This window comes from Erinaceus europaeus, chromosome 1 (genome assembly GCF_950295315.1).
Source record: "Erinaceus europaeus chromosome 1, mEriEur2.1, whole genome shotgun sequence".
Taxonomy (NCBI): domain Eukaryota; kingdom Metazoa; phylum Chordata; class Mammalia; order Eulipotyphla; family Erinaceidae; genus Erinaceus; species Erinaceus europaeus.
Window position 1 is genome coordinate 72,819,385 of NC_080162.1, and position 144,179 is coordinate 72,963,563.

The following is a 144,179-nucleotide window of genomic DNA, read 5'->3' on the forward strand; positions in this document are numbered from 1 at the left end:
AGTGCAGTAGTGGCCATGTTCAAACATGGGTTGTGCACAGATCAAAGCTGCACACTGTCCAAGTGAGCTATTTTGCAGGTGTGGCAGGAATTTCTTTAACTGTTGTTTGTCTGAAGAAAATCTAGGTCCCTCCTGCAAATCTGAGTGATTACCTAGTTGGGTAGACTATTCCTGGAAAGAAGTCATTATTTCCATTACAATTTGGAACATATCCTATCTGTCCTTACTGGCCTTTGACGTTTCTGTTGAAATCTCAGTTGACAGTGTTAGGGGGATTATGTGAATCTTTGTTTTTTTCTCTTTTCTCTTGCTGACTTTAAGATATTTATCTCTATGGGAGTTGGGTGGTAGTGAAGCAGATTAAGCACACATGGTGCAATGCACAAGGGCATAAGTATCCAGGTTGGAGCCCCTAGCTCCCCACCACAGGGGAGTCCCTTCACAGGTGGTGAAGCAGGTCTGCAGGCTTCTTATCTTTCTCTTCCCCCTCTGTCTTCCCCTCCTCTCTCCATTACTCTCTGTCCTATCTAACAACAATGACATCAATAACAACAATAATAACTACAATAACAATAAAAAACCAAGGGGAAGATAAGGGAAAATAAATATTTACAAATGTTTTTTAAAAGAAAGTGTTTTTTTACATCAAATTAAAATCTTCTGTACAGCAAAAGAAACCACTAACCAAGCCAAGAGACCACTCACAGAATGGGAGAAGATCTGTGCATGCCATATAACAGACAAGAGTTTAATAACGAAAATAAAGAGCTTGCCAAACTCAATAACAAGACAACAAATAATCCCATCCAAAAATGGGGAGAGGACATGGACAGAATACTGACCACAGAAGAGATACAAAAGACCAGGAAACACATGAAAAAATGGTCCAAGTCTTTGATTTTCAGAGAAATGCAAATAAAGGCAAAATTGAGATACCACTTAACTCCTGTGACAGTGTCATACATCAGAAAAGGTAACAGCAACAAATGCTGGACAGGCTGTGGGGTCAGAGGAACCCTCCTGCACTGCTGGTGGGAATGTCAATTGGTCCAACCTCTGTGGAGAACAGTCTGGAGAACTCTCAGAAGACTAGAAATGGACCTACCCTCTGATCCTGCAACTCCTCTCCTGGGGATATATCCTAAGGAAACCAACACACCCATCCAAAAAGATCTGTGCACTCATATCTTCTTGGCAGCACAATTTGTAATAGTCGAAACCTGGAAGCAACCCAGGTGTCCAACAACAGATGAGTGCCTGAGCAAGTTGTGGTCTATATACACAATGGAATACTACTCAGCTGTTGAAAATGGTGACTTCGTCATTTTCAGCCGATCTTGGATGGACCTTGAAAAAATCATGTTGAGAGAAATAAGTCAGAAACAGAAGGATGAATGTGGGATGATCTCACTCTCAGGCAGAAGTTGAAAAACAAGATCAGAAAAGAAAACGCAAGCAGAACCTGAACTGGAATTGGTATATTGCACCAAAGTAAAAGACTCTGGGGGTTGTGAGGGGGGGGCGGGAAATACAGGTCCAAAAAGGATGATAAGTGACCTAGTAGGAGTTGTATTGTTATATGGAAAACTGGGAAATGTTATGCATGTAGAAATTATTGTATTTACTGTCAAGTGTAAAACTTTAATTCCCCAATAATGAATTTTTTTAAAAGAAAGTCTTTAAAAAGAAAAAAAGATATCTGTGGTCCATGAAGTGGGGGCAGTGGATAAAGCATTGGATTCTCCAGCATGAGGTCCTGAGTTCATTTCCGGCAGCACATGTACCAGAGTAATGTCTGGTTCTTTCTCTCTCTCCTTCTATCTTCATGAACGAATCAATAAAGTATTAAAAAAAGATATCTATCTCTATATGTCTGACTAGGTCCTCATACATTTACAGTCTCACTGCTCCTAGGCTGGTTTTTTCATTGAGAAAAAGAGGAAGGAGACACCCAACAGCAGAGTGCCCACCAGTGTCAATGCGCTTTTGTGTGGTGTCCAGGATCAAACCAGGGCTGCCAGCATGGCAAGGCATGTACTCTATCTTGTAAACTATCTTGCTGTCCCCACTTTATTTTTGATTTCTGACATTTTTATTATAATTCATCTTGATGTGCATTGATTAGAGATTATTTTCTTTGAGAGGCAGGAGTTCCTGGAACTCTATATGTCCTTCCTAAATGTGGGAGATTATCAGTTATTATTTTGCAACTAAGAATTCTATCCCATTCTCTTTTCTTCCTCTTGCACCCCATAATGTAAGCATTATTATTTTTGTTTATTTCCAAGAACTTTCTTATGTTGTCCTCATTTTTTTTAGCTAATTTTTTTCTTTTCCTATGGTTTCCTCTACCCTACCATCTAGCTCATCACTTCCACATTGGCTTCAGTTTTTAATAATTAGTTTATTGGTAGTAAAATATCAATAGCTTATAAAAGTATAAGATGTTGTAGATATAGTCTTACACACACACATAACTCACTGAATCCACCACTAGTGTACCTATGACCCCTCCATCTTGATAAATACCAGTGCTCACAAAGTCTAGCAGACACTTCAGTTACTATTTTTTCTAAGTTATTTATATTAGTTGTCTTTCACTTATTTTTCTTAGCATAATCACCTCCAGTTCCATTCATTTTGTTCCAAATGATGCAGCATTATCTCTGTGTGTGTGTGTGTGTGTGTGTGTGTGTGTGTGTGTGTGTGCGCACGCACAGAGAAGAATTTTATTGAGGACATATTCAGCAACATCTTTATTCAGTCATCTTTCTATGGGTATTTACATTGATCTCACATTTTGCTCTGTTTTGTGAACAGTGCAGGTATGAAGATAAGAGTGCATATATGCTTCTGAGATAGTGTTTTGATGTGTTTTTCTAGAGTCTATACTTAGATATGCAGAGCAACTTTCATTATTTTCACAGTTATGGTAGGTAACATTGGTGGAGTGATTTCTAAATAACTCTCACTCTCTTTTGCAGATGCCAATACTTATTTCTAGTACTTGGCCTTGTTCTTGACAAGTTTTGACTGGCATCCTAAGGAGAACATGACCCATAGGAGATGGGAATTTTCACTTTTGAATGAGTTATCTTTTTGGTCAAGTGATACTGGAAGTCAGTGTAAACAGGATTCACCTTCATCTTCATTTGTTTATTCATTACTGGGAGAGATAGGAGGAAGAGAGAGATAACAAGAGCATCACTCTAGTACATGTACTACAAGGGGCCAAACTCAAGACCTCATGATTGAAAGTTCAGTGCTTTCTCCACTGCACCACACCTTTTTGTTTCTTTAGGTCATAAAATCCATTTAGTACAAATCAGTTATTTTGCTGTCATTTTTTCCACTGTTGTCTTAACTGAGAGAGAATATCAGAGACACTCAGCTAAGAAAACTACTCCATAACACTCCAAGAAAAAAAAAAAGGTCAACTTTCCTTACCCTACATTAGGGTAAGAAACGTGTGTGTGTGTGTGTGTGTGTGTGTGTGTGTGTGTGTGTGTGTGCGCGCGCGCGCGCTCGCGCGTGTGCATGTGCGTGTGTGTACGATCATTTTTATTTTGGTTCTAAATGTAAAGCTTCACTGTCAAAATGCTAAGAATACAAAAGTATGTTTCTATCACCAACGAAAGATGCCAATTGACACCATTTGAGGTCAAGGTGAGCGGGATAATGTCTGAAGTCTCCTCCAACATCTGACACACTTCCTCGATTCTTCAATGTTCTCCAGCCAGCAGACCTTAAGATGAGATCTCATTGTGAGTGACTCTTATCCTGGGTCATGAAGCTGTTTAGACCCACACTGTTAACTCTGCCATTTTGAAACCTGGTTTGCCCCACACTCCCACCCCCTCCACCCACATATGTGGACATTCATTCCTCAGATCCTGAGAGGGTAGGCTTGTCTAGGTCTCCTGCAAGGTCTCAGCACATGCTACAGGACTTTCTTGGCTTTAAATCACACTATTGTTAGGCTAATTTTTAATTGTTCTCAAAGTGATGTGTATAGAACACTTACATCAAAATTGTAGGGAACAATTAGTAAACTTTCTGTCTTTTGTATTTCACTTAGAAGTTCTGAATCAGAAGTTTTAGAGTCAGACCCAGAAAGCATGCTCCAAGGCCCACAAGTGTAAGAACCCAGAATTTATTGGCTGGAGTTTGTAAAGTATAAGATAATATTTGTTCTTCAACAGTAACAAGATCTCTTAATCAACCTTTTATTAAAAGCACATGTATATACTTATGTGAAATAAAAGCAACACTCCAGCAACAAAAAAGAAGTCACTATTCTATTGTCATGAAATTTCTTAAACTTGTAGCCTCCATTTCATAATACAATAGGAAATAGCTATACAGGATGACTCAGGACTAAAGTATATGACACAGATATGTGCCCGTTACAGAGAAAATTAGGCTTTGTATATTAACTCTCTTTTCAGCCACCAGGTTCCAGATGCTAGCATGATGCTGACCAGACGTCCCTGGTCAGAAGACCCACCAATGTGTCCTGGAGCTCTGCTTCCCCAGAGCCTTGCCCAACTAGCGAAAGAGAGACAGGCTTGGAGTATGGATCAATCACTCCATGCCCATGTTCAGCAGGGAAGCAATTACAGAAGCCAGACCTTCCACTTTCTGCATCCCACAATGACCTTGGGTCCATACTCTCAGAGGGATAAAGAATAGGAAACCCACCTGTGGAGGGGATGGAATACGGAGATCTGGTGGTGGGAAGTGTGCGGAGTTGTATCCCTCTGATCCTATGGTTTTCTTAATGTCTGTTTTTTAAAATAAATACTAAAATTAAAAAAAAATACTCTCTTTATCCCTTTTTCTCAAGGAGAACAAGCCTGGTGTCTGGAAAAAGGGTACATAAGAATGAGAAAACTTCTTACTCTCATTTCTACCATGATATCGAACTGAGCATAGTGCAGCACTGATGGCCCAGCAACCTCAGATGGAGTAAGGAGTCTCTGGGAATGAACACCTGTATGACCCTTTCATGTTCCTCTGTCTTTTCTTTTCTAGGTCCCAGCACATCTACTCCAAATATCATGACTGCCCTCCTAGGCCTCATCGTAGGCCCCAAAGTGCTATTGCTGCTTGGTGTCTCTGTCATCTGTGTTTACAGGAAGCAGAGGGCCTGAAGTAAGTTGTGGAGGAGGTGGGGGTGGGCAAAGTCTCTTCAGGGAACAGTAAGGTCAACACACAGGGCCAGGGATCAAGTGGAGATAAGAGGGGATAAGCTTCCCTCAACTCCCTCAGGAGCCTTGTGAATCCCTGAAAGCATTCCCAAAGAAGAGGTTGAGAGCCATAAGAGATGGGTGGGTGAAGTGTGCTCAAGGGGTAATGACAGAGGCCCAGGGTTCTGTAGGCAGTCAGCAGAGGAAACCTAATGAGGAGCAACTGAGGAAATGGCTCTCTAGCAGCCCATGTGTATCATTTCAACATAGGGTCTGGGGTTACAAGGAATCCTCCTTTCTGAGATCTGTTAAGAAGTCCTAGACAGGCTGCTCTGAGGGACCTTCCTGTCTGACCCTCTGTGTGATGGGGTGGAAGGATGGAGAAGGGGGTTCAGGACCTAGGGGAAGGCTTGGTAGCAGAGTTCCATGTCAGGGGCTCCCCATCACTACTCAAAGGAGGAAATAAGTACCAGGGACATAGAGCACACACAAAGAATAATAATTCTTATATGATGAGCACATCATTAACTGTTAACTTACTTTACACAGTTACATCTTTTCTCTCCTACCACTTGAGATTCAAGTCTCTTGCCTGCTTCCTTCTCTGAAGGGAACAGCTTGGAAGAAGGAATGGTGAAAAGCTTCTACACATTCTCCTCTAGATGCCTCCCTTCCCTGAGATCTGCCTTCCACACACTCCTGTTGCTCTTTGTCACTGTCCTGCTGCTCTAGAGCTGGGTCTTCATCCATAGTCCTTACAGAAACACAAGCTGCAGTATCTATAAGAATCAGTTGCTCATTTTCCATAGTAGACACATAAGGAATCTGATTTTAAAAATGGGCGGAGGAACAGAAGAGACATTCTCCAGGGACACAAACAAATGACCTCCAGTTCAAAAGAAGGTTCTCACATAGTTTTACATCCAGAGAATGTAAGTCTGAACCATGATAAGCTATCCCTTCACAGCTGAGGAAATGATGTCACCAAGAAGATAAGTAACAAGAGTTTTAGCCAAGATGTGAACAGTGGGAACTCTTAGCACTGTTACTGAATATATACTGAGCAGTCACTATGTCAAACACTAAGGAGGCTCTAAGAAATTATAGGGAAATGAGTACCATATGATCTAACAATCACATTTCTGGATCTGTTTTCAAAGAAAATAAAATTATTAACATAAAGGAATATCTATACCTGCTGTTCACTAAAGCAATGATCTACAATACCCAACCTATGAAAATAATCCAACCTCTATTGCTATGCTTGCAATGTTATTCAACCATAAAAGAAGAAAAAAATGCATTCCTTGTAATATTATGGATGGGCTTTAGTACACTGTGGTAATAAATAAGTCAGATAAATACAAATACTACATTGCAAAATCTGGAAAAGTCACATTTAAAGATACAGAGAATAGAGGGGTGGCTACCCTAGGTTGGGGCAGGAGATGTTAGAGGAAGGTAAAGATGGTAAAGAGGTAAAATCTTCCACTTACAATCAACCTGTATCTGTAATGTACAGCATTTGATGTTTCTAAATGTAACAACTGTGGATATATATTGCAAGTAACTTCTTGAGTTGATCTCAAAATGTTCTCATCACCAAGACCAGCCTCCACAGGACTGATGGAAACACTGGTATTGTGCTCTCTTTGACTCTGTCATTTTTTCTGAGAAAGTCCATCTGAAACAGAGAAATCCTAGTGATGACCAAAAAAAAAAAAATAGTAACAAGCAAAAGTCTTGACTCTGTAAGCCTATAGATGTCAAATCATCTCATGTTAGTACTTCTTTTGCAAGTATTATATATATATATATATATTATATACGTATATATCACACTACTATGCTGTATATTTCAAATACAATGTCAACTGTCAATTACAGTTCAATAAAACTGGGCCAGACAGGCTAAATCAACTTTAAATAATTGTTCTTTGTTGTCTATCTTTAGCATTAGCATTCTATAATCCTTTATCAAATGATAATAAATGACCACTGCTTCCTTTTGATCTGGACTTAATAAAATTCAAGTGAATAGATACAAACTGAGTTGATGAGATAGCTCACTGATAGAATGTCTGCTTTGTCAGATGCATGGTTTTGGTGCTGTGATGTTTCTTTTTCTGTCTCTCTCTCTCTCTCTTTCTCTCTCACCCTGTTTCTTTCTCCATCTGAAAAAGTCAGCCCAGACTGTCACCAGGTGACAGGAGGTGATCATGAGGTGGTGATGGAGATGATCATGAGGGTGTAAACAATAGTGGAGGAGGGGATGTTTGTGATTGTTGTTATGTTCTGAAGATGATGGTGGTTATAGGGGTAAGAGAGTCCGTGGTTGTTTGATGAGATGTTGGTGATTATCATGATGTTGATTATGATGATGATCATGAGATGGTGATGATGATGATGATGATGATGGTGAGCCAGAGCAACAACAACAAAAACCCACTGGATAAATAAAATAAATAAATAAATAAAATAAATAAATAAAACTGAGAATCTTCAACTATTATTTCAAAACTATTGGGCATGCATAATTATTAGGATCTCTCAGGTAAGTTTTGGTAATTTATACTAGATAACACAGAAAATATAGGTGCCCAGCATTAGCACACTTGGTTGAGTGCTCATGTTACAATGTGCAAGGAGTTTAAGGCCCTGGTCCCCATCTGCAGGGAGTAAGTTTCAGGAGTAGTGAAGCAATGCTGCAGGTCTCTCTCTCTCTCTCTCTCTCTCTCTCTCTTCCTTCCTTCCTTCCTCACATTCCCTTCCCTCCCTCTCTTCCTCTATCTTCTACTCTCCTCTCAATTTCTTTGTTTCTATCCAAAAGGAATACATGTTATTTATTTATGTATTTATTTTTTAAAAGATATGAAACATTCTATTCTTCCTCCTCAAAATAGTACCACCTTAATACATGTATAGTGAAAAGCAGTCACAGTCTAAATTCTGTCAAACACGAATATTAGAATATTATATCATTGAATCAAAGAGTATAGCCACTTCTGTGAGTTCACTAAAGTTGGATCTGTGTCCTTTGAATTTTTCCCTTTTTATGTTTATTTAATTTTATTTTCATTATTTATGATTAATAGTTGGTTATAAGATTGTAAGATTAACACCCACCGTCACATCACACTCCGCACCTCCCATAGATAACCACTTTGTCTCACAAAGTCTTGGAAATGGAGGTAAATACACCTCACAAAATATATGAAAAGATGAAGACAACTACTGGATGGTTTTACTCATATGTGGAATCTGGGGAACACATTAAGTTGTTAAAAAGAAAACAGAATTAAATTTTTTTCCAATATTCTCTTTTTAAAAATCATGAGTCATTTAAAACACACAATTCATGACTGTTAATTATACTCATATTATTGTGAAATAGATCTTCAGACCTCTTCCTCTTACAAAACTGAAACTCAATAACTACTAAACACTTCTCACTTCTTCCTCTACAGCCAATAAATGATAAGCATGTTTTTCTTTCCCTCTGTGAGTTAGACCATGCCCATATTAGAAGACTAGACAGTACTTGGCTTTTTTGTGGTAAGCTTAATACATTTATCATACTGCCTGAAAATGTCATTTGTTGTAGCATATAAGTTAATCACCATGGAGAAAAAAAGAGGAATAAAGATGATGTTCATCCCACAAGAGTTCCATTCATTGTCACCCATCCTATCACACATTCACACATGCATCAACTCCCTACTAATCATACACTTGCCAGGCATGCACCTGCTCACCCCACCTAAATCCTATCAGTTGCAGCTCCTAGAGTGACTCACCCATATGGATTCCCCTGACTCCCACAAGCACTCCCTTTCTCCAAGTTGTGTCAGTTCTCCTGCAAGGACAATGTCCCAGTCTTCACTTGCTGACTGTTATCCTCCCTACAGAGATTCTACAGAATGTGCATCTTACCTTCTTATAAAAGTGTTTTCATTTTTGGGGGATACGTGTTGTTTTATAAGATAACTGTTGTCTATCTGCCTATCTTTTCCTTTAGCCTGAATATTTTAATTTGCCATATCCTTTCTTTTAAATTTTTATTAGTGATTTAATAATGATTAACAAGATTGTAAGATAACAGGGGTATAATTCCATACAGTTCCCACCACTAAAGTTCCATGATCCATCCCCTCCATTGGAAACTTCTGTATTCTTTTTATTTATTTATTTATTTATTCCCTTTTGTTGTCTAGTTGTTTTATTGTTGTAGTTACTATTGTTGTTATTGATGTTGTCATTGTTGGGCAGGATAGAGAGAAATGGAGAGAGGAGGAGAAGATAGAGAGGGGGAAGGAAAGATCTGCAGACCTGCTTCACCATCTGTGAAGTGACCCCCCTGCAGGTGGGGAGCTGGGGGGTTGAACTGGGATCCTGATGCTGGTCCTCTAGCTTTGCACCACCTGCGCTTAACCCACTGAGCTACCGCCCAACTCCTGGAAACTTCCGTATTCTTTATCCCTCTGGGAGTATGGAAGAAAGTGACCTTGACCTCAAAGCAGAGTTTCTACTTTCAGGAATCAGTCTGAGAAAAGAAAGAGTTCTTGAAGCTATCCCCTTTCTCTGCCCCCCTACACCTCCTGCAGACTAGGGCTCTGTTTAAGGGATATTACATGTCATAATACTATGTCACATCTTTTTAATGCTTTTTATTACTTATTAATAGTTTGTCACAATATTATAAGATTATAATGTACAGTTCTACACCACACCTACCACCAAAGTTCTGCATCCCAACCTTCTAACTTCTCAAAGATAACCACCATAGTTCTCACAAGTCTTACAGTCTGCTTGCTTCTGTTTTGTTTGGAATTTTAGTGGGGAAGCATCCCGTGAGTACCCATTCACTGGGGAAAATGATTATCCTTCCTAGGCGACTGAATCCACATGGATCCCAGTCACTTTCAAAACCAGCAACAAGCAGCTCCTGACAGCTTTCAACCTGACGCTGTTGACTGGCTACGGAAGAAGGGCAAACGCTAGAAGAAGAAGGGGAAGGATCTCATAAACCATATCTCTATATTCCACATATGAATGAAACCCATCAGGCAGTTGTCTTTCTTCACTTTACTTATTTGCTAAGGACAATCACCTACAGCTCCATTCATTTTGTCCCAAAAGGACACACACAGACAACACACACAGACACACACACATGCACATGCACACGCACACGCACACACACACACACACGCACACACACACACATTTATCCATGGAATATATATCCCATATATTCTTTAGCCAGTCATCTGTTTAAGAGCATTTAGGACACCTATGGATATCTAAACTTTGATAAGGGGGCCCAAAGGATTAAATGGAAAAAGGAAGCTCTCTTCAATAAATGGTGCTGGGAAAACTGGGTTGCAACATGCAGAAGAATGAAATTGAACCACTTTATCTCACCAGAAACAAAAATCAACTCCAAATGGGTCAAAGACCTAGAAGTCAGACCAGAAACAATCAAATACTTAGAGGAAAACATTGGTAAAACACTTTCCCACCTACACCTCAAGGACATCTTTGATGAATCAAACCCAATTGCAAGGAAGACTAAAGCAGAAACAAACCAATGGGACTACATCAAATTGAAAAACTTCTGCACATCCAAAGAAACTATTAAACAAACAAAGAGACCCCTCACAGAATGGGAGAAGATCTTCACATGCCATACATCAGACAAGAAACTAATCATCAAAATATATAAATATATAAAGAGCTCAGCAAACTTAGCACCAAAAAAGCAAATGAACCCATCCAAAAATGGGCAGAGGATATGAACAAAACATTCACCTCAGAGGAGATCCAAAAGGCTAACAAACATATGAAAAACTGCTCTAGGTCACTGATTGTCAGAGAAATGCAAATTAAGACAACACTAAGATACCACCTCACTCCTGTAAGAATGGCATACATCAAAAAGGACAGCAGCAACAAATGCTGGAGAGGTTGTGGGGACAGAGGAACCCTTTTACATTGCTGGTGGGAATGTAAATTGGTACAGCCTCTGTGGAGAGCAGTCTGGAAAACTCTCACAAGGCTAGACATGGACCTTCCATATGATCCAGTAATTCCTCTCCTGGGGTTATACCCCCAAGGACTCCATAACACCCAACCAAAAAGAGGTGTGTACTCCTATATTCATAGCAGCACAATTCATAATAGCTAAAACCTGGAAGCAACCCAGGTGCCCAACAACAGATGAGTGGCTGAGAACGCTGTGGTATATATACACAATGGAATACTATGCAGCTATCAAGAACAGTGAACCCACCTTCGCTGACCCATCTTGGACAGAGCTAGAAGGAATTATGTTAAGTGAGCTAAGTCAAAAAGATAAAGATGAGTATGGGATGATCCCACTCATCAACAGAAGTTGAGTAAGAAGATCTGAAAGGGAAACTAAAAGCAGGACCTGACCAAATTCTAAGTAGGGCACCAAAGTAAAAACCCTGTAGTGAGGGGTAGACATGCAGCTTCCTGGGGCAGTGGGGGGTGGGAGTGGGTGGGAGGGATGGGTCACAGTCTTTTGGTGGTGGGAATGGTGTTTATGTACACTCCTAGTAAAATGTAGTCATATAAATCACTAGTTAATATGAGAGGGGGAAAATTAATTGTATGTCTCGAAGTTTTTCAAAACACAAACTGAATCTTTTCAATATATAGGCTGTGTAATTGATATGCAGACTCTCTCAAAAGCCTAGACCAAGTAGATCAGAAGCAACCAATAGCACAGCTATATACAAGATACTGGGTACTGTACAGCAAACCCTAACAAAAGGACTTTTCAAAGTTAACCCAATTACCAAACAATGTGATGATAACATTAACTATCGATTGTCTTTTTGAACCCTAAGACAGCAGGAACCTCACATCTCCACTATAGAGCCTCTACTTCCCCCAGTCCTGGAACCCTTGGATAGGGCACACTTTCCCGTATGCCTCTCCCAATCCATATCAAATAATATTGCATCGGCCGATCACAACCTAACCAACACAACGATTGCCACCTCAACATGCTTCACTTCAGACTGTGTCCAGAGACTTCACGTGTGGAATGACAACCCTTCAACTTCATTACTCGGGTGAGACCTTTCCTTTCATAGTATACTCTAATTTAATCTCAGGTGGTTCACTTTCTAACAAAGTCCCAAAACCTAGATATGCACCAGTTTCTGTGAGAGAGAGAGCATATGTTCCCCTCTTATCCGTAAACTACTGCAAAATATATGCCTGAAAGCTGAAGTGCACTAGACTTTGCAGTGAGTACCTCCCTAACATTTCATCTCCACTATTCGAAGCTTTGGGTCCATGATTGCTCAACAATTTGTTTGGCTTCGTATGTTAACTCTCTTTTCAGTCACCAGGTTCCAGATGTCATCAGGATGCCGGCCAGGCTTCCCTAGACTGAAGACCCCACCAATGTGTCCTGGAGCTCCGATTCCCCAGAGACCCATCCTACTAGGGAAAGAGAGAGGCAGACTGGGAGTATGGACTGACCAGTCAACGCCCATGTTCAGCGGGGAAGCAATTACAGAAGCCAGACCTTCTACCTTCTGCAACCCACAATGACCCTGGGTCCATGCTCCCAGAGGGATAGAGAATGGGAAAGCTATCAGTGGAGGGGGTGGGAAATGGAGATTGGGTGGTGGGAATTATATGGAATTGTACCCCTCCTACCCTATGGTTTTGTTAATTAATCCTTTCTTAAACAAAAATTTTTAAAAATAAAATAATAATAATAATAAAATAAAAAGAGCATTTAGGTTGCTTCCATTCTGTGGCTATAGTGAATACTGCAACTATAAACACAGGGGTGCTTATGTTCCTTCAAATTAGTGTCTGAGTGTCCACTGGATAAATGCCTAAGGGTGCTATTTCTGGATCATAAGATACTTCCATTTTTATTTGTTTAAGTACTCTCCATACAATCTTTCCAATGGGGCTGTACCAGTTTGCATTCCCACTAGCAACATAGCAGGGTTCCTTTTCCTCCAAACCTCTCCAGTGCCTGTCCTTTCCTGGACTATGTCAAATCTGTAAAGCTCCTCCACTCTTTCTCAGCATCTCATACAAAGTTAAACCACCTGTGAGGAAAAGCAGATGGGTAAAACTAGGAAAATGCTAGTTCTGCAAAATCAAAATGAGGGTCAGAACCTTTTTCAAAGTGTTTTTATTAGTGATTTAATATTGATTTGCAAAATTGTGAGGCAACGGGTATAATTTCACACCTTTTCCATCACCAGTGTTCTGTGTCCCATTCTCTCCACTGGAAACTGCATTAGTTCCCCCAAGATCACAGATATGGGCTGACTACTATAGTTATATATATTTGTACTTTTTTCCCTGCAGTCCTTGCCTCCTCTTCCTTTCTAAGTCACATCTACTACATCAGACTCTACTCCTTCTCCTTTCCCTCCTCCTCCTCTTCTTACTCCTCTCTCCAAGTCCAGGTCCAGGTCCTGATGCAACTGGAGTTCAGAGCCCTCTGGTCATCTTCCCATAATGTTTACCCCTTTGGGAATATGGACCAAAATTCTATATGGTATGCAAAAGTGGAGAGATGAGCTTCTGTAACTGCTTCATTGCTTGACATAGGCATGGGAACATGAATCCATATCCCCAAACAGTTTCTATCTTTCTTTAGTGGAGTGGGGCTCTAGAGTGGTGAGGTTCTGGGAAACATTGAATAAACCATGTTTCTGGAGGGCCAGAAACATAAAGAGGCAAATCCAGAAGAGCTGAGAAAGAATTTAGGAAGCACAATGTCAGGAAATTTGAAAACTACAGAGCTCTCAATTTTATATGGATAAATACATTAAGAAAATAATAAATACATGATTTCAAAGATTCACTTGATAGGAAAATGGAAAAAAAATGAAAGCAGTGTGACAGGATATGAAGGACACCTTGAATATATTCCAGTCTAAAATACTAAGCCAAGGAAGTTGATTTACCCAAGAGAGAGAAAGAGAATATCAGAACTAGAAGACATACTGGTCATAAAAGACATACTGACTCTTTGACTTCAAAGGAGAAGAAGAAAAATGGTTTAGGAAAAATGAAGCAACTCTTAAGAGATTGAAGACTCCATCAGAAAAGTAAGTATCAGAATTATAGGGATCTCTGAAGGAAAGAAGAGAAAGAATAGAGCAGAAACTATATTTAAAGAAATAATTAACAGAAATTTTTCTAAATCCGTCACGATGTAGATGTTTAGGGGCAAAAAGAACTCCCAAATTCCTAAGCCCAAATAGATCTACAGAAGGACACATCATTGTGAAACTATCAAAAGTCAAGAACATTTTTTTTTAAGAAACTGACAGGGAAAAGAAAAAAGTGACTTATAAATGCAACACGGCCAGACTTGCATCAGATCTTTCTGCAGAAAACATGGAGGCTAGGAGAAAGTGAAGTAGTATATTCAAGGTTTTAAAAGACAACTGCCATCCACATGTACTTTACCCTATAAGACTATCATTCAAATATGAAGAAGCAATTAAAACAGTACCAAAATACAAAAGTGAAAGGAGTTTGCCATTACCAGACTTGAATTGCAAGAGTTACTTAAAAGAGTGCTATTCACAAGACTACCAGACTTGTCTGTCAGTTCTGGTCATGGTCATTGCTCAGTCAGTCACATAATTAGGGCTTCTTTAGGGAGTTCAAGCTCATTTTCTCCAATCTAAAATCTTCTACAGTGTGAACATGCTTCTATCATTTTTACAGTAGCCTATGTCATGCCCTTGTGACTGAAACAATACTTACCATTTATAAGATTTCCACCACTATTATTCCCCATAAAAGAAGCTGCATGGTTCTTGAACAAGATTCAGTAAGAAAGTGATGGAAGTCAGAGGGTCCGTCCCTCAGGCTGCCAGTGTACCCCTGCTAAGAGTTTGCAGACTTGGAGTTGAAGACACCAAGTTACAGATGCTACCATGACTCCATCCCAGCTTCTCTGGGCAGACAACCTCACCTATGTGTCCTGGATCCTTGCATCTCCAGAGCTCTGACCCACTAAGGAAAGATAGAGACAGGCTGGGGGTATGGATAGACCTGCCAATGCCCAGGTTCAGCAGAGAAGCAATTACAGAAGCCAGAACTCCTACCTTCTGCACCTCAAAAACATCTTGATCCATACTCCCAATGGAGGAGAAGTGATAGGAGGAAGATAAGAGGGCTTTGAACTCCAGTTCCAACCGGGGACAGAGAGAGAAGGAAAGGGAGCGAGACATATGGCAGTAGTAATGTTGTCATGAATGGCTTGGAGAGGAAGACAGGATTGGATCAGAAAGAAAAAGGGTGCAATTATTTATAAATGTAGACAAATAGTTGTAGAGATGATGGTTAGCCATGTTACAATCTTTTTTTAAAAAATTATTTATTTAAGAGAGGAGACATTAACAAAATCATAAGATGGGGGGGTACAACTCCACACAATTCCCACCACCCAATCTCCATATTCCGTCCCCTCCCCAATAGCTTTCCCATTCTCTATCCCTCTGGGAGCATGGACCCAGGGTCGTTGTGGGTTGCAGAAGGTCTGCCTTCTGTAATTGCTTCCCCACTGAACATGGGTGTTGACTGGTCGATCCATACTCCCAGTCTGCGTCTCTCTCTCCCTAGTAGGGTGGGTATCTGGGGAAGCAGAGCTCCAGGACACATTGGTGGGGCCTTCAGTCCAGAGAAGCCTGGCTGGCATCCTGATGGCATCTGGAACCTGGTGGCTGAAAAGAGTTAACATAGAAAGCCAAACAAATTGTTGAAGAATCATGGACCCAAAGGTTGGAATAGTGGAGAGGAAGTGTTGGGGGGTACTCACTGCAAAAGTGTACTACTGCTTTCAGGTGTATATTCGCCCTGCTTTATGGATATGCGTGAACATATGCTCTATCTCCTGGAACCTGGTCTATATCTAGGTTTTAGGACTTTGTTAGGAAGTGATCCACCTGGGATGGAATTAGAGAATACTATGAAAGGAAAGGTCTCACCCGAGTGATGAAGCTGAAGGGTTGTTGTTCCACACCTGAAGTCTCTGGACACCCTCTGAAGTGAAGCATACTGGGGTGGCGCCCATTGCGTTGATTAGGTTGTGATCGGTGGATGCAATATTATTTGATAAGAATTGGGAAAGCATACGGGTCCCAGGACTGGGGGAAGTTTAGGCTCTAGAGTGGCAGTGTGAGGTTCCTGCTGTCTTAGGGTTCAAGAAGACAGTGGATAGTTACTGTTATCATCATATTATTTGGTAATTTGCTTAACTTTGAAAAGTCCCTTTGTTAGACATACAATCAATTTTCCCCCTCTCATATTAATTAAATAGTGATTTATATGACTACAATTTAATAGGTGTGTACATAGACACCATTCCCATCACCAAAAGATTGTGTCCCATCCCACCCACCCACCCCCACCACCACCACCCTGCTGGCCCAGGAGGTCCCATGTCCGCCCTCCTGATCACCACAGGGCTTTTACTTTGGTGCCCTACTTTTTTTTTTTTCTTTTTTCACAACAGCACTGCTCAGCTCTGGCTTATGGTGGTGCGGGGGATTGAACTTGGGACTTAGGAGCCTCAGGCATGAGAGTCTGTATGCATAACCATTATGCTATCTCCCCCGCCCACTGCCATACTTTCAGTTTAGTCAGATCCTGCCTTTAGTTTCCCTTTCTGATCTTCTTTCTCATCTTCTGTTGATGAGTGGGGTCATCCCATACTCATCTTTATCTTTCTGACTTAGATCACTTAACATAATTCTCGCCATGATATAATCTTAAGAGAACTGTGGTGACTTGCAGTGGGGAGACTGAAGATTCAGGACTCTGGTGGTGGTGTGGATTAAACCCCTGTTGACATGTAATTTTTTTTTATACAAAAAATTTAAAAATTTTTTAAAAGGCTATTCAGAGAGAAACAAGGAACATGTAACTATCAACAAGTTGACACACAGTGAAAACAGACCTAGAAACACAAGTCGTAAAATTATGAGCAAGTTTAAAGTGTGAAAGGGAATGAAGAAATAGAATAAATTCAAGCATGGAACAGTTTAAGAAGACTCTCTTAGATCTCTTTATTTGTATTCACATATACATTTTTTTAAAAAAGTTGTTGTGATAAGAGTATAATGTCACATTGCCACAAAATCTGTGTCAACATAGGTCCATACTCCCAGAGGGATAAAGAATAGGAAAGCTATCAGGGAAGGGGATGGGATACAGAGTTCTGGTGGTGGGAACTGTGTGGAGTTGTACCCCTCTTATCCTACGGTTTAGTCAATGTTTCCTTTTTATAAATAAAATATTTTTAAAAACAAAACAAACAAACAATAATCTGTGTCAATACAATTCACCCACCACAGAAGTGTGGTCTCCGTCCTCCCCAGAACATGAATCCTACTGCCTGTGGACTTTATGGCATCTTGATAAACATGTATGTTCATCCAAGATGCCACACAAGGTCCAGGACACGCCAGCATCGAGAAACTGTGAGAGCAGAAGACTGAGCCTTTCTCTGTAGATTCATCTCCTACAACATCCCACATCCCTCCTAGTCTGGGGTCCCTAGTAGGGGATTATACCACAAAAACTTCAAGCTGGGATAAGAGGTTCCACCTGCAGGGAGAAGCTACAGGAATAGAGAGGCAATGCGGCAGTGTCTCTCCTTTCCAACTTTCTCTCCCTCTTTCTCTCTCTTTTTTGTTCTCTATCAACAGAGGAAGAGAGAGAGAGAGATGGAAGGAAGAAAGAAAGAAAGTGGCAGGAAGGCAGAAGGCAAGCAGGAAAAATGGGGGTGCTGGAGTAATAGAGCCATTCAGACACTGAGCCCCAGTAATAATTATGTTGTAAAAAAATTAGGGGACCCAGAGACAGAGAAGAAGCACCAACAGAAGAAAGACTTGTTTCTGCCAGGTCTGGGCAAGTCTCAATGGAATCATAAAAGCCACACCTCAAGTAGTTGTCCATTTCATGACTAACTTCAGTTTCACAATGTAAAAACAGGAACTGCTCAGACTCTAGCATAGAATCTCACAGTCTTCTCATTCTCATCCCATCACACTAGTTCCTCTTGTATTATACAAGACAACACTCCTCTGCTCCACACACTCCTCTCCCAGCAGAGTTTGGGTTCCCCTGGCCACACTGGGCACAGCAGGCTCTCAGGACTCCAGGATGCCCAGTCCTGCCCCCTGGTGCCTCTCTCCTCCTCCGTGCCTGCTGACTCTACTGCTGGGACTCACAGGTGAGCACTGCCTTGGGAGAAGGATCTCTTCTTCCTGGCTCCTATGTCCCTCTGCCTGTGGGTCTGAAGGACATCCAGGTAAACAACAGATATGCACACAATGATGGAACACAATTATAAGGACACGGCAGTATCTGCTAAATTTGTTACCTGTGCCTCCATCATCTGTAGCAGTTGGCAGAGATGTCGAGATGGGTATTGGTAACAATAATTCAGTACAAATCAGCTCATCTGATCCTCACAAAATACAGGGACAGTCACAATTATTGTTCCTGATTTGTAATTAAGAAACATAAGGCAGAGAGAGTAGCTTTCCTATGGTACCTACCAAGTCAGCTGAGCTTTTGGAATTCAAAGGTAATACCAGAAGCTCCAGAGATCAGGTTTGTCTTTTTTTTTTTTTTCTTTCTTACTAATTTGTGCAGTTCTACATCTATCTCAGTGAAGGCTATTTCAGAAAAATCAGATTCAGAGATACAAGGAGAAGAGTATTTCTCAGCCAGCTCACCTCTCAGAGACTCCCCAGTCCTCCAGTGCTTCTCTGTGTGCTCACTAGCTTCTGTTGAGGATGTACTGGGTTGGTACTATTTGCCCAACTTCACATTGTGCTTTTAAAAATTATTCTAACTTCATTGACTCCTCAAAGCTTACTTGTAACTAGGATGTGAGGCCTTACCTGTAAGTATATTCACAAACAAATATTTAAGTGTGTATATGTGAGTAGGGTTGAGAAGTGTACACACATAAACACATGCAAGGAGTCTGGAAGCATTTGTCTTCATAATATTTCTAAGTCTACATGAAATGCACATTTACAAATGAGCTTTCTGTGCCTCTGTCATCCACCCAGCTTCTCTACTCTATTAACTTCCTCTGTATACTACCACATTATTTAAGGCATGCTCACTTCCTTATTAATAAAATTAGTAGAGTTTGAGACTCAACTTATCAGAATGAATTAAAGTGCAGATTGAGGACAATTGGAAAAGATCCAGAAACTCTCATCATCTGTAATCACACACATTATCTATATCCATTTTACACTGGTATTGATAGCTGTACCAGCTGATAGCTTAAACCTCAGAAGGTTAATGGCTACTGACTTCCCAATATCCTGAACACTCAGCATGTGCCATAGGAAATGTCAGCTCCTGCAGTTATTCTCCCCAAGGAGATTCCTCTTGCCACCAGTAATGTACTTAAAAACACGAAGCACAGAAAGATCCAAGGTCACTTCTGTAAGTGCAGACAACTATGATTTGACCTCAGGCAGTCTGATTCTAGCACTCTGTGGTAAATCATTGCTCTCTTCAATTACCATAGTCCCACTTCCACACCATGTGGTTCTGACTGCTTCTATCAGTGGATGTGGGACTGGGTCGGAGGGGAGACAGGGTTTGGGGTGTTCTTCTCCTGGGCTCTTCTACTACAAGTGTATATACATGTTGATTTTGTTCTCCATCAGGTCATGTACATGAAAAATATAGTTTTTTTCTCAATGTCCAAAGAAATCACCGGTTGAAAATAAACACAGGTCTCATAGAGGGGTGTCACACTGGCCAACTAACAAATCCACACACCATTCAAATATGTGTTGGATCCCTACTATGTGCCAGGAGCTGGTAGAGTGCTTAGAGTGCTCTGGTAAATAACATTAATATAGTGAATGTCTCCATGAATGTAACTGGAGGGGATCATGCTAAGTGAACTATCCTAGAGGGAAAGATAAATACCAGATGATCTCACTCCTGTGTGGGAATTAAGACATAAATCAAGGGAAGGCATAAGTGAAATATTTTTATTTTATGTAGTGAAACCTCACATTACTATGACAGAGGGATTAGTTGCCATTTTTTACAGTAATCAGATATCAGAGACATGTCTTTCATGAGTGTTTCCTCGAGGATGTCGAACTTGGATGCCTGAGTTGCACAGCAGATGTCATCGGCATCGATGAACTTCCTTGAAGAAGTTTCTGGGAGGTCATTGATGTAAATATTAAATAGCGTAGGAGCCAGAACAGAGGCCTGAGGGAGGCCACTTGAGACAAGTCTCCATCTGCTAGACTTGTCACCCAGTTGCACCCGGAATCTTCTGTTTTGGAGAAGAAACAATATAGTGTTGGCCACCCATGGAGGCAGGCATCTTGAGATCTTGGCTAGGAGACCACGGTGCCATACCGTGTCATAGGCTGCTGTGAGATCAACAAAGACAGCACCAGTCTTTAAATTCTTCTGGAATCCATTTTCAATGTAAGTTGAGAGGGCCAGGACTTGTTCGCAGGTAGATCTTCCTGGGCCGAAACCAGCTTGGGCGGGTATCATCTGTTTTCCATCTACACCATGCCTCCGCCTCGCGTGAGCTTAATGTGCAGCCTGGCGATACGAGAATCCGGCATGAAGCCCAGCCAGTCTATCTTGGCGTTACTCTCGATCGCACCTTGTCATTTCACAATCATCTCATAAAAACTGCAGCAAAGGTGGGCGCGAGGAATAACATCATTGCAAGACTGGCCAGCTCCTTATGGGGCGCGAGTGCTTCCACACTACGATCATCATCTCTGGCATTATGCTATTCCACTGCAGAATACTGTGCCCCAGTATGGTTCCATAGCCCCCATGTCCACTTGGTCGATTCCAAATTATATTCCTCCATGAGGATAATTTCTGGAACCATCCATTCCACCCCGGTTCCATGGCTGCCAGTTCTTAGCAACATCGCCCCGCCAGATATTCGTCGGGATGCGGCATCATCTAAGCTCATTTCCCACATCTAAACTCGACCAGACCTGCCAATATACGCGGATATCTTCGCCCACCCTGCCCAACGCTTGACGTCTCGTCATCCAATCTGGTCTCCTACACCTACACTGAATTTCTCTGTCCCAGACTCTTAGAAACAGAGTTGGCAGTCAGCTGAGGTAAAGAACAAACACCTCATCACAGACCCCTGCAAGCGTCAACCCGGCTTTGACCTAGCACGTTATGATTGGGTCCTCCTCAATCGCTATCGAACAGCCCATGGCCGGTGCGCCGCTATGTTCCACCGCTGGGGAGCCAGAGACGACCCAAACTGCCCCTGCGGCTACAGACAGACTATGACCCACATAGTCAACGACTGCCACCTCTCCAGATTCAAAGGAGGTCTCGAAACTTTACATCAGGCTCAACATGACACTGTTGACTGGCTACGGAAGAAGGGCAAACGCTAGAAGAACTATGACAGAGAATATATATATATATATATATATATATATATATATATATCCATATATATAGTTATTTTGTATGTACATATACAAAGATACCTACATTTTTGTTTATACTTAAAGAATAAAGGGGAGTTGCAGCCCAGCACCCTTTGTTGGAAGGAGACAGCATTTTTGGTAATAAGAGAGTTATACTGACACATGTTCTGGGGTGATGAGAAGTAGTATCCCCAGTATATTTAGTCTTCTAAAACATTTCTTCAATGTTTAGTTTCCTCATTTAAAAAAGCTAATGAGCTCAACTGTTATCTTGATCTTAGCTCAATGGCACCAATGTAGGGTTACTAACCTTAATAACTATAATAAACTGGGGGTCGGGTGGTGGTGCAGCAGGTTTAGCACAGGTGGCACAAAGCACAAGGATAAGCGTAGGATCCCAGTTCGAGCCCCCGGGTCCCAACCTGCAGGGGAGTTGCTTCACAAGCAGTGAAGCAGGTATGCAGATGTCCCTCTTTTTCTCCCCTTCTCTGTCTTCCCCTCCTCTCTTCATTTCTTTCTGTCCTATACAACAACGACAACAACTATAAAACAACAAGGGCAATAAAAGGGAATAAATAAATATTTTAAAATATAATAGCTGACTTAAATATATCAAAATTTTAGTAATTACTACAGCAACATTACAAATATATACCATTATCCCCTCTGGAAGGAAGCCACACGGAAACTTAATACACTGTTTCTCTTTTCAGTCTCCATGTTCCTTCTGAGCCAGAATGTCCCCTTAGACTGTCACTCAGGAGACAGAGCAGACTCCACCATGATCTGTGAATGCAGGATGCTGAACAGAGATGTTCCTATAGCTAAGTGGGTGTGCATTAATATTTTTCTTATTTCTGATCACACTTACTGCTAGAGTCTGAAGATCCCTCCTATTTAAAAGGGCACAAAGTACAAAAATCCATGAGCCCAGAATGTGCACAGCAGGAGCACTTGGTAAAGTTTGGGGTTTCCAGAGATGGCTCAGGTAATCAATGCCCTTTCCTATACCATGTAATCTCTGTGCTTCACTTTTTTCTTTTTATATATTTTTTATTTAATATTTTGATTTTTTATCACTGCTCAGCTCCTGCTTATGGTAGTGCAGGGACTGAACCTGGGACTTCAGAGCCTTAAGCATGAGAGTCCCTTTTGCTTAACCATTATGCTATCAACCCCCATGTGCCTCATTTTACTAACTGGCAAAGAGAGTCGTTCTCATTTTGCATTTTATTGTAAGTTACTGTGCAAACTGGGTCCTGCTCTCAGGGTCCCTCAACTGTGCATTGCATCAGTGAAACCCTTTATTGGCAAAGACTTCAAAAACCTACAGGTTACAAGGGTGAATAATAAATAAATGCTTAGGGAGTCGGGTGGTAGTACAGCGGGTTAAGCGCATGTGGCACAAAGCACATGGACAGGCATAAGGATCCCAGTTCTAGCCCTGGCTTCCCACCTACAAGGGAGTCGCTTCACAGGCGGTGGAGCAGGTCTGCACGTGTCTATCTTTCTATCCATCCCCCTCTCTGTCTTTCCGTCATCTCTACATTTCTCTCTGTCCTATCCAACAATGACGACATCCATAACAACAACAATAACTAAAACAACAATTAAAAACGACAAGGGAAACAAAGGGAAAATAAATAAATATTTAAAAAATAAATAAATAAATGCTTATTTCTCTCCAGGAGTGCTGGGTGAGGAGCTGCACGTGATCCAGTCTGAGACATTTGTGTCAGTAGCAGCTGGAGAGACTGCCACTCTGCCCTGCACTATGACCTCCCTGCTCCCCGTGGGGCCTGTCAAGTGGTTCAGGGTCAAAGAGTCAGGCCGGAATGAAATCTACAGTTTCAAAGATGGCCACTACCCCCGAGTAACACCTGTTTCAGACAACACAAAGAGAGAGTTCATGGACTTTTCCATCCGCATCAGTAACATCACCCCAGCAGATGCCGGCGTCTACTACTGTGTGAAGTTCCAGAAAGGGAGTCCTGATGTGGAGATTAAGTCTGGACCAGGCACCCAGCTCACTGTGCGTGGTGAGTACTGCATCTCTCCTTCATCCTCTGAGAGGTGACAAGTCAAACACAATTCTGTCCTATCTTTGAATAGCAACTCGGGATCATGTGTGGCAGTGAGTGCTTCTGTTCATGGTGTGATCTACCTGTTAAACAGCGGAGGGAGGCTGAGGCTACAGAGCTTGGGATACTTGCTCAAACTTCCCCATTCCCTTCTCTTGGCTGATTAGTAGAGGGAAAAGTCTAGACTCCAGTCTGCCTGGCTGCACAGGTCCTGCCTTTCCCAACCCCAACCAGCTCTTTGGTTCCAGGATAAGGGAGCTGAGGTCTGGGTGTCTTACTCAGTCACAAAGTAGGACTTCATTCCTGTCTGTAGAGAAGGATCTGTCAAAGGAAGTCTTCTGTTTACTCAGCTCTTACTGAGCACCTACTGTGGACTAGGCTCTGCTCTGGGTGCTGTGGAAGAGCAGTGACTCTTTTTCCATAGAGAAAAAGGCTCTTCTCCCACAACATTTACATTGTCTTCCTTCCACTAACAAGAAATCCTTGCATGGGAGAAAATAGATAATGTGTGTTCTCTGTTTTCTTCTTTCACTGTCCAAATCATCACACTGAGAAGAGTTTCCTGAGTGGCACAGACTCACTGCTTACTCTCACAGTGCTGGGTCAGGGAGATGTGCAGAGTTCGGGGTGTTTTCCATGAATCCATCCTTAAGATCATCCTGTCGGTCAAGGGAGGACTCACAGGCACTGAAGGTTCAAAGCAGAGGTGGAATATACATATATACAGAGAGCAGGGGAGGAGAGATACATACACACATTTTTACATATTGAAGAAGGCAGGGGGTGCCCTGAGGGTAGGGGCACAGCAGCACCCTGTGATGAGGTCCTGGATTATTCAGGAGGGAGCCAGAAAGGTAGGAAGTCTGCCCACCAAAGACTTTTGTGTTGGAACTAACCCTGTTAACCAGCACTGTGAGGGTGGGATCGTGGTGGCCCTTTTACAGATGAGGACACTGAAATTCAGAAAGGTCACCTGACCAGATCAGGGGGGGAGAGCCGAGATCTGAACCCCATGTTGCCTGACTCACAATTCTCCTCTGCATAATCCACAGTGCTGATAACACAGAGTAAAGCTCCATCCTCATGTTACAAATATTACATTGTTCTGTTCTTCTTTATGTGCATTTAAAATAACTCTTGTGACCAACTTGCCAACATTTGTACTGTACACTATTAACTTCCCAATAAAAAGAACAATGTCTTGTATGATAAGGAGACCGCCTGCACCTTTCTACATCAAACATCAGCTGCAAAGTTTCATTTGTCCATAAATTGTTACACAATGAAAATTCTTAGACACTCAAAAGTAACAAGAAGCAGTTCTGGGAGAGAGAAAGGAAGGCATGGAGGGAGGGAGAGAGAGGGAGAGAGAGACTGCAATCCACAAACCATCCACATCTGTCCTGGTCCTGCAGACTGATGGGCAGGGTGAAGGTTTTCCTAGAGTTGCCAGTGCCCCATGTCAGCAAAAATTGATATTCAGGACTCAACTGTCAGAAGTCATGTTCAGTTTATTGATAAACAGTCACCAGGACAGCACCCTGAAGACTAGAAGACACTCTTGTCATTTTCATATTTTCAAGGAGCACCAGGGAACACTGTGTAAGACATTCCATACTGTGTCCTTGATAGTTTTCTCCTGCTGTCTTACATTGTAAAGAATAAGCAGGTAGTTTCAGCACAAAAACAGTAAGTGATCAGTCCCGTGAGCCTCAGGAGGTGGCACTTCCCTTCACTCCATGTGTGCCCTTACTGCTGTTTGTGAGCTGTTCTTTAGCTTCAGGCCTAAAATTCCCTGCCTCTCTCCCCCTGACTCCACTGTAACCTGCGTGTCCTCCTCTGTAAATTAGGATGATAACACCCCCTTCCCAACACTAACAGGAAAATTTTAAAAGGATAAAAATAAAGTTGGGACTAGCTGGTGGTGCATCTAGTAAAGCACACGCATTATCATGTGTGAGGACCTGAGTTTATGCCCCCGGTCCCACCGTAGGGGAGGAAGCATCAGTAGTAGTAGAATAGTCCTACAGTGCTGTCTGTCTGTCTATCTATCTAGCTAGCTAGCTATCTATCTGTCTATCTATCTATCATCTATCTTGCACCTACCAAAAACAAAACAAAAAAAAAACTTGTAATTGGGAAAAATGGTAGTATTATTCAGGCACTAAGACCAACAATTATATCTGATGGCAAAAATAAATAAGTAAATAACTAAATGTTACTAATAGCTATCCTTGAGACTAATTCTCACAATCACGTTTATGTGTGTCATTGCTCTTTTGTAGCTAAACCGTCTCCCCCATTGGTTCAGGGCCCCTCGACAAGGGCCACACCTGGGCAGAGAGTGAGCTTCACCTGCAAGTCCCATGGCTTCTTCCCCAGAAACATCAGCCTGAAATGGTTCAAAAATGGGAACGAGCTCCCAGCCTCCCACACAGACATAGAACCAGAGGAGAGTGACATATCCTACAGCGTGTCCAGCATAGCCGAGGTGACCCTAGCTCCGGGGGACGTGCACTCCCAGGTCATCTGCGAGGTGACCCACATCACCCTGAAGGGGGGCTCTCCACTTCGTGGGACTGCCAACCTGTCTCAGACCATCCGAGGTAGAGTATCCATGCACACCCTGCCCAAGCCCACCCTGCCTCCATGTTGTAAGTCTGCTCCTCCCTCGGGTCTCCCCAGACCCTGAACTGCCTGGGATCTAATTCCCAACAGTCTTTCCCATTCCCAGACCCCTGAATGTGCTGGTCACTCACCCCTGTTTTCATGGCAGCTGCCATGTGGACACCTACCACCTGCCAAGCTCTATGCTAGGTGGCTTCACTGACTGACCCAACAGCAACTCTGGCTACTCAGCAACTACTTTGACCAAGCACCCATATGTTTGGGGAATTCATTTATTTTGCTACAGTTATTAGCCAGGGACTTTTCCTGTTAACTTCACTGTTACCCCACAGGAACTACCAGTTCTCCAGCACCTGCTGTGTGCCTGGCACTGTGCCTAGTGATACCACTCACATGTAAAGATCCCCCGTGTTTGCACTCCTGCTGCACACCTGGCCCAGCCCTGGGAGGCTTCCTTGCTGTGGGTGGGCTCTAAAGGATGGAGACTCTCCCCACGATCTGCCTGTCCCATAAGGTCAGAGCTTCTGTCCTGTGCTGTTTCAGTTCCACCCACCTTGGAGGTGTCCCAACATCCCACAGTGGTCAGCCAGGTGAACATCACCTGCCAGGTGATGAAGTTCTACCCCCGACCTCTACAACTGAACTGGCTGGAGAACGGAAACGTGTCTACAACAGAAACGACCTCCATTCTGCTAGAGAACAAGGATGGGACCTTTAACCGGACAAGCTGGATGCTGGTGAACTCGTCTGCCCACAGGGAGAACATGCTGTTCACCTGCCAGGTGCAGCATGATGGGCAGCAGGCCGTCAACAAAACTCACACCCTAGAGGTCTCTGCTCAGCACAAGGTACCGGGCACAGGTGGACCACCTGGTAAGGATCAACTCTAACTGACCTTATCATTTTCCAATTTTGAGCTTAAAAAACTTGGTGTGGGGGCCAGGCAGTGGCACACCAGGTTAAGCACACATAGTTCAAAGCACAAAAACCTGCACAAGGATGCCAGATGGAGCCCCTAGCTCCCCACATGCAGACAAGCCATGAAGCAGGTCTTCAGGTGTCTATCTTTCTTTCTCCCTCTCTGTCTCCCCTCCTCTTTCAATTTATCTCTGTCCTATCCAATGAAAATGAAAAATAGCCAACAGGAGCAGTGGATTTGTAGTGTCAGCACTGAGCCTCAGCATTAACCCTGGTGAGGAGAAAAAGAAAAGAAAAGAAAAAAAAAAAGAGGAAAGAAATAAGAAAAGAGACAAAGAAGAAAAAAAGGAAGAAAGAAAGAAAGAAAGGGAGAAGAGGAAGAGAAAAACCCTGGTATACAAGATTATGTGTATATTTTTGACAACCTACTTCACATCTCTTCAAAACATTTCACAGCACCACATCCATCACCTCAGTACCAATAATTCTTCACCACAGTTTTCGAGTTCCCCTCCACCTTGGCAATTACTTCCCCCATCCCTCTTTGGCAACCTCAGTTCTATGCTCCAAGTTAAATGCTTACTTTCATTTGTCTTAGCTTTTTCCTTTGCTCTTTCTTACACATTCCCTATGAGGGATTTTCATTCATTACTTTCCTTTTATACAAGTCCTATATTATTTCTTGTCAGCTGGTTCAGTGGCAGTGAATTTTCTCTTATTTTATTTTATTTTATTTCATTTTATTTTTTAGAGACAGAGAAAGCAGAGGAACAAAGACTAAAGAGTAAAGCTTCCTTCAGTGCGGTATTGGCCATGTTCAAATATGGGTTATGCAGAGATCAAAGCCACACACTGTCCACGTGAGCTATTTTGCAGGTGTGGCAGAAGTTTCTTTAACTGTTGTTTGTCTGAAGAAAATCTAGGTCCCTCCTGCAAATCTGAGTGATTACCTAGTCGGGTAGACTATTCCTAGAAAGAAGTCATTATTTCCATTACAATTTGGAACATATCCTATCTGTCCTTACTGGCCTTTGACGTTTCTGTTGAAATCTCAGTTGACAGTGTTAGGGGGATTATGTGAATCTTTGTTTTTTTCTCTTTTCTCTTGCTGACTTTAAGATATTTATCTCTATGGGAGTTGGGTGGTAGTGAAGCAGATTAAGCACACATGGTGCAATGCACAAGGGCATAAGTATCCAGGTTGGAGCCCCTTGCTCCCCACCACAGGGGAGTCCCTTCACAGGTGGTGAAGCAGGTCTGCAGGCTTCTTATCTTTCTCTTCCCCCTCTGTCTTCCCCTCCTCTCTCCATTACTCTCTGTCCTATCTAACAACAATTACATCAATAACAACAATAATAACTACAATAACAATAAAAAACAAGGGCAATAAAAGGGAAAATAAATATTTACAAATGTTTTTTAAAAGAAAGTGTTTTTTTACATCAAATTAAAAACTTCTGTACAGCAAAAGAAACCACTAACCAAGCCAAGAGACCACTCACAGAATGGGAGAAGATCTGTACATGCCATATAACAAGACAAGAGTTTAATAACAAAAATAAAGAGCTTGCCAAACTCAATAACAAGACAACAAATAAACCCATCCAAAAATGGGGAGAGGACATGGACAGAATACTGACCACAGAAGAGATACAAAAGACCAGGAAACACATGAAAAAATGGTCCAAGTCTTTGATTTTCAGAGAAATGCAAATAAAAGCAAAATTGAGATACCACTTAACTCCTGTGACAATGTCATACATCAGAAAAGGTAACAGCAACAAATGCTGGACAGGCTGTGGGGTCAACCCATTGTTTCCAACACCATTTGTTAAAGAGACTCTGCTTTCCCCATTGAATAGTCTGGGCCCCTTTGTCAAAGATTAGATGTCCATAGGTGTGGGGCCTCATTTCTGGGCTCTCAATTCTATTCCACTGGTCAGTGTGTCTGTTCATGTTCCAGTACCAAGCAGTTTTGATGACAATGGGCCTATAATTCAGTCATCTTTCTGTGGGTATTTACATTGATCTCACACTTTGCTCTGTTTTGTGAACAGTGCAGGTATGAAGATAAGAGTGCATATATGCTTCTGAGATAGTGTTTTGATGTGTTTTTCTAGAGTCTATACTTAGATATGCAGAGCAACTTTCATTATTTTCACAGTTATGGTAGGTAACATTGGTGGAGTGATTTCTAAATAACTCTCACTCTCTTTTGCAGATGCCAATACTTATTTCTTGTACTTGGCCTTGTTCTTGACAAGTTTTGACTGGCATCCTAAGGAGAACATGACCCATAGGAGATGGGAATTTTCACTTTTGAATGAGTTATCTTTTTGGTCAAGTGATACTGGAAGTCAGTGTAAACAGGATTCACCTTCATCTTCATTTGTTTATTCATTACTGGGAGAGATAGGAGGAAGAGAGAGATAACAAGAGCATCACTCTAGTACGTGTACTACAAGGGGCCAAGCTCAAGACCTCATGATTGAAAGTTCAATGCTTTCTCCACTGCACCACACCTTTTTGTTTCTTTAGATCATAAAATCCATTTTGTATAAATCAGTTATTTTGCTGTCATTTTTTCCACTGTTGTCTTAACTGAGAGAGAATATCAGAGACACTCAGCTAAGAAAACTGCTCCAGGGAGTCGGGCTGTAGCGCAGCGGGTTAAGCGCAGGTGGCGCAAAGCACAAGGACTGGCATAAGGACCCCGGTTCGAACCCCGGCTCCCCACCTGCAGGGGAGTCGCTTCATAGGCGGTGAAGCAGGTCTGCAGGTGTCTATCTTTCTCTCTTCCTCTCTGTCTTCCCCTCCTCTCTCCATTTCTCTCTGTCCTATCCAACAACGACTACAACAATAAAACAACAAGGGCAACAAAAGGGAATAAATAAATAAAATAAATATTTTTTTTATAAAATCATAAAAAAAGAAAGAAAACTAATCCATAACACTCCAGGAAAAATAAGGTCAACTTTCCTTACCCTGCATTATGGTAAGAAAATTGTGTGTGTGTGTGTGTGCATGTGTGTGTGCGCGCGTGTGTGTGTGTACAATCATTTTATTTTGGTTTTAAATTTAAAGCTTCATTTTCAAAATGCTAAGAATACAAAAGTATGTTTCTATCACCAAAGAAAGATGCCAGTTGACACCATTTGAGGTCAAGGTGAGCTGGATAATGTCTGAAGTCTCCTCCAACGTCTGACACACTTCCTCGATTCTTCAATGTTCTCCAGTCAGCAGACCTTAAGATGAGATCTCATTGTGAGTGTCTCACATCCTGGGTCATGAGGCTGTTTAGACCCACACTGTTAACTCTGTCATTTTGAAACCTGGTTTGCCCCACACTCCCACCCCCTCCACCCACATATGTGGACATTCATTCCTCAGATCCTGAGAGGGTAGGCTTGTCTCCTGCAAGGTCTCAGCACATGCTACAGGACTTTCTTGGCTTTAAATCACACTATTGTTAGGCTAATCTTTAATTGTTCTCAAAGTGAAGTGTATAGACCTCTTGCATCCAAATTGCAAGGCACAATTAGTAACCTTTCTGTCTTTTGTATTTCACTTAGAAGTTCTGAATCAGAAGTTTTAGAGTCAGACCCAGAAAGCATGCTCACAGGTCCACAAGTCCAAGAGCCCAGAATTTATTGGCTGGAGTTTGTAAATTATAAGACAATATTTGTTCTTCAACAGTAACAAGATCTCTTTATCAACCTTTTATTAGAAGCACATATATATACTTATGTGAAATAAAAGCAACACTCCGGCTGTAAAAAAAAAAAAAAGACACTATTCTACTGTTGTGAAATTTCTTAAACTTGTAGCCTCCATTTCATAATCCAATAGGAAATAGCTATACAGGACAACTCAGGACTAAAGTATATGACACAGATATGTGCCCATTACAGAGAAAATTTGGCTTCGTATATTAACTCTCTTCTCAGCCACCAGGTTCCAGATGCTAGCATGATGCTGACCAGACTTCCCTGGACAGATGACCCACCAATGTGTCCTGGAGCTCTGCTTCCCCAGAGCCTTGCCCAACTAGCGAAAGAGAGACAGGCTTGGAGTATGGATCAATCACCCCATGCCCATGTTCAGCAGGGAAGCAATTACAGAAGCCAAACCTTCCACTTTCTGCATCCCACAATGACCTTGGGTCCATACTCTCAGAGGGATAAAGAATAGGAAACCCACCAGTGGAGGGGATGGAATATGGAGATCTGATGGTGGGAACTGTGTGAAGTTGTACCCCTCTGATCCTATGGTTTTCTTAATGTCTCCTTTTTGAAATAAATTCTAAAATTTTTTTTAAAAAATACTCTCTTTATCCCTTTTTCTCAAGGAGGACAAGCCTGGTGTCTGGAAAAAGGGTAAATAAGAATGAGAAAACTTCTTACTCTCATTTCTACCATGATATTGAACTGAGAAGAGTGCAGGCACTCTGATGGCCCAGCAACCTCAGATGGAGTAAGGAGTCTCTGGGAATGAACACCTGTATGACCCTTTCATGTTCCTCTGTCTCTTCATTTCTAGGTCCCAGCACATCTACTCCAAATATCATGACTGCCCTCCTAGGCCTCATCGTAGGCCCCAAAGTGCTATTGCTGCTTGGTGTCTCTGTCATCTATGTTTACAGGAAGCAGAGGGCCTGAAGTAAGTTGTGGAGGAAGTGGGGGTGGGCAAAGTCTCTTCAGGGAACAGTAAGGTCAACACACAGGGCCAGGGATCAAGTGGAGATAAGAGGGGATAAGCTTTCCTCAACTCCCTCAGGAGCTTTGTGAATCCCTGAAAGCATTCCCAAAGAAGAGGTTGAGAGCCATAAGAGATGGGTGGGTGTAGTGTGCTCAAGGATAATGATAGAGGCCCAGGGTTCTAGGGAGTCAGCAGAGGAAACTGAATAAGGAGCAACTGAGGAAATGGCTCTCTAGCAGCCCATGTGTATCATTTCAACATAGGGGTCAGGGGTTACAAAGAATCCTCCTTTCTGAGCTCTGTTGAGAAGTCCTAGAGAGGCTGCTCTGAGGGACGTTCCTGTCTGAGGGACCCTCTGTGTGATGGGGTAGAAGGAATGGAGCCTTGGGGGTTCAGGACCTAGGAGAGAAGGCTGAAGTGGCTGAAATGTGTCTCTAGGGCTTTGAACAAGTCCTTAATAAAGGAAAATGTACTATGGAAGTGGGAATAATAATTCTTAAAAGATGAACAGATGGGGGCCTGATGGTAGCACAGCAGGTTAGGTGCACATGGCGTGATATGCAAGGATTGGTAAGGATCTCAGCCTAAGTCCCTGGCTCCCCACTTGCGGGGTGGTGGGGGGGCATCGCTTCACAAGCCATAAAGCAGTTCCGCAGGTGTCTTTCTTTCTCTCCCCCTACTCTCTTGATTTCTCTCTGTCCTATCCAACAACAAGTACAGCAATATCTACAACTGTAATAACAACAATGATAAACAATAAGGGAAACAAAAGGAGGAAAATAGCCTTCAGATGCAGGCAGCAAAAGCCAGCGATAACATTGGAAACAAAACAAAACAAAAGAACACATATGGTAGGGATAGATGTTGGTATGCTTCTAGTTCTGCTTCTGGGGTCCCTTCTGTTACATTGCTTGATGTTGTGGTCTATTTACATGGTCATTCTGTTACACTGGTTTGGTCTCACTCCCCCTGCCTCCGGGAGATTGTGGTTTAGTCTTTGCCTTTTCGTGCTTCTCCCTTCTCCCCGCCCCCTATCCTACATAATTCCTTGGTTCCAGAAGCTGCTGCCGTAGGAGAAGAATGCAGGACAGAATAGGGTTGTGATTAGATTAGATTAGATTAGATTAGATTAGATTAGATTAGATTAGTTTTTTGAATCCTTTGCTCGTGAATAAAGAAATATTGCTTATCCTCTCAGCTGTGTGTCCCTGGTTGTCTGTTTCCCACCACAAAGCTAGCCCAGCATACTGGCACCCTGGACTTTGATTACATATGGCACACCAACGTGGGTTCCTGACGCCAGAGGAGAGAGGTGGAGGAGCACATTGTGTGGTGATTAAGTTGTTGGACTGCTTGCCCGCTCTTGAATAAAGATTAAACTGTGTTCTCAGCTCAGCCACGAGTTTCCGGTTGTCTCTGTCTCCCACCTGTGAAGCCAGCCCTGGAGAAAACAACATAATGGCGCCCTGAATAGGGACAAGAATCTCAGCTCCACACACGTGCAACAGACCAAAGTAGATCATATAAGTAAAGTCACTATGGCCTACCTTTCTACTTATTGAGAGGTTTCTAAAAGCCCCTACTCTTTCTTCATGAGACAGCTTCTCCATCTCTGGAACATTTTGTTATGGGCCACACTTTGGTTTCCGCCCACCGCCGGCCCGCCGGAGCCTACTCACCGCTGCGGGACATGGGGCATTGGCCGTGGGCTCCCTACATGCTGCTCTGCTGCCAGGGGCAGGGCAGCGGCCCATCCTGGCCCCCACCCCAGGCCACCTTGGCCTGCACCTTCTACACAGCTGGCCCACCCGCCCTCCTGCTATGAAGTCTGGTCAGATCCCAGACCCCCGAAGACCGCGGGCTCCCTTCCGGGACTGGGCCCCCTGGCCGAGATCCCCAGATCGGCTCTGAAGGCAGAAGAGCTAGAATATGCAGAGACCCGTGCAATGATCACACCCTGCCACTGCCAGACAACGCACCCCCCCAAACAACTAAGACAGTACAGATCTAAATTCGTGTTCAAAATCACATGTCTTCATAACAAAAGTTTTTCTCCTTGCGTACTGAAGGCCATGTTTATGTGTGTGTTTGGTAAACATTAACTTAAAGTTAAAAATGTAACTTTAAGGCTACATTCTTACTAGGCAAAATTAAATGAAAAAGATTTTCAACATAATTCTCATAAAGGTAAAATTAGATTTAAAGTCTGAGATAAAAATTAGTTAAAAATCAATATATTTTAACTAACTTGGTCTAAAAAACCTGCGCACACGTAGGGTGTGTCTCCATCTTGTATGGGTGTAACAAAGGGTTAAAAAAAGACGTTGTTGATATGTGAAGCTCTCAGATACCTTCTCAATTACAAATGGTGGATTGCACAATTGTTATGCTAATTGAGGTTATGCTAATGATTCTCATACCTGAGGTTCTTTGCCTTACCACATTTTATTGTGCTTAAAATGGTTAAGGAGCCTTAAAATGAAATGAGAAAGACTTTCCAAATTTATAATGATACCTAAACCAATTATAATCATCGAGTTATCAATTGTGGTAAACTTATAACCTGCTACAAGTTTTGTTTCATAAGTGAATTGCAGCTGTCAAGTTCTCTACAGAAAAGCAGAATTCCAGCGGTTGACCTTCCTCATGCAACAATTCACCCCCCGGCAATTCTTCCATGGACATCTGCTTTGGACTGGCACTTCCATCAGACTCACTGGTACACCTCTTGGACACTTTGCACAAAACTACAGTGGCTTCCCTTTATGCTGCTGGGTTTCTCAAAGACTGACTGCAGCCAGCTGCCTTGAGACTGTATAAGCCATACCCTCCCCCCTTTCTAGGTAATGCCTGTCGAGGCAAGAAAAGCCCACAGAGGCAGGAAATGTTCTTTAGCTGATAAGCCTTGCCCACAGAGGCACGAAACACCCCCCTCAGGCCTTCCCTTGGCATCACACTGGTTCTTGTTGCTCGCTTACTTGTTCCTCCATGTTTGTGCCAGTTTCTTTTTGAAAATGCCTGTACGATATAGGTTTCTGTTCACCCCACACTCCTGATACTATGGTCAATTAGTTAAAAAGAAAAGGGGGAATTGTTGGTATGCTTCTAGTTCTGTTTCTGGGATCCCTTCTGTTACATTGCTTGATATTGTGGTCTATTTACATGATCATTCTGTTACATTAGTTTGGTCTCACTCCCCCTGCCTCCAGGAGATTATGGTTTAGTCTTTGCCTTTTCACACTTCTCCCTTCTCCCAGCCCCCTATCCTACATACTTCCTTGGTTCCAGATGCTGTCGCCATAGGAGAAGAATGCAGGACAGAATGGGGTTGTGAACCATTTGCTCATTAATAAAGAAATACTGTTTCTCCTCTCAGCCGTGTGTCCCTGGTCGTCTCTCTCCCACCGCGAAGCTAGCCTGGCATACTGGCGCCCTGGACTTTGACAACAGATAGATAGCATAATGGTTATGCAAAGAGGCTCCAAAGTCCCAGGTTCAATCCAACGTAACACCACAATCCAGAGCTGAGTAGCACTCTGGTACAAAAAAAAACAGGTAAAGGACTCGGGGGAAACAGGGAGGCTTTCAGGTCCTGGTGCATGATGGTGGAGGGGAAGACTGAGGGTCAGAGTGTTTTGCAGAAAATGGAGAAATATTACACATGTACCAAAAAACTGTATTTACTGTGAATCATTAATCCTCCCAATTGAAAAAGAAGGAGTGGAAGCAATTACAGAAGCCAGACCTTCTACCTTCTGCAACCCACAATGACCCTGGGTCCATGCTTCCAGAGGGATAGAGAATGGGAAAGCTATCAGGGGAGGGGGTGGGATATGGAGAATGGGTGGTGGGAATTGTGTGGAATTGTACCCCTCCTACCCTATGGTTTTGTTAATTAATCCTTTCTTAAATAAAAAAAAAGAAAAAGAAGGAGAAGAAGAAGAAGGGCAGATTACTAATGTGAATATATTTTCTCTCCTGTTAGCTGCCACTCCAGTCTCTTTGCCACCTTCCTTCTCTGGGGGTCCATTCTAGGAGGAGGAAGAACATGAAGCTTTCACAGATTCTCTTCTAGATGCCTCTTCCCCCAGAAGACCTGCCTCCTAAACACTTCTGCTACCCCAGATCTGTATCTGATCTTCATCTACAGTCCTTACAGAAATATGAATTGCAGAATCTAAAACAATCAGCTGCTCCATTTTCCACAGCAAACTCACAAGCCATCCAGTTAAAGAAGTGGGCAGAGATATTTTCCAAAGACACAAACAAATGGCCTCCAGCTCCATGGAAGATATTCACATGGCTCTGCATCCAGGAAATGCTCATCTAAACCATAGGAACTATTACTTCACATTTGTCAAAATGCAGCCACCAAGAGCTACAAGACAGGGTTTGGCCAATATGTGAACAACAGGAACTCTGAGCACTGGCACTGAATATATAATGGGCAGCTAGTATGTCAAACAATAAGAAGGCTCTGTAAATTATAGAAAAATAAGTAGTATTTAACCCACTAATCACATTTCTGGATCTATTTTCCAAGCAAACAAAATTACTCTCTTAATGAAATAGCTACATACCCTTGTTCACTAAAACATGAATTTACAACAGCAACCCCATGAAAACAAGCTAATCTCTATGGCTATGCTTGGAATATTATTCAGTCATAAAAGAAAAGATTTGTATCCTTTATAACATTATGGGTGTACTTTAGTACATGGTGAAAGTGGAATAAGCCAGATAAATGCAAATACTACATTATGGAATTAAAAATGTCAAATGCATAGATACAGAACTAGAGTGGTGGTTGCCAGATACTGGGGTCAAGGAGGTTAGAAGAAGGTGAACATGGTAAAGAGGTAAAAACTTTACAGATAATCAACCTGATCTGTAGTATACAGCACTGTTCCTAAAGTTACTCCTTGAGTCCATCTCAAAAAGTTCTCATCTCCAAACCCAGCCCTAACAGAACTGAAGGAAACATTGGTGCTGTATTTTTGTCTATCTTTCTGCAGCTGTCTCTCTGTCAAAAAAAGTTGGTCTGGAGTAGTAGTGAAATCACAGACATGACAAAAAAGCAAGTTCTCACAACAAGCTATATTTTGACTCTGTGAGGCTATGGATGTTGAACCATCTTTTTGTGGTACCCATTTTACAATCAATATACAAATATGTAAGCATGTATGTCACACCATTATGTTGTACTTTAAAAACAATTATTTATAAAATGAAAATATTGACAAGAACATAGGATAAGAAGGGTACTTTTCCACACAATTCCTACTGCCAGAACTCTGTATCCAATTCCCTCCCTTTTTTATATTTCTTTATTGCGGGATTAATGATTTACTTTTTACAATAAATACAATAGTTTGCACTTGCATAACATTTCTCAGTTTTCCACATAACAATACAATTCCCTCCCTTGAGAATTTTCCTACACCTTATCCCGATGTGAGTATGGACCCAGGATCATTTTAAATACAATGTCATATGTTAATCATATTTCAACAAAACTGGGCCAGAAAGGGTAATCAATTTTATTTAAGGAATTATTCTTTATCATCAATCTTTGCATTAACATTCTATAGTTTGTTGTGAAATGTAATAAATGATCATTGCTTCCTTATAGCCTAGACTTAATAAAATTCAAATAGATAGAAACAACTGAATGGGGGAGTCGGGCGGTAGTGCAGCGGGTTGGGCGCACATGGCGCCAAGCGCAAGGACCAGCATCAGGATCCCAGTTTGAGCCCCTGGCTCCCCACCTGCAGGGGAGTCTCTTCGCAAGCAGTGAAGCAGGTCTGCAGATGTCTGTCTTTCTCTCCCCATTTCTGTCTTCCCCTCCTCTCCCCATTTCTCTGTGTCCCATCCAACAACAGCAACAGATATGACAACAATAACAACTATAACAAGCTCAACAACAAGGGCAACAAAATGGGAAAAATAGCCTCCAGGAGCAGTGGATTCATATGCAAGATTGCTCATTGGTAAAGTGCCTGCTTTGCCACATGTGTATGGCCCAAGTTCAATCCTGGCCTTATGGCACTGGGAAAAATTTATCTGCTGTGGGGTTCTAGCTCTCTACTTCCCACCTCCGCCACTGCACCCTGTTCCGTCTCTATATGAAAAAGTCATCCTACAGAAATGAAGCCAGAGGGACAGTAATCACAATAATAACAAAAAAAATCCCTCTGGATAAATTAATAAAATTAAAACTGGAAATCTTTTCCATTATTTCAAATGGACCTACGTATATGTGGTCACACATAATTACTCGGATCTCTTAGATAGATATTGATAATTTCTAATAACTAAGGTAGAAAACACTCTAGACTACCTCCCTAGTGTATTATCAGCAGTAATACATATATAGGGAAAGACAATCACCGTCTAGATTCTGCCACTGCACAAATATCAGAACTGGATAAAAGAACAGTCATGGACCCACTTCTGTGAGTTTACTCTAGTTGAATTTGTATCTTTCTTAATCGTACCCACCCCATTTGAAAAGCCATCTCAGTCATTTTAAGCACACAGTTCAAGACCACTAATTATATTCACATTACTGAGAAATGTATTTCCACAGACGTTATCCTTCTACAAAACTGAAGCTCTATAACCCTAAACACTTGCCACTCCCACCACTCCATGATAAGCACGTTTTGCTCTCTTTCTGAGTTTGACTACTCCTTGAATCCACCTATATTGGTAGGTCAGTCAGTATTTGGCTTTTGGGGATAAGCTTAATGCACTTAACATTAATGTCTGAAAGTGTCATTTGTTGTAGCATGTAATATAAAAGACAAGAGAAGACAAAAGAATAAGAGTGATGGTCATACCACACAAGTCTCATCCACTCTATCACTCATCCATCCATCCTACCATGCATTCATGCATAAATTCACTCTTGTGGTCTTACCATTATTAATCATGCATTATCATGCATGTTCAGCCCTATATAAATCCTATCTATGACAGCTACTAGCATGACTTCCCATACAGATTACACAGGTTCCCACATACACTCCCCTTAGGGCAACTTTCTGCAGTTGGTATCAGTACTGCAGTGACAAGCTTCTACTCTACACTTGTTGACTACAGAATTATAGTACAAAGATCACCCCATCAGCGGCAGCCCTATCTGGGGAGTCCTGAGATTCCCAGACAGACATAATGGGACTAGACCTCAAATAAATCCCTCTCTCCATTGTTATTGGTCATCTCTATCAGGAACAACAAAATAGACCACTTTGTGGGCCCCATAGGACCCTGCCCTCAACTTGGATCAACAACGGTAGAAAATGTTCCATCCTCTGAAGGGAGGATAGCAACATACTGTATGATACACCTGAGGAAGATGGGTCCTGATATTGGGGCAGCTTGGAACGTTCCTACTCATGACCACAAAATGTGAACTCATATCTACACAGATACAGAGGTCACAAAGCTCTTCATCTGAATAGGGGCCCCAGATCACATCAAATTGATGGGGTTTATAGTCAACAATATTTATACAACTTTCTCATACTTGGGAGCTACTCTCCCCTGATCCAGCTTTCTGGTCCTTTTATCAGCCATGACATCGTCTCCCCAGATAATAACTTGGTTCCACCTGCATGTCAGATTTCAGGCTCAGGGGGAAAAAAAAAACTAGTATAGCCATAGGCCCTTTGGAATATAACTAAAATATGACTACTAGCTAGCTACAAAACAAAGACACCCCCCAACTCTTCATCTGCGCTACTCCAGCCTTTAGGTTCATGATTGGTCAACAATTTGTTTGGCTTTATATGTTAACTCTCTTCTCAGCCACAAGGTTCCAGATGCTAGTAGGAGGCCGACCAGACCTCCCTGGACAGACAAGACACACCAATGTATCCTGGAGCTCTGATTCCCCAGAGCCCTGCCCCACTAGGGAAAGAAAGAGGCAGGCTGGGAGTATGGATCGACTTGTCAATGCCCATGGTCATCAGGCAAGCAATTACAGAAGCCAGAGCTTCCATCTTCTGCCTCCACAATGATCTTGGGTCCATACTCCCAGAGGGTTAAAGAACAGGAAAGCTGGTTTTCTCTCCTCTCTTCTCCTCTCCTCTCCCAGTCAACTAGGAATACCAAAGGAGACCACCTGGGACTGCAGCAGGACAGGACTAGAGCAGTTTCAGGAACCCTCCAAGTCACTACTGAGTGTGGACATGTGTAGCTCGTGGACGGAGTGGAGCCTAGGGAGAGATTGCGTGGCTGGTGACAGTCTGGTGGTTTGCCAACTGGGACACCAACTCCAGTATGAATACAGTGAAGTCTATATATACCCTATATATTAGTGAAGACAGTGGAATCTATATATAGCAAACCTACAGCCAACATCATACTCAATGGTGAGGAACTGAAACCATTTCCCTTCAGATCAGTACTAGACAGGGCTGCCCATATTGTACCAAAGTAAAAGAATCTGGGGTGGGTTGGTTGATTGGGGGTAGTATACAGATCCAAAAAGGATGACAGAGGACCTAGTGGGGGTTGTATTATTATATGGAAAACTGGGAAATGTTATGCATGTACAAACCATTGTATTTACTGTCAAATGTAAACTATTAAAAAAAAGAATAGGAAAGCTATTGGGGGAGGGGATAGGGAGTTCTGGGGGTAGGGATTGTGTGGAGTTGTACTCCTCTTATCCTATGGTTTTGTCAATGTTTCCATTTTATATATAAATTAAATTAATTTTAAAAGAATTATAATACAGAGATGCTGCAGAGTCTACATCATAAACCCTCTTGTGGGCCTCTACAGGACCTTGCCCTCAATGTAGAACAACAGTGGTAGAAGTTGGCACACTCTTCAGAGGGAGGTTGGGTCAGTATACTTTGCCACTCAAGAAAGACTGGTCCTGAAATGAATGCAGGCAGCCTAGAATGTTCCTAGCTATGACCATGGAATGTGAGCTCAGACTGACAGGGATGCAGAGGTTACACAGGCTCCTGTGCTAAATATGAATAGACATGGGCCCAAGGTCAGATCGATGGAGTTTTTGCAGTTAATAGTATCTATATATTTTTTTCCCATATTTGGGAGCTATTCTCTGCCCTGATCCAGCTTTCTGGTCCTGTTCTCAACTGTCAGACACCATCTTCCCAGGCAATACTCCTAGACCACCTGCGTGTTAGCTGTTGGGCTCAGGCAAAAATTAGTAAATTCATGGGCCCCTTGGAATTTGCCTAAAATAGACTTTCTGGATTCCTCCCCCATGAAGACCCATCTGCTTTATTCTTACCTTTAGGTTCCTGGTTACTAAACAATTTGTTCTACTTTATACCTTGTTCGGAAATTGTGCAGATGTGATCACATCCACCATGTTGCCCCCTCAGGATATTGTCAATTCCTGCGAGAGTTGAAACTATATTCCCGGAGTGCCTTTTTCCACAATGTTGTCCCCTCAGGATATTGTCAATTCCCACGAGAGTTGAAACTGTATTCCTAGAGTGCCTTTCCCTACCAATCCTGTCCCGACTTCCACTCCATTTTTTTATCCTATAAAGCCCACTGCTGCTGCAGGTCCAGTCTCTCTCTGTGCCCCTTTTCACCTCGGCGACCTGATGCAGAGAAGGATGCTGTGCTTAGCGGGAGGCGACCATTTGGTGACTCCACGTTACCTGAAGTGGTTAGCCTGAAGTGCTGCACTCTCACCCGACTCTGAGGTGCCCGTGTGAATAAAGATTTGTGTTCCCTCTCTGCTTCGATCCCTTCTCTCTCTCCCCCATGACACAACCAGACAATAGCTTACTGCTTTTCAGCCACCAAGTTGCAGATGCTAGCATGATGCTAACCTGACTTCCCTGGGCAGATGGCCTCAACAATGTGTCCTGGAACTTCTCCTCCCCAGAGCCCTGTGCCATCCAGGGAAGAAATAAACATGCTGGGGCTATAGAATGACCTGTCAGTGTCCATGTTCAGCAGAGGAGCAATTATAGAAGTCAGATCTTCCACCTTCGTACCACATAAAGAATTTTAGTCTACACTTCCAGAGGGATAAAGAATAAGGAAATTTCCAATGGAGAGGATGGGATATGGAACTCTGGTTGTGGGAATTGTACCACTATTATCTTACAATCTTGTCACTCATTATTAAATCTATAATAATAATGACAAGGATACTATGTATTATAAGGGAAATAACAGTGACTAATATGTGATTAAAATAAGTTAGAAAAAATTGTTATATGGTCATTGAAATATACAATGTTGCAAAGTGAATTTTAAATCATGTAAGAATATTGCAAATAAAAATATTCATGCCCAAGGAAGAAACAAGCAGATAGACAACCATTTAAAACAAAATTTATCTCATAAAAATGAAAATATTCTTTACAAATGTAGGCTTGGTGCCTGTAAGGTCTGGTTGGTGGTGAAAGGGACCTGATAGGAAAAGTAAGGTCATGAATATTATCATAAGGGCTTTCTTAGGGCATTCCAGGCCGAGGTTAGCAGGTCCCGAGAGAGTGGGGGTCTGTGAAGTTGCACCCAGATTCAGGGGAGGGAGATTCTTATAGGAGAGGAGAAGAAGGAAGTCAGGTGAGAGTTCAGTGGGGATTTTCCATAATGGTAAGTCTGGTGGGTCTGTGGGTATTTTTTTTTCCTTTCTGTTGCCCTTGTTGTTTTGTTGTTGTAGTTATTATTGTTGTTGTTGATGTCATTGTTGTTGGATAGGAGAGAGAGAAATGGAGAGAGGAGGGGAAGACAGAGAGGGGGAGAGAAAGATAGACACCTGCAGACCTGCTTCACCGCCTGTGAAGCGACTCCCCTGCAGGTGGGGAACAAGGGGTTTGAACAAGGATCCTTATGCCTGTCCTTGAGCTTTATGCCACGTGCACTTAACCAGCTGTGCTACCTGCCTGCCCCCGGTCTGTGGTTTTACGAAACTGCTAGCCTCTGGCACGCATTCCAGGGATGGACTGGTTTTGCCAGATTCCACATTCTTATGGCTGAGTGTTTTCACCTTCAGATGTATCAATGGTCAAGCACTCCCAGACCTATCAGTGCCTGCACTACGAATCCACTGCTCCTGGAGGTCTTTCTTTTACCATTTTTGTTGTCCTTATTGCCCTTGTTACTATTATTGTTGTTATAAGTCTTTTTGTTGGATAAAAGAGAGAGAAATTGAAAGAGGAGGGGAAGACAGAGATGACAGAAAGATATACAGCTGTAGACCTGCTTCACCGCTTGTGAAGCAACCCCCCTTGCAGGTGTGGAGCCGGGGGGCTTGACCCAGATCCATATGCTGGTCTTTGTGCTTCGCACCATGTGTGCTTAACCTGCTGTGCTACCGTGCATCCCCCTATTTATTTATATTTTAAGCTATAAATTTAGTATGCAGATATATATTAAGAAAGAAATCCATAGCACAAGGACCGGCATAAGGATCCCGGTTCGAACCCCGGCTCCCCACCTGCAGGGGAGTCGCTTCACAGGCGGTGAAGCAGGTCTGCAGGTGTCTATCTTTCTCTCCTCCTCTCTGTCTTCCCCTCCTCTCTCCATTTCTCTCTGTCCTATCCAACAACAACAACAATAATAACTACAACAATAAAACAACAAGGGCAACAAAAGGGAATAAATAAATAAAATAAATATTAAAAAAAAAGAAATCCATGACTTCAAAGATTCATCTGGTAGGGAAGTGGAAAAATTGAAAACAGTGTAACAGGATATGAAGGACACTTTGAATTTATTTCACTCTCAAATACCAAGTCACGGAAGTTAACTTACCCATGTGGAAGAGCAAATCTAACAAAGAGATGACAAACTGGCCATGCTCTTTGACTTCAAAGTAGAAGAAGAAAAGTGGTTTAAGAAAAATGAGGCAACTGTTAAAAGATTGAAGACTCCATTAAAAAATCAAGTATTGAATTATAGGGGTCTTAGAAGGAGAGGAGAGAAGGAATGGGGCAGAAACCATATTCGAAAAGTTAATACCAGAAAGTTTTCTATATCTGGGGTATGATCAGGATGTCAGAGAGAACTCCCAAACTCCTAAACCCAAATATACCTACACCAAGACACATCATTGTGAAATTACCAAAAGTCAAGAACACCTCACACCTATGGGCATCTAATTTCTGATAAGAGGGCCCAAACTAGTAAATGGAAAAAGGAGGGTCTCTTCAATAAATGGTGCTGGGGAAATTGGATTGAAATGTGCAGAAGAATGAAACTGAAGCACTATATCTCACCAGAAAAAAAAAAGTAAACTCCAAATGTATCACGGATCTGGATGTCAGACCAGAAACTATCAAGTACTCAGAGGAAAATACTCCCAGAGGATTAAAGAATAGGAAAGCTGTCAAGGGAGGGGAGGGGATACGCAGTTCTGGTGGTGAGAACTGAGTGGAGTTGTACCCCTCTTATCCTATGGTTTTGTCAGTGTTTCCTTTTGTCAGTGTTTTCCTACTCTCCAACTCCACCTCTTTTTGTTGTTGTTGTTGTTGGTTTGTTTGTTTTCATTTTTTTGTTCTCTATTAAGAAAGAGAAAGGAAAGAAGGCAGCAGGAAGGCAGGTGGCAGGCAGGAAAATAAGGGGTGCTGGAGTAATACAGCCATATGGAAGCCCCAGTAATAATCCTGGTGCAAAAAAAAATTAGAACACCCAGAGACGGAGAGGAAGCTCCAACAGAAGAAACACTTATTTCTGCCAGATCTGTGCAAGTCTCGATGGAAGATAAGAGTTTCTCCTGAACTAGCCAGCTGTCTTCTTCATAATTAACTTCAATTTCACAACGTAAAAACAGGAACTGCTCAGAATCTAGAACAGAATTCTCTCCCCATCACGTAGTTCCACTTATATTACACAAGACAAGACTCCTCTGCTCCACACACTCCTCTCCCAGCAGAGTTTGGGTTCCCCTGGCCACACTGGGCACAGCAGGCTCTCAGGACTCCAGGATGCCCAGTCCTGCCCCCTGGTGCTTCTCTCCTCCTCCGTGCCTGCTGACTCTACTGCTGGGACTCACAGGTGAGCACTGCCTTGGGAGAAGGATCCCTTCTTCCTGGCTCCCATGTCCCTCTGCCTGTGGGCCTGAAGGGCATCCAAGTAAACACACAGATATGCACCCAATGATGGAACAGAATTATAAGGACACGGCAGTATCTGCTAAGCTTTTTACCTGTGCCTCCATCATCTGTAGCAGTTGGCAGAGATGTCAAGATGGGTATTTGAAACAGAAACAACAACTTGGTACAAATAAGCTCATCTGATCCTCACAAAATACCAGAGACAGTCATGATTATTATTCCTGATTTGTAACTGAGAAACATAAAGCAGAAAGAGTAACTTTCCCAATGGTACCTACCAAGTCGGCTAAACTTTTGGAATTCAAATCTAATACCAGCACTTCCAGGGATCAGGTCTGTCTTTCCTTTCTTTCTTTCTTTCTTTCTTTCTTTCTTTCTTTCTTTCTTTCTTACTTTCTTTTTTTTCCTTACTAATTTGTGCAGTTCTACTTCTCTCTCAGTGAAGGCTAATATCAGAAAAATCAGATTCAGGGGGTCGGGCCGTAGCGCAGTGTGTTGACGCACGTGGTGCAAAGTGCAAGGGCTGGCGTAAGGATCCAGGTTTGAGCCCCCGGCTCCCCACATGCAGGGGATTCCCTTCACAGGTAGTGAAGCAGGTCTGCAGGTGTCTATCTTTCTCTCCCTCTATCTGTCTTCCTCTCCTCTCCCCATTTCTCTCTGTCCTATCCAACAACAAACGGCATCAACAATAACAATAATAACCACAATGAGGCTACAACAACAAGGGCAACAAAAAAGGAAAAAAAATGGCCTCCAGGAGCTGTGGATTCATGGTGCAGGCACTGAGTGAGCCCCAGAAATATACTTGGAGGCAAAAAAAAAGAAAAAAATAGAAAAGAAAAATCAGATTCAGAGCTACAAGGAGAAGAATATTTCTCAGCCAGCTCACCTCTCAGAGACTCCCCAGTCCTCCAGTGCTTCTCTGTGTGTGCTCACTAGCTCCTGCTGAGGTTGTACTGGGTTGGTACTACTTGCCCAAATCACACTGTCCTTTTAATATTTTTCAAATTTCATTGACTCCTCAAAGCTTACTTGTAACTAAGATGTGAGGCCTTACCTATAAGTATATTCACAAACAAATATTTAAGTGTGTGTATGTGAGTAGGGTTGAGAAGTGTACACACATAAACACATGCTGGATTTTGGAAGCACATTCTTACTGTCTTCATAATATTTCTCAGTCTACATGAAATGCACATTTACAAATGAGCTTTCTGAGCCTCTGTCATCCTCCCATCTTCTCTACTCTATTAACTTCCTCCGTATACTACCACATTATTTAAGGCATGCTCACTACCTTATTAATAAAATTAGTAGAGTTTGAGACTCAACTTTTCAGGATGAATTAAAGTTCAGATTGAGGACAATTGGAAAAGATCCAGAGACTCTTATCATCTGTAATCACAAACATTATCTATATCCATTTTACATTGGTATTGATAGCTGTACCAGCTGATAGCTTAAACCTCAGAAGGTTAATGGCCACTGACCTCCCAATATCCTGAACACTCAGCATGTGCCATAGGAAATGTCAGCTCCTGCAATTATGCTCCCCAAGGAGATTCCTCTTGTCACCACTAATGTACTTAAAAACACGAAGCACAGAAAGATCCAAGGTCACTTCTGTAAGTGCAGACAACTATGATTTGACCTCAGGCAGTCTGATTCTAGCACTCTGGGGTAAATCATTGGTCTCTTCAGTTACCATAGTCCCACTTCCACACCATGTGGTTCTGACTGCTTCTATCAGTGGATGTGGGACTGGGTGGGAAGGGAGACATAGGTTGGGTTTTTTCTTCTCCTGGGCTCTTCTACTTCTTCTGTATATACATGTTGATTTTGTTCTCCATCAGGTCATGTACATGAAAAACATAGGTTTTTTTTCTCAATTTGCAAAGAAATTACTGGTTGAAAATAAACACAGGTCTCATAGAGGGGTGTCACACTGGCCAACTGACAAATCCACACACCATTCAAATATGTGTTGGATCCCTACTATGTGCCAGGAGCTGGCAGAGTGCTTAGGGTGTTCTGGTGAATAAAATTAATAAAGTGAATGTCCCCATAAATGTAACTGGAGGGGATCATGCTAAGTGAAATATCCCAGAGGGAAAGATAAATACCAGATGATCTCACTCCTGTGTGGGAATTAAGACATAAATCAAGGGAAGGCATAGGTGAATTTTTTTTTATTTTAGTCAAGCCACATATTACTATGACAGAGAATATATATATCTATATATACACACACATATATGTAGTTATTTTGTATGTACATATACAAAGATGCCTACATTTCTGTCTATACTTGAAGAATAAAGGGGTTTAATGAGAGGTGCACCCAGCACCCTTTGATGGAAGGAGACAGCATTTTTGGTAATAAGAGAGTTATACTGACACATGTTCTGGGGTGATGTGAAATAGTATTTGCAGTATATTTAGTCTTCTGAAACATTTCTTCAATGTTTAATTTCCTCATTTAAAAAAGCTAATGAGCTCAACTGATGTCTTGATCTTAGTTCAATGGCACCAGTGTAGGGTTACTAAACTCAATAACTATAATCAGCTGGGGGTTGGGTGATAGTACGGCAGGTTAAGCACAGGTGGCACAAAGCTCAGGGACTGGCATAAGGATCCCAGTCGAGCCGCTGGCTCACCACCTGCAGGTGAGTTGCTTCTCAAGCGGTGAAGCAGTTCTGCAGGTGTCTCTCTTTTTCTCCCCCTCTCTGTCTTCCCCTCCTCTCCTCATTTCTTTCTGTCCTATCCAACAACAACAATAAAACCACAAGGGCAACAAAAGGGAATAAATAAATAAATAAATATTAAAAATAACTATAATGAGCTGACTTAAATATATCACAATTTTAGTAATTACTACAGCAACATTACAAATATATAGCATTATCCCCTCTGGAAGGAAGCCACACAGAAACTTAATACACTGTTTCTCTTTTCAATCTCCATGTTCGTTCTGAGCCAGAATGTCCCCTTAGACTGTCACTCAGGAGACAGAGCAGACCCCACCATGATCTCTGAATGCAGGATGTTGAACAGAGATGTTCCTATAGCTCAGTGGATGTGCACAAATATTTTCCTCATTTCTGATCACACTTACTGCTAGAGTCTGAAGGTCCCCCCCATTTAAAAGGGCACAAAGTACAAAATCCATGAGTCCAGAATGTGCACAGCAGGAGCACTTGGTAAAGTTTGGGGCTTCCAGAGATGGCTCAGGTAATCAATACCCTTTCCTATACCATATAATCTCTGTGTTCATTTTTTATATATTTATGTATTTAATATTTTAATTTTTTTTCACTGCTCAGCTCCTGCTTATGGTAGTGCAGGGATTGAACCTGGGACTTCAGAGCTTTAGGCATGAGAGTCCCTTTGCTTAACCATTATGCTATCAACCCCCATGTGCCTCCATTTACTAACTGGCAAAGAGAGTCGTTCTCATTTTGCATTTTGTTGTAAGATACTGTGCACTGATGCAAACTGGGTGCTGCTCTCAGGGTCCCTCAAGCTGTGCACTCCATCAGTGAAACCCTTTATTGGCAAAGACTTCAGAAACCTACAGGTTACAAGGGTGAATAATAAATAAATGCTTGTTTCTCTCTAGGAGTGTGGGGTGAGGTGCTGCGCATGATCCAGTCTGAGACATCAGTGTCAGTCGCAGCTGGAGAGACAGCAACTCTGCCCTGCACTGTGACCTCCCTGCTCCCCAAGGGGCCTGTCAAGTGGTTCAAAGGCACAGGGTCAGGCTGGAAGGAAATCTACAGTTTCACAGATGGCCACTACCCCCGAGTAACACGTGTTTCAGACAACACAAAGAACATGGATTTCTCCATCCGCATCAGTGACATCATCCCAGCAGATGCCGGTGTCTACTATTGTGTGAAGTTCCGGAAAGGGAGTCCTGATGTGGAGATTAAGTCTGGACCAGGCACCCAGCTCATTGTGCATGGTGAGTACTGCATCTCTCCTTCATCCTCTGAGAGGTGAACAGTCAAACACAATTCTCCCCTATCTTTGAATAGCATCTCGGGATCATGTGTGGCAGTGAGTGCTTCTGTTCATGATGATCCACCTTTTAAACAGCTGAGGGAGGCTGAGGCTGCAGAGCTTGGGATACTTGCTCAAAATTCCCCTGGCTGATAAACAGAGGGAATAAGGGTGAGATCATAGTGCCCCTTTTACAGACCAGAACACTGAACTTCAGAGAAAACACCTGACCAGACCAAGGAGGAGATCCAATATGTAAATCCCATGCAGCCCAACTCAAACTCTGTTTTGCAGCCCAGGGTACTCATAGCACAGAGAAAAGCTCCATACTCATGTTACAAATCTCAAATTGTTCTGTTCTTCAGAATAAACATTTTAAAATAAGGCCTGTGACCCATGAGATTACCTGCAGAATCCCACAGCAAATATCTACTGCAAAGTTTCATGTGTCCCAAAATTGTTCCACAAAGAAAATTCTTAAATACTTAGAACCAACAGCTTTCGGAAGACAGACAGACAGACAGACAGACACACACACACACACACACACACACACACACACACACACACACACACACTTACTCGTCTTCACAGTGAAGCAGTACTGCAGGTGCCTTTCTCTCTTCCTCTCTATCTTCCCCCATCCCTCTCAATTTCTGTCTCAAATAAATAAACAAATAAATAGAATAAGCAAGTAGTTTCATAATGCAGCACTGAGATAGTGCCTATGAGATGGCACTGGCCTTCATTCCCTGTGTGCCTTTGGTCAGTGCTCAGTATTAATGGGAAAAAAGCTAACTTGGATAATGCCCTGCTTTGTCATATACACAACCCATATTCAATCCAGGTCCTCACCTCATGAAGGAAGCTTCTGCAGTTGTCTCTTTCATACTCTCTCTGTCCTTAGTTAAAAGACAGCAAGGGAAAGGAAGGGAGGGGTTGAGGGAAAAACAAAAGAGAGAAGAAAAAGGGAAAAAATAAAGGAGGAGAGGAGAGGAAAGGAGAGGAGAGAAGAGGAGAGAAAAGGAGAGTGAGGAGAGAGGAAGAGAGTGGAGGAGAGGGGAAGGGAGGGGGGAGAGGGGAAGGGAAGAGATGGGAGGAGTCAAGAGGAGACAAGAGGAGATGAGACGAAAGGAGAGGAAAGGAAAGGGCCTGTTTTCCCATTTCAGTTTAGGAACTGGGACTGCACAACCTCACCTCACAGCTGGCTGCCAGCCTCTAGCACCCATGGGTGCTGTGTGGCCCTGCCTTCCTGCAGTCACTTTCACAGACATTTCATTTGTAGGTGCTCAGGTTTTCAGAAGAGGTCTGCTAGAACAGCAATACACAGTGAGACCAAGCAGAAATTCTGTCTGGGGCCCAGATTGGTGGGAAATGACCTCGCTGAGAAAATAACTGGACTTTAGCTTCAGGCCTGAAATTCCCTGCCACACTACTCCAGACTCTGTGTAACTCTGGGCAACCTGAGTGTGTCCTTCTGTATAAATGAGGGTGATGGCACCCTCTCTCCCAAAACTAATGAAAATTTTGAAAGAATAAAAGTAAAGTTGGGGTCAGCTGGTGGTGCACCCAGCAAAACACACGCATTATCATATGTAAGGAACTGAGTTCACGCTCTGAGTCCCCATCTGCAGTGAGAGAAGTTTCACAAGTAGTAGAACAGTCCTACAGGTGTCTCACCTCTCTATATATTTATATCTCTGGCATCTACCAAAAACAAAAAAGTAAAGACAAGAAAAACTGGTGTCTGGGAAATAGTGGTAGAGTTACACAGGAACTGAGAGTCAAAATGTTTTTGATGGTAAAAATGTAAATTAATTAATTAATTAATGTAAAGTTATTAACAATTATCCTTGATGTTAATTGTCACTATCATACTTACTGTGTGTTATTGCTCCTTTTGTAGTCAAACCCATTTGCCCTGTAGTCCATGGTCCCCCGGCAAGGGCCACACCTGGGCAGAGAGTGAACTTCACCTGTGAGTCCCACGGCTTCTCCCCCAGAAGCATCAACCTGAAATGGTTCAAAAACGGGAACGAGCTCCCAGCATCCCAGACAAACATAGAGTCACAGGGGAGTGACATGACGTATAGAGTGACCAGCATAGCTGAGGTGACCCTGGCTCCGGGGGACATACACTCCCAGGTCATCTGCGAGGTGACCACATCACCCTGACAGAGAGCTCTCCTCTTCGTGCGACTGTCAACCTGTCTCAGACCATCCGAGGTACAGTAAACCTACACACCCTGCCCAAGCCCACCCTGACTCCATGTTGCAAGCCTGCTCCTCCCTCGGGTCTCCCCAGACCCTGAACTGCCTGGGATCTAATTCCCAACAGTCCTTCCCATTCCCAGGCCCCTGAATGTGCTGGTCACTCACCCCTGTTTTCATGGCAGCTGCCATGTGGACACCTACCACCTGCCAACCTCTGTGCTAGGTGGCTTCATTGACTGACCCAATAGCAACTCCAGTTACTCAGCAACTACTGTGATAAGCACTCATATGTTTGGGGAATTCATTTATTTTGCTATAGTTATATTCCCTCCTTCCAGAACTGTGCTTGTTGAGTTTACTTTTATTATCCTTAACAGGAGCTCAGTGTTACTTACAGTGAGTCTAGCATTCAACTTAGTGATCACTCATGTGCAATGATGCCCCAGAATGTGAGCTCCCACAGCATACCTTATCCCTGTCCTGGGTGCCTGCTTTATGAGTGGCAACTCCTGACTGTGGTCTGTCTCCGAAGTTCATCTGCCTGGTGTTGTTTCAGTTTCACCCACCTTGGAAGTTTCCCAACACCCAGTGTCAGGAGGCCTGGTGCTGGTTGCCTGCCTAGTGAAGAAGTTCTACCCCAAGAATGCAAAGCTGACCTGGTTGGAGAATGGAAATGTGTCCCAAACAGAAATGGCCTTAACCCTCCGAGAGAACAAGGATGGGACCTTTAACGGGATGAGCTTGCTCCTGATGAACACCGCTGCCCACAGGAAGAATGTAGCATGCACCTGCCGGGTTGAGCACAATGGGGAGATGGAAGTCACCACAGTTGACATCCTGGAGGTCTCTGCTTACAAGACAGATCAAGGTATAAGTGAGCCACCTTATAAGGATCAACTCCAACTGGCTTAGCTTTCTCTCCTCCTCCTCCTTCTCTTACTCCTTCTCCTCTTTCGATCTTATCTTTCCAATGGTGAGTATAGGAAAGCATTCTTGTTATAGACTAATCTAGAAGTCCTTTAAATGGGCATCCTGCCCCAAAGTTCATACTGTGACCACAAGAGTCTGATATGTCTTCATAGATCTTTAGACATAAATACACCTAAAAGTGGGGGGGGGGTAGGGAAAGTCTCCTTTTCTTTTCTTTTAATTTTTTTTAATATTTATTTATTTCCTTTTGTTGCCCTTGTTGTTTTATTGTTGTAGTTGTTATTGATGTCGTCCTTGTTGGATAGGACAGAGAGAAATGGAGAGAGGAGTGGAAGACAGAGAGGGGGACAGAACGACACCTGCAGACCTGCTTCACCACCTGTGAAGCGACTCCCCTGCAGGTGGGGAGCCGAGGGCTTGAACCAGGATCCTTACGTCGGTCCTTGCGCTTTGCGCCATGTGCGCTTAACCCGCTGCGCTACCGCCCAACTCCCTGAAAGCCTCCTTTTCATAGTGCCCTGCTTCTGCTGTCTTGTAATCACTTTCATATCCAAGTCAGCCCACCTTCCTCCTAGTTCTCTAAGCCCTGCTGTGTCTTTATTCCATCTCAAGCTTTCCCTCTGCATCAGTCACATCACCCGGTTTATCCTGCCACCTTTCATCTATGCAGATTGCTCTGAGGGTGTGGAGTTTGAGTCTGGAAGCAGGAATTAAGGTTATGGTAACTGCTTATAGCAAAGATCTTCTTTGTCTCTTGATTGTAAAAACAGACTAACAATGATCACAACTACCCTGCATATTTACTCTAACTTTCAGTTTATCTATTATCCCCTTCCTGTTTCAACTTTATGGTGATTTTAGAATTATACAGAAGAGATTGGGGAGCAGTAAGGGGAGGCTATAAAGACTTCCTGCTGTTAGAGAAGGTGACTGAGCTAATATTTGCAGGTCTATCTGAGTTCCTGTGGACAGAAACCACTAACCTGTACAGTTTATGAGTTTAAAGTCTGAGAGGCTGTGCAGCAGATAGAGTGCCTGACTTGCAATGCATTGGCGATCAGGCTCAAGTCTTAGCATTATACATGCTAGAGTAAATCTCTGGTTCTTTTTCATAAATAAATCTAATTTAAAATTCTTCAAAATTATCATGAAGGAAGTTTTCTTTCACTCTTTTCCCCCAAAGATGTATTTATTTTCATGAAAGATATCAGAGTACCACCACACTCTAACATATGCAGTAATGGGGGTTGAAAGCAGCACTCCATGTAAGTCCTGCACTTTACCCACTGAGCCACCTACCCTTCCACTGCTTTTCTATTATTTATTTTCTTGTGAGGTTAATAGTTTTCAATATAGTTATTGGTACATGGGTACAATTTTCCATCTCACCATGATAAGTGTCTGCAAAGACACACTCTGACCCTCATCTTAGGCTCTTTCCCATCAACACGTACTAGGACCTGAAAGCTCTCCTTCCCGCTACCCCTCCCCCTTTCCTCCTTCCCCCAAGTTCTTTGCCTTAGTGCAAAATCTTGTGATTAATCCCTCTTTATTTCAACTTGGCTTTTGCCAAAGGATTAATGCCCCAGCAACAGTATTCCAACTTGCCAACTCATTTTCAAATGTCAGATGCCAAAACAGTCCCTGCCTATAATTGTACCACCCCTGTTCAAGTACAGAAGCTATAAACTCCCTCAGAATGAATCTTCTTTTCATTATACTTGCATGTTGTGTGGACATTTATTCCTCTGACTCTGAAAAGATGAACATGTCTTAGAAAAAATGGCAAGGTCTCAAAGTCACCCTCCTAGACAATAATGATACATTTCCCTACCTTTGAATCCCATGGTCATGTGATGCTCCCTAAACTCTCTGCACCTCAGTTTTCTCATCAGAATGAGCACCATACAGTCTGCCCTGAGGGAGAATGGGCTGGCCAAGTGCCTATGTCACTGAGTAAACTTTCCTTCCACTTCTTTCCACAGCAGAGACAATTTCAGCAGTATGAGAAGGGAATGAGTGAGAATAAAGTTCTTTATCCTGATTTCTGCCATGATCTTAAGTCCAGGTTGCCCATTCTTGCCCACAGATACAAAGTCTCCAAAGGGCTGATGAACCCAGGCAGCCTCCAGTGAACTAAGTGGAGCCCCTGAGAATAGACTATGTGACTCCTCTAATGCTCCTCTTGTCTTAATTTCTAGGTCCAGACATGTCTACTCCACTCCTTATAGCTGCCCTCCTAGCTACCAAGATGTTGCTGGTGGTTAGTGTCTCTATCACCTATTTGCACAAGAAACAAGGGGCCTGGCTATACGTGCTGGTAGGGAGGGGTGAGATGTCAAGGTCCTCTCAGAAACACACAGTGCTGAATCCAAAATAATCTGCTGCTCCCTATCTTAGAGCATAGCTGAAATGTGATTGGAGGCTGCTAGGACCAGAAGTGGACTATGACGTTAAAATGCAACCAGAACTATTACCAATATTCTTGGAATCAAAGGAAGAGGAAGCAAAACTGTGACCAATATGTAAAAATCTGTCAACTAGCCACATTAAAATGACTTTGGTTCAATAATAAATATGAATACTTTGCATCTCTTTGTAGAACTTTTAAGGGTATTATGCAGTTGAGATGCAATAATTTCAAGTAACTTAAGAATCCTGACATGGTATTTCAACTAGGAGCTGGTTCAAGGAGACCTGTGTTCTTAGCTAAACCACTCTGAAATGGAGTACACAGCAAAGAAGTTCTAACAAAGAAGTCATATTGATAAATGTCAATGTTAAGAGAAAATAAAGAGGGGCCAGATGATGGTGCACCTGGTTAAGCACACACATTACAATGTGTAAGGACTCAGGTTCAAGTCCCTGGCCCCCAATTGCAGAAGGAAAGCTTCATAAATGGTGAAGCAGGTCTGCAGGTGTCTGTGTCTCTTTTCCTCTCTCTTCCCCACCCTTCTCAATTTCTCTTGGCCTCTACCCAATAATAAATAAATAAAATGTTAAAAAAAGAAGATAAAATAAAGAGCTCAAGTAAAACAACCTGCCTTTATACCACATAAACTAGAAAGTAAACCCAAAGTTAGCAGAAGAAAGGAAATAGTTAAGATCTAAGCAGAAATACATGAACTAGAGTATAAGGCACCAGACAATTTTTATGAATTAAAGACATAGTTTTTTTTCAAAAAAAATATAATAAAAATAATTCTTAGACAACACAATTAAGAGATGGCTTAGGTAAACACAGTCATAAATAGAGGAGACACTACAACTGGTTCCTCAACTATATAGAAATCTGAGACAAGTTATGATAATATATGCAGTAAATTGGACAATTTTGAAGAAATGCATTCATTCTTAGGAACACACAACCTACCTAGGCTGAATAACGAGGAAACAGGAAATCTGAATGGGGCAATTAGTAATAAGGCAATTTGATAATAATAAAAGCTCTCACTAAAAAAAAAAAAAAAGAGAGAGGGTCAGACAATGCACACAGCACTAAGTGCAGGATCCCAGTTTGAACCCCCAGCTCCCCACCTGTAGGGGGACACTTCACAGGCGGTGAAGCATATCTGCACATGTCTACCTTTCTCTCTCCCTATCTCCTCCTCCCCTCTCAACTTCTCTCTGTCCTATCCAAGAAAAAAAAAATGGCCACTAGGAGCAGTGGACTCATAGTACAGGAACCAAGCCCCAGTGATAACCCTGGAGGCAAAAAAGAGGACCCAGTAGGGGTTGTATTGTTATTTGGAAAATCAGAAAATGTTATGCAAGTGCAAACTATTATATTTACTGTCACGTGTAAAACATTAACCCCCCAATTAAAAAAAAAAACCCAGGTGACTTCTGGGAAGTGTGGCCTTGGAGTAAGAGGAAACAGAACTAGTCTCCACCTGCTCCCCCAAACAACAAATATTTACAACTATTGATCCTAGTAAAACTCACCAACTACAGCTGAGACTTCTGCAGAAGCATCTCAGCCTCAGGTGGGTGTTTGCACATAGTTGGGGTGACAAGGGGGATGGGAAGGGAGTCAAACAAAGAATTTAGAGTTCCAGCAGAGCACAGCACCATTTTCTCTCTACACACAGCAACTAGTAAAGGCAACACAGTGCTGGTGGTAAGAAATGGGAATTTATGACGTTTTAATCCATGGTCTCAGGCAAGGGCACACCAAAAAAGCAGGGAGTATTTGTAACCAAAAAAGTCGAATCTGTCACCAAAACATAAAGGTAATTTGTGGCAGTTGATAGCAGCTAAATGGTCAAGTTAGCCCTGATTCTATGAACATAGCTGCAGCCCAGCAGCATACCCGAGGTTTGGTTTCAGATTGTGCACCACAGAAAGCACAGAACAGCTCAGGGAAAAACAAACAAACAAAAAGGTCTAACCCAGCCCCCACCCCTCCACTAGGTAACAAGCAAGAGACAACAAGCCCAGAGACCACAACAATAGCAACACCTACTGGCCAGCAATAACCCAGCACAATAAATGACTAAACAGAGGGAGTCAGGCTGTAGCGCAGCGGGTTAAGCGCAGGTGGCGCAAAGCACAAGGACCGGCATAAGGATCCCGGTTCGAACCCCAGCTCCCCACCTGCAGGGGAGTCGCTTCACAGGCGGTGAAGCAGGTCTGCAGGTGTCTATCTTTCTCTCCTCCTCTCTGTCTTCCCCTCCTCTCTCCATTTCTCTCTGTCATATCCAACAATGACGACAACAACAATAATAACTACAACAATAAAACAAGGGCAACAAAAGGGAATAAATAAATAAAATAAATATTTTTAAAAAATGACTAAACAGAAATACCGCAGAAACAAACTACCAAATCATAGAGATGGAAATGAAATAGGACTCCAAGAAAATACAGACATAGAGGAACTACCAGAGAAAGACTAGAGAAAGCTCATTATGAGAACACAAGGGTTTGTTTGTTTGTTTTTTTGGTTTTTTGCATGAGTGCACATCCCACCACATTAAAGGAAGCTTTGGTGCTGTGGTTTCTTCCCTTCTTTCTGTCTATCTCTCTGTCTCTCTTTCTCTCTCTGAAAAAGCTATCCTGGAGCAGTGAAGTTCTGGAGAGAGAGGGGAGGGGAGGGAGTCTGGCAGGTAGGATGGGGGAGGATGGAGGAAGAGAGATAAAGAAGAAAGAGAATGAAGGAAACTAAGATGAGAAAGATAGAAACAGGCTGGGAATATGGATCAAACTGCCAAAAAATTGCTTCTCTGTGTCCAGCAGAGAAGCAATTACAGCAGCCATACCTTCCACCTTCTGCACCCCATAGAGATCTTTGGTCCATACTCCCAGAGGGATAAAGAATAGGGAAGCTTCCTATAGAGAGGATAGGATTTGAAACTCTAATGGTAAGAATTGTATGGAATTGTACCCCTCTTATCCCACAACCTTGTGGATCATTATTAAATCACTAATAAAAAATTTTTTAAATAGAATACTTAAGTCCATCCTCATTAAAGTGATTTCTCTTTTGTGTATGGTCTTCCACTCACTGTTCATAGTCTATACCCATAAATATCTCTTTACCTAAAAAAAGAAAGGAAGGAAGGAAGGAAGGAAGGAAGGAAAGAAGGAAGGAAGAAAGAAAGAAAGAAAGAAAGGAAGAAAGAAAGGAAGAGAAAGAAAGAAAGAAATTTAAAAAACAATACCATTGGGAGTCAGGAGGTAGCGCAGCAGATTAAGCGCAGGTGGCTCAAAGTGCAAGGACCATAAGGATCCTGGTTCGAGCCCCCAACTCCCCACCTGCAAGTAAGTTGCTTCACAGGCAGTGAAGCAGGTCTGCAGGTATCTATCTTTCTCTCCCCCTCTCTGTCTTCCCCTCCTCTCTCCATTTCTCTCTGTCCTATCCAACAACAATGACATCAACAACAAGGGCAACAAAAGGGAATAAATAAATAAATAAATAAGAAAACAATACCATTGGTAATTGCACCAAAGGCAATAAAATACATAGGAATAATACAAATAAGTAGGTGAAAGGTCTATACGTTGAGGATCATAAGATGTTGAAAGAAATTTAAAAAATACAAATAAATTGAAAGGCATTTAGTGCTCATGATAGAAGACTTAATACTCTCAAATACCCATTCTAACCAAAACAGTCTACATATTCAAAACAAAACGTAACAATGCAAAGTACTGTTTTCCACTGAAATAGAATAAGCAAACTTGAAAATTTTATGAAGCAAAAAAATGTAAAATAATTCATGTAATCTTGAGCAAAAATAACTAAGTTGGAGATATCACACTTCCTGATTTCAAATTGTGTTATAAGCTATAGTAATCAGAATACTATGGTGTTGGTATTAAAACACTGCTATAGCTCAAGAATAGAATAGAAATTCCTGGAATCAATACTTGGTCAACTTACATCACAGGAGTCAAGAATATACAAGGAGGAAATACTCTTTTCTATAAATAGTACTGAGAATTTCTTTCCACATGCTAAATAAAAACTAAATCTTGGTGGTCATGTGGTGGCATACCTGGTCAAGTACACACATTACAATGTGCAAGGACCTGTTCCCTACCTACGTGAAGGAAGTAGGGAAGCAGTACTTCAAGTCTCTCTCTGTCTCCTTCTGTCTCCCTCTCTCTGTCTCTCTTTCTCTCCATACCCCTCTCAAATTATCCCTGTTCTATCAAATAAATAATATTTTTAAAAATACTTTTAATGACAAAATCTCATGCAAAAAAAAACCTTGAATTTCTTCTTTTTTTTTTTTGATAGAGACAAATAAATTGAGAGGAAAGGGAAGAAGGCAGGGAAAGAGAGATGCCTCACTACCACTTCACCATTCATAAAGTTCCCCACTCACCCTTCAAGTGGGGACCAGAGGTTTAAACCCAGGTGTTCGCACATTGCAGCATACATTTAGCAGATGTGTCACCACCTTGCCCTGGAATGTCTATCCTAGACCATATACAAAAGTCAAGTCAAACTTTATTAATACTTGACTACATTATCTGAAAACTCCTAGAAGTAATTATATGGAAGAAGTTCTCTGATATTGACCTTGAAGGATATACAAGACAAACACACACACACACACTCAAAAGCAAAGGTATAGTGTCTTGCACCAAAGTAAAGAACTCTTGGGGGGGGGGGGTCAGGACCTGGAGGAGGACCTAGGTGAGGGGTCATGCTGAAGACTGAAATTTTACATATGTACCAATGACTATACTTACTTTTGACTATAAACCATTAGTTAAAAAAAATACACATGAAAAAACAAAGATAATAAAAGTAAAATCTAGTAGTGGGACTATGTCTAACTGAAAAGTTTCTATACAACCAAGAAACCATTTAAAAAAGAAACAGGTAGAAGAGCTAAAGAAACACTTTACCAAAGAAGACATACAGCTGGCCAAGAGAAGCATGAAAAAAATGCCCATCATCATGACCTCACTCATGGACAGAAGTTGAGAAATAAAAACAGAAAGGGGAACACGAAGTAGAACTTGGACTGGGTTTGGTGTATTGCACAAAAGCAACGGACTCTAGGGGGAGGGGAGGTGGGCTTTCAGGTCCTGGTTCATGATGGTGGAGGACCCAGGCTGGGGGTGCGAGTGTTTTACAGAAGATTGAGAAATTTTACATAGGTATCAACAACTGTATTTACTATAAACCACTAATCCCCCCAATTAAAAAAAAATGCCCATCATCACTTTTATCAGGGAAACATCTGAGAAACCATGCCAGTGAGAAAGGCTGGCATCAACCAATGGTCAGAAACAACAAATATTAGAGAGAAGATGAGAAAACAGAAACCTTTACATTGTTGGCGGGGGTGTAAATTAGACCAACCTCCATGAAAAACAGCATGGTAACTTCTGAAAAAAATTAAAATATGCCTGCTATATGATAAAGCAATTCTGCTAAGTATCTACCCAAAGAACACCATTCTAAAAAGACATATGCTCATCTATGTTCATTGTAGTGCTATCCACAGTACCCAAGATTTGGAAATAACCTATGTTCCCAACAACATATGAGCAGATAAAGAAAGTGCACTTGCATAAGTAATAAGAATACTGTTTAATGAAAGGAGATCATCTGGGACCACAACAAGGCAGGACTAGAATGACTTCAGGAACCCATCAAATCACCGGACTGAGTGATTAAGCTAAGGAGCCTACTTATAGTTTAAAAGGGATACAGATTGGAAAAAAAAGTCAAATTCTCCCTATCTGCAGATGACAGGATAGTATACACAGAAAAACCTAAGGGATCCAGCAAGAAGCTTTTGGAAATCATCAGGCAATACAGTCAGGTGTCAGGCTACAAAATTAAAAAGTCAATGGCATTCCTCTATGAAAACACTAAGTTAGAAGAAGATGAAATCCAGAAATTAATTCATTATACTATAGCAACAAAAACAATAAAATATCTAGGAATAAACCCAACCAAAGAAGTCAAAGACTTGTATACTGAAAATTATGAGTCACTACTCAAGGAAATTGAAAAAGACACAAAAAAGTGGAAAGATATTCCATGTTCATGGGTTAGAAGAATTACCATCATCAAAATAAATACACTACCCAGAGGCATCTACAAATTTAATGCTATCCACATCAAGATCCCAACCACATTTTTTAGGAGAATATAACAATTGCTACAAATGTTTATCTGGAACAGAAAAGACTAGAATTGCCAAAACAATCTTGAGAAGAAAGAACAGAACTGGAGGCATCACATTCCCAGATCTCAAATTGTATTATTATAGGGCCTTTGTAATCAAAACTGCTTGGTACTGGAACATGAATAGACACACTGAGAAGTGGAATATAATTAAGAGCCCAGAAGTAAACCCCCACAGCTATGAACATCTAATCTTTGACAAAGGTGCCCAGACTATTACATGGGAAAAACAGAGTCTCTTTAACAAATGGTGTTGGAAAAAATAGGTTGAAACATGCAGAAGAATAAAACTGAACCACTATATTTCACCAAATACAAAAGTAAATTCCAAGTAGATCAAGGAATTAAATGTTATACCAGAAACTATCAGATACTTAGAGGAAAATATTGGCAGAACTCTTTTCCACATAATTTTTTTTATTTTCTTTTATTTATTTAAGAAAGGAGACATTGACAAAACCGTAGGATAAGAGGGGTACAGCTCCACACAATTCCCACCACCCGATCTCCATATCCCATCCCCTCCCCTGACAGTTTTCTTCCTGCATGTTTCTCTCAATTCAAATCAAATAATATTGCATCTGCGGATCACAACCTAATCAACGCAATGAGTGCCACCCAGCATGCTTCACTTCAGACTGTGTCCAGAGACTTCAGGTGTGGAATGACAATCCACATAAATTTTAAAGACATCTTCAATGAAATGAATCCAATTACAAAGAAGACTAAGGCAAGCATAAACCTACTGGACTACATAAAATTCAAAAGCTTCTGCACAGCAAAAGAAACCACTGCCCAAACAAAGAGACCCCCTGACAGAATAGGAGAAGATCTTTACATGCCATACATCAGACAAGAGTTTAATAACCAACATATATAAAGAGCTTGCCAAACTTAACCACAAGAAAACAAATGACCCCATCCAAAAATGAGGAGAGAACATGGACAGAATATTCACCACAGAAGAGATCCAAAAGACCAAGAAACACATGAAAAAATGCTCCAAGTCTCTGATTGTCAGAGAAATGCAAATAAAGACAACGAGATACCACTTTGTTGTATGCTTTACATTGGTTTGTTCTAGCTCTCCCACGCCAAGAGAATTGGATCAGTCCTGTTAGTTTCGCGGGCCTGCTTGGCCCCGCCCCTAGGAACCCAGACAGAGTTCCAGAGTGGCAGAGTTAGAGAGAGTTCTTGGCGCCGCTGCGGGAAAGAGGCAGCAGAGTTCTGTTTGGTGATTAGTTTGGTTTAGTTTATGAATCGTTGTTCCTGAATAAAGAAATACAGCTTCCCTGACCAACCGTATGTCTCTGGTCGTCTCTGTTACCCACCTGTGAAGCTAGCCCAGCCAGCTGGAGCCTCCGAATTTTAACAACACCACTTCACTCCTATGAGAATGTCATACATCAGAAAAGGTAACAGCAGCAAATGCTGGAGAGGGTGTGGGGTCAAAGGAACCCTCCTGCACTGCTGGTGGGAATGTCAATTGGTCCAACCTCTGTGGAGAACAGTCTGGAGAACTCTCAGAAGGCTAGAAATGGACCTACCCTATGATCCTGCCATTCCTCTCCTGGGGATATATCCTAAGGAACCCAACACACCCATCCAAAAGGATCTGTGTACACATATGTTCTTGGCAGCACAATTTGTAATAGCCAAAACCTGGAAGCAACCCATGTGTCCAACAGCAGATGAGTGGCTGATCAAGTTGTGGTCTATGTACACAATGGAATACTACTCAGCTGCAAAAAATGGTGACTTCACCGTTTTCAGAAGATCTTGGATGGAGCTTGAAAAAATCATGTTATGTGAAATAAGTCAAAAACAGAAGGATGAATATGGGATGATCTCACTCATGGGCAGAAGTTGAAAAACAAGATCAGAAGAGAAAACACAAGTAGAACCTGAACTGGAGTTGGCGTATTGCACCAAAAAGGATGGTCCAAAAAGGATGACAGAGGGCCTAATGAGGGTTGTATTGTATGTTATATGGAAAACTGGGAAATGTTATGCATGCACAAACTATTGTATTTATTGTTGAATGTAAAACATTAATTCTCCAATAAAGCTGTTATAAAAAGAAGAATACTATTTAGCTATTAGAAAGGGTGAAATCTTGACTTTTCTCACAACATAGATGGAATTAACAAAACAGAAGAAAAAAGACAAATACCAAGTGATCTTACCCACACACAGGATATAAAGAAGCAAAGCAATGGAACTAAGTCAAACATAAACAAACCCTTCATCTGACTGTAGATCTGAAGCTATCAAGGTGAAAAGGAAGAGGAAGCTGAAAGGATAAAGGGCATTCATGATTTGTGATGTAGAAATATTAGCACTGTGGGGCTGGGTGGTTAAGCACCCCATTCAGCACACATGTTATAATATGCAAGGACCTGAGTTTGAGTCCCTGGTCTCCACCCGTAGAGGGAAAGCTTTCTGAGTGTTAAAGGTGTGCTGCAGCAATCCTGGGGGTGTCTCTCTGTCTCTCTCTAGCTCTATCTCCCCCTTCCCTCTCAATTTCTGGCTGTCTCTATCCAATAAATAAATAAAAATAATTAAATATTTTTTATTTTAAAAGGGGGAAAAGGAAATATTGACACTTTGATTATGGGGTATGGGATGGCAATATATATTTTGAAAAGGTGTGATATTGTACCCACTGAAAAATAAGCAGTCTTGGCCTGGGAAGACAGCAATGGTTATGCAAAAGACTCTCATGGCTGAAGCTCTGACATCCCAGGTTCAGTCCCCTGTACCACCATAAGCCAGAGCTGAGCAGTGCTCTGACTATCTATCTATCTATCTATCTATCTATCATCTATCTATCTATCTATCTATCTATCTATCTCTATTTCTCTCTGTATCTTTCCCTATGGATTGCTCTCATTAAAATATAAGTAAAATACTTTCAAAGAAAATAAAATAGTCAGGGAGGGGGGTAGGTGGTGGTGTACCAGGTTAAGTGTGCATAATATGAAGCGCAAGGATCCCAGTTCCTCACCTGCAGGACGGTTGCTTCACAAGCAGTGAAGCAGGTCTACAGGTGTCTATCTTTCTCTCTCCCTCTCTATCTGTCCTTCCTCTCTCAATTTCTCTCTGTCATATCCAAAAAAATTAATTAATTAATTTTTAAAAATGACCACAGGAGCAATGGCCAGCACCAAGGCCCCAGCAATAACATTGGAGGCAAAAAAATCTACAGGGATGCAGAGGTCACATAAGCTCCTAAACTGAATATGGGCTCCAGATCACATTAAATCGATGGGGTTTACAGTCAATAATATTTATACAACTTTCCAGTATTTGGGAGCTGTTGGAGACTGGGGCCCACTGTCCTGGGAAGTCCAGGCCATTGTTTCCATGAGGTCCAAGAGAGTTGACCCCTGAATCTCCCTTCAGGTCGAGATGAGGGCAGGTCCCCCTGGCCTTTTGCACTAATGATGGATGGTTTCTCTGGAAGGGGGGCTACCTTTCTGCACATGCCTCTCCACTCCCCTTAAAACAAAGACGATGAATTACTGTACATTGTGTCTGGCCTAACTTGAAAGCCACCACATATGTTTTTGCTTAACTGTCCCCTTCTCCTCCCCCTTCCTCTGAAGTGCCTGTAATTTACCCCTGGGGAAACATGCATTGTGAGGGTTGTGATCAAACCTTGTATGGTAATTCTTCATTTGTGATCAAATAGTTTATAGGTCAACATGAAGCTATGCATTGTGTTGCTCTGTGCTTAGGTTAATGATTACCTTGACCTTCTACCTGGGCAATGGGTGAGTATATGTACTTGCTTTCTCTCTCAAGTAAACGAATCACCCTCTGAGGCTTTTCCCAGGGCTGACTGAGTGTTTGTCTCCCTGTACACGTCACCCTTGACTCACTGAGCTGCCCTGGGACCCCTGGGGGGGGGGAGCGCTCTGACCCTCCATTGCGCAATGGCTGGTGAGGTGGGGAACCTGGAGTTAGCTGCCCCATAGCGAGCTACTCTCTTTTCTGATCCAGCTTTTTGGTCCTTTTTTCAGCCATGACATCATCTCCCCAGACAATAACTTGGATCCACCTGCATATCAGATTTCAGACTCAGGGGAAAAAAAAAAAAAACTAGTATAGCCACAGGCCCTTTGGAATATAACTAAAGTATGCCTACTAACTATCTACAAAATGGAGACCACCACCCCCCAACTCTTCATCTGCACTATTCCAGCTTTTAGGTTCATGATTAGTCAACAACTTGTTAGGCTTTATATGTTAACTCTCTTCTCAGCCACCAGGTTCCAGATGCTACCATGATGCCAACCAGACTTCCCTGGACAGACAGCCCCACCAATATGTCCTGGAGCCCCATTTCCCTAGAGCTCCCACCCGACTAGGGAAAGAGAGAGACAGGCTGGGAGTATGGATCGACCTGTCAACAGCCATGTTCAGCGGGGAAGCAATTACAGAAGCCAGACCTTCAACCTTCTGCATCCCACAATGACCTTGGGTCCACACTCCCAGAGGGATAGAGAATAGGAAAGCTATGGGGGGGGGGGGGGGAGCGAGGGGGATACAGAGTTCTGGTGGTGGAATTTTAAAAAAGAAAGGAAAAATAATCAGTCTTATAAGCTAAAGCTACCTTAATTTTTTCAAAGATTATTTATTTACTTATTAATGAGAAACAAAGAGAAGACAGAGAGAACATCACTCTGGTATACTCAACGCCAAGGACTGAATTTGGGATTTCATGTTTGAGAATCCAATTCTATACCCACTGTGTCACCTTCTGGACAGATTACCTGATTATTGATATGATTATTACAGTGCGTGTGTATAGGGGTTTTTTTTGTTTGTTTGTTTGTTTTTGCCACCAGGGTTATCGCTGGGGCTTTGTGGCAGCTCTACAAATTCACCACTCCCAGTGGTGGTCAGCTTTTCTTTCTCTTTTTCTTTCTTTCTTTCCTTCTTTCTTTCTTTCTTTCTTTCTTTCTTTCTTTCTTTCTTCTTCCTTCCTTCTTTCTTTCTTTCTTATTTTTATTATATAGGACAGAGAGAAATTGAGAGAGGATAAGGAGATAGAGGGAGAGAAAGACCTGCAGACCTGCTTTACCACTCATGAATCAGATCCCTTGCCAGTGGAAAGCCGGGGCTCAAACCTGGGTCCTTGAGCTTGGTAATATGTGTGCTTAACCGCATATACCACCACCTGGCACCCTTATTATTATTATTTATTTCCTTTTGTTGTTCTTGTTGTTTTATTTTTGTAGCTATTGTTGTTGTTATTGATGTCATTGTTGTTGGATAGGACAGAGAGAAATGGAGAGAGGAAGGGAAGACAGAGTGTGAATGATCACCCCTGCAGGTGGGGAGCCAGGGGCTCGAACTGGATTTTATTATTACCTTATATTACAATTTTTAAATGTGGTGGTTATTCTGACCTAAAGGCATTTTAAGATCACTTTTTCAAATTTCATGAAAAACACATTTATTATTATTGAATTGAATTTATATATTCAGTTAGTCAATTATCATTCATCAGATCATGATGGGTGATAAACAGGATGTACCAAATGGGGATGAGTATCTCTATTTTGTTTTATGACTTTTAGTTCCCATTTTCAGTTTTTTCCCATAACTGTATATATACCTAGTAAGAGTTATTTTTTAAATTTTTCTAGTTTGCATATTCTTTGAAAATTATTATTACTGTTTTCAGTGGCATTTGACTACAGTATAAGATTGTTCTGGGTTTTTTTTTTTAGGTAATATATTTCTTTTTATTTATTTAAGAAAGGAGACATTAACAAAACCATAGGATAGGAGCGGTACAACTCCACACAATTCCCATCACCCAGTCTCCATAACCCATTCCCTCCCCTGATAGCTTTCTCAGTCTCTATCCCTCTGGTAGTATGGGTCCAGGGTCATTGTGGGATGCAGAAGGTGGAAGGTCTGGCTTCTGTAATTGCTTCCCCACTGAACATGGGTGTTGACTGGTGGATCCATACTCCCAGTCTGCCTCTCTCTTTCCCTAGTAGGGTGGGGCTCTTGGTAATATTTTTTAATGTGGTGAACCAGGGATTCACATACATAGGATATGACTCCTAGTGGCCCTCCAGTCCTTCGTTCCCAATATTTGAGGTAGAGAGAGAAGAGTCAGGAAGAGATAGAAAGGAAAGACACTTCAGCAGCATGCTGCCATTCATGGAGCCTCCCCAGTTGTGTCCATACTGCTCCCAAGTGGTACCAGGGTTTGAATACAGGCTCTCGTGCTTGGAAAGTATGTGCTTTACTGGGTGAGCTATCTCCCTGCCCTTGTAATTATTTTTAAACATCATTCATAGATATAGGTATATATAAATCTTATGAAATTCCACTCATCTTAATAGCATATCCTTTTGATATGTCATGTTGATAGCATTAATATAATTATCTAAAATTAATTTTTACCATCATAAAAATTATATGTGCACAGGGCTTACATGTCAAATATCTGAACAAGTTTCAAATATGAAAACAAGAGAATCCCAGACTGCCCCCTACTTCCACCTCCCAAAGGCAACTGCTTTCAACTTTTTTTTGTTTTTTTCTTTTTTTTAATATTTATTTTCCCTTTTGTTGCCCTTTTTTATTGTTGTTGTAGTTATTATTATTGTTGTTATTGATGTCGTCATTGTTAGGGCAGAAAGAAATGGAGAGAGGAGAGGAAGACATAGAGGGGGAGGGAAAGATAGACACCTGCAGACCTGATTCATCGCTTGTGAAGCGACACCCCTGCAGATGGGGAGCTGGGGACTTGAACCGGGATCCTTATGCTGGTCCTTGCACTTTGTGCCAAGTGCACCTAACACTCTCGCCTGACTCCCTGTTTTGCTTTTTTGACACCAAAATTATTGTTGGAGCTTGGTGCCTACGTAGCTCCACTGTTCCTGGGGGGGGGTCTTTTTATTTCTTTGTATAAATTGAGAGATAGAGAGGGAAAGAGAGATACAGCAAAGGCGAGACACCTTCTTCATTTCTGGTGTAGCTCCCCCCCATGCAGATGGGGAGAAGGGGTCTTGAATCAGGATCCATGTGCATGGTATCAACTTTTTTCATTGACTAGATATTACATTCACAGCTCACGTAGAACACGTTGCTTTTGGACTTCTCATTCATAGGCATTTATATTAATTTACAAATATGGGTGATGGGGATACACTGTCACTTACTCATGACCTTATGCCACATTTTCTTTTTTTTTTTTCCCCTTGGAGAGATTAATGGTTTACAGTCAATAGTATAATATACTGTTTTGTACATATGCAAAATTTCTGTTTTCTTTTTTAATTTTTTTATTATCTTTACTTATTTTTTATTATTTTTTGGATGGAAACAGCCAGAAATCAAGAAGGAAGGGGGAGAGAGAGAGGGAGAGGGAGAGAGACAGAGAGACACCTGCAACCCATCTTCACCACTTGTGAAGCTTCCTCCCTGCAGGTGGGGGCCGGGGGCTTGAACCATTTCTCTGTTTTCCACATAACAATTCAACCCCCTCTAGGTCCTCCTCTGTCATCATGTTCCAGGACCTGAACCCCCCCCTCCAAACCCATAGTCTTTGATTTTGCTGCAATACACCATCCATCTCCCATGTTTTCTTATTTTTCAACTTTTTATTATTAGTAGTGATTTAATAATAGTCGACAAGATTGTGGTATAAGAGGAGTACAATTCATACAATTCCCACCACCAGAGTGCCATATCCCATCTCTTTGATTGGAAGCTTCCCTATCCATTATCCATTTGGAAGTATGGACCAAAGATCTCTATGGGGTGCAGAAGGTGGGAGGTCAGGCTTCTGTAATTCCTTCTCTGCTGGACATAGGCATTAACAGGTCAATCCACACCCCCAGCCTGTCTCTACCTTTCCCTAGTGGGGTACGGCTTTGGGAAGATGGGGTTCCAGGACACATTGGTGAGGTCATCTACCCAGGGAAGGTATGCCACATTTTCTATTCCCTTAACCCAAATATTATATTGAAATTCTAGGTAACTGGATAGGGCCTCCATTATAATGACTATGATATTGGTATTGATAGATAGATCTTATAATATTTTCTTTTTTATTAATTTATTTATAAAATGGAAACACTGACAAGACTGTAGGATAAGAGGGGTACAATTCCCACCACCAGAGCTCTGTATCCCATCCCCTCGCAGCCTGTCTCTTTCTTTTCCTAGTGGGGCAGGGCTCTGGAGAAATGGGGTTCCAGCACACATTGGTGAGGTCATTTGCCCAGGGAGGTCAGGTTGGCATATGAAACTTGGTGGCAGAGTAATGCAGCTGTCTGGTTGACATTCCACGTCTGACATCTCTGGACACAGTCCGAAGTGAAACAAGCCAAGGTGGTACTGGTTTCATTGACTAGGTTGAGATCAGCAGGTGCAGTATCAGTTGGTGTGAACTGAGAGAAGCATGCAGGAAAGTGAGCCCCACCCAGAGGTCCCAGGACTGGGAGAAATATGGGTTATATAGAGAATGGGGGAAGGTTCCTGCTATCTTAAGGTTTAAGAAGGCAATAGATAATTATTGTTACAACCAAATTACTTTGAAATTTGGTTTACTTTGGAAATCCCATTGTTAGGATTTGCTGTATCATACAAGACCTCACAATAATTTATGTCCTTTCATGATATACATATAGCTGCATCTTATGGAATCTTATAATATTTTCTTTTCTTGCTTAGTTTCCTCCTCTCACATGTATGTGTGTAGCCACCTCCATAATTAGGATACAGAACAAGTTCATGGCGACAAAGTTCTCCTCTGTGTCATCCCTAAAGAACAACACCCATCCTCACCATTCCAGTATCAATATATTCTCTACCCTATGGAAGGGGAATGATGTAATATGTGACATTTGGGGATTGACTTTGCTCACTCAACATAATGCCTTTTGGAATCTTGTCAGTTGTGTGCACATAAATAACTCACTCCTTTTTCTTCTGAGTAGTATTTCCTGTTATGGATGGAACACATTTTGATTAGTCATTCACTTATTATTGGATATTTTGGTTGTTTTATCTTTGTAATTTCAATGACAGTTGTTACAAGCATTGGTGCATGGAATTTTAAGAGGACGGAGTTTTTATACTCTGAGACAAAAATTTATGAATTTAAGTGCTAATTCATATAGCCCACTTGCACCTGAAAAAAAGTTGAGAACTGATTTTTTTGTGGGATGTAAATCTGATATCTGTACTGCATTGTGCATTGGGACAACTTTTTACCAGTTTCATCAATAGAGGATTGAAATAAAGACATTTCAGGAACAAACATGGTTTCATCCCAATGTTGATCAGCGCCCCTCCCACACTTTTTTCCCCTGCAGCTAATTAGCTCTTCATTGAGACTGATGTAGAAAGCAGCAGTGAGCCAGTCAGTCACATTTTAGAATCCTGAGTTTTGGAATTTGGGACACAGCCCACAATCACAGAGCCTTCTTGGTTCGAGGCTCCTGAATGGGGCAATACCAGAGACATAGGGTCTAGAAGAATGGAGATTCAGAGAGAAGAAGGCATTGTTTCTGTTGGGTCTAAGCCAGTCTCTTTCGTAACTTCCTTCTTTGCCTAACTTCTACTGTAAAGGCAGGAAATGACAGCCAGAATCGAGAAGCAAGTTACTATCTCAGCCACTCCACCCCTTCATATGCACTTCCTCTTATTTCACAGCAGCCAGGCTCCCATTCTCCTGCAGAGCAGACAGGCTGAGTTCCTCCAGCACATACATTGACACAGAAGGTTCCTCAGACTTCTAGGATGTCTGCCCCTACCTTCTGGACCCAAGAGCTTCCTTGCCTGCTACTGACTCTACTGCTAATAGCCACAGGTGAGCACTGCCTTTAACTCTGCTCCTAAACCTCCAGTTATCCTCAAATTTTAGCACTTTCAGGTAAGCAGAATGTACCACCCAGTGCCACCACAAAAAGAGGAAGAATGGGTCATTGTTTGAGATCATAAAAACTGGGGCTTGAGCTCTTCCTCTGTGGACCCATCACCACAGAGTTTACTAGAAGCACTGAAACAGATGATACTTCAAACCACAATGGGATAGCTTTATGCATATAAATCCTGAGAACACCCCACCCCAATGACACCCCTGTGTGATAACTACTTTAACAGCCCTGGTTTTCAGATTGGGAGAACTGAGATGAAGTAGGTACCCAGTGTCACCTATCAAAATTAGTGACACCGTGCTGATTTATATACATTTGGTTATGATCCAGAATTTGTCCTCCTTTTTTTAGATTTTTTAAAATTATTTATTTACTCCCTTTTGTTGCCCTTGTTGCTTTTCATTGTTGTGGTTATTGTTGTCATCGTTGTTGAATAGGAGAGAAATAGAGAGAGGAGGGGAAGACAGAGAGGGGGAGAGAAAGATAGACACCTGCAGACCTGCTTCACCGCTTGTGAAGCGACTCCCCTGCAGGTGGGGAGCCGGGGCTCCAACCGGGATCCTTACGCCGGTCCTTGCGCTTTGCCCAACGTGTGCTTAACCTGCTGCGTTACCACCTGACTCCCAGAATTTGTCCTCTTAGCCATGTTATACTACTCAACTTCTTCATAGAGGGTAACTTCAGAAAAGTTAGAAATACAGAGGGAAAAAAAAAAGAAATACAGAGAAACAAACAGAAGACTTAATCACCCAAAATGCCACTCAGAGATCTCCAGAGTTCAAATTCTGCTGTGTGTAGTCACAAACTCTTGTTAATAATGTGTTGGATGCTTCCTATGTCCCAACTTAATTACTAATTTTTTTTCTTTTTTGCACTGCCACCAGAGTTATCACTGGGGTTTGGTACCTGAACAATAAAATCACCAGTCCTGGCAGTCATGTTGTTTTTTTTTTTTTTATTTAATAGGACAAATAGAATTGGGGGGAGGCAATGAACATACACAGGGAGAAAACTAGAGAGATACCTGCAACAGTGCTTCACCACTTGTGAAACTCTCCCCAGTCGTAAGGGCCAGAGACTTGAAATTTCATTGAATTCTCAAAACAAACTACACAAGCATACTTTGCAACAGTTTCATTATATGTTTGTGAATGTGTCTGTCTGTATGTATATGAGTGTGAGGAAATGTAAATGAACAAAAGATTATTTTATTATTTATTTATTTATCTATTTATTATTAGCAGAGCACTGATCAGCTCTGGCTTATGGTAGTGCGGGGATTGAACCTGAGACCTTGGGGCCTCAGGCATGAGAGTCTCTTTGCATAGCCACTATGCTATCTACCATCACCCACAAGATTTTTCAAGACATTCTTCTCTTCACAGCATTTTCCAGTCTACATATAATGCACACTAAACAAGTGTTTGCTTTTTCTTGTGTACCATCACTGTCCCTCCTCTTCTATTTGTTTTTTAATAAATATTTGTTCATTTATTATGAGAGGGTATATATAGCAAGAGACTGGGGCCAGGCAGTGGTACCTGATTAAGTGCACACATATAGAGGGCACAAGGACCAAGGTTCAAGCCCCTGGTGCCCACCTGCAAGGAGAAAACTTCACAAGTGGTGAAGCAGTGCTACAGGTGTCTCTCTAATTCCCCCCTCTCAATGTTTATCTCTATCTAGTAATAACGAAATAAAAAAATATTTTTAAAAGAAGAAAAGAACGATGCTATATTATTGCTCAACTCTGGCATTATCACCTCTAGTGCTGGGGACTTAACCTGTGACCTCTGGACTCCCAGGCACGCAAACTGGTGCTCCAGTGGCCTAAGTTAGCTCCCCAGCCCTCTCTGTCTATTTCTAAAGGCACCTCTAGCCCTACCATAAACTCTTAAACAAACTTCTCTCTGGGTTAAATGAGTAGAATATCCTGCATTACTATCTTGGAGTCATTTTTCATTTTGGATATAGGTAAGGAGAAAAAAAGATGATGAAATATACAGAAAGTCCTGTCAATAAGCTCCAGATTATAATTATATCCATAATCACATATAACTATCTTTTTCCATATCCTTCCTGCCATTTGAAGCCTTTATGCCTCAGAAAATCTGAGTGAATTTCAATTTCCTAAACATTTACCATGTGCTAGACATTGTTGGAAATGTCTATGGCTGTCAGCTCCGATGATCATTATCTCCAGAGACCATACTCTTGGCATCCCTACCTTACAGATGAGAAAAGGGAAACACAGAGATGGTCACGGTCACTTAATGTAAATGATAACTTTCAATTTGAATTCAGACAGCCTGATTCTAAAGTTCCTAAGTTTAACCACTTCTCTTTACAAAAAAAAACCATGGCAAGGGTCAGCCAGATAGCTCACTTGAATAGTGGTGTGCTTCTTTGCCATGTGCACAACCAGGTATGAATCCAGCCCCTACCTCAGTGAAGAACGTTTTGGTGCTGTGATCCTTTTCACTTTCTTTCTCTGCTGTTATCAGAAGCAGACAAGCAAACAAAAATCCTTTGTCTCTATCTCCACCTCATGTGATCTCCTCAACTTCTATTCATAAGTGTGAGGATAGGGGGCTGGACAATAGCACAGAGAGTTAAGTGCACATGGAGCAAAGCACAAGGACCAGCATAAGGATCCCAGTTCGAGCCCCATCCCCAGTTCCCCACTTGCAGGGGGGTCACTTCACAGGCAGTGAAGCAGGTCTGCAGGTGTCTATCTTTCTCTCCCCCTCTCTGAATTCCCCTCCTCTCTCCACTTCTCTCTGTCCTATCCAACAACAACATCTATAACAACAATAACAACCACAAGAAGGGCAACAAAATGGGAAAAATGGCCTCCAAGAGCAGTGGATTTCTAATGCTGGCACCGAGCCCCATTGATAATCCTGGAGGCAAAAAAATAAATAATTAATTAAATAAATAGGTAAGTGCAAGGATGAGGGTACAGGGAAGAGGATTTGTGGTTTTCTTCTCCTGGGCTCTTTGGTTTCCTGCATGTATGCAGGTGGCTTTTGCTTTTGTTTTCATCTACATGAGAAATTAGCATCTGACTTAATTTCCATATGGAATTTACACTTAAAAATAGGCTTCAGGGTTTCTGGAAGGTATCGAACTCAACAATTTACCCATCACAAAAATATTTATTGGCTAGCTACTGTGCTTCGGGAGCTGTGATAGGAACTAGCTGGATATTGCTGAACAAAGAAAGTAAAAGTTGTTGGCCTCGTGGAGCTTAGATCCAAGTGGAGTAAGTGATGGTAACAACAGCACAATAAAAAATAATATAGCACATCAGAAAGTGTTAAGGAGCAAATTCAAGTACTGTTGGATGATAGAACTGAAATTTTCAATGGGAGAGGATGTATGTTCACAGGCACTCTGGGCGGCATCACTGAGAAGGGATTTCAGCAAAAGAAGAAGTGGATGTAATGGAGGGTTGGGGTGGGAAGGGTCTTCCTGACAGGGAACAGCATGAACAAAGACCCCAGAAAAGAATCTTTCTGTTCTACTCAAGGATTTGGGTTGTCTTTTTTTCTTTTTTTACTCTGAATGAAGTGATCACCACTGCAAGGCTTTGAAAAGAAAAATGACCTGGTTTGAGCTTTCAATTCCTAAATGATTTGATTGAGAACATACTATTACAAGACAGAGAAGAGATCCTTGTGTTCGTGCAAATAAGAAAAGGTTGGAAGGCAGGTGATGGTACTCCTGGTTAAGCATGCATAGTATGAAGTGCAAGGACCTGGGTTCAAACCTCTGATCCCCACCTGCAAGGAGGATGCTTCACAAGGTGTGAAGTAGATTTGTAGGTGTCTGTCCTTCTCTCTCCCTATCTCCCCTTTCCTTCTCAATTTCTCTGTCTCTATTAAATAAATAAATAAATAAATTCTTAATATTTATTTATTTATTTTCTCTTTTGTTGCTCTTGTTTTATTGTTGTAGTTATTATTGTTGTTATTGATGTTGTTGTTGTTGTTGTTGGATAGGACAGAGAGAAATGAAGAGAGGAGGGGAAGACAGAGAGGGGGAGAGAAAGATAGACACCTGCAGACCTGCTTCATCGCCTGGGAAGCAACTCCCTGCAGGTGGGGAGCCAGGGCTCGAACCAGGATCCTTACTCCGGTCCTTGCGCTTAGCACTGCGTGCGCTTAACCCAGCTGTACTACTGCTGGACTCCCAAAATATTTTTTTTTAATAATAAAAGGTGGCCTCATAGGACAGAGACTAGCAGAGATGAGGCATCAGGCAGTTGAGGGATGCATGTTTAAGTTAGGCAATAGAATTTCCTAGTGAGCACAACTGGAGTAGTAGAGAAAGCCTGCAGGGTTTGGGGACCTGAGCGTCTGGAACGATAGTTGCCTCTGCTGAAATACAGAGGATTGTGGAGAAAACTGTGTTCAGTTCTCTACAGAAGTTCACATCTATCCTATCCAAGAAACATGTCTTATTGGTGGCTGCACATACAAGTCCAGAGTCAGAACCAGAGATGTATTTGTGGAAATTATGGACACATTGATGGCAGTTTCACTCATTCCCTTATTATTGTTGCCCCTCTGACTGCTCGTATCACTTCCTTCACTGTTTCCTCCATCTCTCCTCTCAGGCTCAGTCAGATTTCTTCTCTCTTTATCTTAGCAGTTCAGCTTCCCTGCCATCCAATCTTATCCATATTTTTAAAAAGTGCAAAACTAGAAGCAACACAGGTGTCCAACAACAGATGAGTGGCTGAGAAAGTTGTGGTATATATACACAACAGAATACTACTCAGTTATTAAAAATGGTAAATTCACCTTCCTCACCTCATCTGGGTGGAGCTTGAAGGAAACATGTTAAGTGAGAGAAGCCAGAAAGAGAAGGATGAATATGGGATAATCTCACTCATCGACAGAAGCTAAGAAGTAAAAACAGAATGGAAAATACAAAGCAGAACTTGGACTGGGTTTGGCTGTATTGTACCAAAATAAAGGATGCTTGGAGTGTCAGGTCCTGGAGTATGATGGTAGAGGAGGACCTAGGTAGAGGGTCAGAATGTTGAGCAGAAAACTGAGAAATTTTATACATATATAACAACTACATAGTTGACTGTAAACAATTAATTCCCCCAATACAAAAAAAAATCTAGAAAAAAAAGAAAACACATAGACCACTGTATGCACTGAGCACTCCATGGGACCTGCCCTGAAGGGACGAGCACCTTAGGTGCCATGCTGCTTACAAATTGCACTGAGTGGGTGGGTTTTACCAGCTCCTGCTCTGCAAACAAAGATGAACCATGAATTATTTTCCTGACAAGTAGCTAAGAAATAGAAATCACACAGGGTCATTTACATTCAAACAGCAGGCTGTTGCTCTGATTTATAGTTCTGTCACCAGAGCCCACACCTGATTTTTAGGATACTTCAAACCAGGAGGAAAAAGTGTTTTTGTATTTATTTCTCTATGTCTCCAGAAACTAGCTAGTCCTGGGGAAATAAAATCAAATGTGCAGACCCTCACCTAAACTTAAAGATCAAGGTCCCTTCAACTCATAGTGCATTGTCCAATTATAATCAACCACCCAGCATTCTCTTCAAAACACAAGTCTCAAGTCTGCTGTTTCCTTGTTCACTGCCTTTATTCTTCTCCCTCCCCATCCAAGTACTGGTTTCTCATATACCACCTCTGAAACCACATGTGTTCTTTTTTCCTTGAGCCACAGAGTCCAAGTCAAAGGCTGTACAGCAAGGTATCACTTCATATTACTACATATCTGTTATTGTGGCAAAAGATCCATAATAAAAAGTTAACACTTTGATCATTTTAAGGAAACAGTTAAGTGGAAATTATGTTTATTCACAAAGTTGTAAAACCATCACCATACACATTCCAGAGCATTTTCAACATCCTTAGCAGAAACTCTGTGTCCATTAAACACAATACCCCTACTTCTCCCTCCCACCTCCAACGCTATTTTGAGAAGGTGCAATACTCTGGGAGACAGAAAGTTGATAACCAGAAATGTGAGATTGTGAAACAGTGAAGCATGGTGCTTCCAGAAAAGCATCAAAATTCACTCTCTGTCACATCACTTTAGCTCTTTGTGCCTCTGTGTCCTCATCTGTAACAGTCTCTCCTTCAGGTTCATTGTGAGGGTCAGAGGTGCTGATCCACATAGTGTGCTGAGCTCAAGGCCCCTGAGGGTAGGCACTGGGTCAATGATAGTGTTGTTGAGAAGACCCTGAGAAAAGCCCCAGGCTGGTGCAGGAGGAGTGAATAACTGCCTGTGTTTCTCTCCAGGAGTGCTGGGTGAGGAGCTGCACGTGATCCAGTCTGAGACATTAGTGTCAGTCTCAGCTGGAATGACAGCCACTCTGCCCTGCACTGTGACCTCCCTGCTCCCTGTAGGGCCTGTCAAGTGGTTCAGGGGCAAAGGGCCAGGCAGGAAGGAAATCTACATTTTCAAAGAGGGCCATTCCTCCCGAGTAACATCTGTTATACACAACACAAAGAGAGAAAACATGGACTTTTCCATTCGCATCAGTAACATCACCCCAGCAGATGCCGGCGTCTACTACTGTGTGAAGTTCCAGAAAGGGAGCCCTGATGATGTGGAGATTAAGTCTGGACTAGGCACCCATCTCATTGTGCGTGGTGAGTACCATGTGATCCTCTTTCATTCCCTGCTGTGAGACTCACTAAGAACCATCCTTCCATCTTGGAACAACTAAGAATCAAGTAAAGATGTGAGTTTTTGTTCATTATCTGACTCAGTCCTTCTACAGATCAGGGAGGCTGCAGAGTCTGTGCTATTTGCTCAAGGCCCCTGACAGGTAAATGGTAGGAAAATTCAGAACCCAAATCTACCTGGGTCCAATTTGCTCATTCTTTGGGCTCCAGGGGTAAAGTAGCTAAAGATTGGGTAAGTGCCTGGTCACCCCTTCCTTCAACAAAGGGTCCGCTCAATGTGGACAGCCTTCTCTTCACTCAGCACCTGCTCTGCATTGGGCTATGCTCTGGGTGTATGGAAGCAATAATGACCAAAACAGGCAAAGTTTACATTCTCTTTCTTCCAACGACAAAAAATTCATCTGGGACATGGAGAGGAGAGTGTGTTACCCTTTAGGTTGTTGTCAAAAACTTCATAGTGATGTTTGCTCTGACACTCCTGGTCAGAGGAGATGCTAACAACTGGCCATTTATTAAGATTTGTGGCAAAACATTCCCATGATTCAGGGACAAATTCACACAGTGCAATGTTTTCTAGCAGAATATGATGCTTTAGAATGCCTCCCCATAAGATATTCTACATTTGGATGACCCAGGAATTTTTCCATTCAGACAACAAAAATGCTCATTTAGGGTGTTCCACCAGGCACCCTGCAACCTGATTCCTGCAATGTCACCACACACAGGACCTTTAAACCCTGGCAGCTCAGTGTCCCCCATGTACAAATGGGAAGCCTAGACTATAAAATAACCAAATTCTTGCCCACAGGCAAATGGCAAGTAGGTGAGTGCTATCCAGATCTCATCCAGGCCAAGTTCCTTCCTACCCTGACATTAGACTCTCTTTCCAAGCAGGGACTGGTGCGTAGTAGGTGCTGAATAAAAGCTCATTATAGCAAAGCATTGCACGGGGAGCCAGATTTCTCCACTCTACCCGCTGCCCAAAGGTATACAATGCCCCCTGCACTGAGTCTGAGTTCCACTGGAGACTGAGAACCTCACCCAATCTCTACTCACATCACCCCAAATCAAGCATTCCCTGTCAACAAGTACAGCTGCCCATTGTTCCACAGCTGCCTAACACTTCATTATATGCCACTTGTTTTATGTATTTTATAGTATTATCTTGATGGATGTAAGTTTTTCCCAAACCAGGACTATTAAAACTGCATTATAGCACATCATCTTATCCATACATCACTCTGCTCAGATGGGAGCATTCAAGAGAAGTTCAGATTACAAAATTTTTGTAGATTTTTGTTAAAGATATTTGAGTAACTGAGTCTATAGAGAGGCCTTATCCTTTGTAATAATTTCAGAGTATTCTGCTGATTCTACAGGCCTCTTAGCAGAAATCTGCCAAGAAAATTACTATTAGAGAAGTGATATCGCATGTAGTCTGGCCACAGGACCAAAGTATGCAGAAGTTGAGGCTCCAACCCTTTGTTGTTGTCCACTGAGAAAACAATGCCTTGACCTGAATTTGCAAGTAGCTCTCTAGGTCAGGACAGTCTGGCTGGTATATAAACCTAATTTTCTGACTCTCCTGCAACTGAAGTGAATTCATTTCCTTATTAGCCTCTCAAAAGGTCTGGTTCTAAGAGAACAGGTTCCTTGATAGTCTTTGCCCCTCAACCTAGTAAAGCATGAAATAGAAAAGGATGCAACTTTTATGGATATTTGCAGGTCTATTAAGTAAGTGCATAACATCCAGCAAATGTAGCCCTTATTCCTAAGCCTCCCCGAATTCTCCACAGTAGGTAGTACAAGTTCATTTTTATAAACAATAAATTGGGATCCAGAGAGATTCTATAATTTAGAATGCACAAGAATTAGGAGAAAACTCCTTCAGATTTCTCATTGATAAAATAGTAAGTCATGGACTCCATTTAAGAAAGTGGAAAAGCTCTAAATCACCTAACACAGCTAGAAATCTCCCAAATTGAGGGGTTACTTTAAGATGGAGTGACCCAGTTCCCTTTCCCCATGCTCAGTTTCCTCACCTGTAGAAAGGACACAGTCACACAAACCTTCACAGGAAAGTATGATGATGCAGCAAATGCAGTGAGACAACAGACCTTCTTTGGCGCTAGTGTCATTCCAAAGTCCTGTGGTCTCAGACACATCTCAGTGTCAGTGGATTCCTCAGTTTTTCTATATGTGAAGCAATGATAATCAAGGTTCAGAGATCTGTGTGTCTGGAGGTTTTATCTAAAAAGCACTAGATATGCCATAGTCAGTGTTACTCCTTCAGAGTAGCATAGCATGACTCAGAAAACAAGATACTAAGCCCAAGTGGACCGAGTGTCAAAACAGCTTCTCAAAGAGCACAGCTAGAGCTGAGAGTGGTTACCTGTCCTCTCTGAGCTGAGCAGAGGCAATCCAGGCATATATATGCAAATATATATATATGCAAATATATATATGCAAATATATATATTTTTTGCTTCCAGGGTTATTGCTGGGGCTCAGTACCTGCACTACGAATCCATTGCTCGCGAAGGACGTTTTTCCCAGTTTCGTTGCCTTTGTTGTTGTTATTGTTATTGGATAGGACAGAGAGGAAATCGAGAGAGGAAGGGAAGACAGAGAAGGGGAGAGAAAGATAGGCACTTGCAGACCTGCTTCACCGCTTGTGAAGCAACTCCTGCCCCTGCAGGTGGGGAGCTGGGGGCTCAAACCAGGATCTTTATGCCAGTCCTTGTGCTTTTCACCATTATGCACTTAACCTACTGTGCCCAGGACCTGAATTTCACTGCTAAGAAAAACCTCCCCATCTTTAAACTCCTGTGTCTAAACAGGTGCTAGAATCCCTACACACACTCACCATAGCCTCTGAGCTCTCCCTGCCTCAACAAATGTTAATGAAATCTGTCTCCCTCCTTTCAATATGCTCCTAGAGCTCTAGAGATCTAATCTGAATAGAAACAAACATTGTTTTATATAAAACACATGTTGTTTGTATTCCAAAAGCCAATTGGAAATCTTTCCTGAGGGGATTATTTTTTACAATAAGACAGCATATCTTGGGGCTGTAACTTAAATTTAGGTTTTTTTCATAGTAGTGCTAGGGAGCAGGATGTAGGACTTCCCTTGGCATTTCTGTGATACTGTTTTTCTACCTCCCATAGTTTCTACCTAAAGAAGTTTCCACATATAATAAGCAGACCTTATGATAACCTCATAGGTGTTATTTACTAAGCACCTACTATAAACCAGATTTTACACTCATCTGACCAGAGTTGGGTTTTAGTCTACTTTGTACAAAAGCAATCAGTGAGGCTCAGAGCTATGGAACAGAGATGGTAAATTAGTGCAATGTACAATGAGGGGGACACCACCCAATACTTGCTAAACAGCAACTGACCATAGCACCTTAGCCCTCCAGGGTTATCCAGACTACTGGGGTTTCTAAGTGTTGACTTTTTCAGGGGACATCTCCTTTCCCTGTTCTCAAAAATGTTCAATGAGTTTTAGGAAGCAAAGGAAGTATTTACAAAGTCAAATATTTGAGATTAAACTTTCAGAGATCATTTCTCTAGTATGTTATAAAGCTGAGTATATGTAACATTTGCTGTCTCCTGTCTGTTACAGAAATTGTGAGTAATTAGAAACAATTTGGAGGCATCCAATGGGACCCTTACAGGGATATCCACCCTTACTTTTGAATCTCTGATTTGTTTATATTTTGAGGGCAGAGAAGGTCCTTCTGTCTGCATAGTTAACCTGAGTCTGTCTATTCTAATTTAAAAACGATTAAGAAATTAACCACCTTAGTCTTTCTCAAAGCTCACTCACGTTTGTTTTTAATGAAAAATTGACCTAAATACACACAGGTCCAGAAATATTCTTTCATCTCTCCCCCTTCAAATTCAGGAACTGGTACTTGAGGTTCTGCTGGAATAATTGTGGAAAGGATGAAAACTTACACAGTACATTTGTAAAAGCCTGTGGGGAAAGCAGTGGATATAAATAAAGTCTGTGTGTTTGCTTACTTTTGTAATGTATTTTGTTGTTTGCTTGTTTGTTTTATTCATAGCAAAATATTTCTGCTGCTTGATGTCTCCTCCCTGCAGCCTTAGGAAAGACAAATGCTTGGTCTTACATTTCACTGAGGAGAAAGTAGGAAGTGCCATGGCCACACCCCACTGTTCTGCTGGCAATCTGATTCCATGGAGTCCCACTGTCCTACTACTTGCCCTGAACCTACTTCTATAAATGCTTCTTCTGAATGTGATAAAGTTTCCCAACAGTCCTTTCCAATCTCTAGTCTCCTTTATGATCTGGTCACTCTTGGTTTCATGACAGCTGCCAGGTGAACAGGTACCATCTGCCAATCACTGTGCTAGGTGGTTTCAGTGACTTTACCAATAGCAACTCTATTAAGCAAAAACTATAAGCAAGAGACTCTGTGCTTGGTGTTCTTTTATTTTGCAACATGTGTGTTCCCACTGAGTGGCAGGGGCTGTGCTTACTAATTTCACTACTATACTAATAGATGTTATCAGTTCTGGAGCACCTACTGTGTGCCTAGCATTATCACTCATGTGCAAAGACCCCCATTTCTGTGCTTCTGCTGCATGCTTAGCCCAGTCCTGGCTGACTCCCTTGCTCTGGGTAGGACCTAAGGAATGTAGTTCCTCCCTATGATCTATCTGTCCCATACAGTCAGAGCTTCTGTCCTGTACTATTCCAATTCCACCCACCTTGGAGGCTTCCCAATACCCCCATGTCAGGTACCAGCAGAGGATAATGGTGCCCACCAAGTCACTAAACCAGGTGCCAAATTCTCATGACTGGGTGCACATGCTCTCCACTACTTTCTTATGGAAGAACCTAGGCAGCCTGAGAAAAAGGTGATTGAGAATAAGGTACTTTAAAAAAAATGTATATATTTATTTATTATTGGATAGAGACAGAGACAAACTGAGAGGATAAGGGGAGATAGAGAGAGGGAAAGAGACAGAAACATCTGCAGCCGTTTGTGAAGTTTTCCCCCTGCACGTAGGGACCAGGAGCTTGAACCCAGGAACTTGCACACTGTAATGTGTGCGCTTAACCAGGTGTGCCACTGCCTGGCCCCAAGAAAAAGGTTTCTTTGTCTTGATTTCTGTCGTAATCCTGAACCTAGAGCAAGATACAGATTCAAAAGCTTAGCACAAGGAAACAAACATACAACAACAACAACAAAACAGAAGCAAGTAAACTGTTTTTAAGACTTATGAGAAGTATGGTGGTTACCTTTGGGAGGTGGAGAGTGGGGATACAGAACTTTGGTGGTGGGTGTGGTGTGGCACTGCACACTCTAATCTTACAATCTTGTAACATACCAGTCATAGCAAAAATAATAGATTTTAAAAGTTCAGTGCACTGATGGGTGCAGAAAACCACAAAGTATAGGCTCCTATCTGAGCCTTCTAATGGTTTCTCCTGTCCTTAATTTCCAGAACTAGAGATGTCTATTCCATTCTTCATTGCTGCCCTCCTAGGCCTCCTCCTTGGTCCAAAGGTGCTGTTAGTGGTTGGTGTCTCTATCATCTACAACTACAGGAAGGATGGGCCCTGGCTGTAAGTGTGGGGGAGAGAGGGAGTCAAAGATCTGTGTCAGAAGGGCAAGATTGTGACCTCAACAGGAATTTGGAACTATTAGCATACGAATGACAGCAGCCTGAGGCAGGACACAAGGGAATGTATAAAAAGCATGGACTTGGAGCAGGTTGCTCTCTTTGGCTGTTGCTTCTTCTCCTGGTCAGAAGCATCTTGGCAGAGGCGCTCCAGGTATCCACCATGGCTAGTTCTCCTGGGAACTAAACACCTGTGACTGCTAGCTGGTAAACTTTTAGACCCCTCTACAGCCGTGAGCCACCACTACCTCAGCGGATAATTGTTTATCTTATGGGACTAAACTTTTGATAACTATTCTCAGACTTTATGGACCTAGCATACTCTTAACCCTTGATGATAACTGCTTATTTTGTCTTTTACCTGTTTCACCCTAATAAACCTTGTATTATTTAAACCTGTTCCCAGCTCCCCACTGTGAATCATTTTATGCGCCACAGCAGCAGCCCTCAAAACTCCTTTTTGAGTTAAAATTACAACCACTCATGAAGGATCCTCCCTGCAGGTGGGGAGTGGGGACTCAAACCCAGATCCGTTCCCATGGTAATATGTGCACTTAACTGAGTATGCCACCACCCAGCCCCCCAAGGGCCATTTCTTGAATGACAGATATTTAAATGTGATTTTATTTCCCCAAAGCTCCTTCCTTCTTCTTCTACCACCTGTAACTTCCATCTCTGTTGCCTCCTCCCTTCCCTGAGAGGCCCAGCTAAGATGAGGAGTGACAGAAGATTCCACAGATTCTGCTCCAGATAACTCCACTCCCCCAAAGACCTACCTCTGACATGCCTCTGCTGCTCCATCTCATAGTCCTAAGGCCCCGGGTGCCAAGCAGGAACCATGAGCAGTGCTGAGGACTAACTGAGGACACTCCCAATCAATATGAAAACTGGCTCATTCAAGATACACATATAGGATGTGTCTAGCCCATCGCCTTAGGGCTGGTCATGATCTAAACAGCCATGCTCTGCTCTCATGAATCATCCTGTCTTCTAGGTTAAGCTTACCCATTCCCCAGCCTTGCTGAGGCTTTTACTGCAATTCAAAACACTGAGAAGCAAAGTGTTTTATTTCTTTGTAAAAATGTACCAAGAATAGTTTGGATTATATTTGTTTACTTGCTGCATAGTTTAAGGTATAAAGCAGGCATCTTGGTGGGCAGGGGGAGGGCAAGAAGGAAGGTAACATATGGTTATACAAAAGACTCCTATGCCTGAGCATCAGAGGTCCAAGGTTCAATCCTTGCACCACCTTGAGCCAGAGCTGAGCGGTGCTCTGACAAAAACAAATAAATAAGTAAATAAAATAAAGCAAGCATCTTTTCTAAACCTTGGTAAATTCTGATACTCCTTTTTAAGTGGATCAGTGTCCAGCATTGTTTTCAGCACTTGCAGTGTTGCAGAATCTTTACAACAGTTTGACAGATTTGCTGATGTCACTTCCTCTAGGACAGGTGCACCCTTCTCTTCACCACCTTTTTCCTCATTTTGTGGTGAGTGGCCTTCACTAAGTGTCTCTGGCTGCAGTATCAGTGTCAGTTAGCAACTTCACTCTCTGCTAGTACTTCTAAAATTCCATTTACACTCAATTTGAATCTCACCTCCAGGTTGTCACTTTTCATTTCTACACTGCATTCTTATCTTCGATCCTAATCCCCGTTGGCAGATATTTGTTTTTATAAAATGTCACTGGAGTCCCTCTTGGAGACAAAAGCACTATAGGCTTTGCTGCCTGTGTGTAAACCAAATGAAAGAGTCCCAGTGATCCATCTTTGAAAGGAGCAATGTGGCTGGGTTACTGATTACGATGAACATCTGTTACTTATCCAGTGACGTGTGAACTGAGAAAGAGCGGACTGCAAAGCTTGAGCTTTATACAATTGCTCGACGTAAATTTACTGAGCTAACTCAAGTTTGAACCGTGTGTCAGGTGAATGACACTATTTAATGACTGAAATGGATGCATGTCAACATTCTGCACAGTGAGAGCTGCCTACACATGCTTTCCTCTGCCCCGAACAGAATGGCAGTTCTCATGGAGAAGGGGCTGTCTCCTCCAGGGACAAAACAGTGACTGCCATCTTCTTTCTTTCTTTCTTTCTTTCTTTCTTTCTTTCTTTCTTTCTTTCTTTCTTTCTTTTTAATTTTTTAAAATTTATTTATTTATTTATTCCCTTTTGTTGCCCTTGTTGTTTTATTGTTGTAGTTATTATTGTTGTTGTCGTTGTTGGATAGGACAGAGAGAAATGGAGAGAGGAGGGGAAGACAGAGAGGAGGAGAGAAAGATAGACACCTGCAGACCTGCTTCACCACCTGTGAAGCGACTCCCCTGCAGGTGGGGAGCCGGGGTTCGAACCGGAATCCTTATGCCGGTCCTTGTGCTTTGCGCCACCTGCACTTAACCCGCTGCGCTACAGCCCAACTCCCTTTCTTTCTTTCTTTCTTTCTTTCTTTCTTTCTTTCTTTCTTTCTTTCTTTCTTCTTTTGTCTTAGCAAATGAAGAATACTTCAAGCCCCCACACCTATGGACATCTAATCTTTGACAAAGGTGCCCAGACTATTAAGTGGGGGAAGCAGAGTCTCTTCAACAAATGGTGTTGGAAAATATGTGTTGAAACATGCAGAAGAATGAACCTGAACCACTATATTTCACCAAATTCAAAAGTAAATTCCAAGTGGATCAAGGACTTGGATGTTAGACTATAAACTATCAGATACTTAGAGGAAAATACTGGCAGAACTCTTTTCCACATAAATTTTAAAGACATCTTCAATGAAACAAATCCAATTACAAAGAAGACTAAGACAAGCATAAACATAAACCTACGGGACTACATGAAATTAAAAAGCTTCTGCACAGCAAAAGAAACCACTGCCCAAACAAAGAGACCCCTCACAGAATGGGAGAAGATCTTTACATGCCATATATCAAACAAGAGTTTAATAACCAAAATATAATAAATAGCTTGCCAAACTCAACAACAAGAAAACAAATAACCCCATCCAAAAATGAGGAGAGAACATGGACAGAATATTCACCACAGAAGAGACCCAAAAGGCCAAGAAAGACATGAAAAAATGCTCCAAGTCTTTGTTAGAGAAATGCAAATAAAAACAACAATGAGATACCACTTCACTCCTATGAGAATGTCATACATCAGAAAAGGCAACAGCAGCAAATGCTGGAGAGGGTGTGGGGTCAAAGGAACCCTCCTTCACTGCTGGTGGGAATGTCAATTGGTCCAACCTCTGTGGAGGACAGTTTGGAGAACTCTCAGAAGGCTAGAAATGGACCTACCCCATGATCTTGCAATTCCTCTCCTGGGGATATATCCTAAGGAACCCAACACACCCATCCAAAAAGATCTGTGTACACATATGTTCTTGGCAGCACAATTTGTAATAGCCAAAACCTGGAAGCAACCCAGGTGTCCAAGAACAGATAAGTGGCTGAGCAAGTTGTGGTATATATACACAATGGAATACTACTCAGCTATTGAAAATGGTGACTTCATTTTCTGCCCATCTTGGATGGAGCTTGAAAAACTCATGTTAACTGAAATAAGTCAGAAACAGAAGGATGAATATGGGATGATCTCACTCTCAGGCAGAAGTTGAAAAACAAGATCAGAAGAGAAATCACAAGTAGAACCTGAACTGGAGTTGGGGTGTATTGCACCAAAGTAAAAGACTCTGGGGTCGGGGGGGGGGGGGGAATACAGATCCAAAAAGGATGACAGAGGACCTAGAGGGATTGTATTGTTATATGGAAAACTGGGAAATGTTATGCATGTACAAACTATTGTATTTACTGTCGAATGTAAAACATTAATTCCCCAATAAAGAAATTTTTAAAAAATGAAGAAGACTTCATTAAGAAAACTATTTTCTCTTAGGTAAAATACTTCATAATAATCACCTGGTTCTTGTATTCTAAAGTTCTTCTGTTAAAATCTCCTTTTGTGTTTGAAGTCCCACATTTATGTAGATATTTCACCCAGGAAGCCTAGGGCTGGGGAAGGGCTCACCCAGTAGAGCACATATTTTACCAGGGTTTGAATCTTCAGCATCACATAGGAGCAGCAAGCAAAGGGCTACACACAATGAACAGTGGTGCAGTGATGCTTTGGTGTCTCTCCCCTCTCCCCCCCCCCGTTTCTCTTCTCTATACCTCTCTATCTGGAAAAAATGGGGAAAAAATAGTTAATCAGGAATGGTGGGATCATACAGATACAAAGACCCAGCAAAGTCTTGGCAGGAAAAAGGGAGGTGGGGGGATAGAGAGAGAGAAGCCTAACTCCTCACTCCTATGCATAGTGACTTCCTTCCACAATGGAAAGGAGAAAAAGTAATTTTACAGCAGAGAAACCTAACAAATATAATTCATCCAGGCAATCAGGAGTTCATCAGCAGTGATAACTCAGCACCAACAGTCATAAATCATGTCTACAGCCTGTTTCTTGGTAAGTAGGAAAGAAGGTAAATAAACAAATAAGAAAAACAATCATACAACATCTTCCCCTCAGCTAGGTCACTGCCTCCTGCACCCCACCCCTTAGGGGAATAACTCACTAGTATATGGAGAAGAAGGAGACGTCTTAGCTAATATACTCCTTTCACAGTACTGAGGTTTCCTTCTCTTCCTTTGTATTTTGTCAAAGCTCAGACCCAAGCACTCAGAGATCCCACAGGAACCTGTTTCTCAAACCCCAGTGATATTCATCCTAACCCTTTTCAGTTAGCAAGTCCCACCCTGGGCTAAGTTGGGTCAGAGAGCTTTTGGTTCGATGAAGTTTTCTTGAGGGCTTTGAGGGACATAATACATGTCCCAATTCCAGGAATCTCTTGGTGGGAAACGTTGCAAAGTGTGTAGCAGATGGTGCAAAGTACCTTGCTACAGGAGATGACCCTCAGCTTTCTGGGCTTACCTCAGCAGAAGAATGCTACCTCACCCAAGATCATACCTGCGTGGTAACATATCACATCCAGTGACCTATAGATACATAATAGAAAGGCCCAGCCTTCTCAGCCCAGCTTGGGAAAACCCTGAAAGGACATTATAGCACCAGAATGCCATGAGATAATGGTCAACTGTGGTCCTCATCAGGATATTAATGATGCTTAACTCTTTCTATCCAGTCCTCCTCCCTTCTCTCTTCCACAGGAGGACCCCACAAGTATTTCCTGAAAAATAGTCTTTGGCTGATAATTTTCATAGTTGCTTTCCCTAACAACTAAGGCAGTGCTGGGTACCAGGAAAGGGTGGGTAAGCAGTCTGTTGACCACTAGGAATCAATTCAGCTATGGGAGGATGAATTGTTAGTCTCCTCTATCAGAGAAATGAGAATCCACAAGAGTATTTACACTAGAGGGAGTCATCAGATAGATCTTATGAAAGGTCGCTCTGGTTGGAGTGGAAGAAACTACAGGGGCAAAAGGAGACAAAGGTAGCCTAGTTAGAAGGCAATTCCATGGGGGCCAGGTGGTAGCACAGTGGGTTAAGCACACATGGCGCAAAGTGCAAGGACCAGCATAAGGATCTGGGTTCAAGGCCCCCAGATCCCCACCTACAGGAAGGACGCGTCACAAGTGGTAAAGCAGGTCTACAGGTGTCTGTCTTTTCCTCTTTCTGTCTTTCCCATTTCTCTCGATTTATCTCTGTCCTATCCAACAATGACAACAATAACAACAATAATAATTAACAACAACGATAAACAAAGGCAACAAAAGGAAAAAACAGCCTCCAGGAGCAGTGGATTCATAATGCAGGCACCACCTCAGCAATAACCCTGGAGGCAAAAAAATACTTAAAGCTGGCAGGGGTGGGGGGGTGTTTAGATCACATAATGGCTATGCAAAGAAACTCTCATGCCTGAAGTTCCAAAGTCCCAGGTTCAATCCCCCCACCACCATAAGCCAGAGCTAAGTAGTGTTCTGGCTAAAAATAATAATAATTAATTAATTTTTTTTTAAACCCACACCTATGAACATTTAATCTTTGATAAAAGAGCCGAAAATATTAAATGGAGGAAGGAGGCTCTCTTTAATAAATGGCGCAGGGAAAACTGGGTTGAAACATGCAGAATGAAACTGAACCACTTTATCTCACCAGAAACAAAAGTCAACTCCAAATGGATCAAAGACTTGGATGTGAGACCAGAAATTATCAAATACTTAGAGGAAAACATTGGTGGAACACTTTCCCACCTAAACCTCAAGGACATCTCTGATGACACAAATCCAGTTGCAAGGAAAACTAAAACAAACCAGTGGAACTACATCAAACTGAAAAGCTTCTGCACAGCAAAAGAAACCATCACACAAACAAATAGACCCCTCACAGAATGGGAAAAGATCTTCATATGGCATACATTAGACAAGAGACTAATAACCAAAATATACAAAGAGCTTAGCAAACTTAGCAACAAAAAAGCAAATGACTCCATCCAAAAATGGGAAGAGGATAGGAATGGAATGTTCAGTACAGAAGAGATCCAAAATGCTAACAAACACATGAAAAATTGCTCCAGGTCACTAATTGTCAGAGAAATGCAAATAAAGACAACATTGAGATACCACCTCACCCCTGTGAGGATGGCATACATCAAAAAGGACAGCAGCAACAAATGCTGGAAAGGCTGTGGGGACAAAGGAACCCTCCTACACTGCTAGTGGGAAATGTAAATTGGTCCAACCTCTGTAGAGAACAGTCTGGAGAACCCTCATAAAGCTAGAAATACACTTCCCATATGACCCAGGAATTTCTCTCTTGGGGATATATCCTAAGGACTCCATAATACCCAACCAAAAAGATATGTGCACACCTATGTTCATAGCAGCACAATTCATAGTGGCCAAGACCTGGAAGTAAGCCAGGTGCCCAACAGATGAATGGCTGAGAAAGCTGTGGTATATTTACATAATGGAATACTACGCAGCTATTAAGCACAATGAACCCACCTTCCCTGACCCATTTTGGATGGAGCTAGAAGGGATTATGTTAAATGAGCTAAGTCAGAAGACAAAGACCAGTATGGGATGATCCCACTCATAAACAGAAGCTAAGAAACGAGAACAGAAAGGGAAACTCAAAGCAGGATCTGACTGAGTTTAGAGTAGGACACCAAAATAAAAAATCTGAGTGGAGGGTGAGGGTAGATTTTCAACTTGTAGTCATATAAATAACTATTTCATATAAATAACTATTTAATTAATATGAGAGGGGAAAAATTGATTGAATGTCTCAAACTTTTTAATGCACAGACCATAGGCTGAGTCTTTGAAATGTTGACTCTCCTAAAAGCTTAGACCAGGAGAACAGAAGCAACTGGTGGCGTTACTTTATAAAACACAGATATACACAATTAACATCAAAGGACAAATTATGGTGAATTCATGCATGATACAGAAAATCCTAACAAAGGGATTATCAAAGTCAACCCAATTGCCAAATAATTTTATTATAGCAATAACTATCTATTGCCTTCTTAAACCCTAAGACAGCAGGAACCTCCCACTTCCTCTATAAAGACCAAATTTCCCCCAGTCCTGAAAACTGTAGAGTAGGGCTCACTTTCCTGCATGCTTCTCTCAATTCATACCAACTGATACTGCATCTGCTGATCCCAACCTATTCAATGCAATGAGTACCACCTCAGCATGCTTCACTTCGGACTGTGTCCAGAGATGTCAGGGGTGTAATGTCAACCCTTCAGCATCATTACTCAGCCACCAGGTTCCAGATGCTACCATGATGCCAACCTGACTTCCCTGGGAAGATGACCAATGTGTCCTGGAGCCCCACATCCCCAGAGCTCTGCTCTACTAGGGAGAGGGGGGGGGGGCTGGGAGTATGGATTGACCTGTGAACACCCATGTTCAGCAGGGAAGCAATTACAGAAGCCAGACCTTCCACCTTCTGTACCCCACAATGACCCTGGGTCCATACTCCCAGAGGGTTAAAGAATAGGAAAGCTAACAGGGGCAGGGGTGGGATACGGAGTTCTGATGGTGGGAATTGCACCCCTCTTATCCTATGATCTTGTCAGTGTTTCCATTTTATAAATAAAAAAAGGGCAATTCTATTTAGGCAAGAAAATATTGTGGGGCTAGGAGACAATATAGTGGTTATGCAAAAAGTCTTCCATGCTAAGGCTCTGATGTCCCAGGTTCAATCATAAACCAGAGCTGAGCAGCTGCTTAAAGATAATAACAAACTGTTTAAAGATAATAAGAAAATAAAATTGTAAGACTTGAGAGAAAAAGAGGGGGTGGGATATGGATGGTGGAATAGATCAGAAGATACTTAGGAGATAGAACTGATAAGGATCTAGTAGAGGATAGATATGAGTGGACAAGTATAGGTCTAGATCATGAGCTTCTTCTTGGTTTGACTAAATTGATACATGATTAATTGATACACCCTGGACAGAGTGATCTGAGAAAAAAAAAGAATGTCTAATTATATACCATGAACTGCTCTGAATAATCAATGTATATAAAATATTTCAAAGCAAAAGGATATACAGGTCTGGATGATGGAGTCAAAATTTTTCAGCTGTTAAGTAGAATCAAAATATGCACATATATATGGTTCCAAAGACAGTGTTCCTGTCCGCCACAACACCAAAAAAATCCAAATCTCTGAAGAGTTAAGGGTTTGATGGAGAGGTTAAATATTCCTGGAGGTGGGAAGAAGAACAGGATGATGGAGGTAGGAAGAAAAATGAGGTCTACCTTTTAACAAGCAACATGGATGGGCCTCCCAATGTGGAGTTTCCAAACCAGTGAGATAGGACAGTGACATCACAAGGGAAGAGGGTGACCTGTTATCTCATAGAAGGTGTTGAAGTCTTGCTCTGCACTCTAGTCTTCTTGTAATAAATACCTCTCCTAACCCTAATATTCAGTTGGTCCCTGGAGAGGCAAAAGTCACAAGGAAGCAAAGGAAACAGCTATTGTAGCCAGTGCCTGGCTATGGATGATTAGACAATAGAAGGTCATCAGTTGAGTATAGGTTGAGAATCCTGTACACAATCTTTATGCTTAAACAGAGTTTATTCTAGAGATGATAGACAAAGAGGCCAACAGACTAGTTCCTTTTCCTGACAGTGTCCCACTACTCTTTTCCTTCAGAGCTGACCCCAGACCCAGGACAGGACAAGAAGCCCTCATTTTTCATGTATATCATTAAGTGTTCTGTTTTCTTCCTAAGAGAGCATTCCTTCACCTCCCCTGTAGCTCCCTTCCACTCTCTAATGTATGAATAATCACCATCTCCAAAACATTTTTTATTTCTTTATTGGGGAATTAATGTTTTACATTCAACAGTAAATACAATAGTTGGCACATGCATAACATTTCCCAGTTTTCCATATAGCAATACAACCCCCACTAGGTCCTCTGTCATCCTTTTTGGACCTGTATTCTCCCCCTCCACCCCACCCACCCCAGAGTCTTTTACTTTGGTGCAATTCAGGTTCTACTTGTGTTTTCTCTTCTGATCTTGTTTTTCAACTTCTGCCCATGAGTGAGATCATCCCGTATTCATCCTTCTGTTTCTAACTTAAATTTCACTTAACATAAATTTTTCAAAGTCCATCCAAGATTGGCTGAAAATGGTAAAGTCACCATTTTTTATAGCTGAGTAGTATATATATATATATATATACCACAACTTGCTCAGCCACTCATCTGTTGTTGGACACCTGGGTTGCTTCCAGGTTTTGGCTATTACAAATTGTGCTGCCAAGAACATATGTATACACAGATCTTTTTGGATGGGTGTGTTGGGTTCCTTAGGATATATCCCCAGGAGAGGAATTGCAAGATCATGGGGTAGGTCCATTTCTAGCCTTCTGAGAGTTCTCCAAACTGTTCTCCACAGAGGCTAGACCAATTTACATTCCCACCAGCAGTGTAGGAGGGTTCCTTTGACCCCACACACTCTCCAGCATTTGTTGCTGTTACCTTTTCTGATGTATGACATTCTCACAGGAGTGAAGTGGTATCTCATTGTTGTCTTTACTTGCATTTCTCTGACAATCAAAGACTTGGAGCATTTTTTCACGTGTTTCTCAGACTTTTGGATCTCTTCTGAATCTCCAAAACTCTTAACACCTATCCCAGTGAAAGGAGAACGGAGGGAGTTTCTTACACTCTGTGCAGCGAGATACTATAAAGCTAAGATTCTCCTGCACATGTTGCATTAAGACTTGTGTTTTACCTCTAAATTGGAAGAAATGGATCTCTTATCTATCATGAAAGGGCAAGGGAATCAAGATCCATCCTCTTCTGAGCTCTTGCACAGCTCATCGAGGCTCAGATGTTGTATTCATAGTGTTGGTCCACACCAACTCATCACAAGGTTCCAAAAGCCTTTGTCTCAGACCATGTCTCTGGGGCTCCTAGATAAGCAAGAGCTGTGGGGTTGGAAAGAATCTCTGAGATGGAATGGTATTTGAGAAGGAGAAAAACCTGCAAGTGTTGTGTCCCACCATCTCTGAAAACCCCAAACATTCCCAACAGTAATTTCCAAGCTTGTAGCAACTTTGTGTAATTCACAATCATGAAGAAAAAGTGTCACAGTCCCTCTGCCTTTCCTCTCATCACAATCCTCTTACTCTGACATCATGGAGGCATGTCTTGTTCTCTCTCCTCAGAGCAGAGGTTTCCCAGGCCTCAAGAGGACTACAGTCAGACAGAACAGAGTCCAAGAGCCACCACAATGCCTGTACCTGCCTCCCCTCCCCATCCACCTTTGCCATCCTTGTTGCTGCCTATGCTGCTAGGGCTCATGGGTGAGTGGAACTTCAGGTGTATGTGGTGGGAACTTCCCTCTGCCTGTCTCCATAGAGTTTCTTTTGAAGAGGTTTCCGCTGCTCTCTCCCAAAAGATGGCGAAATTTAGAAAACTAGACAGGAATAGCCCTGGGTTCACAAAACCTCCCAGTGGCAGTTTCTATTCCACATCTTTTTGTTCAGGTAATGGACGTACTGCTCATTGTCACAGAGCTGAGCACAGCACACATAATATCCCTCAGTCTTTGGGAACAAAAGATCTGTCTTTTAAATTTATTGCCACCACACAAATACTTCATGCTCAGTGGAGAAAAACATGAAATTATGAAACAAGGAAAGAATCCATAATGCTTCAATCCAGAAAAAAAAAAACACTATTCAAATTTTACAGAGTTCCGAGTGCTTATTGAACACTAACTAGGAGTGTTCACTAAAAGTCTCCTGGGTCAGCAATGGGAGCTAAGTCTTACAGGCTTCCCAGCAGAATAGCACTATTCTTTTTTTTTTTTTAATTTTTTATTTAAGAAAGGATTAGTGAACAAAAGCATAAGGTAGGAGGGGTACAACTCCACACAATTCCCACCACCCAATCCCCATAACCCACCCTCTCCCATGATAGCCTTCCCATTCTCTAGCCCTCTGGGAGCATGGACCCAGGGTCGTTGAGGGTTGCAGAAGGTAGAGGGTCTGGCTTCTGTAATTGCTTCCCCGCTGAACATGGGCGTTGACTGGTCGGTCCATACTCCCAGTCTGCCTCTCTCTTTCCCTAGTAGGGTGTGTCTCTGGGGAAGCTGAGCTCCAGGACACATTGGTGGGGTCTTCAATCCCGGGAAGCCTAGCCAGCATCCTGGTGGCATCTGGAACCTGGTGATTGAAAAGAGAGTTAACATACAAAGCCAAACAATTTGTTGAGCAATCATGGATCCCAAGTTTGGAATAGTGGAGAGGAAGTGTTAGGGAGGTACTCACTGCAAACTCTAGTGTAATCCTGCTTTCAGGTATATATTTTGCAGTAGTTTATGGATACGTGTGCACATACGCTCTCTCTCACAGAAACTGGTGTATGTCTAGGTTATGGGACTTTGTTAGAAAGTGAACTACCTGAGATGAAATTAGAATGTACTATAAAAGGAAAGGTCTCACCCGAGTAATGAAGCTGAAGGGTTGTCATTCCACACGTGAAGTCTCTGGATACACTCTGAGGTGAAGCATGTTGAGATGGCAATCGTTGCTTTGGTTAGGTTGTGATCGGCGGATGCAACATTATTTGGTATGGATTGGGAGATGCATATGGGAAAGTGAGCCCTATCCAAGGGTGCCAGGACTGGGGGAAGTAGGGGCTCTATAGTGAAGATGTGAGGTTCCTGCTGTCTTAGGGTTCAAAAAGACAATCAATAGTTAATATTATCATCACATTATTTGTTAATTGGGTTAACTTTGAAAAGTCCCTTTGTTATGGTTTGCTGTACTGTACCCAGTATCTTGTATATAGCTGTGCTATTGGGAGCTTCTAATCTACTTGGTCTAGGCTTTTGAGAGAGTCCGCATATCAAATACTATCTCTACTTGCAGAAAAAGCTCAATAGACATGTAGTCACCTTCCCAAGGCCATTAGTTCCCACTGATAGAAGTCACCACAGCAGTTGGCATGAGCAGTTCAAACCAGATGAAAAGAAAATCAAGACCATTATCTGAGTAAGGAGGAGGAGGAGGCTTGGTGGGACAGGAGAGGACAACGGAAAGATGAAATTTAACAGTGGCACCTGAGCTTGCCTGAGGAGAACTGGAGAGTGTACAGCTCAGCAGGAGGGCTCTGCTGTGCCCTGGCTGTCCAGACCCCCTATTCAGTCAATGCAGTAAAACTTTCCTCTGCATGTGTTCAACAGGACAGTCTCAATTTCCAGGTCATGCAGGATGTCAACCATTTAGTTTTACATGAGGCTGTTCTCACCCAAAATCCCCTCCACTGGGGAGAGGGGGATTCAGCCAGACTCATACTACTGGGTTCAATAGCCAGTTTTCAGATGACTTCCTGTTCTGCCCCAGAGATGAGTCCTTGATCCCACAGTCTCTGCTTTGTCCTCAAGCCACACCATGCTACGAGCAACAATGCAGCAGGTGAGCACCAGACCTTCACTCCCTTCTACCAAGTGCTGTCTGCATTTACCCACTTTCACCTTCAGAAAAAGGTGCATCTTTCAGGCAAACCTGACCCTGCTCTGGAGAAGTTTTTCTATGGCTTGTGCTTTTTATGTGGCTGTCTGAAAGGAGCATTATTTGCTAGTGACTATTCCACCATGGCTTCACCTCCAGGAGTTCCAAGTAATCATTATACTTAATCTTAGAAGACTTAATTTTTTCTTCCTAATGAAAAAGATAATTTTTGTTTGTTTGTTTGTTTGTTTACCAGAGCACTGCTCAGCTCTGGCTATGAACCTGGGACTTCAAAGCCTCAGGCCTGAGAGTCTCTTTGCATAGCCATTATGCTATTCCCCCAAACCTCTGCCCCACCCCAAAAGGTAAATATTTCCAGTCTCACAACTCTAATTTCTTTTTTTAATTTTTTAAATTTATTTTCCCTTTTGTTGTCCTTGGTTTTTTTTTTTAATTGTTTGTTGTAGTTATTATTGATGTCATCATTGTTGGATAGGACAATGAAAAATGGAGAGAGGAGGGGAAGACAGAGAGGGGGAGAGAAAAAGACACCTGCAGACCTGCTTCATCTCCTGTGAAGTGACTCCCCTGCAGGTGGGGAGCCGGGGAGCTCCAGCCAGGATCCTTATGCCAGTCCTTGCACTTTGTGCCACGTGCATTTAACCCCCTGACACCCCCTCCCCAAGTCTCACAACTCTTATTCAACATAAACTAGGTTGTTCAGGAGGATTAAGAAAGTGAAAGTATGAAAGAAGGAAGGGAGGAAGGAAGGAAGGAAGGAAGGGAGGAAGGGAGGGAGGGAGGGAGGGAGGAAGGAAGGAAAAAGGAAGGAAGAAAGGAAGGCTGAGAAGCAGGCAGAAAAGAAATAGAAGGATGGTGAAGACGAAAGGAATGATGGTACTGGAACAGGATGGCAGAGGACCTAGTGGGGGTTGTATTGCTATATGGAAAACTGAGAAATGTTATGCATGTACAAACTATTGTATTTACTGTCGGCTGTAACAACATTAATTCCCCCAATAAAAATATATTAATAACAATAATAATAATAATATAGATAGTATCACCCACTAGAGAGAACTTTAGTGTTAGCTGGTAAAGCTGCCATGGAACCCATGCTATGTTTTGGGTTTTTTCTTTTCTTTATATATCTTTTCATCAAAGTAATACCAAAACTACTATATATATTGGGGGGAAAAAAGGAATGATGGTATATAGATTGGAAAGGAGGGAAAATGAAATTATTTGCAGTTGATATAATTGTCTACATATAAAATTTAAGGGAATTTATTAGAAAATCCCTCTCTGAGCTAAATAAATTCAGCAAAGTGACAAGATAGACACCTGCAGACCTGCTCTGTTGCTTGTGAAGCATTCTCCCTGCAGATGGGGAGCCAGAGGCTTGAACCCAGATCTTTATGTGGGTACTTGTGCTTGGTACTATGTGCTGCACTTAACCAGGTGTACCACTGTCCAGCACCCTCAACTATGTCTCTATCATAAAAATAAACAGGTGACTATCTACATTAGTAACAAAAAAAGAAATATTTATGTACAAATCTAATAAAGCACAGACAAAATATGTCCAAAAAATTTATAAAAGTTTCATTTAAAAAGCTAAAAATGAGAGCTATAGTCCATATTCATGGATAGGAGACTCAGTATTGCTAAGATACCAGTTCCAATTGATATCTTCCAATTTGATCTATAGATTAAATTCAATTCCAATCAAAATAGCAGCAGGTAGTTTTATGGATATCAGAAATCTGATTGTTTATATGAAAAAGACAAAAGACCTGGAATAGCAAGCACAATATTAAAGAAGAAACTTTCAGAATTAACGCTGTCTGACTATAAGCCTTACTATTCTTCTTCTAGCGTTTGCCCTTCTTCCGTAGCCAGTTACTGGCTTTGAAAGTGACTGGGATCCATGTGGATTCAGTCGGCTAGGAAGGATCGTCAGTTTCCCCAATGAATGGGTACTCACGGGATGCACCACGGGAAGGTCGATCCAATGCATCCCAGACTTACTATAAAGCTACGGTAATCAAAATGTGACATAGGTGAAAGAAAAATGAACAGATCAATAGCATATATTCTTTCTTTGGCAAAGATAATATAATGGAGCAAAGGTAGTCCTTTCAGTAAGTTATGCCTAAATAACCAGACATCCACTCTGGATACAGATTTAGCAACCATTACAAAAGTTAAAGTTAACTCAAATATTTACAGAGCCAGGGAGAGAGCTCAGCCTGTTAAGATTACTAACTTAAATGCCTGAAGCCTCAAAGGCCTCAAACTCAATCTCTAGCACCACCTTATGGCAGACTTGAGCAGTACTCTGATTCCTTTCTCAACTCTCTCTCTCTCTCTCTCTCATAAATAAATAAATAAATAAATTTTGAACAGGAGAGATAGTATAGTGGTTATGCAAACAGGTTCTCAGTGGCTCTGAGGCTCCAGATTTAATATTCTGCCCCATCATAAGCCAGAGCTGAGCAGTGCTCTGGTACAATAATAATAAAAATAATGCTTTTAAAATGAATTATAAACCTAAATATAGAAAATGAAACCCTGGGCTGGGGAGATAGCAAAATGGTTATGCAAACAGACTCTCATGCCTGAGGCTCCAAAGTCCCGGGTTCAATCCCCCACACCACAGAAGCCAGAGCCAAGTAGTGCTCTGGTGTTTCTCTGTCTCTCTGTCTCTCTTTCTCTGTGCAGCTCTCACAAAAATAAAATAAATAACATTTAAAAAACAGAACATGAAACCCCCAGGACACTTAACATGGAGGAAAATCTAGATTTTGGCTGGTATGGCAACGACATTTTTAAAAAGATAATTTAATGATTCTATAATAAATATTAATAAATATATGTTTAAATAATAAATAGTACATTTCATACCTTAAAATGGTTTCAAGGTCACATCAAAATGGGCAAGGTTTACCATACTACTACTTGCCCCGTTACTTCATAGCCCCTATTATCTGCACCAGAATTTAAATGTAAAAAGTGCGTTTGCCATAACTGATACATTTGGCATCATTTAACACTGGAAGTGGATAGTTTACATTATTATTTATTCTCAGTGCTGTTCAACGTATGGTGCTGGGTAAATATATGATGGATCCCCCTATATAGTATTATGCAAAGCCGTTTTATTGCCCTAAAAAATCCATGTTGTGCCTGTTTACCAGTCTTGCCAACACTACCCCCTGGCAGCAACAACAGATCTTTTTACTATCTCCATAGTTCTATCTTTCCCAGAATGTCATGTAGTTAGAATCATACAGTATGTAGTCATTTCCTCTCAGCTGGTAATAAGCAGTTAATGGTTCTTGCCTATGTTTTCAGGGCTGGATAACTCATTTCTATTGAGTTCTGAATAATATTTCTGTCTAATGTACCACAATTTGTTTTTTTATTGAGGTAACATTCTTTTACAAAATTGTTTTAGGTTTAGTTACTGAAGGTCATACTGGTTGCTATAAACCTTGGAAATTGTGAATAAAGCTGCTATAAACACAGGAAAAAACTGTCTCAGGGTTCTTTCCTAGCTTCTGGTCCCCTCAAACATTTCTTGCATAATAGACTGAGTTTTCCTGTGTTTTCCTCTTATCTTCTTTCTGTACATGAAAACTAAGCTAAGTTGGACTTGAAGTCCTAATTCACAGAACTGTTAAATAATAAATGCATGAGGGGCAGTTGTTTTATTTTTTATTGTTGTTGCTTCTACCAGAGAACTGCTCAGCTCTTGCCTAGGGTGGTGCAGGAAAGTGTACCTAGTACAACCACCATGGAGAATCCTTAAACAAATACAAATGGACATGCCATATGACCCCATAATTCCACTACTAGGCTTATACCCAAAAGATATAATAGCACTGATTCAAAGGGACACAGGCACCCCCATGTTTATAGTGGCTTTAGTCACAATAGCAAAAACCTGGAAACAGCTTAAACACCCTTCGACAGATGACTGGATAAAAAAGTTACGGGACTGTAGGACTATAGTGGTTACCTATAGGGGTGGGAATGGGGACACAGACATTTAGCGATGGTGAAAAGAATAAATAAAAATAAATAAATAAATAAATAAAGACATATCCCCTTTACTCTCCCAGAAAAATGGGAAATTGTACCTAAAGCCAAGGAGCCTAAGGCATGAGTCTTTCACATAACCACTACACTAACTCCCCAGTCCTAATTATGTGCTTTTAAATTGCTATGTTTAAAGCAATTTGATTCATAAAAATAGAAAAATAAGGGGTCAAGCAGTAGCACAGTGGGTTAGCGCAAGGACGGGCATAAGGGTCCCGGTTCGAGTCCCCGGCTCCCCACCTGCAGGGGTGGTCCACTTCACAAGCGGTGAAGCAGGTCTGCAGGTGTCTATCTTTCTCTCCCTCTCTCTGTCCTATTCAACAACAATGACAGCAATGACAATAATAATAACAAGAACAACGATAGCAACAAAAGGGAAAAAATAGCCTCCAGGAATAGTGGATTGATTCATAGTGCAGGCACTGAGCCCCAGCAAAAACCCCGGAGGAAAAAAAAAAGGAAAAATACACTAAGATTGAGAAATTGCTAAAAAAAAAAAAAAAAAAAAAATCTGTTCCAGAGTTCTGTCAAGCTTAATTTGCATACATTTTGTTTATCTTACGTGAACCAAAAATCAGTACTGCCTGTGTGCTACCCAAGAACACATAACAAAACCAAATAAATACTAAGGAGTAAGATTTGGTGGAAAAGGCTGATCAGTAATTAATATGCAGCACTGTAATTGTTATGATGTCTTTACACCCGATTATACCATGGCAAAAATATCAATTTCATCAAGAATTCATATCTTATTGTTTACTTGGGCAGAATTAGAAAAGTGAACTTCCAAGCCAACAGAATGAGAGGGAAAGGCCTCTATATGCAGCCTAAATGATAAATACAGTGTGTTGGTTAATCGCACATTGTTCATCTTTTGTTTGTTTGTTTTAGTTTTCTATCGTTTTTATTCCTTTTTTTATTTGTGATTAATACTTGGTTTCAAAATTGTGAAATCAGTATACAGTTCCACACCACACCCACTACCAATGTTCTGTATCTCTACCCTCCCATTTCCCAAAGATAACCACCACAGTTCTCATTGCAAATATCTGTACCAGGTTTTCAGGACACCTATAAATCCCAAGCTTAATTGCCTTCCATCTTCTAGTGTTTGTATGACCCTGAGGGCTTTAAGCCTTTTACTAGCTCTGCCCGTCACCTAGTCCTCACATACTCAACTGGCAATCATTAGCCAACATGTTTTGTGTACTGTTTCACTATTAAAAAAGAAAAAAAAAAAAACTGATATTCAGGGCCCAGAATTTGCCGTGTGAGCTAATTCTGGGCCTGTGCCAATGAAGTCGGTTTTCCTGCCCCAAAGTGACTATATATATATATATATGAAACACTAGGAGTCGGGGGGGTAGCACAGTGCATTAAGCACAGGTGGTGTGAAGCGCAAGGACCAGAGTAAGGATCCCGGTTCAAGCCCCCGGCTTCCCACCTGCAGGGGAGTCACTTCACAGGCGGTGAAGCAGGTCTGCATCTTTCTTTCTCTCCCTCTGTCTTCCCCTCCTCTCTGCATTTCTCTCTGTCCTATCTAACAATGACAGCATCAATAACAACAATAATAACTACAACAACAATAAAAAAAACAAGGGCAACAAAAGGGAAAATAAAATTTTATATATATGGAAACACTGACAAAAACCATAGGATAAGAGGGGTACAACTCCACACAATTCCCACCACCAGAACTCAGTATCCCATTCCCTCCCCTGATAGTTTTCCTATTCTTTATCCCTCTGGGAGTATGGACCCAGGGACATTACGGGATACAGAAGGTGGAAGGTCTGGCTTCTGTAATTACTTCCCCGCAGAACATGGGCTTTGGCAGGTTGATTCATACTCCCAGCCTGTCTCTCTCTTTCCCTAGTGGGATGGGGGCTCTGGGGAAGTGGGGCTAAAAAGAAGAAGTAAGAGGAGAATGAGGAGGATAAAGAGTTTGAGGAAGAGAACAGGAGAGGGGAGGGAAGAGGAAGAGAGGAGCAGAGGGGAGGGGAGAGGAGGGGAGGACAAGGGAGGGGAGGAGAGGGGAGGGAAGGAGAGGGGAAGGGAGGGGAGGGGAGGGGAGGGGAGGGGAGGGGAGGGGAGCAGAGGGGGAAGAAGGGGAGGGGAGGAGGCTGGGAGGAGACAAGAGGAAACTAGAGGAAAGGAAAGGGCCTGTTTTCCCATTTCAGTTTAGGAACTGGGACTGCACAACCTCACCTCACAGCTGGCTGCCAGCCTCTAGCTCCCATGGGTGCTGTGTGGCCCTGCCTTCCTGCAGTCACTTTCACAGACATTTCATTTGTAGGTTCATTTCAGGTTTTCAGAAGAGGTCTGCTAGAACAGCAATACACAGTGAGACCAAGCAGAAATTCTGTCTGGGGCCCAGATTGGTGAGAAATGACCTCGCTGAGAAAATAGCTGGACTTTAGCTTCAGGCCTGAAATTCCCTGCCACACTACTCCAGACTCTGTGTAACTCTGGGCAACCTGAGTGTGTCCTTCTCTATAAATGAGGGTGATGACACCCTCTCTCCCAAAACTAATGAAAATTTTAAAAGAATAAAAGTAAAGTTGGGGTCAGCTGGTGGTGCACCCAGCAAAACACACACATTATCATATGTAAGGAGCTGAATTCATGCTCTGAGTCCCCATCTGCAGTGAGAGAAGTTTCACAAGTAGAACAGTCCTACAGGTGTCTCACCTCTCTATATATTTATATCTCTGGCATCTACCAAAAACAAAAAAGTAAAGAATAGAAAAACTGGTGTCTGGGAAATAGTGGTAGAGTTACACAGGAACTGAGAGTCAAAATGTTTTTGATGGCAAAAATGTAAATTGATTAATTAATGTAAAGTTATTAACAATTATCCTTGATGAGGGGAGGGAAGAGGAGAAGAGGGGAGGGGAGGGGAGAGGGGAGGGGAGAGGAGAGGGGAGGGGAGAGGGGAGAGGAGAGGGGAGGGGAGGGGAGAGGGGAGGGGAGAGGAGAGGGGAGGGGAGGGGGAGAAGAGGGGATGGGAGAGAAGAGGGGATGGGAGGGGAGGGGGAGGGGAGAGGGGAGGGAGGGGAGAAGAGGGAGAGGGAAGACAGGAGGGGAGGGGGAGGGGAGAGGGGGGAGGGGAGGGGAGAGGGGAGGGGAGAGGGGAGGGAAGGGGGAGGGGAGAGGAGAGGAGAGGGGCATGGTGATTCCGGTGATGATTCACTAGGTGGAGCATACACTAGGGGACCTGGATTCAAGACCCCAGTCTCCACCTGAGCAAGGAAGAGCTTCATTAGTTGTGGAGCAATGATGTCTCCCCTTCTGTCTCTCTCTTTTCGTGTGTGTGTGTGTGTGTGTGTGTGTGTGTGTGTGTGTGTGTGTGTGTGTGTCACCCTCTATCAAAAAAATATATAGTAACCAGAAGTATCGAATTTGTGCAGACATGAAGCTCTAGCAATAACCCCAGTGGCAAAAGATAAATGAGTAAAGGCATGAAGAAGGTATGAAATGACCTATGACCAGATATTATTTCCCCCCAAGATAAAAACACTCTTCCTACTTGCTTTGGTTCCATGCCTCCTATGTGCACATACCTACATGGCCTGAAAATTCCAGGAATTTTGTCCACTCCAGGGAGAATTACCAGAAGGAACTAATACTCCAGGACATCCCACTGAAGCTGAGTTTCAAATGACAAATAGATAGTAATATAAGATTGTCTCACTTGTCATGTGAAACAGACTTCAAGTGAATGGCTTGACTGTTGTTCTGACATTTTCAATTAACTAGCCACCCCCTATTTTACCTGGTACCCCAAACCCTAAGGTTTCCATCATGTGGTGTCATAGCTTTTATTCACCTACTTAGATCACAAGTCTTAGAAACACTTGCATGCTTCTGTTTGTTTGTTTCCAAGTTTATGTGTACCAACCTCTAGATTCTACATATGAATGAAACCATCTGGTAGTTTGTCTTTTATCTCTTTACGTATTTCACTCAGGATCCATAACCTCTAGTTCCATCTACTTTGTCCCAAAGGACACAATATATTTTGTGACTGTGAAGTAGTATTCCATGGAAGATATATCCCATAACTGCTTTAGCCAGTTACCTGACTATGGGCATCTAGGCTGCTTCCACTTTTTGGCTATTGTCAATAAATGTAGTTATGAATGTAGGAGTGTATACGTCTCTCTGAATTAGTGTTTCAGAGCCCTTTGGATAAATGTCTAAGAGTGGAATAGCTGGATCATAAAGTAATTCTATTTTAATTTGTTTAAGGATGTTCTCCATACAGTCTTCTAAAGGGGCCGTACCAGTTTGCATTCCCCACCAGCAGTGTGGCAGAATTTCTTTTCCTCCACAACCTTACCAACATCTGTCATTCCCTGATTTGTCGATGGAAGCCATTCTCTCAGGTGTGAGATGGTATCTCACTGTAGTTTCAATTTGCATTTCTCTCATTAGAGAAATGTGAGATGGTGCATTTCTTCCTGTGTCTGTGGGCCATGTGTATCTCTTTAGAAAACTTTTTAAATTAATATTTATTTATTTATTTATTTATCCCCTTTTGTTGTCCTTGCTGTTTTTTATTGTTGTAGTTATTATTGATGTCGTTGTTGTTGGATAGGACAGAAAGAAATGGAGAGAGGAGGGGAAGACAGAGAGGGAGAGAGAAAGAGAGACACCTGCAAACCTGCTTCACCTCCTATGAAGTGACTCCCCTGCAGGTGGAGCCAGGGGCTCGAACTGGGATCCTTAGGCTGGTCCTTGCTCTTTAGGCCACCTGTACTTAACCCACTGCACTACTGCCCGACTCTCCAGAAAACTGTTTATGGATGGGGGTAGATAGCATAGTGGTTATGCAAAGAGACTGTCATGCCTGAGGCTCTGAAGTCCCAGGTTCAATCCCCCGCACCACCATAAGCCAGAGCTGAGCAGTGCTCTGGTGTTTCCCTGTGTCTTTCTCTCTGCATCTCTCTCAAAAATAAAATAAATAAAATACTTAGAAAAAAAACTGTTTAGTTCTTTGGCCACTTTTTTATTGAGTTAGCTTTGTAGAGCTGTACCAATACTGTATACATGCTTAATATCAGCAGCTTGTCTGATGTGTGATGTGAAAATATTTTTGCCCATTTACTGGGTTGCCTTGTTATTCTTGTATAGTTTGCTTTCAGTGTGTAGAAGCTCTTTAGTTTCATGTAATCCCATTTATTTAATCTTGTATTCATTTCTCATGTCCATGAGGCTGAATCTCCAAATACATCTTTGACATTATCAAATTTTTCTTAGCTTGGAACCTTACTTCTAATTTCAGTATTTAAAGAAAAATCTGAGCCAAATTTTATTTCACTTTTTTTCTGTTAAGAGAAGTGTATTCATCTGCTTGTTGAAAATATATTCACGTTTATTATGCTCCTCGAGTTCTTTCATATGATACAAAAGAATAATGCCATGCTTCTTTCTATATACTGGTACCTTTCCCTTCATCCCATAAACTAAATTTGTAATTTTCATACAGTAGTGCTAAAACATTGCTGATGTATGTGATGAGATTTAGATGTTATTATGAAAAAATTAGATGTTATTATAAAAAATCTTGATCAGAGGACATAAGAAAATAATGCAGTTCCTTTCCAGGAACTTCAGGTGATGAGATCCAGGTAAACCAGCCCCAGAGTTCTGTGTCGGCGAATGCTGGCGGTGTGATAACCCTGGCCTGCAACATGTCTGCTCTCACCCCAGAAGGACCTGTCTTATGGTTCAAAGATACAGGAACCCAACGACATTTAATCTATAAATTTGATGGGAGTCACTTCCCCCGAATAACCCCAGTGGAAGACACAGATGCCAACCAAACAGATTATTCTATCCGCATCAGTGATGTGTCACTTGAAGATGTTGGCACCTATTATTGTGTAAAGTTAATAATAGGACATCCTGACATGGAGTATATATCAGGCCCAGGAACATATGTTTCTGTGAATGGTGAGTACAAGATGATAAATTCCTTGCCTTGGTTTGTAAAGGTAATTTTTTAAGTGGCAACATGTATTTAGCCGTTACAACACACTAGATACTGGATCCCATTATTTACAACCAACCTAGTAAATAGAGAGTCTATTTAGTCATTCAGATATCCTCTGTCTGATAGGGAGCCATGGGGGCGGGGGCAGGTGGTGGTGCACCTGGTTAAGCACACAAACTACAATGTGCAAGGACCCGGGTTCAAGACCCTTGTCCCCACCTGCAGGGGGAAAGCTTCAAGAGTGGTGAAGTAGGGCTCCCAGTATCTGTCTCCTTCTCTATGTCCCCCTCCCCTCTCAATTTCTCTGTCTCTATCCAATAATAAATAAAAATATTTTTTAAAGTTTTTAAGAAGAGAGAGACATTTTACTGGCCCTTCCCTCACAGCCAATTCACCAGAATCCTAACACAGATTAGTGGGTAATTCCCTTCTCCCGCTTATACCCCCCCACCCAAAAAAAAGGGCAGGTAAGATGTACCTGCAAGTGAATATTGCATAGTTCAAAAGTTAGAAAGTTCACCTAGAAGATGACTAGGATTTCTGAGACTTAGAGATAAGCATAAGCTAAGGCTCATAAATATGTGCTGTGTCTTTTTTTTTTAATAATTTATTTCTTTATTGGGGAAATAATGTTTTACATTCAACAGTAAATACAATAGTTTGTACATGCATAACATTCCCCAGATTCCCATTTAACAATACAACCCCCACTATGACATTCATCATCTTTCATGGACCTGTATTCTCCCCACCCACCCACCCCAGAGTCTTTTACTTTGGTGTAATACTCCAATTCCATTTCAGGTTCGACTTGTGTTTTCTTTTCTAATCTTGTTTTTCAACTTCGGCCTGAGAGTGAGATCATCCCATATTCATCCTTCTGTTTCTGACTTATTTCACTCAACATGATTTTTTCAAGGTCCATCCAAGATCGGTTGAAAACGGTGAAGTCACCATTTTTTACAGCTGAGTAGTATTCCATTGTATATATATACCACAACTTGCTCAGCCACTCATCTGTTGTTGGACATCTGGGTTGCTTCCAGGTTTTGGCTATTACAAATTGTGCTGCCAAGAACATATGTGTACACAGATCTTTTTGGATGGATGTGTTAGGTTCCTTAGGATATATCCCCAGGAGGGGAATTGCAGGGTCATAGGGTAGGTCCATTTCTAGCCTTCTGAGAGTTCTCCAGACTGTTCTCCACAGAGGTTGGACCAATTGACATTCCCACCAGCAGTGCAGGAGGGTTCCTTTGACCCCACACCCTCTCCAGCATTTGCTGCTGTTACCTCTTCTGATGTGTGACATTCTCACAAGAGTGAAGTGATATCTCATTGTTGTCTTGATTTGCATTGCTCTGACAATCAGAGACTTGGAGCATTTTTTCATGTGTTTCTCGGCCTTTTGGATCTCTTCTGTGGTGAATATTTTGTCCAAGTTCTCCCCCCATTTTTGGATGGGGTTATTTGTTGTCTTGTTGTTGAGTCTGGCAAGCTCTTTATATATGTTGGTTATTAAACTCTTATCTGATGTATGGCATGTAAAGATCTTCTCCCATTCTGTGAGGGGTCTCTTGGTTTGGGTAGTGGTTGCTTTTGCTGTGAAGAAGCTTTTTAATTTGATGTAGTCCCATAGGTTTATACTTGCCTTAGTCTTCCTTGTAATTGGATTCATTTCATTGAAAATGTCTTTAAAATTTATGCAGAAAAAAGTTCTTCCAATATTTTCCTCTAAGTATCTGATAGTTTCTGGTCTAACATCCAAGTCCTTGATCCACTTGGAATTTACTTTTGTATTTGGTGAAATACAGTGATTCAGTTTCATTCTTCTGCATGTTTCAACCCATTGTTTCCAACACCATTTGTTGAAGAGACTCTGCTTTCCCCATGTAATAGTCTGGGCCCCTTTGTCAAAGATTAGATGTCCATAGGTGTGGGGCCTCATTTCTGGGCTCTCAATTCTATTCCACTGGTCAGTGTGTCTGTTCATGTTCCAGTACCAAGCAGTTTTGATGACAATGGCCCTATAATACAGTTTGAGATCTGGGAGTGTGATGCCTCCGGTTATGTTCTTTTTTCTCAAGATTGTTTTGGCAATTCTAGGTCTTTTCTGGTTCCAGATAAACATTTGTAGCATTTGTTCTATTCTCCTACAAAATGTGCTTGGGATCTTGATGGGGATAGCATTAAATTTGTAGATGGCTCTGGGTAATATATTCATTTTGATGATGTTAATTCTTCCAACCCATGAACATGGAATATCTTTCCACTTCTTTGTGTCTTTTTCAATTTCTTTGAGTAGTGACTCATAATTTTCAGTATACAAGTCTTTCACTTCTTTGGTTAGGTTTACTCCTAGATATTTTATTGTTTTCGTTGCTATAGAAAAAGGAACTGATTTCTGGATTTCAATTTCTTCTAACTTAGTGTTTGCATAGAGGAATGCCACTGACTTTTGAATGTTAATTTTATAGCCTGACACATTACTGTATTGCCTGATGATTTCCAAAAGCTTCTTGCTGGATTCCTTAGGTTTTTCCATGTATACTATCATGTCATCTGCAAATAAGGAGAGTTTGACTTCTTCTCTTCCAATCTGTATGCCTTTAATTCCTTGCTCCTGCCTGATTGCTATGGCAAGAACTTCCAACACTATGTTGAATAGTAATAGTGATAGTGGGCAGCCCTGTGTGGTACCTGATCTGAGGGAAAATGCTTCCAGTTTTTCACCATTGAGTATGATGTTGGCTGTAGATTTGCTATGTATAGACTCCACTAACTTCAGGAATTTTCCATCTATTCCCATTTTTTGTAGTGTTTTGATCATAAAGGGATGTTGTATTTTGTCAAAGGCTTTCTCTGCATCTATTGATATGACCATGTGATTTTTGGTCTTGCTTTTGTTGATGTGGTGGATCACATTGATTGATTTACGTATATTAAACCAACCTTGCATGTCTGGGATAAACCCCACTTGGTCATGATGAACAATCTTTTTGATATACTGCTGTATCCGGTTGGCTAGAATTTTGTTCAATATTTTGGCATCTATGTTCATCAGAGATATTGGTCTGTAGTTTTCTTTTTTGGTTGTGTCCCTGTCTGCTTTTGGTATCAGGGTGATGTTGGCTTCATAGAAGCTGGCAGGGAGTATTCCAGTGTCTTCAATCTTCTGGAAGACTTTTAAAAGTAGAGGTATTAGTTCTTCTTTGAAAGTTTTGTAGAATTCATTTATAAAACCATCTGGTCCAGGACTTTTATTTTTGGGAAGATTTTTGATAACTGTTTCAATTTCATTAGCTGTGATGGGCCTGTTCATGTTATCCACGTCCTCTTGACTTAGTTTTGGAAGTTGGTAGGTATCTAGGAAATCATTCATTTCTTCCAGGTTCTCTAGCTTGGTGGTATATAGTTGTTCATAGAAGCCTCGCATGATATGTTGAATTTCTGTGGTGTCTGTTGGGATATCTCCTCTTTCATTTACTATCCGATTTATTTGGGTCTTCTCCATTTTTTGTTTTGTGAGTCTGGATAAAGGCTTGTCAATTTTGTTTACTTTTTTGAAGAACCAACATTTACTTTCATTAATCTTTTGTATGGTTTTCCTATTCTCAATGTTATTTATTTCTGCCCTAACTTTAGTGATTTCTGTCCTTCTGGTTGCTTTAGGATTCCTTTGTTGTTGTTCTTCTATGTCTTTAAGATGTGCAATCAGGCTATTTATTTGTGCTTTTCTTGTTTCCTAATGTCTGCTTGTATAGCTATGAACTTCCCTCTTAGGACTGCTTTAGCTGTGTCCCAAATATTTTGATAGCTTGTGTCTTCATTTTCATTGAACTCTCGAAACATTTTGATTTCTTCCTTGATTTCCTCTTTGACCCAGAAGTTGTTAAGAAGTGTACTGTTGAGCTTCCACATTTTGGGACTGTTACTAATCTTTTGTTGATTGTTAAGTGTTAGTTTAATTCCACTGTGGTCTGAGAAGATGCCTGGGATGATTTCAATGCTCTTGAATTGGCTGATGCTGTCTTTGTGGCCTAACATATGGTCTATCCTTGAGAATGATCCATGTGGATTTGAGTAAAATGTGTATTCCAGTTTCTTGGGATGAATGACTCAGAAAATGTCCAATAGTTCTAGTTTATCTATCTCTTCATTTAGCTCCCTTATGTCTTTACTGATTTTCTTCCTGGATGATCTGTCAAGTTGAGATAGTGGGGTATTGAAGTCCCCTACTATGATTGTGTTACTGTTAATATATTGCTGTAGCTCTTTCAGTAGAAGTTTGATGTATTTAGATGGCTTCTCATTGGGTGCATAGATGTTAATAATTGTTAAGTCCTCTTGATTGACTGATCCTCTGAGCATTAAGTAGTGTCCATTCCTATCTTTTTTAATCTTATCTATTTTAAAGTCTATCATGTCAGATATGAGAATAGCTGTTCCTGCCCTTTTTTGTGGGCCATTGGCTTGTATGATAGTTTTCCATCCTTTCACTTTAAGTCTGTGTTTGTCTTGTTGAGTTAGGTGAGTTTCCTGTAGACAACATATTGTTGGGTTGTGTTTTCTGATCCATCTTCCTACTCTGTGTCTTTTAATAGGTGAATTCAGGCCATTGACATTTATTGATATCAAAGATTGAAGATATTTTAACGCCATTCTTCTAGAGTTTTAGAGTGTTTTGATATATGTCCTATTTGTGGTGGTCTGGTTGTTTATAGGAGACCTTTCAGAACTTCTTTCAGGGCAGGCTTGGTGATGGTTGCTTCCTTCAACTGTTGCTTGTCTTAGAAGGTTTTGATGCTTCCATCTAGTCTGAATGACAGTCTAGCAGGATATAGTATTCTTGGCTGAAAGCCTTTCTCATTGAGCACTCGATAGATATCTTGCCATTCTCTTCTGGCCTGTAGTGTTTGTATGGAGAAGTCTGCTGCTAATCTTATGGGTTTTCCTTTGTAGGTGACTCTTTGTTTTTCTCTTGCAGCCTTGAGGATCCTTTCTTTATCCTTATTCCTTTCCATTCTAAGTATGACATGTCTTGGTGTCTTTAGGTCTGTGTTAATTTTGTTTGGGACCCTCCGGGCTTCTTGAATCTTTATGTCTTTGGTGTTGTCTAGACTAGAGAAATTTTCAGCTATTATGGCCTGGAGAATGCTTTCTTCCTCTCCTTCTCTTTCTTCCTCTGGTAAGCCAATAATGCGTATATTGTTTCTTTTGAAGTCATCCCATAGGACTCTGTTGTTGTTTTAAGCATCTCTTAATCTCTTTTTGAGATCTCTTACTTCTTTTTTAGTTGTCTCTAATTCATCCTCAATCTTGCTAATTCTGTCTTCAGCCTCATAGATTCTATTCTCTCTGCCCTCTACTGCTTTCTGGAGTTCATCTATTTTGTTGCCCTGCTCTGATACTGTTTTAGCTTGTTCAGCTAGTTGCCTTCTTAGCTCAGCGATTTCAGCTTTCAGCTCTCTAATAACCATGAGATTATTAGAATTTTCTTCCATATTCTCATTTGTTGTTCCTGCATTTCTGATTACAATTTTTTCAAATTCTTTACTCACTCCTGTTATTATTTCCTTAGCTAATGTTTGGATGTTGAACTCGTTGTTTTGTGCTTCACCCTCTGGAGGACTTTTAGCTGGACTCTTGTCCTGGTTCGAGTCTCCAATATTTTTTCTTGTTGTTTTAACCACTTTATATATTATGTTATGAGTTCCCTTTATCAGTACTTTTCAAATTATTGATCACTATTGCCTGGATTGACTTGTGTCTAAGTAATTTAATTAAAGGGTTTACCGTGGTGGAAGTTAACAGTTTTTTCAATCCCTGAGTTGGAGCTCAGTGGTGTAAAAGCCTCTTTCTTTTTCTTCCCTGTAAGCTATGGGAGCCTGAGGGCTTTTAAACTATCAATAGGCTTCTTAGCTTAATCACTGACTCCTGACCAAGAGATAAAGCAGGGTGTGGCAGAGATAATCCAGTGGTTATGCAAAGAGACTTTCACAGCCCCTCAGCTATGCCACCGAGGTATAGGTCTTCTCCTGAGTTTCCGGTTAGATCTCTGTCCCCTGGTGTCCCTCCCTGTTGCTGCTCCAGATTCTGAGGGTAGTAGCAATGGAGACTCAGAGTTGCACTTGGTGAGTCTCTGGGGAGTCCTTTCCTCCCTTCAGCTGTCCCCTTGTTGGTGGAGCCGACTGGAGGTGGTGTCTCCACTGATAAACTGTTGAACTGTTAGCAGTCACTTAATCTCTCCTTAGGCCCCTCTCTCCTCTCTGTCACCAGCCACACGTGTTTGTACTCACGGGTGATTTACTGGGTTCCTGTGGTCATTCTAGTCCTGACTTGTTTCGGTCCGGGTGGTCTCCTTTGGTATTCCTAGTTGATCCGGGAGAGGAGAAGAGAGGAGAGAGCATGCCGTGTCTATTACAACATATATCCTGACCTGACTATCAGTCACAGACACATGCAACGTTTTTAAGCTTCTGAATTCAAGATAAAAATCTCAACATTGGCTAAGTGTGTCCCCAAATGCTCAATATCTCAGGCAAGCATAATCTCTAAAGTCCAGATAATTCCCACAGACCCAGTGTCAGTTGGAATGTGACTGGGGCCTGATAGCAGTTACTGAATGGTCATTACAATCCAGTCTGGGTTCTGGCTTCACAACACAGAAAATCTATATGTGTTATTTTCCATCATGTTCCATATCATCTACTGGACAACTGTAAGCCCAGAAGGTGGGCTCTTGGGTGTCACCTACTAAAAGGCCTTGCTTGTAAATGTCCTTCAAGAGTGATTGCTACTGGAGAGTCGCTTCACAGGTGGTGAAGCAGGTCTGCAGGTGTCTATCTTTCTCTCCCTCACTCTGTCTTCCCCTCCTCTCTCCACTTCTCTCTGCCCTGTCCAACAACAACGACATCAATAACAGCAACAATAAAACAGCAAGGGCAACAAAAGGAAGTAAATATTTTTTTTAAAAAGTGATTGCTACTTTCTCAGTAGTTGACACTTCTCTGTTCTGCTCAGAGTTCTACTCCCAACTCTGCCATTCTCTGAAGACTATCAGTATCTCTTTTTCCATGTCATTCTCTAAATTTCATGAAGTCATGTAAGATTAAGATGTCCCTGTAAGACAGGAAGATTAAGATGGCAGAAAATTAAGATCAAGATGCCAGGAAAACAGATCTGCCCACTAATGTCCTCAAGTTCACACACAGCCCATAATGGCGGACTGGTCATGGGAAAGTCACACACTTCTTTCAGACTGAAAAATGTGATTGTAGAGATCTTATCTACCATTCTTTCCTAGCTCCACCAAGCAAGAGCTCCCTTTCTTCCCCCTTACCTGCACTGTAGGCCATCTGTGGCCATGCTAATTTCACAGGATTTGACAGACAGAGTGTGGGTAGCAATGTTGGTGGTGGTAGGGGCTGAAGTCAGTGGTGGACCTTTCAAAACTGATAAGGTCCCTTGAGGCTCTACTATCTTTTCTCTAGAGAGAGGAAAATGTTCTCCTCCTTGAACAAGTAAGTGGAGAAGCCATACTTAGTTGTTATGGTCCCATGTGCCCACCTGGTTATTCAAGCTTGCTATATCTTAACTTCCCCTTTGTCCACACTTCTCAGCACAAATCTCTCCACAAATTCTGTAGCTGATGAGCATTCAAAGGAGATCTGAGGGATAAGCCCAAACTCACTGGAGGTATGTGTGAGTGGGCAGACTTGAACCAAGCTCTGATCGATTTGGAGCATTAGAGAAACAAAGTCTCTCTCTGTGAATACTACCATTTGTACTCTAGCCTTCTCCTTTCCTGTCTCCTCTTACTTTGTTTAAGGATTGGAGGTTGAATGTGGTTCCCTGGACTGACTTCACTAGTTAGTCATCCTTAAAGTGAGCATGTGTGCTCCTATATGTTAGTAAAAAAAGAAAAAAAGAAAGAAAGAAATTAGTGAATGGGTCCCAAACAAGATGTGCTCCATGTTCATCAATCCTGCCTAAACCAAAGCAGGGAAAATATGAAATGACTTTGAGTTTCTTTCTAGGAACCACAGATGACACATTCCGGGTGCAACAAGCTGAGATGTTAAAGACAGTATCAACGGGGGAGGCAGTCACCTTAAGTTGTCATGTACCAGATTCACTCCCCAAAGGACCTGTCTTATGGTTCAAAGGAACTGGGGCAAACCGGGAATTAATCTACAGTTTCAAAGGAGGTATCTTTCCCAGAGTAGACAAAATTGGAAACAGTGCTGAAGATGACAATACAGACTTTTCCATCCGCATCAGTGAAATCTCTCTTACAGATGCTGGCACCTACTACTGTGTCAAGTTCAAGGAGGGGAAACCTGACATAGAGTACCAGTCAGGTCAGGGTACCCAGGTGTTAGTGACTGGTAAGTGTGACTCCCCTCACCCTTTTTGCAATATCTCAGTGGATGGACTCCACTCATGGAATATTATGCTAATTATTGTTGAAGGGGCAATGTACACTTGAACTTGTCATTCTCTCAGTAACTTGTGAGTTAAGTGTCTTACAAGAGGGAAAACTGAGTCTCAAGTCAGTTGAGTGATGAGGAATATTTTAGTTGCCATGCCAATATTCAGCCAACCCCAATAGCTATACTAAACCAATTTAAGTAAATATCATGTCTCCTGCTAATGACTGAATTGAACATGTAATACCACTAGAGGACAGGTGTGAAGAGAGGTCTGGAAAACTTGGGCAATTCTTCTACTTTGGCTAGGTACCAGCTATCATTGCACGTTCAAGTTCCAGACAGATAGCTTATAACCGTTAGGGAAACCAAGCAGATGGAAAATTTTCCCTAGAGAGGTGCAAAGATATAAAAGTGGATTAACAGCACTGAATAGTTACACTGGTCCTCATTCCAGCCCTACCTTGGCCTCCAATTATAGGAAAGACAACACTGCTTTGCTGAGTTTGTTAAAAGTCATCTGTGCCCAAAGGGATGACCGATGATAAAGGCCCCGTGTCCACACAGAACTGAAAATCAATTTTTCTGTCTCTAAAGCCCTTTTTTTTTTCTATTTTGTTAAAAATTCTATACACAGAGCCTGAGAAATTACTAAATCAGTAATTCTGTAACCTGACTGTTTATTAGAATCTACTATAACCCAAGCACATTTCCCACAGTACTTTATTCATCTGGTCTGTATAGCAGTTTGAGGATAAAGATGCTTGTCTTCATTGTTTAGATGAGAAAACAAAAGACTCAAAGGGGAATCAGGGGCACAGAGCATAGTGGAAAGAGGTAAGGTTGGCATGAACTATGTCCACATGCTCTGTATTAGTGGAGAGCATTTTTTAGAATGAATAGGGACCAAATGCATTCATTTAAGCTGAAAATAGGCTCTGAGTGATCCTGTAGCTGAGGTGTGTTCTAGCTCCTTTGCAGAATGTACAGCAGAGTTTTTGGAATCAAGGAATAAAGGTCTGAATTAGGGTTCTGTGTATTTCAGACTGTTATCCTCTGAAATCTCTTATCTCTCTTCATCTCTGCCTTACTTTCTCTCTCATTGCACATAACCCTTCCCCATGTGAAGGGAAAAATACGTGAGAAAAAAAAAAGCTTGTTTCAATCATATCAGGCCCTTCTTCTTCCTCAACTCCACAAAGGAGCCCCAGGGAATCGTTTGAATTTGCCTCATCTGTACTTTTCCCTCACTCACTATTATAGGAAGAGATAGTAGGCAGGGAAGCCATCAACACAAAGAAGAAACTGCTCAACAAAGTGAAAACAGCATATGTCACCATAAGGTTCATTTAACATGCAGATTCTGAGACTCAGAGATTGTGCTTGCCTAAAGTTACACAGGCATGGATGGATAGTTGGGCCTAGGTTACCTACTCCCAAAATGTTTGGACTATGTCTTTGCTGTCTTCCTTCCAAGGAGACTGTAGTTGTGGTAGAGTTATGAATATGCATAAAGATGATTTAAAGGAAAAATACAATTAATGGGTTTGATTTCCCTATTAAAAGTCAAGTAGTCAAGGGAGCCAAGGGTATGCAAAATTGATACCACTACTACATAATAAATAAAAAGTACACACAGTTTTAAAATGCTATTATGTTAGATGTGACTGCTATAATTAATTGTGACAAAATTGAGAGCTTAAGACAATATGTAGATGGCATAACAATGTGAAGCTTTCCATGGAACTACTCCCAATGAAAATGATAGAAATGCTACTTTTAATCATTTAGGAGAGAAACATCAACAATAAGGCAGACAAGAAGATCCTAGCCTTATTTTCTCATGGTAATACTGAACTGACAACGTAAGAATCACAGTTCCTTTGTGAGGACTCCATAGAGATCAGCTGTGAAGCAGCTGCAACAAGGAGAGATTCTAGTAAAAACTCCAGGAGAGTTTGGAAAGTTTTGTACGTTCTCATCCCACCTGCAGCCTAGTGGAGAGCCTAGCTGTGAGGAACCTCACATAGTAGGGTTTCTTCTTTTTCTACACTACATGAAAACAGAGCATAACATGCAAGTCACTGTTCTGGCTTGTCTGGGGGCTTCCATGGGAGTAAATTATATCTCATTTAACTCAGAGCACTAATAGGGATAGTAGCATGGTTTAGAAGTGATGAAAATAGGCCAGGGAAGAAGTCTGCCAGAAATGGGATTCCATAGGAAGATACCAAGGGAAAAAGAGACTGTGAACTCTTAAAAAGAAATAGGCAAGCTGCTTAGGACATCTGACAAAACAGAACTCACACAACCCCAAAGAATACACACCTTCCGAAAATAATTGAGGGACTGGGCGGTAATGCAGTGGGCTAAGTGCACATGGTGTGAGGAAGCACAAGGACTAGCATAAGGATCCTGGTTGGAGCCTCAGCTCCCCACCAGCAGGGATGTCACTTCACAAGTGGTAAAGCAGGTCTGCAGGTTTTTTGTTTGTTTGTTTGTTTGTTTGTTTACCAGAACGCTGCCAGTTCTGGATTATGGTGGTGCAGGGGATTGAACCTGGGACTTTAGAACCTCAGGCATGAGAGTCTGTTTGCATAACCATTATGCTATCTACCCCTGCCATGTAGGTGTCCTTCTTTCCCCCTCTCTGTCCTACCCTCCTCTCTCGATTTCTCTCTGTACTATCCAACAACAATAACAACAAGGGCAACAAGGGCAACAAAAATGAGAAAAATGGCCTCCAGGAGAAGTGGATTCATAGTGCAGGATAACTCTGGAGGCAATAATAAGTGTACAGTCTCAGTACTAGGGGAGGTGACCATCTGTAGCAAAACACTCCAGACTAGCATAAATAATAACAAATTATTTCCCAGGATTCTGGAAGATGGAAATTCAAGAACAAGGCACCAGTGGTAAAATAGCTCACCTGAATAGTGTGCTGCTTTATCTTCTGTGTGACCCAGGTTCGAGCCCTGCCCCACGGCACTGAATAAGATAGGTTAAGAGAGGGCCTTCCATTGTTTTCTAGAACTTACCTTGCATAGTGTTTATATGTATTCCATGAACTCAGTGTCAAAGCTGTTTTGTGATACCCTAGAAAACACTGCAAGAATTACTAAGTGCTAAAGAAATAGATGGGGGAGGGAGTCGGGCAGTAACACAGCAGGTTAAGCCCACGTGGCCCCAAGCGCAAGGACCAGCGTAAGGATCCCGGTTCAAGCCCCCAGCTCCCCACCTACAGAAGTGTCACTTCACAAGTGGTGAAGCAGGTTGGTAGGTGTCTATTTTTCTCTCCCTCTCTCCATTTCTCTCTGGCTTATCCAACAACGACGACAACAATAACTACAACAATAAAACAACTAAGGCAACAAAAGGGAATAAATAAATATATATTAAAAATGAATAGAGGTGACCAAATCAAATGCACTTAAAAAAGAAAGAAAGAAAAAGATGGGGGAGTTGGGTGTCAGTGAAATAAAAACTATCATACTAAGATGTTTTTAATACCCCCAAGATTCATCTTTCACTCAATACAGAAAATAGCAATTTATTGAAACTGCATACCTCAATTTTTATTTTGTAGAACTAAATAAGTGTGCTTCTGCACCATGGAGTAACTGGTACAGAAGTATAATAACAGATGTCTCCATTGGCAGATAATCTCTGAATTCAGTATGTGGACTACCAGCACCTTGTCCTTAGCTTGGGGCCTTAGCTCTAATCACAGGACATAAAGAAATATCTGACCCAAATTCTATTATACCCTTTTTACTTAATGCAAATGTATTCATTGAAAATATTTTTATTTAGTTCCTTATGAACTCCAGTCCCCTTTAACCCTGATACAGAAGAACAGTGCCACCCTCCTTTCCTAGCAGATACCCCTGCCCCATATGGCAACATGCTTTATAATTTTCATGCAGTTAGTGCCAGAACACGCTGCAGAGTCTATAGTTATTATTAAGTCACTAGTAAAGTGAAAGAAAGAAAGAGAGAGAGAGAGAGAGAGAGAGAGGAAGGAAGGAAGGAAGGAAGGAAGGAAGGAAGGAAGGAAGGAAGGAAGGAAAAGAGAGAGAAAGAAATAAGGGAGTCTATAGTCAGACCTCATCTTGAGTAACACCGAAACCTCAAACTATCTGGGTCCAAGATAAGGTGCAATATAAACAAGTTCATGTTTCTTTCTAGAAGCATCAAATGAAGAACATCTAGTGAACCAGATTGAGAGTGTTGTGTCAGTCAATATTGGAGATACTCTACCACTCAGCTGCAACGTATCTGCTCTGTCCCCGGCAGGGACTGTAGTGTGGTTCAAGGAGCTTGGACCAAAGAAACAGCTAATTTACAGTTTCAATGGAAGTCGACATTACTTTCCCAGAGTAACTCAAATGCAAAAAAAAAACAAGGCCAGCCAAACAAACTATTCCATCCTCATCAGTGATGTGATGCCAGAGGATGCTGGTACCTACTACTGTGTCAAGTTAAGAAAAGGGTATCCTGACAATTTCATGTCTGGTACAGGCACCTATGTGTATGTAAATGGTGAGTACAGTCTAACCATTTTATGAACCCCTCCAGGATTCATAAAGATAAATTATTTTTGTTTCTTTATTGGGGAAGTGATTCACAAGATAGTTGTTACTACATGTGTACAGTTTATCCCACTGTGATAAGTACCTGCACATCATACCCACTGGGATGTCAATGAATAGGTGTGTTCCTATCTCATGGCCAGGATCAGCCTGTAGAGAATTGTGAGATGAGATCAGAAGGTGGGCTCTTGAGTGTTAATCTTGCTCATAAATGTCCTTCTGGAAAGATTACTACTCTTGGTTCTTGATACTTCCCTGTTCTACACAGAGAGTTCTACTTCCAACTCTGCCATTCTCTGATTTTCTGAAGACTACCGGTATCTCTTTTTTTATGTCATTCTCAAAATTAATTTCATGAAGTAATGTGAGATTAAGATGTCACTTTGTTCTGCCAAGAAAATGGATCTGCGCCAATAATGTCCTCAAGTTCACATACAGTTCATAGTGACCAACTGGTCATGGGAAAGTCACACACTTTTTTCAAACTGAAAAATGTGACTATAGAGATTTTTATCTGCCATTCTTTCCTGGCTTCACCAAGCAAGAGCTCTCCTCCTTCCCCTTTATCTGCACTGTAGACCATCTGTGGCCATGCTGATTTCACAACCAAAGGAGAACTGACTACCACGATTTGATAGACACAGTGTGGGGCAACAAAGTTGGTGGTGGTAGGGACTGAAGTCAGTGGTGGACCTTCCAAAATTGATTAGGTCCCGTGAGGCTCCACTACCTTTTTGCTAGAGAGTGGAAAATGTTCTTCTCCTCCCTCTTGAACAGATAAGTGGAGAAGCCATGCATTGTTGGCATGGTCCCATGTGCCCACCTGATTATTCAAGTTTGCTGTATCTTGACTTCCCCTTTGTCCACACTTCTCAGCACAAATCTCTCCACAAATTCCATAGCTGATGATCTTCATATCAAAGGAGATATGAAGGACAACCCCAGACTCACTGGAGGTGTGTGCAGGTGAGCAGAGAATTGGACCTAGTTCGAAATGTACTGATTGATTAGGTAGGCAGAGGAATTAGTCTCTCTCTCAGAACATTATCATTAATGACTATATTCCTCTATATCTATCTATCTATCTATCTATCTATCTATCTATCTATCTATCTATCTATCTCCCTGTCCTCCCCTTACCTTGTTTAAGGATTAACAAGTAGAAGTAGGGGGTAACACCTCTGGTTCTCTGATATAACTTCCTCTGTCAGTATTCAAACAGGATCTGTCTCCACTTGTCCTCCTTAAGTACAATATACGGGTCTTCCTATCACTAATAGAAATCATGAAGAGGCCCCAAACAGGATGTGGGTAAAAATTTCTCAATCCTACCTAGGCCAGAGCAGAGGAAATGGGAGGTAATTTTAAGTTTCTTTGCAGGAACTGCAAATAAGATGTTCCAGGTTCAGCAAGCTGAAATATCACAGACCGTATCAACCGGGGAGACAATCACTTTGAGCTGCAGTGTACCAAATTCATTCCCAAAAGGACCTGTCATGTGGTTCAAAGGAATGGGGGCAAATCGAGAATTAATCTACAGTTTCAAAGGAGGTCTTTTCCCCAGAGTAAACAAAATTGGAAACAGCACTGAAGATGACAACACAGACTTTTCTATCCGCATCAGTAAAATTTCTCTTGAAGATTCTGGCACCTACTATTGTGTGAAGTTCAAGGAGGGACATCCTGAAAGAGAATACCAATCAGGTCCAGGCACACATGTGTCTGTCATTGGTGAGTATGTCTCTATGCTACTTATGTATAATATTCCAGATTATCATGTCTTCCAATTCTCTAACAACTGCTATGCAAATATCATTGATATTATATATTTGATCTTATTTCTCTCAACAATCTGTTATTGAAATACATACAGGAAAGAAAACTGATAATCAGATGGGTTACTAGAGTGATGAGAAAAGAATAACTGACTTCCTAACATTCACTCTATCCCCATAGCTAAACTAAAGCAATTAAGGCAATTCATGTGGAACTTGTCTAAGTCTGTGGGGGGAACTGAAAGAGGAAAGAGCCAACTTGAAGAGAAATTGGGGAAACTGTAGAGTTTCTTTCCTGTTAAATGAAATCATTGCTCTAGATGTTCATTAAGTCACCATGACTATAAGCTATTGAAAAGAAAAAAAATCTACATTGATGTACAGAGTACAGTTTGAAAACACTGTGTGTCTATATTGTTTTGGTTCCAACTCCATCTCTGATTGAGAGCAAACATTTTGTCAAGTCGGTTTGCTTAAAGTCAGTTCTATGTCTTAAAAGATGGCAAGTCTGCCAATGCCCATGTTCAGCGGGGAAGCAATTACAGAAGCCAGACCTTCCACCTTCTGCACCCCATAATGATGAGTCCATATGCCCAGAGGGATAAAGAACAGGAAAGCTTTCAAGGGAGGGGGTGGGATACAGAGTTCTGGTGGTGGGAACTGTGTGAAAATGTACCCCTCTTATCCTATGGTTTTTTCGCTATTTCCATTTTATAAATAAAAATTTTTTAAAAGGGAAAAAAGATGGCAATTAGTAGTGGTCACCCACTCACAGAGTATTGAAATGTAATTGCAAATCATTTATCCTCTCCCCAAAGCCTGGATTTCTTAATGTTTTGCTACTTATAATGCCCTTTGAGCTCTGTGCAACATCCTGACTGAAAAACAATTAAATTGTTGATTCTAGGACCAGTGAGGTAGTTTACTTGAATAGTGTGCTATTTTGTCATTTGTGCACCCTAGGTTTGAGTCAGCCCCGAACACATTAAAGGAAGACTGTTGTGATCTCTTTTACTCTCTCCTTCTGCTTCCATCTTAAAAAAAAAAAAAAAAAGTTGATTCTATAGCACTACTATTTATTAGTATCTGTTGTATCCTGAGCACTTTACTTATATTACTGTATTCACAGCACAACTAAAGATGTTTGTCTTCATTGTCCAGGTGAGGAATATGAAATGCATGGAGACTCAATGGTATAGAGAATAGGAAAAAGAGGTAACTCGGGCATGGGATTATGTTCAGAATACTCTATACTAGTGAAGAGTTTTATAGGAGCCCAGTATAGCAGTTTAAACCAAAAACAAGGCTGAAGTGGTCCTATAGCTAAAAAGGATACTGACTTTCTCAAACTTCTAAATTAGAGCTTTAAAAGTCAAAGACAAAAGGTCTGGACTTAGAGCTCAGTGTCTCCAGAATTCTTTTCCTCTGAAACCCCTTATCTCCATTCAGCCCTGCACATAGAACTTCTCCATATAATAGGAAAAAATAAATGAAGAAAATGTTGTTTTTCATTTCCTCGGCTTAGTAATCAGGATGGAAAGAACTCATCTTCCTCTAAAGCCCCACAAATGAGTCCCAGAAATTATTTGAACTTGACTTTCCTATGTCGTGTGACCAACATTTTAGCTATATATGACAGCGAAGATTTCAAGTAGGAAATTTATTAGCACAATGAAACAAAAGCTCAGTGGACTGAAAATAACCTGTGTCTACTCCAAAGTGTAAAGCTTTCATTTAAAATATGAGAAAGTTGAGACTGAGAGATTGGATCTTCCTAAAGTTACTTAAATTATGACTACTAGACCCAGGTTACCTATTTCAATAATGCTTTGTGATTTATGGATCTCTATCAACATACTACTTAGAGGGGGGTGTGATAATAATACAACACGTTATTCAGCAGAGAAATGAGTGAATTTACTATCCTTATTAAAATTCAAATAATCGAGTTCAAAAATGTATTAAATTTATTCTATTTCTTACGTAAATTCTCAGAATTGCACAACCTCTTAAAAGTAAATCAAGAGAAAGTAGAGGGCCAGTAAAATAACTCACTTGGATAGTGCACTGCTTTACTATGTGCGCAAACCAGGTTCCAGCCTCTCTCCCGTCACACTGAAGGAAGCTTCAGTGCTATGGTGTCTGTGCCTGCCTATCTACTTATCTATCTATCCCTCTTTCTCTCTGTGGGAAAAAAAAGAGAATAGAAAAAAATGAATCAAACAATTGCAAGCAAAGAAAAATGAGACCATAACCAAAAGCCTCATTAAAGACAAATGTTCAGAGTCGGATGGTTTTACTGGCAATTTCTGCCAAATTTGCAACAGTGGCTTATTACTTATTTTCATTAAGCTTTTCCCAAAAACTGAAGAAGGAATTCTTTCAAGCATTTTTTTAAATATTTATTTATTCCCTTTTGTTGTCCTTGTTGTATTATTGTTGTTGTTATTGATGTTGTCATTGTTGGATAGGACAGAGAGAAAATGGAGAGAGGAGGGAAAGACAGAGAGGGAAAGAAAGATAGACACCTGCAGACCTGCTTCACCGCCTCTGAAGTGACTCCCCTGCAGGTGGAGAGCCGGAGGTTCAAACCAGTATCCTTCCTGCGCTTTGCGCCACGTGTGCTTAACCCACTGCACTACCGCCCGACTCCCCCACACGTTTTGAGACCAATATTAGCCTAATACCAAAACCAAAAACATCACACACACACACACACACACACACACACACACTCCAGACTACTACTCTGATAAACATAGATGCAAAAATCCTCAACAAAATATTAGCAACAAAATTAAACAATGGGGGACAGGGGGTGACACACCGGGTTAAGCACACATGTTACCACGTGCAAGCCCCCATCCTCATCTGTAGGGGGGACTCTTCACTAGTGGTGAATCAGGTCTACATCTCTCTCTCTCTCTCTCCCTCTCTAACTCCCCCTCACCTCTCAATTTCTTTCTGTCCTATCCAATAAAAAATGGGGGGGGGGTGAATCCCTAATACTGGCACCAAACCCCAGTAATAACCTTGGTGGCAGAAAAAATAAAAATAATTAACTAAATTTTTGAATTTATTTTTAAAGTATTTATTGATTTACTTATTTAGAGAAATTTGGGAGAAGAGAGAGAAAGAACCAGACATCACTCTAGTACATTTGCTGCTGGAGATCGAACTCAAGAACTCATGCTGAGAATCCAGTACTTTATCCACTGTGCCATTTTCTGGACCACATTAATTAAAATTTTTAAAAAATTAAACAATGGATTAAAAGTATGAGCCATCTGGGTGGGTAGATAGCTAAGAATTTGAACAAAAAACTTGAACACCTCAAGTTCAAAAGCCTCAAGTTCAATCCCCACCACTGCCATAAACCAGAGATAAACAATGCTCCAATCATTCTCTTTCATGAAAAATAAATAAATCTAAAAATATACACTAAAAATAATAAAATAGAGAAGGGTGGAGATGAATTAAGATAGGATCTTGGTATCCTTCCTCCTGATAGCAACACCAAGGATACAACAACACATGAAAAGACACACATAGAAACAGACTTCCCATAACAAAGAAAGATTAACATCCAGACAATAATGGGAGAAATGCTCTCTCCTAAGAAGATAAATGACCCACCTTGTGACAATAAACCACAAGCAGAAGAGATCTGTAAGATACGGGACTCTGGTTCAGTAATGGGGGCATACTGTGCTGAAATCCTGGCACCCTAATTCTGTTCCAAGAATTTAGCAACAAGAAGTGAAAATATTGCACCAAAATAAAAGACTCGGGTGGGTGTTGGGGAGAATACAGGTCCTGGAAAAGGATGACAGAGGACCTAGTGACGGTTGTATTGTTACATGGAAAACTGAGAAATGTTATGCATGTACAAACTATTGCATTTACTGTTGAATGTAAAATGTTAATACCCCAATAAAGGAAAATAAATGAATAAAAAGTGAGAATTCATTAACTAAAGGGATGGACAGGGGAACCAAGGTAACAACTCTCTTGACTATCCACAGAAGCTTGTGGAAGTATGACCAAACTGGAATCTAGATTTCACAGTAACAGATTCCAGGGATACATTTTGGAGGAGTCCCTCCTTAGACAGCTACTGCTTGCTAGGCTTACAATCCTACAAAAATGTTAAATAGGAAATCAGAGACAGAGGAAAGGGGGAAGTCCTCTCAAGCAGCTTGTCAGAGCTCTGGGGGATGCCATACTAGAATTCAGTTTCCATAGTAATAGACCCTGCAGTTTCCTGGCTCATAGGCCACACAGATCCTATTCCTGGCCATCCTTAAATTGTGTAAAGTTGGGAGTCGGGCTGTAGTGCAGTGGGTTAAGTGCAGGTGGCGCAAAGCACAAGGACAGGCAGAAGGATCCCGGTTCGAGCCCTGGCTCCCCACCTGCAGGGGAGTCGCTTCACAAGCAGTGAAGCAGGTCTGCAGGTGTCTATCTTTCTCTCCCCCTCCTCTCTCCATTTCTCTCTGTCCTATCCAACAACAATGACAATAATAATTACTACAACAATAAAACAACAAGGGCAACAAAAGGGAATAAATAAATAAAATAAATATTTTTTAAAAATTGTGTAAAGTTGACACCATCCAGACTGAGACTTTACCCACAGCAGCCTCGTTACAACTGAGCACTGGCAACTCAGAGTTTCAGGTTATCATCACAGTTCAAACAGATCTCCAGGGCCAGGTCCTCATGGAGCATCAAACATAACGAAAATTCAAACATTACTCACAGTGTTAAACCAAGACAGCAATTGAAGAGAACTCAAAATTCAACAGAGCTATGTAAATATCCTAAACAGGATATCAAAATTCTCAAGTTTGGATCCTAAGAATCCTCACTGAAATGATGTGTTCAGTGGGAGGAATTTTCAACAGAGTCAGAGAAAGTGTGAGAGAAGTCTTCACAGAAATCAAGAGAGGTAAGCAATGCAGTAACTAAACTTTAAAACAAGTACAATAGAGGTGTCTACCAGGAGAAAGATGGAAATCAACAACTAAATTGATAGATTAGAGGACAGGGTCTTCAGATTCTAGAAGCTGTAAGAGATCTAAGAAAAATCCAAATCTAAATGGAGAAAAATCAAAGACAAAGAGAATTTTAATAACAAATAATCAAATATAAGGGAAACCCCTATCAACTAATTTCTTAATAAAAACTGTAAAGGCTCTAGAGGGGGGACAGCAGGCAGTGGAGTACCTGGTTAAGCGCATGCACAAGGACCCTGGATCGATTCCCCTCAGCCCCAACCTGCAGGGGGACACCTCCTAAGTGGTGAAACAGGTCTGCAGGTGTCTATCTTTCTCTCTCCCTGTCTATCTACCCTTTCCTTCTTGATTTCTCTGTCCTATCAAATAAAGTAGCAACAAAAAAATAAAAGGGAAAAAATGGCCATCAGGAACAGATTTGTAATGCCTAGCACTGAGACCAAGTGATAACCCTGATGGAAATAAATAAATAAATAAAACAATAAACAAACAAACAAAAACTGTAAAGACTAGAAAGGACTGGCTGGACTGGTTTGGTGTACTGCACCAAAGGAAAAAGCTCTAGGGAAGGCAAACAGAGAGGGAGGGATGAGGGAAGAGGAGGGCTGTCAGATCCTGGTACATGCATATGGTGGGCCTAATTTGAGGGTGAGAGTGTTTTGCAGACACCTAATTTGATGAGATAAGACATTTTATTCATATGCCAACAACTATACTGTAAGCCATAAACCTCCCAATAAAACAAGAAAGTGAGAAAAGAAGGAAGGAGAAAGGAAAGAAGGAAGGAGGAAATTTAAAACTGTGAATGATTAAGACATCTACCCAAGATTACACTGTCCAGCTAGGTTATCAAATCAGGTTTGAAGGAGTGATGAAGAGCTTTTCAGACAAACAATTAAAGGAGGCTGGGGGAGATAGCATAATGTTTATGCAAAAAGACTCAAGCCTGAGGCTCCAAAGTCCCAGATTCAACCCCAGCACAGCCAGAGCTGAGCAATGATCTAGAGAGACAAAGAAAAGGAAAAAAAAAAAAAAAAAGAAAGAAAGAAATGCATCACCACTAAACCAGTCATACAAAAAATTCTAAAAGACTTATACAAAATGAAAACATAGGATGATCTATCCATAGAGGGTAAACAAACTAGGCAAGAGAAACAAATGAAGTCCAGTGAAAACAAACGTTTGGACTTGGACTACAGAACTGAAGTTATCAAAAAGGACTGGTTTCAAAGGTGAAGGTCCAGTGGACTTTGGTGAAGAGATATTAGGACTTTGGTGGTGGGCATGCTATAGCAACATTTTGAAGAAGTGTGAAATTATATTTCTAGAACATTTATAATTTTGTCAATTAAGGTTATTCCCAAAATTAAAATTTTAAATATTCATGAAAAATATCATTCATTCTTGGATGGACCTTGAAAAATTCATGTTAAGTGAAATAAGTCAGAAGCAGAAGGATGAATATGGGATGATCTCATTCAGACAGACACAGGACCTACTGGGGGTTGTATTGTTATGTGGAAAACTGAGAAACGTTATGCATGTATAAACTATTGTATTTACTGTCGAATGTAAAACATTAATTCCCCAATAAATAAATTTTAAAAAAGAAAAGAAAAAAGAAAAAAAGAAAAAGGAAGAAATGCATATATAATATATATATATATGTAATTATGGGATTCATTCCATAGATGCAAGAATAGTTTAATACATGCAAGTCAATTAAAGTAATATACCACATGAGCAAAAGGAGAGATGAACATATCCACAGACACAGAAGAAGCACTTGACAAACTTCAATATCCACTTATGACTTGTAAAAACCAATTAACAAAATAGGGTTTAGGAGGAAGATACCTCAACAAGTAAAGGCCATATATATGACAAACTCATAGTTAGCATACTCAAAAGAAAAAAAATTAAGGTCAGCTCACAAGATAAGGATGTCCACTCTAACCATTATTATTCAACAATGCTCATCTTTTGGCTTTTTTGTTTGTTTGATTTCCTTACAATAATAGCCATTTTTTGGAGTTTTTTTTTTTTTTTGGTTTTTTTTTTTTTTTATATATATATGAAGATATAGTACAGGTGCCAGGCAGTGGTGCACCCAGTTAAGTACACATAGTATGAAGTGCAAGGACCTGCACAACCCCCCTGCTCCCCACCTATGAGAGGATGCTTCACGAGTAACAAAGCAGGTCTGCAGGTGTCTTTCTTTCTCCCCCTCTATCTCCTCTTTCCTCTCAATTTCTCTCTGTCCTATCCAATTTAAAAAAGGGGGGGAAATGTTCATCAGGAGCAGGAAATTCATAGTGCCAGCACCAAGACCTAACGATAATCCCTGAAGGCAAAAAAAAAAAAAAAAAGTATGATACTGTAGCAATAAATCCACTATATACCATTCTAATACAGTTTTTTCCTTTTTTAAAATATATTTATTTATTTATTGTTAGATAGAGACTGAGCTTTTGCAGTCCTTGCTTTGGTAAGGTTAGCTTTGGAGTGAGTGAGAGAACTGTAATAAAAAGTAGGTGAGGAGGGTATCTAAGTCTAAGTGGACACTATTTCATTATGAACTTGATAGTGACTCACTAAAGACTATTGTGTATTTTTGCTTTCAGGTATATATTTTGCCCTAATTTATAGATAAACATATGTGAACATATGCTCTATCTTACGGGACCTGGTCTACATCTAGGTTTTGGGACTTTGTTAGGAAGTGAACCTCCTGGAATGGAATTAGAGACTACCATGAAAGGAAAGGTCTCACCCAAGTGATGAGGGTGAAGGGTTGGCAATCTGATGTCTCTGTGCACAGACTGAGGTGAAGCATGCTGAAATGGTACTTGTTGCATTAACATGAACTTTTCAAGGTCCATCCAAGATTGGCTGAAAATGGTGAAGTCACCATTTTCAATAGTTGAGTAGTATTCCATTGTGTATATATACCACAACTTGCTCAGCCACTCATCTGTTGTTGGACACCTGGGTTGCTTCCAGGTTTTGGCTATTACAAATTGTGCTGCCAAGAACATATGTGTACACAGATCTTTTTGGATGGGTGTGTTGGGTTCCTTAGGATATATCCCAGGAGAGGAATTGCAGGATCATAGGGTAGGTCCATTTCTAGCCTTCTGAGAGTTCTCCAGACTGCTCTCCACAGAGGTTGGACCAACTGACATTCCCACCAGCAGTGCAGGAGGGTTCCTTTGACCCCACACCCTCTCCAGCATTTGCTGCTGTCACATTTTCTGATGCCTAATACACCTTTAATATATCTCTCATGACTTAGTAAGAGAGCTAAACTCTCCAATAGAACATTAAAGTTATGATAGTATTATGTTGTCCTAAATCATAGCATTTAATGTTTCACTGTTGACTATTATGCTTGCTGTTTTTCTAAAATTAGATGAACCACATATTAACAACAGGAAAGAAAAAAGCAACTACATAGTGTTCAATCTACAGATTGTCTTTATCAGCTTAAGTAGTTTACTTCTATTTACTTCTATTTACTTAAGTAGTTTACAGAGAATTACTGAAGATAAATATTAGGAGGCCGGGCAGTAGAGCAATGACTTAAGCGCACATGGAGCGAAGCACAGTGACAGGTGTCAGGATCTCGGTTCGAGCCCCTGGCTCCCCACCTGCAGGGGGTTCACTTCACAGGCAGTGAAGCAGGTCTGCTGGTGTCTGTCTTTCTCTCCCCCTTTCTGCCTTCCCCTCCTCTCTCCATTTCTCTCTGTCCTATCCAACGACAACGACATCAATAACAACTATAATAATAACAACAATGATAAACAACAAGGGCAAATAAAGGGAAAACATAGTTTCCAGGAGCAGTGGATTCCTATTGCATTCACTGAGCCCCAGAAATAACCCTGGAGGCAAATATATATGTGTGTGTGTGTGTGTGTGTGTGTGTGTGTGTGTGTGTGTGTGTGTGTGTGTGCATGTGTATTTTTTGAGGGGTAAATGGTTTACAGTATGATTGCTGATACCTGGAACACCTGCTCATCTGCCTGTGGTAGGTGTCTGCAGAATACTCTAACCCTCAACTAATAATCTTTTCCATCATCATACATCAAGATGCCAAGGCCTAATGTTTCCCTTGTATCTACTAAGGTGATTATATGGTTCTCAGAATTAAAATTACATAAAGCACAGACAATTTCTTGGTTCAAGGGCAGAGGGTAGATAGCATAATGGTTATGCAAACAGACTCTCATGCCTGAGGCTCCAAAGCCCCAGGTTCAGTCCCCCGCACCACCATAAGCCAGAACAGAACAGTGCTCTGGTAAAAATAAATAAATAAATAAATAAATAAATAAATAAATAAATAATATTAAAAAATAATTTCTTGGTTCACCAACACTAATTGTTTATTATTTCTTCCTCCTTATAGCTCCACCTTCTCTGCCTGTGGTAATAGGCCCCTTGGAGAGGGCCCTAATTGGGCAGACTGTGAATTTCACCTGCATTTCCTATGGCTTCTTTCCCAAAAACATTACACTGAAGTGGTTCAAAAATGGGAAAGAACTCTCATCCCTTCAGACACAAGTGGTCCAACTAAATAACAGCCATGCCTACAAAATTTCCAGTACTGCAGAGATAGTCCTAAATCTGCAGGATTTCTATTCTTATATCAGCTGTGATGTGAACCATCTAGGCCTGCATTATCCTCTTCAAGAGAATGTCGAGTTGTCTAAGACCGTGATAGGTAGGTGACACCTTAGTCAGGCTTTCATCTGGCTTTGAACAACAAACTCCCCCAAATTATCTTAGGGAATAGGTTTAAATAAGAACAGCATCATCCATTTGTTGAGCACCTACTATGTGCTAGGGACTGTCACATACTAGTAGGTACTAAGTAAATGGCTACCAAGTAGTAAGCAAGATGAATCTGATTATTTCATGTAGTCTGAGACTTTGTCCTATACTATTTCAGTTCCACCCACCATGTCTATTTTTGAACACCCCATGACAAACAACAAGATAAATGTCACCTGCAAGGCAGAGAAGTTCTACCCTCAGGCTGTACAGATGACCTGGCTGAAGAATGGAAATGTCTCTCAGACAGATAAGACCCTGATGCCCACCAAGATGAAAGATGGACTATACACTGTGCAGAGTTCAATCCTAGTCAACAGAACTGGACACAAAGAGGACACTATGCTCACCTGCCAGGTAGAACAAGATGAGTACACTACACAAAAGATATTGTTTGTTTCTTCCCTTCTGGATGAGTCTAAGTAGTAGCCAATGACAAGGTGTCCCTGACTTAAGAAGACAATATCTTCTTTCCTTTAAAAAATATATATATCTTTCTTTTTAAAATTATATAATCAAAGCCTGGTCTCTCTTATGTGCACACACACATATACACACACACAGCCAAATAACCTAAAATTATATATACAGACATATAATTTTGACAGACTTACTGGGTGTCTCTGTGCTTCTGTCTGGATCTTGAAAAAGATTTTCTAGATATTTTTATAATTTTCACACATATAATTAAATATTCAAAATCAAGTACAGCCAATCCAACCCCCCCCCCAGAGTGGTCTACTTATAATTTGTTGCACATTCTTCTAAGTCTTATCTATCCACAAAGTGGACTTCAGGTCATGGGTGGTAGAAAAAATAGAGAATGGCTGAGATTCTGGTCAAACCAGGGAGTCAGTGTTTCCTTAAATGGCCTTAATGGTTCCTTGTCAGAAGGATTCTTTTGTTCATTTGTCCTACGGGTCCAATACCTGTGCTGAAGAGGACAGTCTTGAATCTCTCCCAATATGTCTACAGTTCACATACAAACAGTGTAGACAAATTGCTCTTCTACCATGATAGGTTGTTCTCCTAGCCCCGCCCCCATGTCTAAATATCTTGTCCTCTCTAGATCTAGAAGGACAGCAAGGATGAGCATAATATTTAACAGATATGGACTTGACTTTTACTACCTTGTGACTTTGAAGCCTCAAATTTCTAACCAGCATGGAGACAATAAGACCCTTCTCAAAAAACCAGGAGCAAACAAGGTAGCGTAAGAAATTTAAATAACTGAAGGACTGAAGGGTGGCACATTCAGTTGAGTGCACACATTACCACCTTCAAGGACCTGGGTTCAAGCCCCCCATTCCCACCTGCAGGAGGGAAACTTCATGAGTGCTGCAACAGATCTACAGATGTCTCTCTCTTTCCCTCTCTATCTTCTTCCCTCTCAATTTCTCTCTGTCCTAACAAATACAAACAATAGGAGGAAAAAAAAGGAAATAAAATTAAATAATTGATTTGGAAAGCAGTTCTATTTTCAAGGCAGTACCTAGTTCAACAATTATGCCATCAAATTTGTTTTAAAGTGGTCATTGGCGGGTCAGACAGTAGCATAGCCAGTTAAGCGCACATGGTGCAAAGTGCTAGGACCAACATAAGGATCCGAGTTCGAGCCCCCCCACCCCCAGCTCCCCACCTGCAGGGGGGTAACTTCACAGGCAGTGAAACAGGTCTGCAGGTGTCTATCTTTCTCTCCCCTTCTCTGTCTTCCCCTCCTTTCTCCATTTCTCTGTCCTATCCAACAACGATATCACTAACAACAATAATAGTAACCACAACAACGATTAAAAAAATTAAGTGGTCACTAGGTGTAGCCCATATTCAAAGACATTGCACAAAACTGTAAAGCTCAAGAATGTCTATTAAGGGTGGGGGTATAGCATAATGGTTATGCAAAGAGACTTTCATGCCTGAGGCTCTCAAGTCCTAGAAGCCAGAGCTGAGCAGTGCTCTGGTGTAAAAAAAAAAAAAAAAAAAAAAAAATGTGGATTGTGAGAGACCAACTTAAAACACAAGCCAAAAAATCTCAAAAACAATCCTTGTTTCTCTTTTCCCTCATACTCCACATAGTTGTGCCATACAATAATCTCCTCACAAGATAAATCCAGAACGCTTCCCATCACCTCTAAGACTACCACCTTGGTCTAAACCCTTGTTATCTATCACTCACCTATACCGTTGTAGTAGTCTCATAACTCTACTTTCCTCACTTCCACCTATAAAAACCTCAGACTGGTCTTCTCAGAACTGGAGGGATCCCATTACTCTTCCATCCGCCCAGTGCCTCCTCTCTCAGTACAAAGACAATGAGAATCCATGATGGTCTGTAAGACCCTACCCTAGATGCCCACCTCTCTGACTTTATCTCTTGCAACCTTCCCACTTACACCCTGGGGTCTGGTCACTATGGATCCTTGACATTCACAGTCCTCCTAGGAACACTGCCTTTTCTGCCTTCTTGTAATAACTCCAGATGTCTTCAGAGTTTACTCCTGTACTTTTTTTCAAGTATCTACCTAAACATATTTTTAAAAGACTTTGACTGTCTTATATAAAACAGTAGCTTATATAACTTATGTAATTTACATAAAATTACACAACTTACATAAAACAATACCTCCCATCACCTTTGCACAGCTGTTGAGTTTCCATAGCAATCTCACCATGTCACATCCTATCTACTCACTTGGTTGACTTTTACATGGTCCCATTCGCTTGTGTGTTACCTCCTTGGGAACAACAGTTGTTGTTTCCAGTGTCTGTTATATCTCCATTGGTACAAACAATAGGACATTCCATAAAGATCTACTTGCTAAATGAATGACTGGATGCTTCATTCAGGACTTTAAACGCTGTTTTCAATATAAAGCATTTGGAATTCAAAATTTTTTCCCAACAAGTCACCTATACTCAACAACTTAACTCTACAGCCTAACCTTGGTTTTGAACTTAAAAGACTTACTCAGAAACTCAGCTGCCTCTTTGTTCTCAGATATGTCCACCTTTCTTGCCAGTTATTTGATCCCAGGGTCAAATTCTAATGGAACTTGAAAAAATAGTTTGTATGTATAATTCACAGAAATGTTTGGTGGGGGACTTCCATGTTAATATTACCAAACTTGAACCCAGGCATGAGACTTCACCTCCTTTCCTTCCTTTGATACCTACCAAAGCTTACCCAAGAGCCAGACAGAAGCACAGAGACACTCAAGAAATCTGCCTCCTTCTCTGTCAATCACAATCACTCAAATGAGCATTTAATACTCTTAGTAGCTAGCTAGCCTTTACCAAGTAAGGTCAAGGATGATGTATCCATGAGGCCACTACTGTAGTTTAGTTAATGAAAGTCAGGTTAACAGAACTTTTGGTAATAGAGGGGCCAAAGGAGGATGGAGAAAAGGGTAACAATGAGATGCCAGAAAAAGTAGGGGTGGGTCCTGTGACTATCACTTCTGGTAAGAGCCAGGTAGCAGACTGGCAATCTTTGCACGCATAATTTACCATTAATCCTCTAGTAGCTATATACTGGCCTTAATATCCTCAGTACAAAAAAAAAAATAGCCTCAACCTCTGTTCTCACTGAAGCAATTGAAGCATAATGGACAAGGTAAGCACTGAATATGAATATATGATGAAGAAATTAAGGTTGCTCTCGATTCAGCTATAAAAACAGAATAAGGTGAAAACTCCCAGTACCAAGAGGACAAGAAGTATGTTACTGCAGAAATCCAGTGTAGCTGAGCCTAATATGAAAGAATGACTATTTAGTTGAGTCTGTAAAAGTATTTGAGTCAGATCAGTAGGACACATGACAATCTTTTTTGTTTTAGCCACAAAGGAAACCTACTACTTTATGGGAGGAGTAGTCAGACAGCTTGAAGGAAGGGGATTTTGCTGCAGTTTTGTGGAAAATGTAATTCTGTCACCTTTGAAAAGGGCAGTGGGTTAGAATGATGGAGACTAAAGGATGCACTTAGTTCAGTTCATTGCAAAGGCCCTCATAAAGTCTCCCTGAGGGAATAAAAAATAGTAACGAAAATAATTAGAATAATAAAAATAAATATAACAGTTGTAGTATTTATAATAATTAGAATAATAAAAATAAATATAATAGTTGTAGTATTTATAAATACTATGGATTTTATGTTTATTATTTTAATATGTGATTTTTCATAAATAGAATACCTATAACATATAAAAATAAATAAAATAATAACTAGAATAATAAATTCTCAAGGAAAGGAGGAACTTGTCAAATGGCAAAACAATTCAATCTCTGGTTTTTATTTTGGTTCTGCTTCTCCTTACCACTAACATACAGGTAGCTGCTGGGAAGCAAATAAGAATCAGGAGCCATATGCCTACTAGCTATCAACAAAATGGAGGACCCCCTTAACTCTTCATCTGCATTATTCCAGCCTTTAAATTCATGATAGACCAACAATTTGTTTGGCCTTGTATGTTAACTCTCTTTTCAGCCACCAGGTTCCAGATGCCAGCATGATGCCAACCAGACTTCCCTGGACACACAACCCCACCAATGTGTCCTGGAGCTCTGATTCCCCAGAGACCCACCCTACTAGGGAAAGAGACAGGCAGACTGGGAGTATGGATTGACCTGTCAATGCCCACGTTCAGTGGGGAAGCAATTACAGAAGCCAAGAAGCTACACCTTCCACCTTCTGCATCCCACAATGGCCTTGGGTCCATACTATCACAGGGATAAAGAATAGGAAAGCTATCAGGGGAGGGTATGGAATACAGAGTTCTGGTGACGGGAATTGTGTGGAGTTGTACCCCTCTTATCCTATGGTTAATTCAGTGTTTCCTTTTTTACAAATAAAAATTTTTTTAAATTAATTTTAAAAAATCAGGGGGAGTCGGGCGGTGGAGCAGCGGGTTAAGCGCACGTGGCACCAAGCCCAAGGACCGGTGGAAGGATCCCGGTTCGAGCCCCTGGCTCCCCACCTGCAGGGGAGTCACTTCACAGGCGGTGAAGCAGGTCTGCAGGTGTCTGTCTTTCTCTCCCCCTGTCAGTCTTCCCCTCCTCTCTCCATTTCTCTGTCCTAGCCAACAATGACGACATCAAAACAACAACTACAGCAATAAAACAAGGGCAACAAAAGGGAATAAATAAATAAATAAATCAGGAGCAAAAGAGAGACAAAGGGCAGTGTCTGGAAATCCTGTTCTGGAAATCCTGAGTCCAAGTCCCATCAACCCTGTCCCTATCTTCACAGTTTCTCAGACCCTCATAGGCACTATATAACTCCAAAAGCCTATTCCTAAATTACCCTGTATGTCAGTCTTCAATCTGTATTACACAAATATCAGAATGATCTTTTAAAACATTTGTTTAAAAAAAAATTCAGGTTTCTCAATCCACTAAATGCCAATTCAAGAAAAGAAAGTGACAGTAAGGGAGCCGGGCGGTGGCGCAGCAGGTTAAGCACACATGGCACCAAGAGCAAGGACAGGCGGTGAAGGATCACCGTTGGAGCCCTCATCTTCCCATTGGCAAGGGGGTTGCTTCACAGGCGGTGAAGCAGTCTGCAGGTGTCTTATCTTTCTCTCCCCCCACTCTGTCCTTCCCTCCTTTCTCCATTTCTCTGTCCTATCCAACGATGACAGAAATAACAACAACAACAACAATGACAATAACAAGGACAGCAAAAGGGGAGGGGGAACTATGTAGAAAAAAAAAAAAAGAAAGAAAGTGACAGTAAATGTTGCAGTAGTCCCATACCTTGAAATCAGAGAGGAAATGAGACAGCCAGAATTCTAATTTGGACAAGAAGATTCCTCATACCTTTAAGGGGATGGCTAGTTTCCCAAGCAAGCCAGAGCCACAGAATTCACACAAAGAATTTATCTTTACGGGGAGTCAGGTGGTAGCGCAGTGGGTTAAGCGCATGTGACTCTAAGTTCAAGGACCAGCTTAAGGATCCCGGTTCCAGCCCCCGGCTCCCCACCACAGGGGAGTCACTTCACAGGCGGTGAAGCAGGTCTGTAGGTGTCTTTCTCTCCTCCTCTCTGTCTTCTCCTCCTCTCTCTATTTCTCTCTATCCTAACAACGACAACAATAATAACTACAGCAACAATAAAAAACAAGGGCAACAAAAGGAAAAATAAATATTTTTAAAAATTTAAGAAAAGAACTTATCTTTACAAAGAGAGTGCTACCTCATTTTTCCATAGCTACCAGTGAACTTGTACTATATAACAAGCACTGTGATGAACATATGAATAATAACATAGTTTACACTCTGCAAAGGACAAACAGAAAAGACTAGATGGAGGGAGAGAGGAAGAAGTGAAAAGGGAGGGGAAAAGTAATGAAAGTACAGATGAATGATCAGAAGAAAACTGAAAAGTAGGGTCCAGAGCAGTGGCTCACCTGGTTGAGTGACACATTACCATGCTCAAGGACCCTGGTTCAAGCCCTTGATCCCCACCTACAAGAGTTTCCCTTGCAGGTGTCTCTCTTTCCTCCTCCTTTCAATTTCCTTCTGTCTATCCAAAAATGTTTTCCTTTCCTCCTTCCCCTTTCAATTTCCTTCTGTCTATCCAAAAAAAAAATTTTTTTAAGCTGAACATCCACCCTCACCCTCACGGGTTTTTACTTTGGTGCCCTACTATAAATTTAGTCAGATCCAGCTTTGAGTTTCCCTTTCTGTTATGCTTTCTCAACTTCTGTTGATGAGTGGGATCATCCCATACTCATCTTTATCTTTCTGACTTAGCTCACTTAACATAATTCCTTCTAGCTCCATCTAAGATGGGTCAGAGAAGGTGGGTTCATTGTTCTTAATAGCTGCATAGTATTCCATTGTGTATATATACCACAGCTTTCTCGGCCACTCATCTGTTGTTGGGCACCTGGGTTGCTTCCAGGTTTTAGCTATTACGAATTGTGCTGCTATGAACATAGGTGTACACATATCTTTTTGGTTGGGTGTTATGGAATCCTTGGGGTGTATCCCCAGGAGAGGAATTACTGGATCATATGGAAGGTCCATGTCTAGCCTTGTGAGAGTTCTCTGAGGGTGGATGTTCAGCTTCATGGGGGGGTGGGTTGGATATAGTCATTTGGCGGTGGGAATGGTGTTTATGTACACTTCTACTGATTTGTAGTCATATAAATTACTATTTAAGTAATATGAGAGGGGAAAAACTGATTGAATGTCTCAAACTTTTTAAAGCACAGATTGAGTCTTTTTAATACATAGGCTGAGTCTTTGATACTCTCTTAAAAGCTTAGTCCAGGGAAAACAAAAGCAACCGGTAGCACAGCTATATGCAAATAATATCAAAGGACATAAAATATGGTGACGTTGTGTATGATACAGCAAATCCTAACAAAGGGATTTTTCAAAGTTAACCCAATTGCCAAACAATGTGGTTATTGCAATAACTATCTATTATCTTCTTAAACCCTAAGACAACAGGAATCTCCCGCTTCCTCTATAGAGTCTATGTTTCTCCCAATCCTGGAACCTCTGGGTTGGAGCACACTTTCCTGCATGCTTCTCTCAAGTCATACCAAGTGATATTGCATCCACCGATTCCAACCTGATCAATGCAATGAGTACCATCTCAGCACGCTTCACCTCAGACTGTGTACAGAGACGCCAGGCATGGAATGCCAACCCTTCACCCTCATCACTTGGGTGAGACCTTTCCTTTCATGGTATTCTTTAATTCCATTCCAGGAGGTTCACTTCCTAACAAAGTCCCAAAACCTAGATATAGACCAGGTCCCATAAGACAGAGGATACGTTCATGTGTATCCATAAATTAAGGCAAAATATATACCTGAAAGCAAAAGTACACAATAGCCTGTAGTGAGTCAGTATCAAGTTCATAATGAAATAGTGTCTACTTAGATACCCTCCTCACCTACTTCCTATTACAGTTCTCTCACTCACTCCAAAGCTAACCTTATCAAAGCAAGGACTGCAAAAGCTGAATAAGGGCAAGAGACTGGCATACTTTAATGATGACTCTTTAGTCACTATCAGGCCATTCCACCAGCTGGGGCCCTAATCAGGGAGTCCTGAGATTCCCAAACAGACTTGTTGGGCCTAGAACTCAAATAAATCCATCTCCCCAATTCTTCTTCTAGCGTTTGCCCTTCTTCCGTAGCCAGTCAACAGCGTCAGGTTGAGCCTGATGTAAAGTTTCGAGACCTCCTTTGAATCTGGAGAGGTGGCAGTCGTTAACTATGTGGGTCATAGTCTGTCTGTAGCCACAGGGGCAGTTTGGGTCGTCTCTGGCTCCCCAGCGATGGAACATAGCGGCGCACCGGCCATGGCCTGTTTGATAGCGATTGAGGAGGGCCCAATCATAACGTGATAGGTCAAAGCCGGGTTGACACTTGCAGGAGTCTGTGATGAGGTGTTTGTTCTTTACCTCAGCTGACTGCCAACTCTGTTTCCAAGAGTCTGGAACAGAGAAGTTCAGTGTAGGCGTAGGGGACCAGATTGGGTGACGAGATGTCAAGTGTTGGACAGGGTGGGCGAAGATATCCGCGTATATTGGCAGGTCCGGTCGAGCGTAGACGTGGGAAATGAACTTAGATGATGCCGCATCCCGACGAATATCTGGCGGGGCGATGTTGCTAAGAACTGGCAGCCATGGAACCGGGGTGGAACGGATGGTTCCAGAAATTATCCTCATGGAGGAATATAATTTGGAATCGACCAAGTGGACATGGGGGCTACGGAACCATACTGGGGCACAGTATTCTGCAGTGGAATAGCATAATGCCAGAGATGATGATCGCAGTGTGGAAGCACTCGTGCCCCATGAGGAGCTGGCCAGTCTTGCAATGATGTTATTCCTCGCGCCCACCTTTGCTGCAGTTTTTATGAGATGTTAGTGAAATGACAGGGTGCAATCGAGAGTAACACCAAGATAGTCTGGCTGGGCTTCATGCCGGATTCTCGTATCGCCAAGTTGCACATTAAGCTCACGCGAGGCCGAGGCATGGTGTAGATGGAAAACAGATGATACCGTTTTTGCAGTGCTAGGGATTAGTCACCATTTTTTACAGTAATCAGATATCAGAGACATGTCTTTCGTGAGCGTTTCCTCGAGGATGTCGAACTTGGATGCCTGAGTTGCACAGCAGATGTCATCGGCGTAGATGAACTTCCTTGAAGAAGTTTCTGGGAGGTCATTGATGTAAATATTAAATAGCGTAGGAGCCAGAACAGAGCCCTGGGGGAGGCCACTTGAGACAAGTCTCCATCTGCTAGACTTGTCACCCAGATGCACCCGGAATCTTCTGTTTTGGAGAAGAAATGATATAGTGTTGGCCACCCATGGAGGCAGGCCAATAATACCAGTCATCTCTGTCAGGAACAACAAAATAGAACCTTTTGTGGGTCCCCATAGGACTTTGCCCTCAACTTAGATCAACAATGGTAGAGAATGTTCCATCCTCTGAAGGGAGGATGGACAAAATACTCTATGCTACACCTGAGGAAGATGGGTTCTGAAATCAGGGCAGCTTGGATGTTCCTACTCATGACCACAGAATGTGAGCTCAGATCTACAGGGATGCAGAGGTCACACAGGCTCTTAAGCTGAATATGGGCCCCAGATCAGATCAAATCAATGGGGTTTACAGTCAACAATTTATACAGATTTCCCATATTAGGGAGCTACTCTCTTCCTTGATCCAGCATTCTGATCCTTTTTCCAGCCATGACATCATCTCCCCAGACAATAACTTGGATCCACCTGAATATCTGATTTCAGGCTCAGGGGGAAGAAAGGGGGAGGGGGCGTCAGGTGTTAGCGCAGCGTGTTAAGCATGCATACTGCGAAGCACAAGGACCAGAGTCAGGATCCCGGTTTGAGCCTCTGGCTCCTCACCTGCAGGGGAGTCGCTTCACAGGCGGTGAAGCAGGTCTGCAGGTATCTTGTCTTTCTCTTCCCTTCTCTGTCTTTCTCTCCTCTCTCCATTTCGCTCTGTCCTATCAAACAACAATGACATCAATAACAACAACAATAACTACAACAACAAAAACAACAAGGGAAGTTAAATAAACAAACATTTTTAAAAAACTAGTATAGTCACAGACCCTTTGGAATAGAACTAAGAGGCCTGCTAGTTATCTACATATTTGGGAGCTACTCTCTACCCTGATCCAGCTTTCTGGTCCTTTTTCCAGCCATGACGTCATCTCCCCAGACAATAACTAGGATCCACCTGCAGATCAGATTTCAGGATCAGGGGGGAAAAAAAACAACTAGTATAGCCACAATCCCTTTGGAATAGAACTAAAATATGCCTACTAGCTATCTACAGAATGGAGACCCACACACACACAACTCTTCATCTGCATTATTCCAGCCTTTGGGTTCATGATTAGTTAACAACTTGTTTGGCTTTATATGTTAACTCTCTTTTCAGCTACCAAGTTCCAGATGCTACCATGATGCCAACCAGACTTCTCTGGACAAATAAACCCACCAATGGGTCCTGGAGCCCCGCTTCCCCAGAGCCCTTCTCCACTAGGGAAAGAGAGAGATAGGCTGGGAGTATGGATCAACCTGTCAATGCCCATGTTCAGCGGGGAAGCAATTACAGAAGCCAGACCTTCTACCTTGTGCACCCCATAATGACCCAGGGTCCATACTCCCACAGGGATAAAGAATAGGAAAGCTATAAGGGGAGGGGATAAGATGTGGAGTTCTGATGGTGGGAATTGTGTGGAGTTGTAGCCCTCTTATCCTATGCTTTTGTCAATGTTTCCTTTTCATAAATAAAAAAAAAGTTAAGGCAGCAATCCAGATGCCATGGGGATGGCTTGAGCCTTGGAGTGTCAACAGAAAAGGAAAGAAATTAACTTAATGTAAGGTGTCTTGTTTGTTTGTTTGTTTTACCAGAGCACTGGTCAGCTCTGGCTTATGGTAGTATAGAGGAACCTGAGACCTTGGAGCCTCAGGTATGATGATCCTTTTGCATAATCATTATGCTGTCTGCCCCCCCCCCATTCTGTAATGTGTATTTAAAGGGAGAAATGATGGGTGTTACTGAAGAATGAAGATGGAAGACAGTGAAGAGGCAAAAGTTGAGGAGGATTCCCACATGGCTGAGGATTAGTGAGCTGTGCAGGAAAACTGGAAGACTAGTTTTGGTGATGGGAGGTATAGGTTTAGTTTTGAATATGTTAAGTATTATTTGCTCATCATCATGTAAGTGCAGATTTTGAGTAGGCAGATGGACTGTATATCTCTGGTTCAGGAGAGGGGTTGGAGCAATAGAGATATTTTCAGTCACTGGATCTGTAAAACTGGTTGCCAGGGCAGTCAATCAGCAGAGCTAAAATAGCCTTATTTTCCTTTTTCATCCTTGACAGAAATTGACCTGGCACCAACACACAGAGCTGTCACAGCAAGGGACCAAATAAACAGCACACAGGCAAGAGAAGACAGGGAGATGCTTTCATCATATGGGTGGGTGGGTGTGGGGGGACCCACAGTAAGACAATAGGCTGCATTTGGAAAGAGACCTGTGAGATACAGAGCTGTACTCGGGGAGAAAGGGAAGTTAGGGCAAACCCCCAGCACCCCAAACAAACCTATGAGACTATATGTCTATCAGCAATGAAAAGACTAGAAACTATAAAGCATACATGGAAACAGAGTTGCTGGCAGGCACCACTTTGTCACCTACCCATGACAGCCTTGCACTGACAACCTTGCTGAAAACTGCACTGGAGGATGTCATATTGGAACTCACTCTCCAGTGTAACAGACCATGAGGGTGAATTATTCAGGAGAGCTCCACCTACCCCTTGCAAGAACCTAGCTAGCTAGAGGCTAAAAGGCATTTATCAAGAGAGCTTACTGCTGGTGGATAGACAGTCCTGGCTCCTACCAGCCCAGATGTGACTGCTAAAAGCAAGCCATGCTTTAACAGCCAGTAAGAAACTCAACGACCTCCCAAAGCATAGCCATCTAGCAAGTCTGTGCCATAACCTACTGTGTTCCATTGCTGGACCTCAGCCCACTAGACTCTATCCCTACCAGCCTCACTAATTGGGTCTGAAGGCCCAGCCTGCTTTCAGGACTTGGGATAATGGAATACTGCGTAATGTCATTTATATATGCCATATATAAAGAAGCAAAGCAAAGTTAAATGAAGAGCACACACTTTACCATGCATGAGGACCCAGGTCTGAGTCCCCCAACACCATGTAAGAGCACCACACAAGGGGGAAACTTCACGAATACTGAAGCAGTGCTGAAGTGTCTCTTCTCCATTTCTCTCTCTTTCTCTCTCTGTCTGAAAGGAAAATAAAACACAACAAAGTCTTGGACTCATCACCAAACTTAATTTACCAAATAAGTGAGGAAGTGGATGGTTCTGTTCAAATGTGGAATATAGAGAACTATAGCAAGAGAGCTTGTAAAAAAAAAAAAAATCCAGGAGTCGGGTGTAGCACAGTGGGTTAAGCGCACATGCCGTGAAGCACAAGGACTAGCTTAAGGATCTCGGTTCGAGCCACCTGCAGGGGAATCGCTTCACAGGTGGTGAAGCAGGTCTACAGGTGTTTATCTTTCTCTCCCCCTCTCTGTCTTCCCCTCCTCTCTCCATTTCTCTCTGTCCTACCTAACAACAATGACATCAGTAACAACAACAATAACTACCACAACAACAACAAAAAAAAATCAACAAGGGCAACAAAAGGGAAAATAAATACATTTAAAAAAAAATGTTTTTAATCCTCATACTGCCTCAGACTTTGTGAAAACATTAGTGGTAGAGGCAGGAGGGGCATTGCTGTGGGTGATCCAGGTGTGGCCAACCATGGTATCTGAGGCCTCATATGTAAGAACCATTTCATCTCCCCAAGAAGGAAAAAGGACAGGACAGCAACTGAGACCAGAGACTCCCCAGTAAAAGACTTCAGTCCTAGCCCTCAGAGAAGTAAAGAGCTGTTTCCTTCCCACTCTTCTTTCTGGAACCAATTTCCCTTTATTTCTTCAATTTTATTTTTTCTCTCAACTTTTCAACACAAATAATTATATTGTATAATAAATCATTCATTCATCTGACACCCATACAGTGTTCTTAGTATTTAGAGTATTATCAATAAAATAAACAATAGATGATAGATAGATAAATAGATAGAACTTGTTGTCTTTTGAGGTTTATATTCCAGAAAGAGGAGGAAGATAGACAGACAGACTGACAGAAAATAATATTTCATGGGCGCAACCCAGGTTCAAGTCTGGCCCTCACCACAGAGGAAAGCTTTAGTGCTATTGTGTCTTTCTCTCTCTTTTTTCTTTTAATTATCTTTTTTTAA

The 144,179-nt window shown here is 41.6% G+C and overlaps 4 protein-coding genes across 6 annotated transcripts; all 4 read left to right on the forward strand.

Annotated features, from left to right (window-relative positions):
* The first annotated feature begins 18,300 nt into the window (after nucleotides 1–18,300).
* LOC103113477 (signal-regulatory protein beta-1) lies at nucleotides 18,301–31,982 on the forward strand. The gene is made up of 5 exons (XM_060187584.1): nucleotides 18,301–18,450; nucleotides 23,386–23,736; nucleotides 26,064–26,384; nucleotides 26,950–27,279; nucleotides 31,864–31,982. The coding sequence occupies exons 1-5, from the start codon at nucleotides 18,381–18,383 to the stop codon at nucleotides 31,980–31,982; spliced, it is 1,191 nt and encodes a 396-aa protein (XP_060043567.1). The 5' UTR covers nucleotides 18,301–18,380.
* A 12,975-nt stretch (nucleotides 31,983–44,957) lies between these two features.
* Nucleotides 44,958–54,612, forward strand: LOC103113520 (signal-regulatory protein beta-1-like). Its single transcript, XM_060201748.1, has 3 exons — nucleotides 44,958–45,027; nucleotides 48,706–49,050; nucleotides 54,434–54,612. The coding sequence occupies exons 1-3, from the start codon at nucleotides 44,958–44,960 to the stop codon at nucleotides 54,610–54,612; spliced, it is 594 nt and encodes a 197-aa protein (XP_060057731.1).
* A 15,865-nt stretch (nucleotides 54,613–70,477) lies between these two features.
* On the forward strand, nucleotides 70,478–83,538 carry LOC132537513 (signal-regulatory protein beta-1-like). Its single transcript, XM_060187635.1, has 3 exons — nucleotides 70,478–70,735; nucleotides 77,097–77,450; nucleotides 82,973–83,538. The coding sequence occupies exons 1-3, from the start codon at nucleotides 70,666–70,668 to the stop codon at nucleotides 83,095–83,097; spliced, it is 549 nt and encodes a 182-aa protein (XP_060043618.1). The 5' UTR covers nucleotides 70,478–70,665; the 3' UTR covers nucleotides 83,098–83,538.
* A 10,287-nt stretch (nucleotides 83,539–93,825) lies between these two features.
* Nucleotides 93,826–131,298, forward strand: LOC132537510 (MAM domain-containing glycosylphosphatidylinositol anchor protein 2-like). 3 transcript variants are annotated; one of them, XM_060187626.1, is made up of 8 exons: nucleotides 93,826–93,945; nucleotides 95,963–96,063; nucleotides 105,814–106,161; nucleotides 114,241–114,591; nucleotides 118,822–119,175; nucleotides 120,606–120,956; nucleotides 130,424–130,738; nucleotides 130,967–131,298. In XM_060187626.1, exons 3-8 carry the CDS (start codon nucleotides 105,900–105,902, stop codon nucleotides 131,272–131,274), a joined length of 1,941 nt encoding a protein of 646 aa, XP_060043609.1. In that variant the 5' UTR covers nucleotides 93,826–93,945; nucleotides 95,963–96,063; nucleotides 105,814–105,899; the 3' UTR covers nucleotides 131,275–131,298. The 3 variants fall into 3 exon arrangements, with proteins under 3 accessions (XP_060043609.1, XP_060043602.1, XP_060043594.1); XM_060187619.1 differs by lacking the exon at nucleotides 95,963–96,063 and having other exon boundaries at nucleotides 114,241–114,411; nucleotides 114,502–114,591; XM_060187611.1 differs by lacking the exon at nucleotides 95,963–96,063.
* The last annotated feature ends 12,881 nt before the right edge of the window (nucleotides 131,299–144,179 follow it).

What these genes read in the sequence shown, in the direction of transcription:
- LOC103113520 (XM_060201748.1), top strand. Translation starts at nt 44,958, where the DNA reads ATGCCCAGTCCTGCCCCCTGGTGCTTCTCTCCTCCTCCGTGCCTGCTG. An exon ending in TCTACTGCTGGGACTCACAG is followed by an intron (nt 45,028 to 48,705) that starts GTGAGCACTGCC and finishes GTTTCTCTCTAG; the next exon opens with GAGTGTGGGGTGAGGTGCTG. An exon ending in CACCCAGCTCATTGTGCATG is followed by an intron (nt 49,051 to 54,433) that starts GTGAGTACTGCA and finishes CTTAATTTCTAG; the next exon opens with GTCCAGACATGTCTACTCCA.
- LOC103113477 (XM_060187584.1), top strand. Translation starts at nt 18,381, where the DNA reads ATGCCCAGTCCTGCCCCCTGGTGCCTCTCTCCTCCTCCGTGCCTGCTG. An exon ending in CACCCAGCTCACTGTGCGTG is followed by an intron (nt 23,737 to 26,063) that starts GTGAGTACTGCA and finishes GCTCTTTTGTAG; the next exon opens with CTAAACCGTCTCCCCCATTG. An exon ending in CCTGTCTCAGACCATCCGAG is followed by an intron (nt 26,385 to 26,949) that starts GTAGAGTATCCA and finishes GTGCTGTTTCAG; the next exon opens with TTCCACCCACCTTGGAGGTG.
- LOC132537510 (XM_060187611.1), top strand. Translation starts at nt 93,873, where the DNA reads ATGCCTGTACCTGCCTCCCCTCCCCATCCACCTTTGCCATCCTTGTTG. An exon ending in TACCCAGGTGTTAGTGACTG is followed by an intron (nt 114,592 to 118,821) that starts GTAAGTGTGACT and finishes GTTTCTTTCTAG; the next exon opens with AAGCATCAAATGAAGAACAT. An exon ending in GTTGTCTAAGACCGTGATAG is followed by an intron (nt 130,739 to 130,966) that starts GTAGGTGACACC and finishes ATACTATTTCAG; the next exon opens with TTCCACCCACCATGTCTATT.
- LOC132537513 (XM_060187635.1), top strand. Translation starts at nt 70,666, where the DNA reads ATGTCTGCCCCTACCTTCTGGACCCAAGAGCTTCCTTGCCTGCTACTG. An exon ending in TCTACTGCTAATAGCCACAG is followed by an intron (nt 70,736 to 77,096) that starts GTGAGCACTGCC and finishes GTTTCTCTCCAG; the next exon opens with GAGTGCTGGGTGAGGAGCTG. An exon ending in CACCCATCTCATTGTGCGTG is followed by an intron (nt 77,451 to 82,972) that starts GTGAGTACCATG and finishes CTTAATTTCCAG; the next exon opens with AACTAGAGATGTCTATTCCA.